General features: G+C 41.4%; 4 protein-coding genes and 1 long non-coding RNA gene across 10 annotated transcripts in view; 3 read left to right on the forward strand and 2 right to left on the reverse strand.

Annotated features, from left to right (window-relative positions):
- ZC3H12C (zinc finger CCCH-type containing 12C) overlaps positions 1–1,422 on the forward strand; it is a 45,676-nt gene extending 44,254 nt beyond the window's left edge. For both annotated transcript variants that reach the window (XM_042023864.1, XM_042023863.1), the window contains one exon: positions 1–1,422. This exon is cut by the window's left edge and continues 5,699 nt beyond it. The gene's annotated coding sequence lies outside the window, so the exon portion shown is untranslated.
- A 5,869-nt stretch (positions 1,423–7,291) lies between these two features.
- On the reverse strand, positions 7,292–52,942 carry RDX (radixin). Of its 2 annotated transcripts, XM_042023865.1 has the most exons (15): positions 52,727–52,942; positions 44,577–44,648; positions 35,811–35,894; positions 30,870–30,965; positions 28,445–28,719; positions 26,491–26,574; positions 25,892–26,038; positions 24,342–24,438; positions 23,539–23,702; positions 22,792–22,922; positions 20,527–20,687; positions 19,473–19,565; positions 18,389–18,631; positions 17,245–17,405; positions 7,292–7,995 (listed from the first exon to the last, which is right to left on the reverse strand). In XM_042023865.1, exons 2-15 carry the CDS (start codon positions 44,586–44,588, stop codon positions 7,959–7,961), a joined length of 1,785 nt encoding a protein of 594 aa, XP_041879799.1. In that variant the 5' UTR covers positions 44,589–44,648; positions 52,727–52,942; the 3' UTR covers positions 7,292–7,958. The 2 variants fall into 2 exon arrangements, with proteins under 2 accessions (XP_041879799.1, XP_041879800.1); XM_042023866.1 differs by lacking the exons at positions 7,292–7,995; positions 28,445–28,719; positions 30,870–30,965; positions 44,577–44,648; positions 52,727–52,942 and having other exon boundaries at positions 14,986–17,405; positions 35,811–35,869.
- A 20,013-nt stretch (positions 52,943–72,955) lies between these two features.
- FDX1 (ferredoxin 1) lies at positions 72,956–88,849 on the forward strand. Its single transcript, XM_042023867.1, has 4 exons — positions 72,956–73,172; positions 78,875–78,999; positions 81,789–81,918; positions 85,719–88,849. Exons 1-4 carry the CDS (start codon positions 73,003–73,005, stop codon positions 85,831–85,833), a joined length of 540 nt encoding a protein of 179 aa, XP_041879801.1. The 5' UTR covers positions 72,956–73,002; the 3' UTR covers positions 85,834–88,849.
- Positions 88,850–111,134: 22,285 nt separating this feature from the next.
- The window catches only part of ARHGAP20 (Rho GTPase activating protein 20), a 59,724-nt gene continuing 26,679 nt past the window's right edge, over positions 111,135–144,179 (reverse strand). For 3 of the 4 annotated variants that reach the window (XM_042023869.1, XM_042023871.1, XM_042023870.1), the window contains exons 3-15: positions 142,865–143,035; positions 137,595–137,744; positions 135,700–135,741; positions 134,667–134,751; positions 131,883–131,960; positions 128,024–128,090; positions 125,906–126,088; positions 121,507–121,685; positions 118,388–118,549; positions 117,296–117,405; positions 116,204–116,393; positions 115,643–115,754; positions 111,135–114,084 (exon numbers count right to left, since the gene is read on the reverse strand). In XM_042023869.1, coding sequence (XP_041879803.1) covers positions 112,997–114,084; positions 115,643–115,754; positions 116,204–116,393; positions 117,296–117,405; positions 118,388–118,549; positions 121,507–121,685; positions 125,906–126,088; positions 128,024–128,090; positions 131,883–131,960; positions 134,667–134,751; positions 135,700–135,741; positions 137,595–137,744; positions 142,865–143,035 — 2,617 coding nt within the window. In that variant the 3' untranslated portion in view covers positions 111,135–112,996. The remainder of the gene's footprint in view (positions 114,085–115,642; positions 115,755–116,203; positions 116,394–117,295; positions 117,406–118,387; positions 118,550–121,506; positions 121,686–125,905; positions 126,089–128,023; positions 128,091–131,882; positions 131,961–134,666; positions 134,752–135,699; positions 135,742–137,594; positions 137,745–142,864; positions 143,036–144,179) is intronic. The other variant, XM_042023872.1, reaches the window with a different exon arrangement.
- On the forward strand, positions 118,544–123,003 carry LOC121662585. Its single transcript, XR_006015327.1, has 2 exons — positions 118,544–120,289; positions 122,063–123,003. It is a non-coding gene; the product is annotated as an uncharacterized LOC121662585 (long non-coding RNA).

Consider the following 144,179-nt stretch of genomic DNA (forward strand, 5'->3'; position numbering starts at 1 on the left):
TAAAACTGCTGAGAAGAAAACCAATAGATTTAAACTTAAAACAAAATTCTATGGCCTTGTTTTGTTTTCTGTAAAAGGGCTGAGGTTTTATAAATGTCAAATCACATTTTATATACTTTGTAAATTTTAGAGAGGCATAGTTTAAGAATCTTGTTCCAATTAAGTATGTTTGGGCACATTGTTTAGACTAATCATGTAACTAAACCTGGAATCATCTGTATTGAATGGTTTTTCCATCGAACCTTTTGCTCGGTAATGTGAGAGATGTTCAAATGTCACCTTTAGATGTTCTAGAATACATTTCTCAAGGTTTCATCAGAAGCTGGTGACTTAAGCACCCAATCACACGGGAGATGCGCATTTGCGTGGGAAACACCCTACAGCATGCTGGGTTTTCCTTGCCGTGCTGGTGCACATCAGGTCTGCCAGAGATGTTTATAAAGGCACTACCGAATAGTGTGTGCAGTTCGCAGTTATCAGTGTGCTTGAAATAATTTTCCAGCTTCCATTTTCAGGTCTTAAAGGGTTGTCATAACTTGTGCTTGGAGTGTTTATTACTCTGTCTACCCTTTAACCTAAATGATTGCAATAGTTCTCGTTCTGTCTCACACTCAATAGCCCTGGGAGGGCCCAGTCTCCCAAACACCACCACATACGCCTGACTTCAGCAGAAGTAGAGGCATGGGCCGGTGTTAGAGAAGCCCTGAGTCGGACTGGCATATATGTGAGTGCAGCAGGGCTGAAGCCTTGAGGAGCACAGCTGGAGAGCCACCTCCTCCCAAACAAAGGGGAGATCTCACTGGTGCTGACAGGTCATTCGGCCAGGATTGCCCTTTGCGGGTGTTGGGAACACCTACAGACCAAATTTTCTTAGATGCTTAAGCACAGCCATCGTCTGTGTTTCAAAGTATAACAATCTACTCTTCACCTTTTAAAACAAAACCTCTCTGCTTTTCTTGTAGAACAATCCTTTTTATTCTGGTCTCAGATAAATTAACCATGTGAGATTGGCTAGTTGGTTACTTCTTATTTATCTAAATGACATTCTTAATGAAACTGAAATTTAAAAACTGATCTCCCAGCATCCAGTAGAGTATCCTCCAAGGAAGCAATGCAGATACAGCAGCAATAACTGTATTTTGTAGTTATTTTCCCAGTCATTATCTCTGTATTTGTGTTGAGTAGGTGAGATTTTAATACTGTCCTGAAGTCTGCTCTGGGAAAACCATTAGTTAAAAATAATGTTTGGGCTACTTGATAAAGCAGTTGTCAAGCCGGCTCTTCATTCCTTCACTGGTTGTTCTGTATTATTTCTGTGATGTGACTATTCACATCTTAAAACTACCTTTAAACCATACAAAAGAACATGTACATGGATTCTGCTTTTAGAGAAAAAAAATAAAGATTCATTTTCCTCATTGATGGGCTGGTTTTGTTTCATAAAAAAAAATCTCTAGAGCAGTTAGTGAGTTATAGACAGCTTTGTGTTCCTACCTGAATAACAAAACTGCTCACTTTGAGTAAATCGGAACAGTTTCAAACATAGAAGCATAGAAAGGTTTGGTTTAGAAGAGACCTCAAAGATCATCTAGTCCCAACTCCCTTGGCATGGGCAGAGACACCTTTCACTGGACATGGTCAGCCTGGCCTTGGACACCTCCAGGGATGGAGCATCCACAGCTTCCCTGGGCAGCCTGTTCCAGTGCCTCACCACTGTCACAGTGAAGAATTTCTTCCTAACATCTAATCTAAACCTATTTTAGTTTAAAACCATTGCCCCTTGTCCTATCTGCCCGTAGAAAGAGTCCCTCTCTCATTTTTCTAATCCCCCTTAAGGTAGTGGAAGGTGCTGGAAGGCCTCCTGGGAGCCTTCTCCAGGCTGAACAGCCCCCACTCTCTCAGCCTGTCTTCATAGGGGAGGTGCTCCAGCCCCCTGATCATCTCTGTGACCCTCTGGACCTGCTCATACAGGTCAACATCTTCCTTGAGCTGAGGATCCCAGAGCTGGACGCAGCAGCATTCCAGGTAGGGTCTCACCAAGGGCAGGATCCTCTCCCTTGCCCTGCTGGCCACAAGCAGGATACAAGTGGCTTTATGGGCTGTGAGCACACACTGTTGACTCATGTCCAGCTTTTCATCCACTAGAATCCCCAGCTCTCCATAGGGCTTCTTTCAATAACTTCTGGTCTATACTCATGTCTAGGATTGCCCTGAGCCAGGTGCAGCACCCTGCACCTGGACTTGTTGAACTTCCCTCTGGCTGACATCCTATCCTCCAAGTATGGCACCTGCACCACCCAACGTGGTGCCACACACAAACTTTCTGAGGGTGCTGTCAGTCCCTTTGTCTGTGTCACTGATGAAGATGTTAAAGAGCACCAGTCCCAGGAGAGAGCCATGAGGGACACCACCGGCCTCCACCTGGACATTAAGCCATTGACCACAAACCTCTGTCTGCATCCAGCCAGCCAGTTCCTTATCTACTGAATAATCCAGCCATCAAATACACATCTCTCTAACTGAGAGAAAAGGGTGTCATGTGAGACCATACATAAGCATGTATGATTATAGATTATCAGTTCATTTTTAATGTAGTAATTTGTATTTAATAGGCTCTTTCCCTTCATTTTGCTTACCAAGAAAAAAGCCTCTGGGATTAAGAGGACACATCAGTCATTTATAGTAGCAAATTTTGGATTTAGACATTGTACCAGTGAACCTAGTGTCCTTTCTTTGAAGAAACTGGTGTGCTGGATCATTCAGTTATAAAGCCGTGATTTGCAATGTCCCTAAACATGCTGGTTTCTTCATAGGTGAGTTGCTGGCACAGGTTGGGTCTCAGTTTTTTAGCTTGCTTCAAGAATGCTAAATACAGCCATTCTTTTTTTCTCAAAACATCAAGCCGCTGGTGTTCGTAAATGTTTGTATAATCTGGTTTGGTCTCTCTGGATAGTGGTCATACCACCACCTGAGGCTTCTCCTCCGTAGTTCTGCTTTCTCCCTTGGGCTGATCAAGCACCGTGAGTTTCCCCAATTCAGTCAATTCTCTAAATCCCATGAGATCTGCCTGCATCACCTGCAGGGCAGGCCTGGAGAGCCTGTCACCTGTTTACAAATTTCTCTTGCATAAGCCTTAACAAAATGCCTGTGAGCCTGACAGGCATCACAGCAGCCTCTGATGCAGGTAGAAGTGTTGTGACACTGGAGATGAAAGGGCTCTGTCACTCACCCTGGAGCTGAAACCTGAACTTGACAACCTGCATGACCTTGTTTGGAGAAGCTAAGGAGAGGCTGCTGTATGAACACACAGGGATGCTCCTTGTGAGACCATTTCCAAGCAGCACAAAATGTCACTTGGGCTGCTCTGGGCAGCACCCTCCAGCCTCACAGAATCTTTGAGATCATTCCATGCTGACAAAATGAAGGGACATTTAGAGATTTTGTGTCCTGGTGCATAAACTGCCCCTTTGCTGACTGTAGACAAATATCTGGCATGGAATTGGGCACACTGTGAGCACATGCATTGAATGCCACCATCATCCTGCTCTTCAGTGTCACAGCAGAGGACCTGCGTTCAGCAACCTCAGGACCTGCTCCTGAGACACCTGGCGTGGCAGAGCCAGCAGCAGAAGTGTTGAAAATGGTTTAAACTGCTTCCACCGACCGGCTTTGTCATGCACCTTGTTTCACTGAGCCTTCCCACCAGGCTCCCGGAGTCCCGCAACAAGCACCAGGAAGGAGCTGCTGCCCTGCATTTCCCTGCCCATCCCTGGGGGCGTATCCAACCCACAGAGCCTGGGAGAAGCTTCAGGCTGAGGAAGACCTGCGTAAATCCAGCTCGTAGGAGACCCAGGAGATCAGTCATCCCTGGAGTCACACAGGGCAGGACAGGGGTGGCTCAAGGAGCAGGGGTGTCCCAGTCCCACCGTGGCCGCCAGCCGGGTGCTGGGACTCGCGTGAGCACTCGGTGGCAGTGGTGCGGAAGATGTTCTGGTGCCACTCCATCTGATGGTCTCTATAGCAACAGTCGGGCTTTTTCTTTCCCAGCTGAACTGCCAAGAGCAGCAGGTAGGTATGACGGAAATTCAACGCTGATATTAATTTACATGAGCTGGGTGAAGTGTAAGCAAGAGGACTGTGGGGGATAAGGAGCTGGCAATGCTCTCCAGGCCCGTTCCTTATGGCAGCCAGGCTCACCTTACAGAGATCCCCAATTGCACCCTGGAACCAGAGCTGCAGTGCTGGTTTGAGTGACCCAACATTCCAACCCTTGGGAAGTGGCCTGAAAGGGGGAAAATTGAATTGGGGTCTGGCCAGGTTGCCTGTGAGAAGGAATTTTTGGGTTTCATCCACCTCTACAAAACTTTCAGGCATGCACAAACCTGGATTTTATTTTATGTTTTACCAGTTTCAGGAATAGAAAGTCTATTTTCCCTGGTGGGGGAAAAAAAAAGTGAACTGAATTCAGTAGCAGAACTCCCTATCTCAGGCAATGTGTTTTCCTACCTGTCCTTCCACTGCAGCCACCTCCAGCAGTTGTTGGGGGCTCTGGCACGAGCCACATGTTTGCAGAGTGCCTATAAACACAGAGCTGCTAGGGCTCAAACCCAGTCAAACATTTTGGGTTTTCTGGGGGGTGCAGACCATGGTGACCCTCAGCACTAACCTGCCCCCAGTGTTCACAGGCTGAGGCTCTGCCCTGGTCTGGTCACGGTCACCATGGCAAGGAGAGTCAGATGCTCCAGGAACTGCGGAGAGGGATGATGTGATGTTTGTTTGTTTATTTAATGCCTGATTAAATGAGCTTCCCTTGGTTCCTCTGCAACAAAATGATTTAATTAATGCTGAAACTCCGCACACACAGGATGCAGCAAAGCTGCTCACGGTTGGCACGGGCTACATCTATAGAATTATTTCGGAAAAAGGAAAACGTCAGCATGATAAAAATGGAAAGTGTTAGCGTGCCACGTGCTGCCAGGAAATGGAGCTGCTACCCTATTCTAAACCTGGATCAGACTTTTAGTGAAAGTTAACTTGCTCACCCCACCTTTTGACATTTAAAGCTAATTTAATAGAATACCCACCCCCAGCTGAGGGCCAGCAAGTGCCGTAGGAGGCGTGCAGGCTTCCACTCACTAACTCGTCAGTGCACATCAACTGCAGAAAGCCAAGCAGCAGCAGAACTTCTGTCAGACCATCACAGAAACTGGGAGGAAACCCCCCAATGGCTGCAGGTTTACAAATATTGCCCTCTGTAGTCAGGGCAATGAGGTGGCCGAGCTACAAGACCGCAGGTGTGTGCATCCCAGTGACTGTGTGCCCACCTGCAGCTCGGCTGCTTCCAAATCCATACCCTGGTGCAGGCACAGATGCCAAGACCAGTTGTGAATTTAGAGAAAAGACCCAGGATGAACTGCAAGGAAAGAAGCTGCTGGCCAGCCATCAGGTGTGGAAATAGCATGGAGCAGAGAGGGACAAGGAAGGCACCACTCTTTGATGTCAGCCATTCACAGGCACGATTGAATTCACTCGCCTTCCCTGCAGGAGAGCATTTTTCATCATACAACTCTGCTACAACAACACTTCAGACAGACCTTTACCTACAGGCAATTCCAACAACATCTTCACCAGGGCAAAATCCTGACTGCCGCAGAGGTGACTGAGAACCCTCCTGTGCCGACCAGAAGCAGGACCGCGCTCCCTCCCTTCCCCCTGCAGGGCAGACTGTGACCCTTTCCGGCCATTTAGGCTCGTCCAAAGTGGCTGCTGCAGCACAGGAAGCGCTGTTCCCAGGCCGGGTCCTCCAGCAGCTGCCAGGGGAGGGCTGCCACCCCTTCCCAGACCAGCTCCTGCCGGCTACTAGCAGCAGGTGTGAACCTGCCTGTTCCAGCTAATGAGCTGCCAATCCTGTCAGAGCCAGACCAGGCCAGCTTGAGCAACGCTACAATCAGTGAGAGGGACCCAAAGCTTTCATTATATCAGGATCTCTATTTTCATGTTTCTGTTTTTAAGCCTGGCTGCTAAGGTACGCTTCATCTTGCCCAATTCCCCCTCTGCAGGACATCCACCAGAGAACTTCAACACTGACAAGCTAAAAAGCATCCTAGGCAGCAAGGGTAGCAGTAGAAAAAAATCCCTGGGAACATTTTGTGGTGGTACTGAAGATATATTTGCATGAAAGGGTCTTACTACCTTTCACTCTTGGTACCTGAAGCAAACACAGTCCTAAAGAAGGCTACTCCAAGCAGCAGCTACTGCAGAGACTTTGCTAGACATAGAACTCCTGGAGGCCACTGTGCCTTGGTCCCCTGAGCACCAGGAACATCTCTAAGCCCCCACATGGGTCATGCAGGGAGAGGGAGGCTGCACAAACAATTTTAAATAATCACTCAAGTGCTGACCAGTCCCGAGACCCCAGTGCTGGCCTATGTGTGCAGATCAGACCCTGAAACTCCACAGCTTTGTATTTTATGTTCCTCTTGGCATCCTAAACCCAAACCTTGTCTTCCAAAGGCTGAGCCAGGGTCTTGCTTCAGCTGGTGGTGTCCTGGTGTGCCAGTCAGAGGCAGGGGAGGCTTCCTTCTCGACAGCCCCCGTCTCTGCAAGGGTTTCAGCAGGAGGCTGGCCATGGTCCACTGCCCACCCTACCCGCCTGCAGTCCTGAGGTGTGAGGGATGTGGCTCCAAACCCTGCCAGGATGGAGGGTCCAGGGCACACAGCCCCTCCTCCCTCAGCCAAGCCAGAGGGGCTGCTCCCAGATGTGGTGCCTACAGGAGGCACAGCAGCAGCACCAAGGCAGGTCCCAGGTCCATGGGATGCTTGCAGAGCACCGGAGTAGCTTCCTCCTCGGGCAGTTATCACCTAATGATTTTGGGCACATGTTGGAGGCTTTGACAGCTGCTGCTTCAGATGCAAGTCCTCTGACAGATCTACTGGCACAGTTCCCAGTGCAGGAGGCCATTGTGCAAGAAGGCACTGCAAGGAACACAAAGTTCACTCTGAGGCATATACCAAGGCTGGGTATATTTCCAGGGGGTGCCAGCTGGATTTGAGGATAATTCGGGTGTCTATCTACTCAATTAACTTCCTTAACTACCAGCTGTCTTTTCCTTCAAGAGTAATCCATTCTTTGGAAATAAAGCCTCTCATTGGCTTACCTGGTCATAGCACAAGATGTTTACCTGGAAACTCTGCTTTGGATTGGTGCTACAAAGTGAATTAAAACTTCTCAGAGAAGTGAAGGAAAACCCACTAGCATCACTGATCATCAAATGAATAGTGATTCTTTGGATGAAGGTTCAAACCCATTTATTCAGGCTTTTGTGCAGGGTGCACAGTCCAGCGCAGTTACGTACACACAGAATGCACATCCTGACAGCGTACAAAAAAGGCAAGGAGCAACGGGAGCTTACACTGGGAATGTATGTACAGACATATTAAACAGGGATTTTTACATTAGAAAATTGTCTGACACTGTTCAGGTATCATCAAGGCTCTTAGAAACTGTGTAGAAAACCAATAAAACTTGGAAAGTATCTACTGTTATTTCACTTTACCCAGGCTGGATATGTCAGGCTTCCCAAACTACATCATTTGTGGACAAAGCCTACAGGATGCACTACAGGAAGCACTTTGGAGGGTCACATTACTGTAGCACATCCCATTACAAGTTAAAGATTAACACATTAGTATTATCCTGTTTTCCTGGAAAGAACAACAGCTTAAATACTTCAAATAGCTGATTTTCTCCTGGGAAAAGACGACAAAGGAAAGATTTTAGAGACCATGAGAGAATCAAACACTAACAAAATGTTGTAACAGCACTTCCTGGTCCTTCCAAAAACTCTTCACAGACCAGGCAGCGCCTAATTTAAAGCACTGTACACTGTCCAGATTTACAGAAGTGCAATAGCAGGCCTTGGCAGACCCCAGGTCTTCTGCTGATCTTTACCTTGCTCCTATCCTAAGGGTTGCAAGAGATCGTACTTTTGTAACCTGCACAGAAAGACACAGAGAGATCAAATAGATTTAGCAAAAGTATACTAAACAATAGATAGAAATATGCAGCAACATCATATGAGCCATATTCACTCCCTGTAACTATTCCATATTTAATTTCTGACTGAACTTTTTTTCTAAGATGTCAGCAGAACGAGGGAGCATCAGAAACACAGTGATTAAAGAAACACACTGTTCTTGTGGCCAAGGCACCCAGGGACACCCAAAACCCATCTTCACAGCTTGAAGAGCAGCTCAAACTCTTTAAGTACTCTTCTATGCCAAATTTTTGTACATAGCAGTTCAATTTTGGTATCAAATTTTAGCATTACGAAGAACCCAACTGAAAATCCACCCAGGGGTAGTTTTAAAGGACCAATCTGTTATTGCAGGTAACACAAACCACATGGGAGTGCAACAGAGGTAAGATTGTGTTAAAACTGCTCCCAAAGATGGCTGAAATAAAATGCCTTTTGCACAAATACACCAAATATAGGACATATTTGTAGAACATTCAATCACAGCCAATATGATTTCAGACATATTTTCCTTTTAGCACAACACATGTGCTGTTTGCTGTGTAAGCTTTGGCGTTCAGTTCATTTCACGTGTTCCCTTGCATGAGCCTTTTGGAGAAAAAGGTGAGGACAGCATAAAGAATCTCTCTCAAATTTACTTCTCTCCTTAAGTTTAATGTCCTCTGCTGGAAATCTTTACAATGAGTCAAAACTTACTTGAGTGAAGATACATTTCAAAAATGTTTATTTTCCATGTTGATTTTTTACAAAAAAATCATTGTTGAAGTGGCTTGAAAATTGCTTTCCTTTTGGAAAATGACTTCCTTAAATATACTGACTAGGCGAAGAATAACCAGTATTTTACATTCAACCTTCCTATGTGAGCCTTCCTTTGTTGTGAACATCTCATTCTGATTGTTTTAGAGAAAGAAACACTTCAGCTGTAAGTAGTAATATATCATAATACTCTTCAAAATTAATCAAGAAAAAGAGTAAACAACCAGATTCTCTTTGTAATTAGTAAGCATGGGGAATGAGCAGCTATTCAAAAGTAAGAAGCCTTCAATAGCATTTTTTTTTAACACTTACGAGTGCAGACACAGCACATAATGTGCAGGAACATCAGAATTTTGTACTGCAGCCTGTTTCCCACACAGATTTTCTGGCACAGAAATTCAGCCAGAACTTCCAGGGCTTGACCATAAGCAAATAAGGCATGTGGTTAAGACTGGTGTTTTAAAAGTCTGACAGCAATTCCTGGACATGGGTGGGGAGAAGAAACAGGTTTCTGTCAGTGAGTGAAACTGTAGGCTGGGAAGGCATCACTGAAACCAGTGAACTGTTTCCTGGTACTAAGAGAACCCCAGAAACAACTGGCTTTCACAGGTGGCTAAAATCAAACATGAAGATAAGTAGATTTGAGATCAAGAACAAAACTGAACCATATTCACTCTGCCTGCTGTGATTTTCTTAAAATCGTATTTTAAACACAGTTTTTATAAGCCTCATTTCTAAAACTATTCAAGATCAAAGTTCCTCTAAGTAGCAACTTGTATATTTCACTTTAATACAGACATTACAAGGCCTAATGCCACATGTTGTATTAGAAATCTCCAGTTTAACCAGCTATCTATATATTTTTAATATATATGTGCATACATATACATACATATAAATTACCAAGCTCAGTTAAACAAACAAACCATGATACCTTTCCCTCAGAAAATAGTTTCATCCATTAAGCTCCAGATTGCAAAGCTAATTTCAGTGTCATAGGCAAAACATAACTTTACAAAATCGCTGGGGAGGAAAAAAAAGCACTTTTACTCTTAAATTTGTGGAATAAGCCACAACAGCAGCAATTAAAGGAAATACGACTAAAAAAAAAATCATTCCATATTTTCTTCTCCAGCGCTCTCAAAATAACCCAGCAAATGCAAATACATAAAAGGCCTAGTGATTTTTACCAAAGTACTTTTCTATCATGAATTTAGTTTGAGAAGTCCACCTTGCCATACCTAGCTGTCTGCCTCCACTTTTCACCTTAAGTCTAAGCAGTCAGCTAAGTGCAACATATTTTTTAGCTAGGACTTAAGGCTTGAACTTATCCTCACAATGGTTTTAAACTAATAATTATGCAACATCTTCCTTCCTTGTCTTAATTTGCATTCTCATCTTGAAACAAATAATTGCATTAAAGCTCTCAATGACGTAAACTAAAATCTGTTCTTCAGATGAAATAAAAGGCAGGACACATTAGCGAGAAGAGAAAAAAAAGAAAACAACAGAACAAAGACAAGCCCAAACCAAGCAGTAAAGCAGCAGCAAAGAGAAGTGAGATGTAAGAACCAGTTCAAAGAAGACTGGGAGAAGCACATATGAAAGGGCCATCCCAAAGCATAGAGAAGCCACTGCTGGAAAGCCAGCAGAATTCCAGAATTTATTTTCATGGCCCTCTATTAAAACAAACAGAGACAGGTATTTTTTCCCCCACACCTGCCACTGTTTTTTACAGGCAGGGCAGGCTGAAGAGCCATGGGACACCTGACTCCTGCTCTCAGGTATCTGTGCTTATGCTATAGAGCAGTTCAGCTTTTACAGGAGTGACCTGCAGAGAAAGTTCAAGCCAGACAGAAATATAGCAATAAATAAGACTTACTTAAGACTCCACAGGAAAAGCCAATTATTTCAGGGCTGCTTTTTCTTCCTTTTTATTTTTACATCCAGGACACCTGTTGTGCATAAAAGCAAAGCTGCAGCACCATGTGGTTGTGCCTGACAACTCTGCTGTTTGAGCAGGAACAACCATCCTGCTCCAGTGCTTTCTCCTGCCTAGTCCAGCCAGCCAGATGAGCTACACAATGAAAGCACAGAATTTCTCTCTCCCACATACTCCCTTGTGTGTGTGAGCAGGGCTAGGTTCAAAGCTGAACCTCACGGATATGAACACTGTGGTTCGGATTCTGCATTAACGTATTTGTTTTCTGACATTTCTCCAGAAAGCTACCAGCAACTATTAACTGTCAATACAATCACTTACGCTATAAGGTGGCGTATGCCATGGCTGGCTGGTAAGCGAACATGCACCCAAAATTAATCCGAAGACTATTTTGAGAAGCAGCAGTAATAGTTCTAAATTTGAAGATGATGAGTTCACTGGCTTCGCTGAAAACAACACTAAGATCCCAAATGCAAAAGAAGAAAGAGCTGTGTTTCCAAATGGTATGGAAAGGTAAACTGGCACTGAGCAGTGAGACAGATGCCCAAAACACTGTTCACAAGAGAAGAGATCCAAGAATTCAAAAGGTGAATCAAACTGAAGAAACACTATCAAGGAAAGGAAACAAACAGTGGAGTGCTGATTAATGGTGGGAAGATTTGTTCTAATTTTTAGAATTTTTTCTGATGTGTGGACAAGTTTGCCCAAGTCTCAAACACTGAATCTGCTCACTCAGATGTAAATTAATTTGTTCCCAACAATAAAGGAAAGCAGCATGATCGGTTCATCTGTCTATTCTGGATATTATTTCTCAACTTTGCTGAAGACTGAAATGCACGTAGCAGAAAAGTTTTGAGCCTCAGTCCCAATGCAAATGAAGCTCTTTCTGGCAACACAACTGCAATTACCATATTCATAGAGATTATTAATTAATCAGAAGTGCTATTTGAATAAAAGTGTGGCTCATTGATATATTTTAAGAACGCATTTGACACTGTAGTCAACCATTCACTGTAAGCTCAGTTTAGTAGAATGTTATTGAAGCCATAGATTAAGTTAAATACTGTATCAAGTTCAAAGAAGAGATCAAGGGTGAGTAAGAGGTGTGAAAGCTGAGGCTGTAGGGAGCTGTGGATATAAGATCCCGCAGAGCTGTGTAGGCAGCCACAGGGCCGTGGAGCGATTACTGTTTCACAGGGGCACACATGGGTTTCATGTTGCTGGAACAAGCAAGTGGAGCAGCAGAACCCTGAATGTACACGGCTCTTGGCACTGCAGAAATGTGCTAGGGCAAAATTACCACGCTGCAGAGGAAGTTTATAACACAGAGGCCAGGCTGGGAGCACGTGGCCTTAAGAACTGCAAGACCTTTTAGTGCTGGGCAGCAGGCTTTCTAAAAGCCTTCAGATAATGGCAGTTCCTCCTCTGTAAATAAGGTAGCTTAAAAGCAAACAAAGAAACAAAAAAACCCAAAAACAAAAAAGCAGAAAAAGCAATGCAATTGTCCTACCTCTGAGCTTGATCTGTTTTCACCTGATCCACTTATCCAGAGCACAGGAAACATTAACTCTTATGCACACGTGCATTAGGAATATTTGCACCAACCAGGCCGCGTCCTTTGATGTGCATTTCCATCTCCCCTCGTTTCTTCTGCTGCCTAAAGCCTACTGCTGTGAACAGAAACACTCTTGACATATTATTTACAAAAGCCAATATAAACACCTCATGGAATACCAGCAATTCAAAATGCTCCATTTCCTCCTGCTAACTTTGTCTTTCCCTGAACTATGAGCTATGTGGGCATAATCTGTCTCTTCCTGAGGCACTGCTGCAAGTATTGTGGTCCCTTCTGAAGAAATTTGATAGTTTGGTGAGAAAGCCTTTTGGGCTTGGTGAGCCCACTTCATTCACATTGAACAAAACATACATTTGATACGGAAGCAATCTCTTGTGTGGAATGAAGGAAAAAAAAAGCAACGCAAAGCAAAGCAAAGCTTCTCTAACTGCACTGCAAAGCATCAGTTTATTAACTCAGACAGTAAAGCGAACACAAGCGACAAACTCCATCAATCCAAACAAACTCAGGTAACTGGCTTTGGCCTATGGATCTAGGCTCAGCTCGGTGAAATGGAAAGTGCAACTTGCTCCAGAAAATTGGCTGCTAAATTTGCTAAACAGATTATTGGTCACGCAGCTCCCACATGACTACACTGAAAAGGAGTCCTCCATGCAAGTAAATAAAGGAGCCAATAGGGGATTCTAGCGGACATCTGCATTTGGGGTTGTCTCCCCTCTTACAGCCCTCTACCATTACATCAGCCCTTCAGCCCTAAGTTGTCCCTTGCTGCTGACCCTTGAACTGGGTCCCCCAACTGGGAAAAGGAACAGTCAGGCAGAACTCCCCTGCCTGCAGACCAGCTGTGTGGGGAGGAAAGGCACTGCACTGTGCTGCTTGGAAATGGAGCAGCGGGACACAGCACATGGCAGGTGCCCACAGCCACCAGCCAGAACCATCTCCCTCAGCCACCCAGCCAGCCGAGCAGCCAGCACAGCATTCCCGCTGGGAGGCAGGTACTCTCCACCTACAAGCACAAACAGCAGAATGTGCTCCACGGGGGTCAAAGAAATCACCACAGTTTGTATGCTGAGACATTGACACTTCTTATATTCTCCAGGAAAATCTTATCACCCAGCCAAGATAAATCAAATTATGTGTATGAGACAACTTCTATTAAAAATTGAACTTTTCTCTTTTGTAAGAAAGTTTTCAATTTTATGTTGCTATTTTTACTCAAAGTACATTTACAAACACCAGGATCAACTACCTCAGCCCACTTGGATACATCATCTTTTTTAAAAATCCCTGACTCCTGAAATTACCCTGAAGTCTTGGGCAGAACAACTTTTTAGATATCCATATGTAAACAGACATGGAAAACGCTTGCATAAAAGTTCCTCTTCAAAAACAAAAGGTTTTAACTAATTATTTTAATCTCTGTATTTTCTTTTAAAATTTAGAAAAAGTATTTGTGGTACCTTTTCTTCAGAAGTTTGAAATACTTCATTTAGAACAAACCTCCTTTTTCCTCAGAGGTGCTCAAAGCAGGTAAGTTGAAAAACCCTAGAGAACATGTTTTAAGAAAAAAGCAAAACCACAATAATGCTTTCCGAAGTGGTACAAGTGGTGGAAAATGTAGGTTTTGATGTGCAGAAGGGACTGCTTCAAGAAGATAAAATATCTTCTTGCACAACGAGACATTCTGTTTGATTGTAATAGTCTGGCCTGTAAATAGTGGCACTATTTTTCATCCTTTTCTCTCCACCTCAAGAGCGTATTTTAGAAAAAAATAAATCTTTCAAAGCACTTACCTCCCCTTTCATGCACAATATTGTGAAGCTACATACCTATGCTATGCAGAAGCTCTCTAACAAGTGAGAAACCTCAGATCTAAGGCTTCAGCAGGAGGGACTACAACAAAAAGGAACTATAAAACTAGAAATATGCACGTTTACAAGTACCAAGTTTTAATTCCTCATGGCAATTCTTCCCTACGGAGCAACAGAAAAGGTCGTGTGCTTGTACTGAGTGCAAGGCCAAACAACTACAAGAGAGAATGGAATGCCACCTGAGAGGAGGTCTAATTTATGTGAGAATATTTTAGCAGATTATTTGTACACCTATTTACACGGGACTGTTCCTGTCTTTTTCAAGTGTACTAGAGATGAAAAAGCCCAATAACTTGCTGTTGTTTAAAACACATGGCCATGCATGTATTTGACAGCACTGTCCACTATAAGGTGCAGTATCAAAAAAAAAAAAAAAAAAAAAAAAATCACATCACGGTTTCTCAGTAATTAAGATACTAACCCATTAAACTAAATTTCACTTAACCTGGGGCTAAGCAATATGTAGGCAGTGATTGAAAGTTCTTACATTACCCACAGAGCTCTTATATGGCCAAATTATCCTCTGCTCTCAAAAGAGAAAATTTGCTGTGATGATTCACATCCTGTTTTGAATCGACAAACACCAGTGCATCCTCCTAACTGTATGTGGTAATTTCTTAAGCAAAATACCATTCTCTAGGGTAGAGAATAAATTTGATTTTTTTATTTAATTCTGAGCAGAGTATGAAACAAAAAGATGATCAAAATTTCTACACTGCTCTGGAAAGAGAGGCTATCGGAGTGTGCTGAGTAAAACTGTTAGAAAAAAAGGGCATTAAATAACAACAATGGACCTCAGAGAAATTAACTGTATCTCTTTATTGTTAACCAATGAATGTTATCCAAAATAGTAGATGTAATTGTAGCTTAATTGTACAACACAAAACATGATGCTAAAGGAAAAAGCATGTGGAAAACTACTTCACCAAGTAATCATTAAATGTATTCTTAGTATTTCTGCACCAGTAAGTGTTCCCAGCTGCTTGTGACAGCAGCTATTACCACTTTGTTCATTGTGAAAATCTGTATTACAAATGGTTGTCCCTGGTTGTTTAGATTAAAAAAAAAAAAAAAAAAAATCACACAGCTTTATAAATGGATCTAATCCATTTAGCCCTACTCTACGTGTTGTAGATTTATGAACAACAATCTTTACTGGTGTTTTTTCCCAACACTGAAACTGATGGATCAGTGTTAGTGCACACTTTTCAGGGAAAAATGAAAACTCACTGGAAGCACAGTATTTCACCTGCTATGGCAAACTGTTCAAATACTTCAGAAATTTGCTTAAGCTTCGGTGTATGAAGCCTGTGAAACAAAAACTGTTCTTAAAATGCACTGCAAGTTGAAACACCAACTTCCACCAAGCAGCATTTTGAAGCATGTGCACAGCATCTGCACACCAGTCTTCAAGGTCAAGCAGATATGTTTAGCCCCACAAACCAAAAATATATTAATGTATCTTTATTTAATTTTCATGATGTCACCCCACATAGCCAAACTTTTACTCCGCAAAATAAAAAAAACAAACTTAGTCGGACTGTTCATAAGAAATTTAAACCTATTGTGCATGAAAAAAATGTTTAATAAAATGGCAAATTTTAATAGATAAGTGTAAATTTATGAGTGCATAATATCAAACAGAAAAAAAGCTGAACCATCCTCAGAGAAACCTAGATTCTTCCACTGTTGACATTTACTAGGGTACTCTAACACAGGGAGTAACTGATGTCCACATTAACTATAAAGTTATTACTAAAGTTCAATATCTAAGGAAATTTCTCAAAAAAGCAGGTTTCCTTTTCAAGAGGGAAAGGACTTAATCATCTGACATCAGATATGACAATTACAATACTAGCTTCTCTGAAAACTGAAGCTACAAACACTTTTACTCCAATTCTGGGAAGTTTCATTTTGTATTTGAAACCCAAACTGACTGACATGCACATGCTACACCCCTCCCAGAATATAGTATACCAGTGACAGGTTACAGCTTTAAAACACACCAGATGCTTTTACAATTTAAACTCAACAGAAGGCAGTTAGACAGTATTTAGCACTATAAATCCATCATAAAGTAAAACAAAATCCTAGGAGTAAGGACTCCTAGCAATCTATGATATCACTGTGTAGTGACAGTCAATTTAAACAGTTTTTTTCATGGTGTTTGAAGGACCAGTCATCATGTACATAGTAGTGAGGTAGGATACTGTCCCCTCCCTGGGACTGATGTTTTCATATGCTCCCTTGCCAGAAAGGTCCAGGTCTCCCTACTGCAAATAAAATAATTACAAGCAAATAGCACATTAAGCTTTGTTTATTTTTTTCCCTCTTTGCTGCATTGGAACATTCTGCACATCTAAAAGAATCAGCTACGAAAAGCAATACTTGCTCAAGCCTATCAGCAGCCATGTGCTGCCCACAGGTAGTGTTCCATTAAAAAACATTTCCTGGAACTACCACCTGCCATCCAGACCTTTGTGAACAGGTAGGCAAAGAAAACCATCAATGATGACAGGACATGAAACACCAAAGAATTTCACTTGGGAGAAAAAAACCACAAACACAAAAACCCCCAAAACAAAACAAGAAAAAAACAACCAAAACTGAAAGTGAGCAATATCAAACTCTTAATGGAGTAGCTACATTGAAAACTAATTTCAAACTTCATACTGAAATAGTACCTATCCAGTTTAGGTACAGTCCATTCTTCTTTCTATTTCTTAATGTTTAAGCAATATATACACTTGTCAGTCATTATATACTTCACATCTGTTTCCAAAGGGAAAAAACCAACAAACAAACAAGGAAACTGAAAAGACAATGGGGAAAAACCTGCTATTAACCTCCGCACCCTCCCCCCACCCAAAACCTAGGGTTCACAGACTGCCTTACTGTTTTATAGCTTCCCCTAAAATTTGTCTTCTAGTCACTGTAGTCAACCTGGTATTAAGTGCTTTGGCAAAGTGGGGTGCAATCCATCAAATCTGCAAAGGCCTGCTTTTTTTCTCTGTTGGTGGTTCAGCTTTACGAGGAACACATATGCAAAATACCAGCTCTCACATTGCTTCAAATTCATCAATACGCTGCTTTGTATTGCCTTGTCGGATTTGCCGGAGAGTCTTGTACTTATCGCGGCCTGCTTTAACATTCTCAGCATGAAGGACATCATTTTGTGTTTTCTTGGTTTCATCTCTGGCTTGAGCCAACTCTGAACTTAAAGCCTGTTGAATAAAATATTCGAATTTAAGTGCTTTGACTAATCCTTTAATGACTCTGGAGTTTCTGATAACAACTATTCTGCAATCTGGATAAGTATTTCTTGAATGCCAACCTATGAAATGCTTGTTGTGCTGCTCAGTAACTCAAGTTGTGATGCCTATCAGAAGGAATGCAGAAGGAAAGATAAGGAGAGCATAGGATTCTTTCCTTAAATAAGTGTAAGCATGAAACTATATTAAAAAAAAAGTCTCATACACCATAAAATCCAAGAAGAAAGGGACCAGCAGGATAAAGCAGGAAAACCACCTTATTTTTCAATTTTTCTTTAGCTAAAAGACTTATCTCCCTGATCTGTTCAGTGACTCCAAGCAAGAATACTACACACACGCGCTACTAAAATAATGCTGCCAAACAGAGTAGCAGCTTTCCTTTTCTTCTGTTTTCTTCCCAAATAAACATTTCATAACAAGGAAAAGGGCTACCACTAATACAGATTATTATGCTTCGAGAGGTAAGATGCAGCCTGGGAGGAATTGCTCAGTTTCAGGCAAATACAAGTAATCCAAAATGGGCATAATTGAGTTTTTGCATTTATAACACCTGGGAGTGACTGCAAACAAACACCAATACTACTAAGAAAGCATCTGTTCATACCATTTAATGAGTTTTAGTATTGAAAAAGGAAAGCATTATGTTTTAACACGCAGAGTTCTGGAAGTTATATAATTAGTAGAAATGTTTACTGGCCAATGCAGCAGCATACTTACACCTTTAAGCTATAAAACACAACCTTACATCCAATCTTTCTACGTATTTCACTTCTAGAACACTATGAATGATATTGGTTGGTAAATCAGTAATAAATGTAATAAATGATAAAAAGGCTGTTTCCTTGGCAGACCATAACGTCAGTGAAATTTTTAACAAAAGAAGAATGAAAACCCAAAGCCTGAATTGTGTTGATACAACTACGAATCTTCATTACCTGGAGTTGTTTCTTAACACGTTCATTTTTCTGTGTTTCTGTTACCCGTTCTTCCTCACTCCTGTGATTCATGACACCATCAGAAGACAGTTCTGCACTGGCTTCAGCATTGTTCTCATCATGTTCATCGTGTTCATTCTCTGTTGGAGGAATAACTGGTGGGGGTGGAGGTGGAGGAGGAGCAGACATCACAGATTTCAGTTCTTCTTTGGTCTTTTCCAAGTCCTCTTGGGCTGCAAAAGCCTAAATACAGTAAACAGTACTTAGCATCTTTTAAAATGATTTATCAAGAGTCAAAAAAAAAAATATTTGAGATGTTCTCAGAGACATGAAACTATCCTTTATAACTGACGTGACTAGCTTACACACTGAAAATTGTCAAATAGAGACACACAGTAAAAACCAGATATGGCTCAAAATAAGCTGTACCAGCTATTTCCAGCAGTAGACAAGAGAAAAGTGGAAGAATAGGGCAATCATACTGACTGTTTTCCAACTCTCCTAGCCTCCTGAAATGTAAGGCTCAGGGACTTCCTAGATCAAAGGTGATGCCTTCAAATTTCATACTTAAACAGAACTTATGACAATTTGTTCAAACCCTTTTGGAACCCACACACAGAGTAATTATTCCCATTCTATAGCTAATTATAGATTTTATGAAGAAATTTGCTTTAAATTTTTGTCCATTTGCATTTCATATGCCTTTGTTAACTGTTTTGGTTCATCTTTCCACCAAAACTCATGATTTCATACACCTCCCTCCTGAGGTGTTTTCTTCTCTAACATAAAGCTCCAATCTATTTCATCATCATACAGAAAGAAGCCATTTCTAATCTTTGACCATATTGTCATGATGAGAACTTTGCCCCCCCCCCCCCCTTCATGACTATGTAATACCAAGAAATGAGTTAAACAGAAGCATAGGCTGGCTTCAGTAGACTGCAGGACAAAAACCTTTAAGAAAGACTTTCTGAGCCTAAGGGGAAAGGGAGAGATTTGACCCCATGGACTTCCAGTAAGATTTCCGCACTCATTTCCCTTAGTTTCTTTGAAGTTCTGACTTCACACAGCATGGGCTCATTACTTTGTGCTGCCATTCTGAAGCTTCCTCTTCTTTCTTTTTCTTGGCCTCCTCTAGAAGTGCAATCTTGGCTGTGAATTCAGCAATTTCTGCTGCCTGAAACAAACAAAAGAACAAAGTAGAAGTTTTAATTTGGTATCATTCTGGCTTTGCAGTGGAAGAAAGCAGAGCCTTTGCTATGATCCAGCTTGAAAAGAGTTAGTTACCATCCGTCACTTCTCTGTGAAAAATAGAAATTTTAAGCATACATGGCAGAGGGAATCAGAGTACTCTCGCCTAATGGAAATAATATTTAAAAAATATTTATCTTCTGCACTTCCAAAGCTTGCTGAGAAACAGCAAGATGATGTTACCAACTAGCATTTCATGCTGTTTCAGTCTAATACAACTTTAATAGTCCCACCATTAAGATTATGATTCTGGATCATAATCTCAGTACTATTAAGCTAAATCTTGCCATTGGATTTGTGTGCTAAGTTTATAGATGATCAAAAGCTAATTTATAGTTGAGAAATCATTTCTTCTACTATTTTCATGCCTTCCTTGATTATTATGCACAAATCTTGAATTAGAAGTAGTCTAGCACAGTATGTGAGAAGACACCGCAAATACTGGAAACAGGAGGGGAACAGCAACAAAAAAAACCCCCAACCCCAACAAACCAGTGTCACCAACTCCCCACCACCACCACGCAGCTTCAGAACAGACCTGCCTTAGAGAACAGGTTTCCCAGGGGACTGCAGAAGGAAGCTACTGTTGTTCTCAGCTGGATAAGCCTGATACTATTAGAAAGAGAATGTAGTGAGTGTTGTCAGTCTGAAAGGTGGTGGTCTTCTTTTAATTTCCTACAGATCCCGAGTTTTATTTTTGTCTTGCAAAGTAGTGGAAAGTCTAATGCAGTTTTCTAAAACAGTTCCCAAAACAATCTGTTACAGTATCTCACGTACTTTTGTGTTTCAGTGTACTTCTTCATTTGACATAAACAAGAGAAAATAAATTTTCAACTGTCTTTTTCAATTTTAATCCTATTTTGAAGAAAAGAAATGAAGTTTCTTACTAGCTGCTCCTGGTTCTTCATTTGATCAGCTGCCTGCTTGGCTAGAGCAGCTTTGGCTACTTCAGCTGCTCGACGCTCTTTTTCTAGGCGTTCTGCTTCCTCTTTTGCACGCTTCCGTTCTTGATCCAGTTCTAAAGCTCTTCGAGTCTGTTCCTCTAGCTCTGCCAAGAGGAAAGTGTACAGACAAGGTATCGCTACCTAGCTCTTCCTCATATGTATCACAGATACCAGCATATGCTCAAAATAAAGTAAATTAGAACACTAACCGAGATTTCCAAGACCGCCTCAAGCTAAGACAAACTGTAGAGCATGTTACCCAGAGCTCTGTTCCATGTCTGATTTCCCCCCCACTTTAAGACATTCTTTGGATATACTTCATCTCACCTGACAGTTCTGACAGCCCAGTGTTTCAGAAAACTGTCACCTCACTGAAAAACTAAACATCAAAATACATGTACATATACATGAACATGCTTCTACTATGAGGGTATTTTATGTACATTAAATTACTCTCTTGCAGAAAGAAAAAAAAAAATTGTCTTCTTTATTAAAATGCCTGGCAGATTCTTTAATCACAGCCGAAAATTTAGGCACATGCCTCCAGCAAAATTACTTAAGACCAACCGGAAGGGTCAGAAAAATTCTTTGTACATCAGAGGAGGAAAATTTTAAATCAAGGGAGAGATAAAAGCTGTCTAGCTGCCTGCATAGCAAAATATTGGAATCTAAAGGGCAGAACAACCCTTAGTGAAATAGGAAGTAGTAATAATCAATCAGTACTGCAAGGTAAGGTTTACACAGACAAAATATACTCCTCCCCTGATGTGAAAAATTAAGTGACTATGAAAAAAGTCTCTCTAAAGCTCTTTGCCAGTTCTAACAATAAAATTTCCTCTATGTACTTGGCTAGGCACAGCTGTCATAGACTCCTTCACAAGAATACCTAAAGAATTACTCATTTTTTCCAACAATCCATTTGCCTTCCCCATAAGCTTTAATACTATAAAAGCACCTCCCCAGGTATGCTGACACATGCTTCATCTTTGCACTTCTAGTTTTAAGCAGTACTGTAACCATTACTCTTCATTTGGTTTCCCAGGCCTACTACTACTTCAGGTATAAAATTAAATGAACAGCATCACAAGTATGTGGGGTTCTACAAATGCAGTACCTAAAGTTAAATAAAACACAAAATTATTTATAAACACTACTGAAACAAACCTTTCCATGAAAATGCAGAGCACGAAACTACAACAGACACCCTTTACATAAAGACTTTTCCATGTGTGAATGAATAGAAGGCTAAAAAGACCAGCAACACATGAACATTATGTACTGCATCAGAAATTAGGCTATACTGGTCACAAAGTTGAGAACATGTGTATTGTCAAACCTCCAGAATCACCCTGACACTGTGTTGTCCCGGGCCAAACAGCTCTTGCTAAACAGTTTCATGGCACAGTTAGTGTGTTACCTGTCTGGATGTGTCCAACCTGTTCTGCATTGAAAGACTGAAAAATGCAGGGATAGAGCTGGAGAGCAGTGCCAGGCATATGTAATTTATTTGCATAGTGTTAATCAGTGATTCTCTCTATGATGCTTGATGCCAAGAGTTAGGAAAAGAAAGGAGCAACAAAACTTTTATGAATGTGAACCAAACCTGAAGTAGGAAAAAAAAAAAAAAAAAAAAAAAACATGGAGGAAGGACTGGGAAGTCATGGAGGCAGGGACTCTACAGAGTGATTAAACACAAAGAATTGTTATTGGTGAAACTACATGTTTTGTCACTAATGTATGACAAGACTTCAATTTTCAACTTCTCAAATCTTTCAAAGGAATAGGAAAGGAGGAAGGAACACAGAATTTCCAAATTAAAAGCTGAATTCAACAAAATCCTAGAGAAAGTACTTTGAGTCTTCCCCTCTAATTTCCCTGCTCCCTCCAACTCCAAGTGTTCAGCACTTTAAGCATTTCATAATTTTGAGTTGAACTGTGTATGCATTTTCTTTTTACTAAATCAAAACTTTTGCTATATTAGAAATTGGTTTTATATTAAAAAGATACAGACAAACACATGCACACCATCGTTTAAGCACTGAAAGAGTATCTCTTATATCAAATAAAACACCACTAAATTCTTGCCGCTATTAGTAAAATAATATCCCCACACAGTAACGAAACACATCAACATACAGAGAACTGCGGAACTGAACTACCCAACTAAACTAAACACTGTCACCAGATTTAAGAAATCTATGACCTCACCTTTCTGAGCTTTCATTGTCTGCTCCTCAATTTGTCTTAAGCGTTCCATTAATTCCTCCTTTTCACGCTCTATTCTTTCCTTTTCCTTTTCTGCTATCTCCCTTTTCTTCTTTTCATTTTCTAGTTGTGCCCTGAAAAAAAATAGTAAAAAGGTTTTTTTACCCTCCAACATATTAAATGCTACTCTTTGGATGCTGGTAGCCAATTTTTCAGTTTACTCAGCCATCAGGGAAGCACAGTTTTAAATGCTTCTAATTCAGTTTCTGCTTCAAAATACGGTAGAGAAAAACAATTTATTAACAGAACTGATAATCAACCTTGGTTATGGTTCACCAGGTAAATCTGCCACTATATCTGCATTTTAGACATGATGTTTCATCTGGGCTAGAAATGGCAACAGTATTTTTTAAATACGCAAAAAGGGAAGCCAAGACATTCTTCAATGAACTTGCTTTAAGGGTTCACCCATAGAGTATAAAATTCCCTAAGAATCAAGCAACAGAGAGGTAAGATTTTCACAAAACACAGGATGGGGAACAACAGTACAGCTACTATTACTGTGCTGAAAGCTCAAAAAAGATACGTTTTTCTATTAACACAGGTGAGCCCTGCCAATTCACAATCCTGCTTAAACGGTGCAGAAAGAAAAGCAGCTCTCTTTTTTCTAGAGTTCTAAGATATATAGTATTCTACGACTTCTTAAAAAGGTAGCATTTTTTTTCTTTTTCATGTAAGTTTGTTAATTACCTTTCCAATTGTTTCTGATGTTTCTCTTCTCTAGCTTGGGCCTTCATCTGTTGCACTTCAATTGTATCAGGTTTCCTCCGCCTCATGTACAATTCATGATTTCCCATACACAGTGCCAAAATTCGCTTGTTAATTCTCAGACGGGGTGCATAAAAAACAAAATCCTAGGAAAACAATAATTCCAGTATACCCATTAACCTAAAAAAATACACTTATGACAAGATTCAAAGCATTACTGCATTCTTGCATTGGTTAAATGAAAGCTTACAAGTATTTTCACATTTTGACCAAGTGAACACCATAATCTGTAAATCTAGTTACTGTCAGAAACTTGTAAGATAAATTCAAAATTGCACCTGGAATAGTCCAGAAATTAGCTGGTTTACACAAAATTATTTATTTAAAATTCTAAAAAAGTAAGACTGTTCTCTATTCTGATGACACTTGACCTAGAAAGTCTCATGAAATGTGCTGTTGTAACCAAAAAAAAAAAAAAGAAAGAAAGAAAAAGAAAAACAGGAGGGAAGAGGCAGAGAATTTAGCATCTTACGCTGTCTTGTCAACACATCACAAAGTATTAGTTGACTTAAAAACCCCCAACAATTTAGAAGTACCAAACAGAATGAAAAGAGAGAAAATAAACATACCATATTTCAAAATGAACATTTTCTTTTGATTAGTGACTATTCTATCATTAAAAGTAATAAATGTCACCAATATTTACTCATGCCTTAATGCCACAAAGTCCCTGAAGGCTTAAATCTCTTCATATAGCAAGTGATACTGTTTTACACCCTACTTACAGGGGCCTTTTTGTCAATTGGCTTTATGACAAATTTTTTGTCATTAAAAGAGATGTTTCTTATTTCGCTCCAAGGAAAACCAATCTTGGGTGTCAGCCTTCAAAGAGAAAAAATTCTTGTTAGAAAGCAGCAAGGATGTGCACTTTATATATATACATATATTAATTCAATACGGCTTATGTCTGTACCATTTTCACTATTACACGTAGCTACATTTAGAATATTACATTTACAACATTATGTTTTAATGTAAACATTAACAACAGTTCAAGCATATTTTGGTAGATTTTTCTTTTTACTAGTATTCCATCAAATCAATTACATTTTAATAAATTACATGGCACTGTAACAAAAGGAATTTTGATTTTTGACTTATTCTACTACTATGACCTAGATGCTAAACATCACGATCATGTACTCATTCTTTATATGGTATTGGTAACTGCATTTTCACTTTAAAGAGTAACTATTGAAATTTGAGATACTGACAATTCAAATACTGAAATTAAAGTAACTTTCAGGCATGTTGTACTTTTGTTTAGCTCAGATTTGTGTTCTTACATTTTCAGAATTCAAGGTTAATTTGTTTCCCTCGCATCTTAAGCAAAATAAATTCAGAAACTCTTACGTTATGCATCAACTGTGTAACAGTAAATATTTTTCTCCGCCAGCACAGAAAGTTTTTTCAATTCATATTACCATAATTATAAATATCAGAAAATATTTAATATTTGATTGCTAACTATCAGGAGATAGGAAATACCAAAAATTGCCTCATAGCTCAATCTGAGCTGAACATTTTGAATATTTCCTTCTTTCAGGAGTTATATTGCCATCTAATGGCAATTAAGGCTTACAGAATTTTGTTACAGAGTATATACAGCTAAAGTTGACTGCTCCCATCTGGAGTTTGACACATCATGTTCAACTTCGAATCACTGTGAATGGTCTGTTGACATCAGATACTACTAATGAGTGCTTGTAAAGAAAGAAAAAAGTCTGTTGTTCTATTTACAAATTCTTCATATTTCCGACATTTCAGCTTTTCCAAGTAGAACAGATTATTTGATCCTTTATCAGGACACAAGACTGATCTATTTTCTTTGGTGTCTAACAAGTTTCACTTTTAAATATCCAAGTTTTTCACGCTCCAACATCTATAATCCTTGTCACAGCTCTTACAAATGTTTCTCATTAAATATGTTGCTCAGCTTTAAAATGTCCTTTTCATCCTGACTGAAGGGAGTGTCTTGAGAGAAAGGTACAGGAAGAAACCATATAAAGACAGTCTAGCTGTAGTAATCCTTATGAAGCAATGTAAATTTAAACTTCCATAGAACTGCTCTTCCTTTCCCTTCTTTTGCATCCATAATCTTTAAAATTCAAACATTCTAGCAGTTCACATCTCTCTCTCTTTTTCTATCTCTCATACAGATTAGAAGGAGAATCTGTTTTGCTACATCTTACTGAACGCTCTGTAAGGTGGGGGGTGTACAGTCTCAGACAGCATCTCCTAGGACAGAACTGCAAAATGAGTATTACCCACTTACTTATCATCATGCTCATAAATATTCAGACCCAAAGCATCAACTCCTAGCCACAATTCAGTTCCTTTTTTATTCTTTATTTCAAAATAGTTGACTCCATACATTTCCAAGTCTTGTGCTATCTTAAGGTATTCCATCATAGAATCTTCCCTGATGAAGAAGAAAAATTGGTATAGTTTAGACAACAAATCATAAATACATTGTAAGAATAAGGGAACTATTGCAGAATGAACACTTGGGGTAAAATTTAGTTATGAATTAAATCTCTCTTTGAAATCAGTTTGACTCAGATACTTTTAAAGAGCTCTACACCCTAATATCCAAGCAGAGTCCAATCATTGCATTTTGTCTTTCTGCCCCATGAGCTAAGGAAATACTAAATGTATTTTACAGGCAGGCAACCGTGGACAAAGGCAGTTGAGAGCCTTACCAGAAATCATGCAGGTAAACCAGTAACCTAACTGGAAACTCAACTCTCATGGAAGTCTTTCATAACCACCTACCCCGGTCAGAATAAAAGAAAGCCACTTTCTAAACAAACACCTCCCAAAATACACCCTAATAATAAAGAAAGATGTCTTGAACATTTTTTACGTGATTACCTTAACATTCCCCTGTGCTCTTCATGCCAGTTCTGTATTCTTTCTTCCCACTGTTCTTTTGTCAGTTTGTGCTGTTCTAACACACTGTGAATAAAAATTGTTGCTATTAAATGACTCTGACAACAAATTTAACCCCTTTTGTTGCACAGCATATCCTATGCTTTAATTGAATAAACTTAAAGATGACTTCCTGTGCACTGCTCATACTTTCAGCACAGAAACAGAATCTTTGTTTTTCAACAAATTCACTTCCAAAATAGTGTGAAAGTCAATTCTTTTTTCCTGGTATTCTATATTCTTTGTAACATAAAAGTCACACCATTGCATACCTCAACTTTCAGCTAAGTCATAAAATGTAATGTTTGCAACAGCTGACAATGCACACCTATACAATCTACTGGCAACAATGCTTGCAAATTAATCTCTAGGTATGCAAAGATACACTCAAGCTTTCATTCTGTTGTCATTTGAAAGAAAAAGTAAGACATTACAACAGGTTAGCAGACAACCTTGTTGGGGGTTTTTCGTGAGTGGTTTTTTGTTTATTTTTCCTTTTAAAATAATATCAGTAGGGAAGCAGCTTCAGAAAGCTATCTGATGTTTAATCTACAAGAGGCTGCAATGATGGAATTACATTTTTGGCATACCAGAACGTTCAGTGTAGTACTGCAGTAAGAAATCAAATGCATATGGTAACTTTATTATGCTTTTATTCCATGCAGCCAGCACTTCAGGCATTCCTGAAGAAACTGTTTTAAAGGACAATTAAAACATCATCTTAGCATTTGTCTACTGAAAAGGAAGACCTTAAATATATGAGTTTTTGTTGTACCCAAGCATGTCAGTGTTTACAGACTGTCATCATAACTGAGCAAAAACCAAGATTTCTGAACATACTCAGTAATGGCAGTTTTACTGGTTCTACATCTCCCTGACTTTCTAAGAAAGGGTATTTTTCTAGGAAGCCTATACAAAAAGTATAAACTTCACTGTCACAAGCTGGAAGCAAAGAGCCAAACTCAAGCTTTTCACCAGGATTTTAAAAAATCGGAAATGTTTCTGGAAGTATTTCTTTCAATACTTCCTCACAGTCTTTGAAATGCCTGTTTGCTAGAAAATTCACAAGCTTAGTTACACTAAAAAGTGAGCTTGCACTTTTAGTTTTCAAACCAAAGAGACAAAGCATATGACTTAAAGAAACCTCAAAATACAGCATGGCTCTCACTTCTTTGACAGTGTCCTAGTGTTACATATTTAGTTAGTACCTGTTTCTCCACAATACAACACTATGTATTCATCTACACTAACAAAATTGTCTAACTTTGTACATTTGTGTTACAATGCTTCTCTTCATGCCAAATATATCAGGAGCATCGTTTCAGTTATGTAAAGGAACAGAACAATAATCTTGGTGCTTACTTTCCCTAACCAACTAGATGACTGACAGGTACAAAAGAGCTTCTTCTCAACAGCAATGGCAACAATTTAGTTTCTAAAGTTTCTGTTCAGGCTAGCACTCTCCTGCAATATATTTTATTTGCAGTACACTTTTACTTTCAGGAAATTATTATCATTTAAGTGTACCAACACATGGAAATAGAAGAAAAGGAGAGAGTATCAAACAGATTTCAGTTACTTCTATATTGGAGTATTTTGATTTTAATTTAGCAGAAGCCAAGCACCAGGAACATTACATTATTTTGGAGCACTTTGGAAATGCGTTCAACTAAATCTGTGCAGGTGTTTGTGGACAGGACAGGAGATATGTCTCAAGAAACCTGTGGCTTCTTTGTTATTTTAAGTCTAAATTAGGATCTCTAAATTTTACTACCAAAAAGAGAAACTCGAAGAAAGTCACTATTAAGTGCATGTTGTCGCTTAATGTTTTATTTCTAAAAAATGTGCTATAGTTAAGTTTATATGCAGCAGTTGGTGCAAAACCCGTCTCACTCACCGCTGGGGAAGAAGCCTGTCATTGGCTAGGTAGCCCAGCTTATGGATCTCCTTACTGTAATCTCCATACTTGGACTGGACAGCGTAAGAAGCCAGAAGAACTGCAGTTTCTGGTGGGCAATATATTTCATCATTTAAGATCGACTCTTTGACTTGCAGGAAGAAAAGTCTTTGAGTTATTTCCTGAATTAATTCTTCAGATACATCCTCTGGAAAAAATTTAGCCCTGAACTTAAACTGCAAAGGATTTTCTTTCCGTACATCCTGCTGTGTTACCTGAGGGAAAGGAATAAGGAGAAAAACAAGAGCACTAAATGGTAAATCAAATGTGATTAAGTAGTACTTAACTCTTTAGCTCCTCTACACTGAAACCCAGAGCTTCCTGACAAGCCCACTGTGGACCTCACTGAAAGGTTCACATGGCACAAACAAGTACATCAATTTGAATAAACCAGACAATTTTGAAATACTACTTAAAGGCTGATTAAGAGATTTTTTTTGTAGGCTTGTGTGAATTTGTATTTATCACAACAAAGATCTAGAAACTAAGAAGTTGTAACAGACACGAAAAAGGTCAAAACTATATCCCCCAAGGATGATTTGCAGGAAGTAATAAATTAGGGTCTAGCAATGGCTCTTTAGCAAGAACTACAGCACATTTCTTCAGTGTGAGTGTAAAATTGGATTCTTTTAAAAGTCTTTCAATTATTGAACTAAATACATGTGGTTTTTTCCTGTGCAAAAACCTTAATTCCTTTAATCACATTATTTTTCTAGAATGGATAAGCTTTAAAACTGTGATTTCTGCAAAGAGATCAGATGTGGTCTTAAGACTTACTCTACTTCAAATTTCAACAAAAACTCATTTTTATGTAGAATTCCATTTCATTTGTGCTCAGCTTGCTACACCAATTATGACCAAAGCAAAAACATTCAAAATTAAACTAATTTTAACATAAAGAAGTAATTGTTAAAATGGACATTCATAGTAAAATAATTCTCATACATCCCAATTCAAGCACTTTATTACACATTTAATTTCATGTGCACTACTAGTCCCACTAAAATCTCTTTGCTACGCATGAAATGATGTATCTGTTTGCTCAACTTGTAGGAAGTCTCAAACTGTGAATATAATAAATAGAACCTTTTAAACACCTAAGACAGCATAAGTACACATATATTCAACATTAGCCAGTTTTTAAAGTTTTGCTCAATTTTCGTTGTTGTCATGCATTATTTACAGACTCAGCATTTCATGTAAATCTCACCAGTGAAAAATTAGTTGTGCTCACCATAATAAAATCTTACTTGCACATCTATTCTTTATAAGATTTTATCTGTATTTACTGAAAATACGTAAATAGTAAATTAAAGTGAGAGCCAGTTAATGCAATGCATTTCAGAGTCAAATGTTACAAGTTTTTCTAAAGAAAAGATAAATAACTGCCTTAGTTGAAGTTTAAAAAAATGAGCACACCCGCAACTGCTTCTGAACTGTATCAGCAACTTAAATTGCTAAAGGTTTTCATAGACCAATGTCTTCTGTATTTTTCACAACTGACGCAATAAATCCCATGGTCTCCCATTACAGCTAACAAAGTATCTGTAGCACTACCATGTTTATTGTGTATGAAACAAGACACATATGAACTTCTAGGAGACAGATTTGGTGGTTAGCAGGCTTAACTCACGGGATTTAGTACAGAGGAGAAGCAAATATTATGTAAGTGCAGACAGTGGGACTTGCTCCTAACCCCCTCCCAATTTGCCTCCTAATACTAAAGATAAAAAAGGCATTCTTGATTATGTTGAACTAAAAAACAAGTATCTCCATTCTGAACAGTGACATTAACAAACAATCTGACAGCCAGTACTAAAATAAGAAGTGACCATTCGAATTCATAAATACAAATTATAGTAAAATGACCTGGTTCCCAGTAGCTGTGAGATACAAAGTACCCAAAGCTGTTTGGAAAAAAAAGATAAATTATCCTACAACCTGCCTATTAGATACCTAAAGTTTAGAAGCCTATTATTTTGCCTTGTTTAAAATCTATAGCTGTATGCATACAAATTCCTGAAGCTCAAATACTCCCCATACACACACCCAAACTGTAAAATGTTTATTCTGTTATGTTTTGCTACATGAAAATGGGATAATTATATGAATTCAAATTTTCCTAATGCATGCACGCATGCATTCCACAGTACTGGAAACTGTCTCCTCAAATTAAATATTGATGCAGCTTTGCATATTCTTTTATAAGTAATCTAACTTAAGACTGTATTTTGTCATTTAAAGCAAATGAAAAGCTTTTTTTCAACTAAATTTGAAAACTATACCTCACTTAAAATATTAGATCAGCAAACCTTATAAAGTATACTCAAACTGTACACTTGGCTAAATATGAGGGAATTGTTACCTTTTTATTTAGCTTCAGCCAAGTTGAGTAGCCTTTGCTGTCCACATACTGCAGCCCAAAAAACCAGACTTCACGAAGACCCACAGTTTTCACCACCTAAAGATAAATGAGCCATAATCATCAGTAATCACCACAATACATTTTTCTTAACTGGTATTCTGTAGCTTAATAAAGGTACATAAACAATTTCAAACTGAAATGTAATCAAGCCTTACAAGAACAAAAAAAGATAAAATAGTACAAAATGTCAGGTTCAGGGAACCCCAGAGTACTAAATAAACTCAAACACTCCAAGCTACCAACTGGAGCGTGCAGCTGTGTACATCAGCACCTGAGGAACAGAAGGAAGTAACAGGACCCTGAGGTTATAAAGCACATCTGGGAAGTGATCTGCAGACCTATGGAGAAGTGAGTACACTTCAACAGAAGACAACTGGTGAAATGATAATGAAGAGTAGTACTTGTGGGCAAGTATGATGTAATGAGGATGAACTGCCTCCTTCAAATATTTCTGCCATCTTCTAAGAGTTAATGACAAAAGGGGTAAGGATGATCTACCTAATTAAACATACATGACTTTCCTGTAAGATTTCTGATCAGGTCTATCACCAAAAGCTACTAAAGAAGTAAAATTGTCATTTAATACAGGCACGGTCATTTTATGGACACACTACTTAAAAAGACAGACAAAACTACCAGGCTGTTTTCATAATAGAATTGTAGGGTAACCACTACGGAAGTCCCCCAGGACTTTAAAAAAGGATGAAACTGATGTTGACAAAATCTGCAGTAAAAAACCTTCCATAAAGATCTGTGAATAACAGTAAAAAGATGAACCTCAATAAAGATCGTATTTAATAAAAGCAAAACACTGTACATAAAAGACAACAATTTAAATTATGTGGGCAAAGTTATAGTTGTAAAGCAAAAAGGCAAGAAAGCTATTACATTACTATACACATGTAAGGGATTCACAAATCTCTAATTCTACATAAGAAACGGTCACATCAACTAATAAAAAAGGATGCTGCAGCACTGGAAATGTTTAAGAAATGTTGAAAAGTGATCAGTGACTTGGAACATTTTCTGCATAGCTAAGATAAGAACTAGGGCTACTGACCGAAATACGGAAAGATATGATACAGGTCTATAAAACTTGCATGGCATGTAGAAGGAAAATAGGGAATGATCATTCATAATTTCTCATAGTGTAAGAAGAGAATCAACAGAAATCATGACATAGCAGGCTCGAAGCAAGCAAACAAAAAGAATCATTATACTCAGTAAAAGTGTAACTGTGGAACTATTTTACAAGTCTTTTGCACAGCAAAAGCATATGTGGATTCAATAAGCAATTAATCAGAAAGGTCCAGCAAAGATTATTAAATGACTGCAAACTCTGGCTCCAAAGATCATGTATGGTAGTACTTACATATGTCCTCACGTTGGACCATGGTGCCAAGCTGCTTTACTGAAGGCTGTTTTATGGAAGCATTCAGATGCATGTGAAGTAAATAGAATTTTACACATAGATCCTCCTCCATTTTAAAGTAGTACTATTGGGTTGCAAAATTAAGATTTTGAAAATTAGAAAACGTCATAAGATAACTACGCAAACTTACTTCTGCTGCCTTGCATATTTGCATAATCATTAACAACCATTCGCACCTTTTTTCTTCCTCTATCCATTCACCTTCAAGGTCCAAAGCACAAAACGGACAATGTTTGTGGATCCAACCTGATTGATGTTTTTAGTGAACATGATTATTTCCTCTAGAATTCCCACATCATGTACTTTAGAACATAAGAGATGGTAAGAACAGGTATGTGTTACTAGTATGGTACCAAGTAACATTAAATTTGGTGTCCCAAATAAAAAAATTTCAGACCTGCTGTTTCTTTTGGCACAGACCTCCTATATAATGCTGATCAAACTACCTATGGCTTTATCAGATGAGTGAGAATGCTCTTTACTTAGCAGCTGTCCAAGCTGAGCCCTTGTACCTTATCAGCTCTCTGAGCTGCAAAGAACTGCAGATGCTCAACAGCCCTGCCTGCAAGGCATAAGGAGACAAGCGCTTATGCTCATGTCAACTTTTTGCTCTCGACCCACTAACTATGGCCCCTGAGATGCACATGATTTAAATACAGATACAGCAAAGCAGAGCTACACAAGTTTGCAAAATCAACACTCAAACCAGCAGAATCCATAAATAAGGAACAAGCATTGCCTACACTGCCTCGCATCTCAAAGGAAAGAGAAAAAAACCTTTCTGAAACTTTGTACCAAGATAATGCATGCACCTATGCACTGCAGTAGCATGATATGAAAAGTAAATAGAGAATGAAAAACTTAGGAGTTTGATTCTGGCTAAAAGCTTCCATTAAGTAGCTTCAAGCAAGTGTTCATCACACCTGTAAAACAGATTTATCCACCATCACATCCTACAACTTGACTATTTATAGGCAATAAAAACTTCTTGGAGAAGAAAAGCAATCTGAACAATATATGTTTGGGCAAATCACAACATATACAAAGACAACCTAACAAGGATTTCAAAACAGTCACCTTCCGAAAGACTGTAAAGAAGGCTTTGGAGGCATCTGGAAGGGACAGTGGGGTACAACACAAAATAAAGGAGACAAACCTCACATTCTTTAATGGCAACTACAGGGAACCAAAAGCTACTAATGCACAGTGCTAACACAACAGAACAACCCCCCATGATTACCACCAGTGTGTGGAAACATATCCCCCACAGGGTTCTTCCTCTCCTAGGAAAGCTATAGATGCTTAACTGGTTGACTACAGGAGGAGAGATCCCCTCTTGCCTCTTCTGACCACTGACAGGATAGACAGAGGGACCAATGACAGGTATGTTAGAACACCTTCTGAAATGCAAGTAATAATAAAAAAAAAAGCTTGTGCAATAAATAAGAAGTTTACTGAGTTTGACAACAGAAAAGAGAAAACCACACATTTCAAATGCTGAATTCTTGTCTGCTAGCAGACAAAGATGAGAACACACATATGGAATGGGAAACAAATCAACAACTCTAGAAAACACCAATTAAAAGCTTAAAAGAACACCGGCTGATAAAAGGTTGAAAGGTTGTTCACCAAAAATGTAGAGCAGCACTAGATAACAGCTGAATTCATGGAGAGGTTATTTTCTGCAAGCAATAACCAACGTGCTTGCCATGTCCACCACTTCTGCATAAACCTTGAAGGCCAATCCTTTCAATAACAGTACTATGCAACTCTCTTTCTATAGAGAAACAGGATAACTTTTTGTCTGAAAATTTCATGCTGGTTTCACAATACAGTTCAGCTTTTGATGTTACACTGTGGAACTCACACACGAATTTAAGATCAGGCTGAAAATGTTTCTCATACACAACTATTCGGGTTGATTTTTCTTGACCTAAATTTTTTTCAATTTAAAACTCCAGAAGTAAGAGCTGGTGAGATGTCAAAACACCACACAGAGAACTGAGGAACAAAGGAGAGAGCATGACAACAAATTCGGAACTGTATCTTTGTTCCGTGTTTGCAAATGCCCCAACTTGGATGAACGTGATTACCTGGGCACAAGACATTACACAGCAGAATGTCACCCCACCCAACAGTGCATGGCAGAAGATAGCAAAGACTGGCAAAAGACAAGTAAGAGCTTGAACCTTCTATGCCACAGAATACCGTAGTTTTATTTGATGGTGATGTTGGTTAGACAAAAAGCAAGACAGCCCCTTCTTAGAAGAAGTCTTTTTAAGAGTCATGAAGTTTATTCCTTTGTAGGGGCTGAAGAAACACTGCTACTGATGTTAGAGAAAAGGGCAGGCAGTAAGTGTTAAGAGTCAGTCATTTCAAAACAAAAATTGCATGGGCAATTTCATTTATCTAAGAAAAGAAGTTCAGTGTTAAAACAATAAACATTCTCTTCGTTTCAATTTATATAATAAGACATTTAATTGACTCTAAAAGGTCAACTAAAAGTTTAAAGAACTCTTTCAATGTGTTACTTTCTCTTAGTACTTTTCATTACATACTTCAAGCATCTATAGTGGAATGGACAGAAACAACTACTAGACATAACTGTTGATCTACTTAAACTATTTTGAAGAGTAATTTCAGATACTTCCACATTTCCTAAATAAACACATACATCTTGAATCTAGATAATAAAACACATTTATTGGTATATTGTTGGAAAATGACACAACACATTGACAAGATTCTATTCTTAGCGTTTTCCTGTAACACTCCACAACACAGATCAAAAACTTATTTCAAGATTCTGATGACTAACACCACGTGAGTGCAAGAACAACCCTTTTTAAGAAATTGTTCACTTTGTCCATTTGACTGATGTACAGCAGGCACACCATCAAGTGAGAGTATGCAGCTCTGATAGGTCTGCAATCCATAAGCACATTAAGGTCATCATTTTCAACTATTCTTTGGCTTTTTTCCTTTCCTTTTTTTTAATGTAAATTCCAAACTGGTTCACAGAACAACATTATTTAGTTCTAACATTTGGGAAGTGAAAAACCATCTTACAGCATCCATTGCTGGAAAACAATTGTGTTAGCTTTCATTAATGAACTTACTGTTACATACATATTTCTAATACATGCAATTCTAACAACTATATTGCAGTAGCAACTATAATATTATTAGACATAAACACAATATCAAAGCAGTTCTATACACGATTTCTCTGAAGCCTCACTGGTAACGTATTTACAGAGTTGTCTATGAATTCAATACATTCCATGAGAAGTAATGAGGAAATTCACACTAACTCAGAGCATAGCTTAGATAATGTAAGGAAAAACAATCTGTACATGAGAACACTACCACTTTTTCAGACTATGCCTTAATAACCACAATACTCTTATGTCTTTGTACTCATATATACATAGAGACATATAAGTTACCTGATCAAAGAGCTGCTTGCCTGTTGTATTGGGCTGGATGGCAAATTCCAACTCCGCATCCATTGTGGTTACTCTGACATTGATCTACAGAACATAAGGAAATATTTAAATCATATTGTAACAGTGTAATGCTTCTACATCCTGTGACCAGCCTGTAAGAAACAGTAAGTAAGTTCAACAATTTTAACGGTCTTGTTTACACACAGAACACAGCAGTAAGAAAATCAGAAAATTTGAATCTGAAAAAATTCTCATCTTCTATTTAGTACAAAAGCATAATCAGGATAGTATTTACCAGTAGGTTGGAAGGTTAAACTAGAGAACAAAGTTCAAAATTAATTTACTGGGATAGCTGACATCACTACTGAACAGCTGAAGAACACTGGGATACTCAGCTACTGGGCACTATCTTTCAGAGGCCTTCCCAAATGCATGCAAAAGAAAAAGTTCTTGGTCACACATATATCATTTTAAGGTATTTATGCCTAGCAATATAAGAAGACAAGCAGCCTCCTGCTTGCCATTTCTAAAATCAAATGGTTTGGTGGTCAAAGTATTTAGGACTAGAGCTTGTACATCTCAGGACAGACTAGTAGCAGGTTTTCATCAATGGTAGGAAAAAGTATAGAAGTCAGCTCTCATTAGTACCAACCCCCTTCAACTCCCTTACTACAAGACTAAAGAATCGCCACCATTCAATGAACTTCCTTCTTCTGAAAGGGAAGACCATTTCCCAGATGACTGTTGACAATCACTGGGTTTACTTCTTATAAAACAAGAAGTCAAATATTGCAGGAGATATCTGGAAGCCTTACTTGGAAGTACAACAGTCTTCTCCAATTTCTCTTTAGCTGGTACATACAGAAGTGAGAATTTCCATGAGACAGAACAAAGTATTAAATGCACAGCACTGTCTTCTCAGTGTTAGAACGGTCCTACAGTCCTACTGCCAGGGTATCACATTTTATTTATCTTTAGTGCATAGGAATATAAAAGTCAAATATACTTTTCTATAAACGCAAAAAAAACAAACTCACACAGATCTATTCCAATTTCTCTCTACTATAAAAAAGGGAACAGGAATTAGGACTTGTATTACAGATTCTTACACTACTTGATCTATGAATGTGCAAACCATTTCCATTGGCTATTTTCCTAATTTTGCCACCAGGTGGAATACTCTGAGAAGTGAGTGTCTGGAAAAGACAAGACAAAACACAGAAGGGAGACCTAAGGTGGGGAAAAGAAAACTGCAGAGCAGTCTGTCCTCATGCAACAGGTGAAGCTTGATCACTGCTCCCTGTAGTGTTAAGGTAAACAACTTTGGGCACGAAGGGCATATACAAGACAAGAGTAGCTGTAGCCCGAGGACCTCTAGGTTATAGACTTGCAAACAAGAATGATAGAAGGGGCTTAGCCAACTTTACTGTGTGTGCAAACACTGATAAAGAACAAGAGTTGAAGACTTTGGAGTAAAAGACAGTTTCATTGTATTGCAAAAAAAAAAAAAAAAAGAAATAGAGGGTTAGAGGGTGTGTGTCAGGAAGAGGGAAAAAGATGTTTTCTGTAGATTCTCTCAGACTGTCCATTTCAAGAGAAGAAAAATAAACCCTTATAGAACAGAATTCCTCTAGCAAAAGAACGAATTTTAAATGGCAGGTCTAACTCACTGTCAGTTGCACTAGTTTAAGGGGATTGCCCCCTAATTACAAAAATTTAATTTTTTAAAGCAGTTTTTCTATTTAATAAAATGAAGCCTTCTTTAGGGCAGTTACAAGTAAGCAAGTTACAAAGAATAAGGCTAAAAAATAATTTTATTAAATGCCAAAGTGCTCTGTTATATAACAGCACCATCACCAAAACAAGAAGCGTCACAGAAGATCTACAAAGCACAGCAAGTTCAACTAATTGCAGCAGCATGCAGCAGAAACTTCTTATATAAATATCCTTACAACAAATGTCATCTTGTACAAATGCAAGAATTACTACCTGAGAGTTTATCCTTCACGAGAACTAGAATATCCAAACAGTAAAATAATAGCTGTAACACAGAGGCAAACTCAATTCTCTGAATTCTGTTTGCTTCTGGATGTTACTGTCCCCCAAAAAAATCTGTGCTTTAAGAGTACACAGCTTCTACACCTGCAATAGGTACAAATAGACATTAAGAGTACCTGGCCGCTTACACACATTACGGTAACTGCTTAAGCCTGTAGCATTCCTGTTTATCTTTGAACTTCAAATTAACACATCACTCAACTGCTAATTAATACTTACATTCAGTTCTAATAATAAAGTTGCAAATTAAATGATGACAACATTAAAACATTACCTTTGTGATATGAACTATTTAAGAAGAGACTTACAAAGTTAACACTACACTTCATTTTCTGTCTGAAGGCACTCGGACAGACTTAATTTTTTTTGCATACAAATACCACACTTCTGCAAACTTGTAACATTGTTTCACAACTTCAATTATATCTGGGCATGGAAAATAAGAAAGTTATTTTTGTCAAAACCTGCAGAGCCCCAAAGGTCTACTTATCTAATTTAAACCTTGATCACACAGCACTCTCTCAACAAAAATCAAACCTCTGGTGCCAGGTGAATTGTCTGTAAAATAAAGCTAGCAAACTGCATTAACAAGAGTCATGGGGGAAGTTTCCACTTCATAAATAAGGCAGGGAACTGAGAAAACACAGGCAGAGAAAGAAGGCTCAGGAACTTCAGCAATGGTCACTCTTGTAATCTGCTGTTGAGCATCCAGCTACTTTGAAGCAATTCTCTTTACATGACATTGGTGACAGGGGAAATTATCTGTACCACAAATTACAAGGACAGGCACTAATCTGAACCAACTTTACCACACAAAAACAGAAACAGGAAGGAGCTCTTGCAGTGGTGACAAGAGAAATGCATAAAGGTTTCCTGTAGCAAGGGTTGGAAGGCTACCACTACACATATCACATGATCCATTCAATGCCTGCTTTTCAAACTTGCTCTCACCAGGATCCCACATCTTTGTAATGTCCACACAGCTCTCTTCTTCACACCAGTTCAACCAATTACTATCTCAAGTCTGTATATTAAATAGAATCACAGAGTAGTTTGGCTTGGAAGGGACCTTTAAAGATCTAGTTCAATCCCCCTGCAATGAGCAGGAACAGCTTCCACTACATCAGGTTGCCCAGAGACCCATTCAACCTGACCTTGAATGTTCCCAAGGATGGCGCATCCACCACCTCCCTGGGCAACTGTTAGTGTTTCACCTTCATCATAAAAATTTTCTTACTTATATCTGGTTTGAATCTATATCCTTTTAGTTTGAAACCATTACCCTTGTCCTATTGCAACAGGCCCTGATAAAAAGTTTATCCCCACCTTTCTTATATGCCCCCTTTAAGTACTGAAAGGTCACAATAAGGTCTCCCTGCACCTTTCTCTTCCCCTGGCTGAACAACCCCAACTCTCAGCCTTTCTTCACAGGAGGGGATGCTCCATTCTGAGAACCATTTTTGTGATTCTCCTCTAGACCTGTTTCAACACCACCATTTCCTTCATTTCCTGCACCTCCTGTGCTGGGACCCCAGAGCTGGATGCAGCCCTGCAGGTGGGGTCTCACCAGAGCAGAGCAGAGGGGCAGAATCCCCTCCCTGGCCCTGCTGCCCATGCTGCTTTGGATGCAGCCCAGGACACCTCTGGCTCTCTGGGCTGTGAGTGCACATGGCTGGGTCATGTCCAGCCTCTCATCCACCAGCACCCCCAAGTCCTTCTCACAGGGCTGCTCTCAATCTGTTCATCCCCCAGCCCGTGTTGACACTGTGGGATGCCACAACCAAGGTGCAGCAACTTGTACTTGGGTCTTGTTGAACCTCACAAGGTTCACACTGGCCCACTTCTTGAGCTTATCCAGGTCCTTGGCATCAGCAGCAGTCTGAGTTTATCTGTATTTTACCAGACTGGCTTCAGAATGATTAAACACAGCCAAAGGAAAGGGAAGAACACACACTGAAGAACTACGTGTTGATTATTCTTTGCCAAGGGAGCAACTGATGTTTTGATAACAAATGTTGCTAATGCGTTATGAGGATATTTGCCACAGCTCACAAAATAGTATTTATAAAAAAAGTTCTACCACAAATTATCTATTAAATAACTTACCAAAACCAATAAAGAGTACAGTCAATGAATGTATCCGGAACAACAAACATCAATGTGCACTTAATCAAAGCATGTACTTCACAAGGGAATTATATTTGTATTGCATTCTTTCACCTTTAGGTGAAATTCTACATTTTCCTGTAGTACCTATCTTCAACCCTCCACAATTTAAGGGAATATTACAACATCACCACATTAACCTTTGAACCTCTCCTCAAACAGATACAGTCCACGGAACATGCACAAAACCTGGCTGTAATCTTAATAATCTAACACTTTCTATTACTGTACTTCAGCCATCCTTTGCAGATACTAGTTACGGCACTTCAGCTTTCATCATGAACTCCAAAACTGCGTAGGTACCAAAACTTAAAACGCCATTTAAAAAAACATGGAAGTGGTTTCCAGAGGTTTTGCTTTGGTTCAATAAATGCAATACAAATTAGTAATTTGTAAAAGCCACAAAAACCAGTCTGATTCATAAAAAAATTACATATGGCAAAAAAAAGTTTGTTCAAAGAGCTTCCTCACACTTGTTCAGCCATTTACTATCTCAAGTTTGCATATTAAACTGTGTTAAGAGCAGCAGTATATTAGTCCCACTGCTTTACAGACTGCATAAACACACAGCACTCCCTGCGTACCAACATCAAAGTAGATACAGGAAGAGATGAAAGAAAAAACTTTATGAAGACGATAAGGTAAAAAGGTAAGGATTAAACAGCATTAGGAACAGAAGGCTACAGAATAATGTCAGACAGATTTTACTAATAGATAAATCAAAAGAAAGCAGTCCTCCAAACTGACATCAGTTGTCTGTCTATACTACAGAAATAAATCATGAATTCAAGCCATAATTCAAATACTGCATTACACAGACTCAAAGATTTTCCTATGTAACACCACTGTAGTAAAAAAAATTTATACGCTATTTCAATTCAGCCACCTTACAGAAATTAGATTGATCTTCCAAATATTAGAGCTTTAAACCACCATATTATTCCAGAATCTGTTATTTACTCCTTCTGAATACACAATACCATAAAATGTGGAATAAATCTAGAAAAAAATATCCTTTTTAGTCTTAGTAACTTTGATATCTATCTCTGTTATTCCCCAGTGTAATGCTTTCTTTCTCTCATGCCTTGCAGTCTTGTACAAACGTGCTGCAAATTACCACCAAAAGCAGATGATAATTTAACTCCTTCTACACCCTATAAGTGTAAATATAAATGCAATATTTCAGTCAATTAAATTCAATCTTCTTAGCCTATGAAATGATTAACAGTTACATAACCCACGATGTCTAATTTTAGCTTCTATGTTTCTATTTTCGGTGCAGATCTGTGAGAATGCCATACAGCTGAGAAACATTTTGTATATATTCTTTTAGGAAGAAAGTACAGAAAATAAGAGTCAACAAATATTCTGTTCTTCAGGAAGACGAGAACTAAGCACACTGAGAACAGCCCTATTAACAGCTCAAATTTTGATTAGAGCAGGAAAGATGTAATTAAACAAAGAAGTCATCAGTTTTATTCAGATAAAATCAGACCACAACATGTTAAATGAAACTAAAATTCACAGTGCTAGGTAGAACTGAGAATAGTAAGTCTCTTTTAAAAACAAACTATTTGGTTTTAAAAGTAGAGTAGATGCTGAGTAACAGCTTGAAAAACCGGAAAGCCACTTTGTCACAAACCCAGCCAAAGTGAAGGAACAGACTTTCTACTGAAGCAATCAAACAAGAAAATGTTTCAATTATGTATATTTTTCAGACACATATTGCCTTACTATCTCAGGACAATATACTAAAGTTGCTTTTACCCTTTCAAAACAGCCTCTTCACTCAACCTATTTAACCTACTGGCCTCTAAGAGAGAAAATCCCAAACACATGACCTTGTACTACCATGTATAAGAATCACTCACAGTGGCATGAAATTTACTTTAGACTGAGACTTCCAGGAAAAATGGAAGTTCTTTGCTCAAAAATTCCAATACGCCAAGACCTTCTACCGGTTTTCATTTACTTAATTTTGTCTGGAATACTACATAACCTTTCAACATGAAACCAAAAAAAAGTGAAACCAAATCTATTTAATTGCCTTTTCCGCAGTTCAGTATGTACTGATTCCATTTAAACTGATCTATTTATTTATTTTCTGAACAAAAAAATTCATCCCAAAAAACACATGAAGAATTTACTTATACTGCACAAGTTTACATATTTACAAGACTACCAGACCTTCTGAAAACTATCAATTGGATCATTATGGCAGAGTCTGGAAAAAAAAAAAAAACTTAATAGGTCACAGTAATACGGAAGAGAGATAAAATAACACTGTCAAAAATCTCACCAGTTATGTTAACTGGGTTTTCTTAGCTCTTACCCATGATTATTTCATTCATTTCCAGGTTTAATGATTTCCAGCAATAAAGCTACAGAATACTGACTCTCTTATTGCAACAGCTGTCAAAAATAAGCAACAAGGAGTTAAAGCATAAATAGTTTCTGGACTAGAAGTACATTTGGTTATTGCAGATTGTCCATAAAGACAACTCCCAAGAGCTACAGTAAATATCCATAGCAAGAGACCTCCTACTGTCCAGTACTATCAAATCTGAGCAGAACAGCAAGACTCTTCAAAGAACAATGTTGGATTTATCAAACGTAACTGTGGCTAGGCTCTTAAGCCTCAGTCTCCAAAGAAGAAAGAAGGAAAAAAAAAAGAGGGGAAGGGGAAGGAGAGCTCCAAAGCCATCTATCATTTAAGAAGCAACCAGAACAAAATCTAAGGTTTGATTTTTATAGGTAATGCTACTTAACCTTTGGCAAGTGTGCTACTTCTTCATTCCCTGATTACCAACTATAATTACAGCAACCCGCAGTTTACAGGAAGACATTGAGAAATGTAATCAGCTTAATATCATTTATAATGGCTCCTTTGACTTCGCTTCCTTCTAAGATCTCACATGCACCTACATCATCAAGAGATACATGAACTCTTTAAAAAAAGACCCTTAGAAAAAAATTATCTTTGCCACAAGACCAGCTTCTGCCACAAGACCTGGTAGCTAATATCCATTATTAGGGTGGACTGTGCGCTCTTTCAACACCACTGCAATCTCAGTTCTACAGATATTGCTTTCCTTGTGAACAACCCTAAAATTCTTATTTCCTTCAATTTTCTCTGGTCCTTAAAATAGAGAGAACCCTGCCTGCCTAAATTTCATGGTTCCAATCCCAGAATTTAAAAAGAAGTTACCTCACCCAGGCCTTTTTTTTCTAGTCACCACCTCTGTGGCTTCATGGCTCTCCAGCTGCATGGAGCTGAAGGCCTCAGAAACCTCATGAGCTCACAATGATTTTTTGCAGTATGCTGCCAATTCATTTTCCTGCCCTTTATAGTGCAGCTTTCTGTCACAAGTGAGCAGGATACAGATAGCTACTTCCAGCTGCAGAAAGTACCAAGATACTGCCCCTAATCCACTGGCAGGTAAAGAAGAAATTACAGAAACAATAAGGTATGGCCAGTCGGTCATCAGACCAACTGCAAAGCTCAGAACAGAACTTCAAACCCTTAGTCCCACGCTCAAAATATTCATCAAGCTGTACCAGTTCCAAATACTGGCACACAACACACATGATTTACACAGGTAATTTCTGATTAATAGCAGAAACCTTTTATAAATCTATGTATAGGGATGTATGTGTGTATACACATGCACATAGACACATTTATTCTTAGCAATAGATCTGCCCCACTCCTAATCTGCCACCAAAATGAAACATTAGTAAACAAAGAAAGCCTGAAGGCTATTACATAAACCAACTGAGTTGAGTAGAAATAATCTGACAATTCAGTTCCCTTTCTTGAATGGTTTGTTCACTGGATACAAGTGAAAGAGACAAGCAAAAGTCATTTAACACATGGCAGATGAAATCCTTCCAAAAATATTACATCAACAGAAAAAGAATTAACCTACTGAATAATTATCTCCTCAAAGACTTCTAGAATTATTATCAAAACAAAAGTTGGAGATTTTTTTCCCCCCCGGATAGAAAGTAGATGAGCCCTTATCTTAGCTGAAGTGAGAGGAACAGGAGACCATAAACACTGCTTATTTCCTCCCTTCAAAACTTACTTTCTATGAGATACCCTCTACCACGGTAAAACTACTATCTAACTTGGAGCAGACACTTTACACATGTTCTGTCTTCCCCTGCCAAATCCTACAGCAAACCCTTCCACTGATTCTCACAGACACTGACTGAGTCAGGCTCAAATTATGCCTCCATTAATCACTGTAAATCAGCTCATCTCAAAGTCAACAATTCCTGAAAAGTCATTCCTCCTGCCAGCCAAATGGGCCCAAGTACTGCTCCCATTTCCAACCTCCATGCAACTTGCAGTACCAAGCTTTCTTGATCTTATTTTCCACATGTTGGTACTAAACTGTCTCAACTTCAAACATACACAATCAAATCTTACGAAATCTAGAAAGGGCAGAGTCAAAACAACTGGAACAGTTCCAAGATTATCCCTCTAAAATGTAAAAACTTTCCTAGATTTTAGATGAATATAAACCTGCTACTTACTGGTTTCGGCATTTTTCTTGTTTTCTGTAGTCTCCTGTCCACTTAAATCTTCCAAAAACTCTTTGCCCCGTTCTGCCAAAAACAAAATTAAAAGGGTTGTTTTTAAATTAACCAAAACTGAGTTCATGTACATCATAGCAAATAGTACAAATTCCAAAACAAGTAAGGAAGTGCTCTACATGTACAAAATACACTTTTCAGCAGATGACATATAGAAAGAGCAACTAATTTAGCCAGTGCCAGCATCTACAGGTCTCGAAGCAGTAACATCCTTCCTAGTTTTTGTAGAACATTTAAGCAGTAATGTTACAATAAAGAGACAACAGTTCCCCAAGTGCTACAAATTTTTTAAAGGTTCTGTTATCATATATCATCTACTATTAAAAACCTCTAACATTATTTACGAGAAACATCATGAAGACAAAAAAACAACCCTCTAACATAATCTTAAAGCATCAAAACTGTATTTCCTGGCTATAAAATCATTTGTTTCTCTCAGCAAAGGAATGATAGTCATTTTTTCCAAATGAAAAGAAATGCAAGTACACCAAAACAGTAAAAAAAGGAAGAAAATATGCTGTGCTTAAAATAACAGAGCTTTGTTCTTTTTAAGCAGAAGGCTATAAGTTATGTCTACATGGTAATGAAAGTATTCACTATTGTGTTCAGTTCCAAGAAAGTTTTTATGCCCTAAAAAAATATGCTTGCAATGTTATTGGTAGATATCATCCTACCTCCTTTTTTATTCCTTCTAACTCAGAAAGAACAAGCAGCTAGTCACCCTCTTGCACATATTTACAGTAATGACTTCCACAAATTAGACCTGTTGCTGGTTTGCAAGGAGCATCAAAGACTGCACTGCCCTCAAAAATAATAATAACTGGAATTACACTTAAACTAAGAAAAATGAGTGTGACATGCTAGTCAGAATAATCTGAGATTTCAGTATTATAACTCCACAGCTGCAACAGATGAATAAAATCTTCAGAAGTGCTTAAAAGAAAGAGAAAAACAGAATACTTGAGAGCAATCCAGTTATCAAAACCAAGCTTTTGTGTAACTGATTTTTCATTCATAAAGAAAAATGGAAAAAATAAAGTATTTTTATATAAAAAATACAAAAGAAGTCAATTTTCCTTGCTTATTGGCAATAAAAATACATTAAATATTAGAAACATTTGCACAGCAATTTAAGGTGCACTAGCACTTTCTTTTTTCTTCTAATCTGTAGAGATATGTTTGAAAAGAGGGACTGAAAAAACAGATAAAGGATGAAAACAGAATTTAAGAAGCATAAATGTTGCTAGCTGGTAAAGAAAACAAATGTTAAGACTAAAGATGACAGAAAAAGAGATCTAATGACCTAATTCTGACATGGAACAAAACTGCGTTTAACAAAAAATCAGCCTGAAAACATTAAAACACTATCTTGAAGTTCCATTCATTATGATATAACTAATCTAGCCCAGCTCTAAAGGTATAATAATACTGTTTGCCTAGCCTAAAGACAATTACATTCCAGTAGATTTTTTAATTACAGAAGATACTCTAGAGAACTGGACAGTATCAGTCGTGTCCCATATGCAGGCTCACTGCCTGATGTGCAGTGCCAATTTACACACTGAGCTGAGGCACTTCCATTTATCTGTACTGCTCTGCACAGAGCAGGGAGCTGGGTGGGAGCCCACCAAAGGTTGGCACCCCAATCATCAAAACTTTACACCTTTCATACATTTCAGCAAACGAAATCATGCTTTTTTTTGCTACAGGTTACACAGCTCTCTTCTTGATTAACATTCTACCTTCTACTGGTTCAATGATTCTCTTGCTTCTCCTGCCAACCAGTGAACATGCTCAGCCATTCCCCTCTTGAGTCATGGACTTCAGGAGTCGATGGGCCCCAAGCTGTGGTCACAGTCTCCCCCTGCCACAATTACCTTTTCTCTACTTGGAACTGATTCAGCACAGTTGCTGAGTTGGCTTTGTTTGTTTCTTCCTTATCTAGGGAGTTCTGCGAAACGTCCTTGTGGCTCACGAATTCTGCATTCCCTGTGCCCACTATCAATGGAACATCCTTCTTCCCAAACTTTGCTAATTTCCCCCTGGGTCTGAGACGGCTGAAGAGTGTCAAGCCCTAAACCTTAGTAAGGCAATTCTACTGACAAGTCATTTATCTTTCTAACACCTGGACACCAGCAGTAAGACTACTATTCTAAGATACTGTTAAATATATTTTTGAACATTATGAATACACTTTTCCTCTATTCCTCTCCCCCCCTTTTTTTTAACCACAAATGCTTCCAGGGGAGGAAAAAAGAAATCGGCTTTTGATAAACTCTGGCTTTTGATAAAAATTCAACAGCACGTTTCCCTTTCAGAGAAGAGACTGCCTCCTCTTTTCCCTTCTTACCCTAATGCACTCCTTGGAAAAATTCAAGGGAATAACGGAAACCAAAACAAGCTTGGCTCTAATATCTGCTAACAGATTCCGAGCTGTAGTAATCCCTGTGCTCACCTCTGACAGCAGAGGCTCAGTGATTGAAAAACTGAAGGCAGATTGAAGCCCTAGAGTTACACTCAGTTAATTAACGATGCAAAAACTAAATTAGATTCTCATCCACCATTTTGTAAGCATGCCAACTCAACAGTACCAAAAGGAACAGAAAGTAGCACAGCTACTTTCCTGTGCCTTTAGTTACAAAGCACTGAAGAGAAGGGGTATGGTAAGATTACTGATAAGGGAGCCCAGTCTCCAGGAGAGCAATGACAGCATATGGCACAGGACCAAGATCTGTGTTATCAAACGATTACTTTCTGAGGTCCCTCTAAGAGACAACATGTCTAGCAATTTCTACAATGACTGTCATACCCTCATATATTTTATCACTACAAATTCATTCACAAACATGTCCCAGATTTTTGCTTTGGGATTTACTCACTTTGTTATAATACAATCAAGAAACCATAAACAATTTATTTGAAAACGTACTTTAAAACCTTAAGGTAACTTTTAAAATCAGAAATGTGACTACACAGTTTTACAGGTTAATCCTATGTCATCAAAACACAATTGGGAGACATGTTTTCGCATGCAAGAGAACAAAGTTATCAGCAAAAAGCAAGAATCCTCTTATGCAAAACTCAATAAAAATGAAGTCTCACTGTTAGTCCCACAGATCTCATGGGTCCGAGAAACTATCACAGTATATGAGCAATAGAAAATACGTGCAAACAGCAACCCACATATCTTTTTGTTCAAGTGTTTGCTTGTAGTATTTTTCACTAAAGTAAAAAAAAAAATCTATATCTCTTTAAAAAAAGAAATTTTTTAACATTTTTAGCCAAAAACAAATTTATAGCAAACTATGCTGAATTTATTTCCATTGTTTTCATTTTATATATAATACAAAAAACAGCCTGGCTTTTTTATGCTTTCATATCCAAAATGTTGTGCAAATTTGAAACAGTTCATTCACACGAACACATTGTAACTATTATATGTATATACAAATCAAGAAGTTCACAGATCTTAAAACTCCAAATATTGACATCAAATAAACACTGAAGAAAAAATGAAAATCACCGTATCTTTCTCAATTATTGGCACCAGCTAACATTAAAAAGAAAACAAATATGAGGAAAACATTAGGCCAAAAGAAACCAAAAATTGCAGCCAGGCAAAATATTGTGTATCTCCACTATTATTACTGGATTCAGTTCACTTTTGCTACTTACGCCTTTCCAGATAAACTTATATTTAGCAGATGCAAAATTTTTAACTTTGAAGCAACTAATTACTTAGACTTACTTTTATCTTAACACCCATGGGAAATGGCATTGCAAATAGTGGGGGGAAAAAAAACCAACAGCAAAAAAGACCCCAATCAGCTGGGATTGCGAATGATATTCCGTTTGCTTCCTGCATTCTGAAACCAGCTTGTGACCTACTAGGCATAAAGGCTCATCACTTGGGCATTTAAAATCCTAAAGGTCCCTCTTTCAAGTCAGGATTAGCAGGATTGTGACTTTGCAGGCTTCCTACTGCTACAACACTCAGGACCTTCAGGAACATATGCAGTAATCTGGACTCTGGGCCAAAAAAACCCAAAAGTATCAGCAGGCTCCATCACAAACAGATAAAAAAAGTCATCCAGAACATCAAGAACTCGCTTGAAATGAAAAGCTGTGATTTCAATTTATTTCACTACAAGGCAGTTAAGGTTTTTAAATCAGTATCATCCATGTTTCTAGTTATGCCACAGAAAGCAACAAATAAAGCAATTGTTGAAAGATGACAATGAAAGCTTTCTTCAGAAAATGATGGTGCATAAAATGCCGGATGCCAAAATTCTGCCAAATAATTTATGCAGCAGCTGTTTTCAAAAGAAACATTCATAAACACAGCCATGGGTCTGAGGTCAGGTGAGGACGGGATAGCAGGCAGAAGGCTCGAGCAGGACACTTGGCTGGTAGAGATGCAACACTCAAAAGCAGGATCCCTATCCTAAGCCCTCAGAAAGCTCAGGGCCTTCTCTCAGAAGCAGCCTCTCCAGCAGCAGCGCTCCTAATCTTGAGCAAGAGGTTTACCATCTATTTCCCTAAATACAGACAGATGTCAGGGACCACAGAGCTTTACCCACAACAATATAACTCACTCATTTATTAACAGGAACTTATTTAAAAATAGTATACTTTTTCTTTTCAAAGTCTTATCCCATTCCATTTTTTGCAGTACATGAAAGTTTTAGATCTTTGCAGGGGAAGCAACAGGCAACTCACAGGCCATTGGACCTGACTAACTGGTCTCAGATTTCTACAAAAATGGCTCTCTACTCCAAAGCAGTCTGTGAATGTCTGCAGGGCAATCATCTTTCACACTAACAGCTCCCTAATGACACACTTGCTGCAATCCAATAAAGAAGTTCATTTGCCACAGACTTTACTTCTGCATACATTTTTTTCAGATGGACAGAAAGACCGCCCACACAGCTGTCTGCAATATAAGCAAACCAGGGGGGAACTAAAACAAGCCATTTATCTCACAGGAAAAAAAAAGAAGAAAGAAAGAAAGAGCTGAATTCTATACCTAACATGCAAAAATTGAGATTTGACCAGTGCTAGATATCACATGCAGAGTTTTACATGCCAACTTTTTTTTTTATGCACTGTATCTTTCCCTTCTTAAAACCACCATTTCCCCCAACCCTCCCTTCTCTGAAACCCCCAAAACAGGCTTGCTATCTCTGAAAAACAACTGCAATATAACTCGTACAACTTAGGTATTCAATGTATCTATAGGAAAATACATTTTGAAGAGTGAAGTACATCTAAACTGGAGCTCTTGAACTTCAGAAGTAAAATGAAAACCTGGCAGTTGCCAACACAGTATTCAACTAAAAGCAACACATACCAGTCAAAGAATTTGCACACTACTTGCAGTTTTGGCAGTTAATAAACTGGAATGTTTCAGACATGCTACACAATTTACATACAGTTAATATTTATGGAGTTTAGTAATCTTAACTTCAAGTACCCACAACTGCACTATGGGAAATAATTCTAAGATTCTGAGGAGTCCTACAATGATAGGATGGCCAATCTTACCATGTACATTGGATGCACCATCAAAAATGATGGAAGTACTGTTGCTTCCAAGTGCAATAATCCTTTCTCTAAGCATACAGTTAGCAAAGAAATAGGACATATACCCAGAATTTTGGGTATACCTCATCTCAAAGTCAAGTATTCTATTTTCTGAAGGATGCTGTTAAGGCTCTTACAACTAATTCCATAAAATAAAGGAAACTTATGAACATGAACTGGCCACTCATTCTCCATATGCACTAGCTAGAGTTCTTAAATTATAATGGTATAGTGTAAAGATTATTAACTGCCTTTTTGGGCCAATGTCATATTTCTTTTTCTTTGTACAACATGACTTGAACGTTTCATTCCACAGAGTGATTAATAAATACCTAAAGCAGAAAGGAAAACAAATACTTTTTAAATCCAAAGTACAGCTAAGTATTTAGCCTATTGGTAAAGTTAGCCAACAAATGCAGTTCATCAGTGTTGAAAGGAAAGAGTTTACCCAGGCTCCTTCAGCTCTGGAGTAAACTCGCTGAGCATGCAGGATACACTGGGTGCTGCTTTAATGGATCAGTATCTTTCCACAATCAGTTCTTTCTTCAGAAGTTTGTATTAAGCTTTGTTTACATTTACAAACTTGAAAATCCTCCCTTTCCTCTACTCCCACAGACTTGTAATGCAATACAAAGCGATAGGACAGCTTTGATGTATTTAACACATCCAACAGAAAAACGTAATGCCTTCAACAACTTTGCTCTTCACCTCTGCCAACAGAGGCACCCCTTCTCAAAAAGCAGAGCAAGGCTGCTGAAGAAGAAAGGCCGTTTACCTAGCCTGGCAAAGGAGAAAGGAACTTTGCCAGGAACTGCCTTCTCACATCATAACATCTACGCATCTTACCCTCCTAGATTTGCAGCTCGTAGGTGGATCCAAATCCTTACTCTCTTTATGTCTTTGCCCAATTTTCTGTGAAACAACCTTTTTCTGGCAGTACTATTACCATCAAGCCCTGAAACGCTCTCTACTGCAATGGCAGAAACAGTCCAAGCAGAACTCTTTTCGTCATTTCTACACACACTTCTACACCTTTCCCTTGAGTCAGCACTCAATGAAAACTCTCTGGACAGCTCCAGACATGTCCCACCATGTCATTTTTTCATGCGTTTTCTAAAGATGTTTCACTTTTGCTCTCCAGTTTCCCAACCTAAGAGAACAACTGTGTCGCTTCAGTACAAAGCTTGGAAATATGCCACTGCCTTGCAATTGCCATTTGCTGGGAGGCTGCTTATCTGGGAACATTGCACTGACTTGCAGTTTATTTTTCTCACAGTCCCTCTTATGCTAAATCAATAGATCAATAGAGGTAAGTCCTATAATCCAATAAACAGTTACTACTTGTCCCATCTTTAATGATTAAAAACCAACTTCATCAGAGTAGCCATAATGTTACTGTACACCAACTCCACATCTTCCCTGGAAGCACACGTTGCCCAGCAGCGCTGTGCCAACGCACCCGGAGCTGACAGCGACAACCGCATTTCCACAATCTTCTCAATGTGCGAGGCGCTGTGCAGGCACACGCATCCCCAAAACGCTCCCGCGGCACAGACACGGCGACAGGCATCTCCGGTGGAAACAAACCAGAGTGACATACAGTGATACATCTGAAGCCTGACACGAACCGGTCACAAAGACAGAATTACTTAAAAGTCACAAACGCCACTCCTGTAACTCAGTTTAAAAAATGTAATATTTTTTAAAGCCTGTACCAGAAAGAGGAACACGAAATACTTGTCTAGGGTGTTACACAGACTGGAAAAGACAGCTTAATAGCACCTTACAACTGAAGTGATTAGTTGTGTTGGCATAGAGTCCAGAGAAGTTGGGGTTTTTTCGCGTTCAGATTAAGAAAATGACAAAAGACAAGTGAACTCCACAAAGTTGAAACTAAAACCCCTTATCTGCGCTAAACTTTAAGCGACAAGGTTAATTACAAATGCCCACGACTTGTACAAAACATTAATCCATTCAAAAAACAATGCACAAAGGCTCATTCAGGGCCGCTGCGCCCATTACGTCGGTCAGTACTTAAGGACTCTTAAAAACGCGCATTTGTCGAAAACAATAGACAGCAACAGATGCTCCACAGCACTTGTTTATGAAGTAATTCCTTATTATTCTCCCACACCGCCGCACTCCGCTGGCCCGACCCGACTGCCACATGTCTACTACGGTATAACCTCCCGAGCCGCGCTGCTCGGGGACATGAATAATGCAGCGGAGGCTGAGCGGCCACGCCAGGGGCGCGCTCCCGGGGCTCCCCGACAGAGCCAGGCGAACCGGGGGTCGGTGAGCCGGGTCCCGGTCCCGGGCGGTGCCCCGCACAAGAGCGGCACGGTGCCGCGCTCCCTCGGCCGCAACAAGTCGCCTGGTGCCCCCCGCCCACCGAGGGCTGCGGGCGGGCTCACGCCTCGAGGTGCCGCCCCCGTGCTGCCCCCCCGGGGCCCCGCCAGCAGCCGCCCGCACGCCCCTCGCCTCAGCGCCCTGCGCCCCCGCCTCACCTGGGACTCCGCTCCCTCCGCGGCGGTGAGCGGAGGGGGGGGGGGGGAACGAGCCCCCGGGGCAGGGTGCTTGGGGCGCGGCGCTCTCTGCTCCTGGCGGGGCGGTGTGTCCCCCCCGCCGCCCCCTCGCAGCGGGGCAGGAGGCGCAGCGGGGCCGCCCCGCGCTGCTCGCCGGGGACGCGGCGCGGAGCGCGGCGAGCGCTGTGACAGCTCCGCAATATGGCGGCCGCCGCCGCCGTTCGGATTTTCCCCCCTATCAGATGCGGCTCCTGCGCAGGCAGTGCGCGCGCACGCGCGGCGCGGGCGGACGGGCATGCGCGGCGCGAAGCCGCTGCCCGGAGGGGCGTGGGGGCGGCGGCCGCGAGGGGCTCCCGTGAGGGGCGGGAACGGCTCGGGGACCGCGGCTCCCGGCGGGGGCGGGAGACGGAGTTCCCGGGAAGGGACGGCGGCGGGCGCTCACTTTCTGAAGCGGCGGCCTCTCCTCACGGGGCTCTGCGCCTCTCTGCGCGCTCGGGCGGAGCCGGTGCTCCGGGACCCCGCGCAGCCCACCCGAGCGCAGCCCTGCTCGTGTTATGTGAGCCTGTGGCAACTGCTGAGCGGCAGAGCTGCCCTCCAGGAACTCCGTGCTCGCTTGAGTGAGGAGAGGATGAGGAGAAGGAGCGCTCCCGTTCGGCGCGGCCGGGTGGGCGGGAAAGGAAAACCACTGTAAAGGCTCGAGCCAGGGAGGGGGAGTTGGCGGCGTGGGGTTTTTTTCTGTCCAAAGCCCCGCCAGGCATAGTGCATTTTTGGCAGGCTTGAGCTCCGGGGCGCGGTGGGAGGCCGGGTGTCTAGCCAGATAGGGTGGCTGGGAGCTGGCGATGCCACCAGCCCCGGGGTGCGGCGGGCAGGAGCGGGGTGAGTGGTGAGCCGGGGGTTGGGAAGGGTCGAGCTGTGAAGGCTCATGAGAACAGGGATGCCTTCAGGGAAAGAGCATGGAATACAGTCTGAATGGAGAGCACTGACCCTCTTCCTCTGCTCCGTATCATCGCAGCGATGGGCGTTCTCTCTTTTCATCACTCAGTCGTGTGAAATAGTCACGCTGGTGGATTTATGGATGGGATCACACCTTTTTTTGTTAATTTTCTTATATATATATGTATATACATACCATCCCAATGGGAATGTAGAAGAAAACAGCCGTAAGGAGAATCCTTCTGAAGGACAGAGAGGTTGAGGCAATCCCAGCCCCCACTGTGCTTTCTCAGTTTATTTTTGTTTGCAAGGAAGTGAAGGTGCTCCCTGAGCTCAGCGGCAACCCAAGCGGGGAGGCCAAACAGCAAAGCTCAGTGCAAAGGGATCCACTCGAGCTACCAACTCTTGAGTCATGCAGCTGCTATTAATACACCTTGCCCTCTGGCTGTCTGATAAAGAGAGGTTGGGGGAAGAACTATGAGGAATTTTCAATTAAAAGCTGCCTCAAAAAGAATAAAATGAACACTCTAGGGTGAATTGGAGGTGGGGAGAAGGGGAACAGGAGGAAAGCAGCCTAGCAAACAAGGAATAATCTACCAGAGAGTTTGTGGGAGCCTCACTGACTAAATTTTTTAAATTTTTTGGACAAAATTTAAACAACATTCTGATAAGGGAAATGACCAGCTAATACAAGCTATTATGAAATTAAATTGAATTAGTGATATAAGCTTGAATGTAATTACTTTTTCTGGAGACATTTAGTGAGTTTAATTTGTGATAGTTTTATGCATTTTGTTGTGTATTTTAAACAGGCACTCATCTAAACACTCATCACCACAGAATCTGAACATCTCAGTCTATTAAAGGTATGTTCAGTTTCCTCACGTGGGCTAAAATTTCACTTCCAGCTTTGTTTGTGCCATTTTGCTCCAAGGAAGAAGCAATGGTGGCTAATTCCTCTTTGTATCTGTTGTTCTTCATTGTGAAGAACATCCTTGTGTGAAACAGTATTTTGCAGTACATTAAACTTCTAAGGCATCTTGCAGCGTCTGCAGATACAGTGTTTCCCGGAGCAGCCACCATTCCTATGCATTGTACTGTTCCCTGTTCAGATGGCCTTTACCTGCAGGTCCGAGTTAGGGAAGTGAAACAAACAAACAAAAGGCAGAAAAACAAACCCTGTTTCATTCGGCCACTTAAATAAATTGACTATGATTCACTGCAGTGCACAGTTAAAATGTGTTTACTTGAGTTGACCGAATTAAAGGCTTGCTTTCTTCCCAAATTCTGAACTGGCTCAAATATGGGATTATTGCACTAGGGCTCAGTTTCATTACTGATGTTGATAGCATGTGGAAGCAAGTTCCTTTCAGTTTGTGCATTATCACTGCAGGATATGCTTTATCTCTTACCCTGTTACATGAAGAATATTATTGCTCAGAAATGTCAAGGTAAATAATAGTCTTATCTCCCTTGTCAACAGTATAATGTGGTTTTCTTCTCACCTTGCTTCCTTAACAAGGTGTAAAATTGCAGTTTGTCTGATAAAACAGGGCAGTAAAAACAGAAGTGTAGTTAGAGATCATATTCTTTGTAGCCATGGAACTGAAACTACAGAAAGAACTACAGGTAATAAAGAGAGCTTTCAGATACCCCTATAAACTTAAATTACACAGTTCTCTAAGAGGTAGGTTATAAAGATAAAGCTAATGATAAGAATGCTGTAACTGCAAGGCATAGAAGTTTATCTTCCAGCAGTAATGCCAAAACCCATCTCTTCATTAAAAAACAGATTTTAAACTTCCATTGCCTGATCTGAGAAATCAATCCTAGAATCCTTTTAGAAAGTAAAGATTTTTGGGCCAAGGTTTTTTTTGCAGTGCACCTGCAAAAGCATAAAGCATTAGTCAGTGAATACCTGGTTGTGTGTTAGAATCTACTTTTTTTAAAGCCAAATGTACAGTTCAAGGGGCATTTACTAGACAAAGCATTTTGAAAGGGAGAACTACAAAAAAAAAAAAAAAGAGAAATTTCTGATTTTTTTTTTAATTTTTTTTTTTTAATTTTCCAATGGTATGCAAAACACCTTGACGTTGCCTAATTCAATTATGATTTATGCCATCAGCCTGGATAGAAGTGTAGTGCTGCCCGTACCATTCCCCTGACGTGAAGAGTTATACGTGGACTCAGCCTACACGCCTGGAAGGCAGCCATTCTGGGAATAATTATACTTGTGACTCAACACACATACTCAGCTATTAATATGTTTACAGAAGCAGACCTGACATTGTCTAGAATTATTGTAGGATAATTTTACTGTTACTGGTTGTATGGTCTAAAACCAAATTGCTTTTTCTTTTGTTGGTTTCTGAATAACAATAAAAGGATACATTGCCTTAATGGGCGTTAATAGTAATTATTTTTCCAACAAGTATGTTAGGTTGCCCTTTAGAGTCTTTGCTAGAAACAAACGGAATTTAAAGAAGTCTCTTGTCATTAGATGAAAACAATTCACAGATATTTTAAATATTTGGTGAAATGACAATAAACGTCTGAAGTAATAGTTTTCATGTCTCTTGTTAAATTTTTCTGTCACTTAAAATTAAATGTATCTAATTCCAAAAATTATTTTTCATGCATGGTATTAACATACCAGATTTCAATAAAAATAAAAGGGTTCCAGTAGCAACGCTGAGTATTCCAAGTCGCCGTTATTGCATGCATATGTACAGTCTCAGCTTTGATCAAGTTCAAAAGGCAAAATATGGTATGATCCTGAGGAATTAGTCTTTTCTCTCTCTGAAATACCATAGGTATGTGAACTTTACTTAGGTGTCCTCCAGGGACTGCACTGGGGCAGCACCTCCAGAATCCTCAGCTCCAGTGAAGAAGTCCAGGAGTCCATGTCCAGGATAATCCCCTGCATGAGTGTTGTAATGAGGGAGGGTGGACAGAGTGTGCAAAAAGTTATATGGAAGGGGTATCCTCCCTCTTCAGAGACACACAGTAAACAGAAAGGATAAATCAGCACCTGAAAGCCTGGTTGGAACACCTGAAAAACAGTGGGCAGAGTAATCTACTGCTGAGCTGCAGTGTTGGCAGCTGGCTCCATGTCAGGCTGTCCTTCCACCTATTGATTTAATCACCCTGCTGAGGAGGCTTTGCCTCTAACATTAACTGTGAAGCCTGGCTGGCCAGCACACACCTTTCCCATTGAAAATCCGAATGGTTTTGCAAAAGCTCTGTCCTGCAGCCCAATCAATTCCTGCCAGTGTAAGATTTAAGAACATTGTTGCTCTTGCTGACTGTGCCTATCAGAAGTTCCAGGTGAATAAGAAGCCCAAAGGCTTTATCACTGATTGTCTGTCACACATGGTGACTTCTTCCAATGACAGATTTTTGGCTTTTTCCTGTTATTTAGTCTCTGGTACTACAGCAAAGATACCACAGTGGTGTCCACCTATCTCAGAGTCAAATTTTAATACCTTTTCTATTCAAGACAGGGAGTAGTAGAATCACTTGTAGAGGAGTGTGTATTTAAGTGCCAAATGTGGATCTCAGCAATTCATTCTAAGTGAATCGGTATTCACATCTCTTTGTAATAATTTACTAATTTAATTTTGGTACACAAAATGTATATTATGCAGCACTTACATTCCATCTATTATTTCAATCACCTTATAATGTTATGATTTTTTTTTCTTGCAGACTGGTAATTGCACAAGAGATAGCTTAACAAAGCTGCTTGCAGTTAAGGTTGGGGCAAGCTGTCTGATTTCTTGTATGTCATTGCTCTTGTGTCATATCACCCAAACATGCCTTCACTGACACATAAGGCTGTCATCTAACAGCTGACACTTAGCTGCAGTTCCTGCTTGTGTCCACTTACTTGTTTCTATCTCATTCACAGTTATAATTATTATGACAAGTACAAGTTGTTCTGCAGTGACAGCACTGTTTTTTTAGTGACACTGTTTATTTAGTTAGAATGTGGCAGTAGCTGTGCCATGTCCATAGCATTGGAAATCAAAGTCATTGATAACCATATTCACTTCAGTGAAATAATGTTATAACAAATTAAAATAGTACGTAAGGTACTAAGCAGTTAAAGGCACCAATCCAGACAACGTTTTTGAAGAAACTATTTCTGTGGGCAAAAAAACTGAGTATGATTACCAGGGAACTGGATGCAAGTGTTTGAAAACTTGAAAAATGTATATACTTGTTAGAGCCAAAGCAAATGGTTTAGGAGGTTGTGTTATTGTTGGGTTTGTGTTTTGTGGGGTTTTTTGTTTGTTTGTTTGTTTCTCCTAAGGTGGATGTACACTGTTCTGAGACAGTCATACACTTTGTGAATAAATAAAATCATAATAGAAGGTAGAGCTTTTTACTAGGAATGCATCACTGAAGTATTTTTAGGTCCTGATCCCTTCTAATTTTACTGCATGTACTTGCTTCTTTATTAACAAGCAGAAATAAGCAAAACCACAGAAGGAGTGTTACAATTTTTCAGGCAAAATATGTTCTCAAGATTTTGTCATCTCCCAGATTTACAAAAACGTAGATGTCAAAACTTCAAAATAGAAGCACATATTTCTTCACAAATCCAGCCTTTTTTATTTTTGGGAATTTTCTGGAATACTTATATATCTTGAGGGGGGAAAAAAAGAAGAGTGAAAATTGAAGTACACTGTTCAGGTTTGTGTTTTCCAGATATGGGACATTTTTGATGGCATGCCAGTAGTATCACAAAAGATGAAAAAATGCCTAAAGGAAACACTTCATCACCTCTTTAAAGGGGATGTTCCACGACAGTCTCCTCAACCCACTTTTGCCAAAGTTGTTTCCAGCTAAACATTAATCATGAAACTCTGATCAAAAAAACAGCAAAAAACCCCAAAAAAGTCTCAGCATTAACATTACGTAAAAAGGTAGTGAGAGACTGACTATAATTCCTCTCTTATTTTAAATGTTCTATGCCTCCACTGAAATCACTGGCTTATTTCAGCATTAATCTGCCAGTACTGAGTACAAGGTCTTAAGTCCACAGACATTCTAAATTTCTGAAGGAATTTAGGAACAAGAACGCTGAGCTGATATTAGCAAAAGCATGTGTCATTAAAACCAGTTACAGCTCTTTTTCTGAAGCGGATATCCCCAGAGATTAATTTTTTCCATCCCACAAGCATAACAAGTGTGGAATATATCAAGGCACTTCATTTGCTGAACCAGAATACTATCAAAGCTTTATCATCAGCACACCTACAAAGATGTAATTTGGAAGCAAGAAGATAATTTAGCCTTAAGAGGGCACATGCTTTTGCAGCAGCTATGTTGCAATTGAAACTTACCAGATCAAATCACCCTTCATTGAAGTTCATCAAAGAGAAAAAAGGTAGGAAAAGGAGAAAGGTAAGATAATTCTAGGGTGCTAAGATCTTCAATGTGCTGTGTCTCCAAGTATATTTTTAAAGGCTGCTTCTTTTGCATTTCACTGTGTATGAAGAAAGTCTGAAAGATTTAAGAGTATTTATTTGCCTTAGAAAAAAAATATTAAAAGATGCAGTCTTTGACTACCCTTAAGGATACCTCAAAGGCAGTTGAAGAACCAGATGGGCTACAATATTACAAGTACCAAAACAATGACAAATGATTAAACTGAAATGGGAAATTAGTCCCCTTAAGGATTTAAATTGTGCTAATGGTTTTCTGTTACCTGGTGAACAGAGATTGAAAGGATGGTACATAAAGGCAGATTTGACACTTCAGATGCTGCTAAGGTTGAAATTAAAAAATAGTTAAGTTTCTCCATGAAACTAGATTGACTTAGGTTGTGCATGCACGGGAAACAGAGCCCCGTGACTGACTGACTTGAGGTAGCTGTAATTCCTTCCTCTGGCTAAGACAAGCTTGTCAGCTCTGCCTGGTGTGGATTCCCTATGGACCAAGAAGTTAGTAGATTCCTCAGTCAATCCTTCCCAGCTGGCAATACCTCAGTTATCTTTTTCTTCTTTCCTGATGGATGTTTAAATGAAATTTCTAGGATATTAATTTCTTCCAAGGCTCCTACCTTTGTTGCATTTGGTTGTATTTGGCTAACAGGTTCTAAAGTTATCAAGTAAACTTGCAGAGGAACCTACTTTGATGACAAAAGCTGGGCTGAAAATAAAGTTATAAAACTGAGATCCCCTATGAAGGCAGAAGAAATACCAATCCCAGGTATTTACCTTATTAAACAGTGAACAGGTTTTTTTCCTATATCCTGGACTAAGGTTCAGATTAGACTGTAGATAACACATTATTAAATTTTATATTAGGCATTAAATGCTACTTGCAGCCTACATTGAAACCAGCAGGTGTGATTACAACCTTTTCCATCTGAAAATTCAAAATTTCATTATATCCCAAACCTGAATTCTAGGAATAGGCTGAACATCTGTCTGCTGCATCTCTATCATCCAACTGTTCATCTTCTGAGTGTAATTAGATGAGCATTCCTCCTGCAAAGATGTCAGATTTGCTCACTTTTTGTTTCTTTTAAAACAAAGTATGTTCCTTGCACCCACTTAACAGGTCAAGAGGAGAGTTAGTCTGGTTGCCTTGCTGATTGCTCATCATCTTCTATATGGAGTTTCTTCTACCTGGAGCCAGCCAAAATCATTGAGGCTTTGCATGAAAATAAAGGTTCAGTACCTTGAAGATCTGCCCTTTCTTGTTTCTTTACATAATTTCCTATAATTTAAGTACAGTTGAGATTTTTTTTTTCCTTCATTGCATCAGCGGTGCCTGCAAACTTCATTTCTGTTGTCAATCTACACAAAAATGGGGAAATTTCCTCAGTGTTTGTGTAGAGGGAGTACAATGTCAAGTTGTTTGCACAAGGTAAAGAAGACAAAACACTAATTGTGCACATTATATGTTAAAAATAGTTTCCAGAAAAAGACTGAGCTATCAATGTAGATAGTACAGTAATTATGATCAACAAAATGTTTACAATTCATATATGTACAAATGATAGAATCTCAGCTGAAATCTGTACAGCTCTGGTTGTTGCAGTCCAGAAGGCTAACAAATTAGAAGACATTTGGATACAGAATTGGCATGGAAAAAAGGCACGTAACTGAATTAGAACATTTTGCCTAAGAAATTAAATAAATAAGAGATTCAAATATGCGGGCCTGAGGCTTAGGAGAGGACAAAACAAAACAAAAAAGCCCTTGAAAAAACAAAGACAGCCCTTCTCTGAGCACTGTAGAGGAATGGAAAACCAAGAGGGGGTGAGTGCTCCATTTGCATCCTGTGAGTACAAAAGGAGCTGAGCAGAAAGAAGCAGGCTCGAAACCTTCTTTTGGAAGGTTATGCTTTGTTGTATTTCTGTTAACAATTCAGACACTGAGAAAAAACATGGTATAAATTCGAAATTGTGATGCAATTGCAGTAATGTGTGAAAAGCCTGGGCAAACTAACTCAGTGTAAATGTGCTCAGGGCTAGCAGTCATCCAAATCTAAAACCTCCCTTTAAGCCTCGGGTTGCAGCAGCTTCTAGAAGGGAAAACTGTAAAAAGCAATCTTCCTGGCACAACAAGGATTATTTGTGTCTTTTTATGTTATCTCCTATGAAAAAGCACAAAATCACTAACAAGTGACTGACAAAAAGCAACAGCTGTCAGCATGGTGAGTAGGAAAGGACAGCAGAGGACTGTGATCAACCAACCCAAATTACATGGTGCTGTTCCAACACACAGTAGCCTGGACTGAGGCTTATGATCAATACACTGGACTTGAGGTATTGTGCCAGTGAACAAAGTACTATCTAAGAGGGTAAGTAGCTGTGACCTGCCCTAAGAAATCAGGGGACCACTCTAAGTTATGACCACTATCTTCTAGGAAAAGTGTAATTGCTATCCCATTTCCCTTCCTTTACTTTCCTCCTTTCTAAGTTCTGTTTTATTAAGCTGTTTGTGAATACGAAATACAGTATTTTTAGGTCACTTTTTAGTAAATATTCCCTTATAGATTCTACTTCAAGGTCTAGCAAAAGGATTGCAAATATAAAAATAGCATCGAGAACGTGGTTTGAGAGCTTTCATTTTCTTAGTCTTGTAGTAGAAGAGGAGGCAGGCTGTGTAGCTGACAGTTCTGAGTGTTGTCTTTTCAGCAAATAACAAAGTAGACTGTGATACTCACTGCTCCAGGATGTTATTAAAGTCAAAACACACAGCAGGAGTCTAAGAGGGAGGACAATATTCTCTTGTCCTGGATTACTGTATTTTTGGATATTCTTGTTATTTACGTAAGAGGTACTAAAAGAAAAGAGCAGCTTGAAACACAAAATTTAAACAAGTTTGTAATTAGGATGAAGCCTCCATCACCCCAATTCTGTCGAAAATATGTTTGAGTTTGCTTTGATTTTGCATCTTCTCAGAAGCACTGGGAACTGACAACAGTTACAGATAACACAGCTGGGCTAAATGAACATAATGCTGTATGGCAAGTTATATGCTTCAGTGAGCTCAACATTTTCTTAGAAATAAAACTAGGTTTAGCCCACAGAGAGAGCATGTCAGTGATCAAACTATACATGCCTCAAGGAAAAACAGAGGAAGGAATCTCTAAGGTTTAATTCTGTAAAGCAAAGTTTCAAAGAGACTGCTGAAGAGCAAGTAATTGCTCCAAATTCTCTTTTTCTGAAAGGTCATTTTTTAGTCCCCTTTAGGAGCATGTACCCTGTAGGGGAATGTAAGAAATACATGTTACACAACTGTTCAGAAAATCCTTCATTACTGAAGGAAGTCAGTTCTTTTAGGCAACTTAGGCTTTTGGGAAATTCATTTATGCAGAGATCCATTTCAGATGTTACTATACAACTATTGGGGCTTGGAAAACCTTGTTCACAAATGCAACAGACCATGAAAAGGGTGAGATGGATTTCTGTTTATAGCTCTTCCTAGAAATTTAAATTTTTAAGTTGAACTGCAATAGCCAACTATTAAGATCCTCGAAAGCACTACCTTTCCCTGTGGAAGGATCTGTCATGGTTCCACTCAGGATTCTTTACAGTTCACTGTATTTGCAAAGGCTCATTTTGGTATTCATTCTCCCACATATCCAAAATCTGATGGCAGTAGTCCTCCTTTACAACTGTATGGAGGAAGAGAGTCCAGCTCTCACTGTAACCTGCTTATCTTTCAACTTGTGGCATAGTCACAATATTACTGCCAATGGTAGCCGAGCAGAATATAACATTTTTGCTTACATGTCTTTTTCATTAGTAGTTGTATGATGAAACTGAAACACCACATCCTGCAAAATACAGCAAGGAAGGCTGTATTGTTAAGGTGGTTTTACAAGCAAAACCAAGATATGCCTGAAGTCTGCATAACGGCTTTTAATCCAGATACTGTGAGTAAAACCAGCAGCAGTACTGTCACATGTACATGTAGGCACATTCTCTGCCCACTTCTTCACTTCTGCTGAACTGCAGCTGAAATTTCTTCATCAAAACTAAAGACTTCAGAGCAATGCTTTAGAGAAGGTTCAGGCCTTCTTCAAGATGTTAGTATAATGAGATGTCATTTGCTTCTCATTACATTTTCAAAATCCCTGGAAGAGATTTTTAATTGCTAACACTTTTTATCATCAGTTTAAGATACTCTATCTGCTCATCTGCATCTTAATATATTCAGATATATCAGTTACAAAAATATTTGTGTAGTACCTAATGTTGTATTACTCAAAAGCTCACTACCTTCTATTGCAGTAAGATAAAACACAGAGTAAAGTTAGTCTCAAAAGAGATATGAGTCTCATTAGTAGTACTGATCATTTTAGTCAAAGAACTGCTCATATGCATTTTGGTTTGCAGAACCAGTGATGTAAATTTTTCCAGATTCAGTGAAATCAAAACCACTGGACTGGTATTTTTCCTACAAGATAGGCAAAGCCAGAAAGAAAGCTGTTGGAAAAAAAGATAATTCAGCAAATCAAGCAAAGATGGCTTAAAAGATACTGTTTATCCTAAATTTAGCTGTGACTGTTACATTTCTTTACACAAGATGTCACAGCTATAGCAAAAATCTGGGAAAAGGATTTTCCCCAGATTTTTTTCCTTTTGAAGTGGAGGAAGATAAACTTGAGACATCAGTCCTGCAGGGAAGGATGTGGATAATTCTGGTTTCATGTTTGGTCTGGGTGGCTGTATCTCAGCTGCCTTTTTGAGGGATGCACCACACTCGTCCTGTAGAAGAAATGTGCTCTGTCAGGCATAAACCCGGCCATGCAGCATGGGCATCTGAGAGCCTCAGAGAACCTCAGAGGCTGGTTCTCAGTAAGTACAGCTCAGTCTTGGCCACCACTCTGCATCGGTATAGAGACAGGATGCCCATGGGCTGCCTGTGAGCATTTCTGCAGGTGTCACATGGGCTGACATCTCCACAAGGGACAGGTGCATCTTGACACAGGTTGTGTTCCAGAGTGGTGCTGGAGGGTGAGTTCTGTTCTAACTTCTGTTTACTTCTATTAAAATATAATACTCTCAAATAAAAGCATGGAACTCTGTGGCCTTGTGTTTGAAGTATTTTAACTTCAGTAAAATTTGTGTGTTTGTAATAAAACAGATGTAAAAATACAAGTATTTTTCCTGTAGCTGTTGTGTGACAACCTGGTCTTTCATGCAGTGAGACTAGTCTTTTGAATGCAACTGTTCACGTGTTCACAGTGCCAGGAACTTCCATCTTTCATACCTCGAAACTATTAACCTAGAATGGGTAGATATGAAAGGAAACAAATTCAGTCCAATTAATTGGATGTCCCAGCTAGCAAATGGCAGAGAAACAAGCAGGCCTGCAATGACTGCAATGATGGTGACCCAGGAAACAGCCCACACACTCCTAACCTCCCTCAATAAACAAACAGTAGTTTCTGGAAAAGCATTTGCTTCTACATTGTATAATGGCATAGTTCAAATTTCTCCCACCTTAGCAAGACAGTGGCTACAGATAAAAGCTGTCAAGCGCCACCAACAGCAGTCCTGAAATCACAACTGCAAGCAAGTCAGTGAGACCAAGATATTACAAGGAAACTTTGACAGACATTTGCTTTCAAGGTTACTAAAAAAAGTATCACAATTAATTCCAGAGGGCATAAAAGCTGAACCTAGACATTCGTTTACTTGTCTTTGTGCTGGCCTCTGCATCGGGACTGTGAGCCTAGCTCTGAGCTGGTGCAGCACAGCAGGACTCTGCTAACTTCACAGCTGTGCCAGTTTAAATCACAGATTTTGGCCTGGTTTAAGACTTGAGAGCTGTGTGATTCTGTTACCCTTGTTTCTACGTAAAAGAGTAACAGGGTAGGGCACTACCTCAGCAGTTTGGAACGACAGTGGTACCACTATGGGCTGCTAACTCCAACCTTGTGCCCGCACTTTGGCTAAGAGCCCTCGGAGCGGTGCGGGAGAAACCTACTGCACGATATTTATACGCCAGCACAGCGCTCTGCCTTGAAATAAGAGCCGACAGGCAAAGCCAGTGGAGTACACTGGAAGCATTGTTTTATTGCTGCTTTACTGCTGAGATTGCTGAATGGTCACGAAAATGCCTGGTGCTGCTGCTGCACTGTTCCAGCAGGACGTGACCTGCTGCAGGAGATGGCCGCACACTGCGTCTCTTTGCTGTGCAGCAGCAGCTCATGTGAATGCTGAAGAACTGGAAATATCAGCAGAGTTCTCTCTATGCAACTGAGTTCCCAGCAGCTGGACTACTGCCAGCTAAGCTAGCAAAATTTAGAAGTCAAACAGAATTTCTGCTGGAGTGTGTCAGCTGGACTAAACCCACAGAAGCTGGTCCCAGGGAGGCAGAGTGGGCCCTTGGCTCCCCATCCCAGCCCTGCTGGCCCACAGCACCAGCCGGTGCTTTGGATCAGCCCCACGGCTTTGGATCACTTTATTCATTTCCCATGCCTAAAGGTCCTTGACTGCACGCAGCAGTCTTGGATTACAAAGGAGCATAGGCTACATCTCAACTGTTTTAAGTGCTGCCAAGAAAAAAGGGACTTGGGTCAAGCCCAAGCTAGCCAAGCACAGAATTGTCAAACCAAGGCTTTCAATAAATCGCTTCCCAGAAAGTCATGAGGCTGGCATTAAAAAACAAAACTCATGAGGACTTAATAATACTTTGGGGTTCTCTTTATTTCTTTTCCATGTTCTTATAGTCAGGTTTCTCTTCAAGCCTGGGAAGAGAACTTCTTACTTGCTTGGGTTTAGATTTTCAATTCCTAGCTAATTACCAGATTTTGAAATGACGTAAAAGAAGAATTTGACTACAGTATTTTAAAAAGTACAAAATTTAGCAACTTTGAAAACACTACTGTTCACATTCCTAATGTGCTATACATGCTTCTAGGATCAGAGAGAAGGATCCTTGTTTGTAACTCCAGTTACACTGTCAGAGGAGGAGCATAACTGATAAGCTTATTACAGCCTGGATTCCCATGAAGTCCCAAACGTGCAAGTACTTACTGGTAAGCTTCCAGCTGGTTTTGCAACCTCTTTTGTATTGTTAAGATATAACAGATATGACCATTCACATCCATAAATGTTTGCAGCATCACCTGGTGTGATTCTTGGGGCAGTCCTGTGGAGGGCCAGGACCAGTGATCCTTTGGGTCCCTTCTAACTCAGGATATTCTATGGTTCTATAATTCTAACCTTGTCCTTCTCCACATGTACATGGAGGTGTCTAATTTGGCCTCTCACACAACTGCTGGTATGTACTTTAAGAAGCTGAGCCCCAGTGTTGCTTTATACACCGATTAGCATTTGTATTTTGTAGTCATATGACTTATGACTTCCAATGACTGCGAACAACAGCAGCAAAATTTAGTTGAAATTATAACCTTTGTCCGGAGAATATTTTGACATATATGCATTTCATTCAGCCCCTTGCCAGCTCTCCACATTTTCTACCTCCGGCTGTAAAAATCTGATGAACACCTTTGCTCCCCTTCACTGCCGGTACGTGCCGCATGTTCAGGGTTGTGAGCGAGACAGAGCCCGAGCTCGCTGTGCCTCCTGGTGGACACACAACCCCCTGCCTCGGTGCACTACCTGTGAGCATCACTCTGCCTCGAAGAATCTTACACTAAAGCCTTTCTCATGTGTAACTCAGCTGCTTCCCACTATAAACCAATAGACTACCACTAAAAGGAAATGTATTCCTTCACAGAGGTTTATATGAAGAGGTATTTTTCAAAGGTAGAAAAGATCGGCATGCCGGACCTCATACATCACTCATTCACTTGCTACCAACAGCACAGCAGGACTTGCAGCATCTACAGCAATCAACATCCTTGCTTGATTGAGAGATTTTACTTACACTTTTTGCACATGTTCTTACAAAACAACTGCATGGACTTCTGGGAAAGAGTGAAAATGTGTTACTGAGAATTCACAACAGCATTATCCAGAGAAATGGGTACCAGCAGACAAGAGGAGTGCATGTCAGGCTGTAATTCATTGCCAACACCAATCTTGGGCAGTTGGAAATGCTTTTTTCTTTAATTGAAGACTCTAATTACTGTCCTGATCAGTATTTGTGACACTGGTAGTAGTGAAAAAGATTGGCCCAGCCCAAATTTACTAGGGAAGTTGTTGTGGATTTTGGTCCTCAACTCCTGTCCTCCAGTAGGAACAAGTTGAATTTCAGGGTGTTATTATACATATGAAAATTAGGAAAGCATCACACAAAAAGAAGAGTCTGTTTTATGTTAGACCAAAGGTCCCTCAAGACCCATATTTTGTCTCCAGCAACTGTAAAATTTGACACCTGGGAAAGAATCTAAGAATAGAGCAAACATTGGTTTCCCCAGAATACATTCCCATCTTCCAACAACATGCAGGTGAAGGAATTCAGACGTGAGCTGGATATGGTGCTTCTGTATTTCATAGTGGTTTTCCCTTCCACGACGCTGTATGGTTGCATTTTGAACACACTTCAAGGTCCCCTATTGATGGACATAAATACTGACAATGGAAATCTGGCTCTAATTCAGTGCTGACAAATTCTGCTTTTTTTCGAATATTTCACATTACACTGTCCATGTACTTTTTCATCTTATCATAGGAAGGACCTGTTGCTATGAAATGTTATGCATAACATTAAGTTGAAGAATTTCAGAAAATCAAAAGAGTAACAAAAGTTTTTCTGTGTAAAAACTCACATATCTTTCTATTCAAGAGTATCAAGACCTTCAGACAACTAACTTTAAAATCCCCTACTCAGAGATGCAAATTCTCACACAGATTTCACAGTCTATTATGTATGACAGAACCATGGCTTTGAAGCAATGGATTATTTACAGTTTAGCAGAATTTCTTGGCAGTAATTCAGCTTTCTGTCATAAGACAGACCCACCTCCTCAGCTCTCCTCTCTGAGTGGATAAAAAACACCAGGCTCTCTGGCTTATTCCTAGGGAGCCACCTCTTTGAATGACAAAACACCAAACATTTCTATCTGTTTCCAGCTGTATTTCAGGTGGAAAGTAATTTTCCAAAACCAGCAAAGAAAAAGTAATTGCAAATAAAACACGCTCCTGCCCTCCTGCACCACAGTTACCAGATCCTCACCAACAAGTGCCAAAATTCCCAGATCTCCCTTTAGCTATAGAATCACTTGGCAGCTACAGACACTTTCATGATATTTGGATCACCTGCCCTTTACATAAAGGCTTACAAACCAAAATAATTCCCAAAATAAAAACAACCATCCCGTGAGCATTTTGCTTGTCCATTAACCTCTCATTGGTTGATGACCTCTCCTTCACATTCCTGCCTTTTCTTAAGCATGGGTTACCTCTTAAGTCCTGTGCTGTGAGCTGAGGGTAACAGAGTCTGTGTCCTACTCACTCAGCTACAGATGGAAACTCCACTTCTGGCTGGATGGATTCTTTCCTTTCCCTGGCTCACCCTGAATATTTTAACTGAAAGGGATAATTTGACACAATTTTACTTCCAAGAAAATCCTGGTTAAAATACATGTTCACAGAGAACTTGATAGTGACCAGAAAAGCTAATGGTATATGGAAGTCTGATTACTTGGCGGATATTTTTGTTTCCAAAATATCTCTAAAAAAAAAAGCTGGATTTCTATTTTGTAAATATGCATTCATGCCATGTTTCTTTTAGATAGAAAATCAGGATACAGAGAGACTATCTAGTAATTTATAGAAATTACCTGCTGCTGATGATACACATATTTAATGTTTGTATCATCCTGAATCTTGGAATTCTATGTCAAATAAAACAATATGTGCTACCTTTTCTCAGCAGCATAAAACAATCCAAGCTGGGACTGCTTTTCTCCCAGGACACATCTTGTTCTGCACAGTGGGTCTCCAGGCTGGTTGATGGAAGTGAAATGCCTGGAAACTGCTTGCTTCCTTCTTTTTCCTTTCTTTTTTTTTTTCCTGTTAGTTTTTGCAAAAATCACCCATATGAATCCACCCCACACCTGACTCCTGAACCCTATAAGAGCAAAAGAGACAGACAGGCAGGGAGAAGAACGACCATATCAGCTTCAACCCAGATTTCCCAGGTCCAACTCATGAAGATGGACAGAAGAGGAATGATAAAGCAGAGGACAGAAGGTTGTATCAATACCCATGTGTTAACTCTCTTGCTGAAATTGTTTGCCACCTAGTGGTTTGCTGGCCTCCTAAAAGTACAATCTTAAAAATAGTAAAGAATTGGAGGATATAATTACAAAAAAAAAAGTTCCCCAATGTGCAAGAATCTATACAAAAAAAAAACCCCACCATACAAGAAAAGATGAAGCACCTCTTCCAGAGAATGAATATCCCACAGAAACAAGCAACAAAAATTTGTACATAACCAAGGTGAGATTCTGAGAGAAAATAGGTAAACACCTATTGCAGTTTGTAGTTTTTCTCTTTTATTTCACTGTGCTGCTCTTATTTCATAGAGAAATCCTGACCTAATTTGCTCCACCATTTTCTTCAAGCTTGCCCACCCAAAATTGTATATTATATAGAAATTATGAGGGAATTAGAGGGGTTCTGTGTTTAGGGGTGGGGGATGTCACGGAGCAGCAAGATTTAGCTGCTTTGCAACAGAAGGTGTGCTAGAAACTAAGCACAATACCGAGGCAGGTGAAAGTAGTCACTTCATCAACAAGAAGCCAGGATGTGGAGCAGCAACCCAGGGCCAAGATTAGATCGAGAGACAGTGGTCAGGATCAGACATGGCCCATATGGTCACCCAGCAGGGCTGCAATGGCAAGGCACGTCTGAGGCCAAGCCAGGATGCCAAGTCAGCAAGTCTGGATGAGGGCCAGACGCGTGGAGATGCGAGGCAGTGTGAAGAGAGCTGCTGCACAGCTGCACTGCAGCACAGGTGAGGGCCAGTGCAAAGCCACGGCTTAAAGGTGGCTCTCAGGGAGAGACAGGCCCTTGCTGCTGTCTCTCTTTTGTCACAGCTGCTCTTATCAGTGAAGAAACTGACCTTGGACTCTGCCAGCTAAACTTCTGCAAAGGGGTAACGTGCTCAGGGCCATGGCAGTCAGAGGTCTGGAACAGAGCTATGGAACACATCCAACACAGGGGAAGCAGGAATTGGCCTTTTTTGTTAAAATGGCACATGACTGAAAACCACACATGAAAGTAGATGGAAGCAAAGTTCAAAGACCTTACTCTGTTCAGCTTGGGCAAACCAAGGACTCTCGCTGTTAATGATGGCTTCATTAATGAGAAGCAACAAAGGACATCTAGGTTATTAACTGACCACACTGATTTAAAGCTCACTGATTTGAGGCTACTGATTTAATTTGTACATGAAAAAAAGATCAAACACAATCATAGGATGTATCAGGGTCATACTGATACAGGGACACTCAGACTCATCCTCTATCAGGGACACACTATGAGACTTGAAGTTAATGTACTAACTAGTCACCTGTGTTTAAGAACAGGCAATTCAAACTAACATACACAAATGGCTCAGTGGGATAACCAGGAGGACAGTGAGAGTTTCCTGTATAATGGAAGGAGACTAGTAACAGCAGAGGCTAAAATAAAAGGGCTGGAGGAGGTACAACAAATGATGGGTGAACATCACAAAGAACAAAATCTGTTTTAATTTGTGAGCAGCCCTGGCTGTGGAAAATTGGCATAAATATTTCTATACTCAGAATTAAATTAATAAAATAGATTAATTGAAATTTGATAAATAATTAGGCTTTCTCCACTTCCAAAAAATGAAATTTTTGGACTGTTTTTCAGTGCAGTTAATACCAGCAAGAAAACTTTAAGAAATGGATAAATTATTCTTTATTTAGTTACTTGAGTTGAATGTGACAGCAAAGGTTTACATTAGAAGGTCCAGAGAGTCCCTTTCAGGCTTATTTCCAGCATTAACCATTAATTTACAACAGGCAGCCTTCTGGTTGAAGTCAAACTAGATTATGTGATCTTTTGTAAAGCTCTTTTGGCTTTACAATATTAGACGTCCAGCTGGAACTGTATGTATTTAGCTGTATAGTGCCTTATGATTATGCATATATAACCCCATGCTGTAGTGACAGCACTGAAATAAACTGCATTATTCATGGCCACATTCTCTTGTGTTGCAAAAGAGTGAAACCCAAAGAAAATGAGATCAGCGTGGTATTTGGATCACTTGGTTTATGGACAGACAGTTTGGAGACTCTTGACAATTCCACCAGGACATTTCCACCAGAACCTACTCTTCTCCTTAAAGAAAATACAGAAGTTCAAGTTTATATTAACTCCCTCTTCAATCTTATTCTGATGCAAGAAAATTATAAGGCATCAAGAATAATCTTAGCAACCTCAAGTGTATCAGAAGTATCATTTCCTCCTCTTTTTCTCCATTCATTTCCATTCCCATTTGAAAGAATTATTTCAAAGTAATTGTTCATTTCTTCCTTATTCACTTAGAACTCTCCAGTCAGGGTGTGCTGGAATGAAGGGTATCTAGATAACCATCTGATCAAAACTAGCAGAGGCAAGTTAAGCCTGCATGTGCAGTCTGTGATTGCTCAGGAAATTTCAAAATTTCCTGTGGCACATGCTGGTACTTAAGCCATTCACCATGAATGTTTACTGCCTGCTAGACCCTCTGACAGCAGCACTTCTGTCCATTTGCTGATGCCCGTGTTGTAGAGGTTGGATCTTCTGTTGTAAGAAATAATAATGAGGAACTGGGAATTTCTCTATGGTCCTGCTTGGACAGCATAGGTGGACGGCTCAGACTCCCCAGCTGCCAGCTCCACTTCCCTGGGAGTTCCACATTATTATAAGCTGTTTCAAGGGGGTCCCAGGTAGCATCGACCACCTGCCCAGCCTGGAGCTGGAGCCCACTCCCCCACGGGCCAGGCCTCTGAAAGGAACGAGACAGATTTGTCTTTATAAGCAAACCATGGGTCTGCTGCTAGGTAAAAGCTGGATACTGAGAGGTCAAAGAAACAATGGGAGGAATTCCACTGACTGAGGAAAGGAGTGAGAGGGATTTGTCTTTACAAACAAACTGTGGGTTTGCTGATAGGTAAAGATGGATGCTGAGAGATGAAAGAAGCAATGGAAGGAGCCATAAATTCCATAGGAAAAGAAAAATGGGGGGGTATACATTAGAAGGGAGTCTGTATTAAGCAATTCGGGAAGCCGGTACCTCTCAAGTACCTCAGCCAATGGGGAAAGAGAGAGGGAAATGCAGTCGGGAAATTAGGATAAATAGGAGGCTGCGCCCTCCAAAAATTTGAGACACCCCAGGGGAATGCCCCATGGCGTCTCCCTTTATTCGAATTAAGTAACAGGACTCCTCTGTCTCCTTTTTGGACATAAACCTCTGGTGTTTGTGCATTAATTTTCCTGACACCTCCCAAAAGGGCATTTGGGATGTAGTGACGACCCTCTGGGTGACGCCTCCACTGCGTGTCAGCGCCGAATCCTTGCTGTGACACGAAGCCGCTCGCGGGCCCAGCCGGGCAGGCGCTCAGCCCACGGCGGGCTCCACGCCGCCGCTCTCCCGGAAGCCGAGAGCCAGCTCCGGGCCCCGAGGGCGGGGCGGGTCAGCACGAGGGCAGCAGCGGGGAGGGACGGCCCTCGCGCGGGCCCCGCCCCGCGCCTCTCCCGCGGCGCCCCGCCCCTCCGCACTTTGCGTAACCCCGCGGTCACGCCGGCGGGGGCGGGCCGCGCACTGCGTAAACGGCTGCGAGAATCGCCGCCGCGCGCGCCGCGGGCGTAAGCGGCGGGACTTTGCCCCCGCCCCGAGCCCCAGCGCTCCCGTCCCGCCGCCATGGCCGCCCCGGGGCCGGCGCGGCTCCTCCGGGCCGCCGCCGCTTCCTCCCGCCGCTGGCTTTTCTCCTCCACCTCGCCGGCAGCGGGGCCGAGGCCGGGCTCCGCTAGCGCCGCCGCTGCCGGGAGGACAGCGCGGCCGTTCAGCCTCTCTGCCCGGGCGGTGCTCAGGTAAGGGGGTCGCAGCCCGGAGGCGCCGGGCGGGCTCCCCGGGGCGGCGGTCCGGAGGAGCCGGACCGTCGGGCCTCGGCGCTGAGGGCAGCCAGCGGCTGTCTGTGGCACGGGCCGCCCGAGCCGGGCTAGCGCGGGGTGACCTTCCCGCGGAGCCCCTGGCTGGTCCCGGCCCCCTCCGCCCCTCACCGCGCCTGCTCTCGCTGTCCCGCCGGCGGCTGCTTGGCGGTGGCGCTCTGGGGGGGCCCTTCCCCCGAGCTGTGCCCCGTAGGGCTGTGCTGGGCGAGGCCCGCACCGGGCGCGGGTGAGGCTCAGGGTCGGTGTGACCTGGAACTCCGTTGAAATGGCTTGTAACGTTACGGACGCTAAACCAGGGCTCCTGATGCTCAGACTGGTTTTCTAAGAGATTATGACCTTATTAAACTTGCACTTTTTCTTTTTTCCTGGTTTTTTATTTGTTTGGTTTTTTTGGATTTTTTTTCCCCCCCGTGAAAGTCTGGCTGGGCTTGTGGTAAAAGTACAGCACATGTCAGAGAGATCCTCATACTTAAAGTCTCTTCTGCCTTTGGTATAGTTCTTCTGTACTGAAGAGCACTTTTACATCTTTCTTTATGGAACGACTGGGCGTGACACTTAGTGCCATGGTCTAGCTGACATGATCATGTTTGGTAATAGCTTGGACTTGATGATTTCAGAGGTCTTTTCCAACCTAATTGATTCTGTGGTCAGATCTAAATGTGCAGAGCTCCTCCTCTCCTCACCAGTATGTATGAGTAGGTGTTTCAGAATGCTTTACGTCTGTGGGCATTAAATATTCTACAGTCCACAGCTGTAGTTTTGATGCTTATTACATGTTGTCACAGACTATATATGCACAGCCTCCTGGCATGTAGTTTGTATATTCAAAGATAGGTCAGAGTCTACAGCTAACTTTAAGTATTTAAAATGCAGAAGTTTTAAAAGCTTGATGTACTTGGTTGCCACAGAAGTTTTCTTGACTTGGAACAGGACCTGCAGTCAGCAGCCCAGCATCAGGGGTCTAGCCTGGCCTGTTTCCACAAGGTTGGGATAATGCCCTCGACATCAAAACTGTCTCAATACTTTGCTTTTAAACTCTGCTGTAGGTGATCTTTGACTTTGTTCCAGCAGATAATTTAATATGGAGAGAGAGACTTTTCTAGCCTAGGACTCCCATATGAGATGAATTTGCTAGTCAGATCTCTTCTCTGAGGGATCCTGCTGGTAATCAGTTGATTTTGAGATCCCTGCTTTGCAGTTTTTAATTAAAAATATAAAGATGTCTTTGTGAAGTATTGACAGGGGTTTTTTTAAAGTTATTAAAATCATTGAAAAAAGAATCCTATACAGGGAAAGCATTTCCTTATGTAATACTAATGTAAGACCTGTAATCCCCTCATGTCTTTTACAAACAGGCTGAATGCAGAATAGAATCTACTTACATTTGTTTTGCAAGCACACCTGCAAAAAAGCTTATGCAAACAAGTATTTCCAATGTTGTTTATATACTCAGTGTCATAACCTGGCTGAGTGAGTTGGAAGAAAAGGAAAATTCTTGTATATTATTGTGTTCTCCATTTATGCATAAGTTACTTTCTCTGGGCATCATATTTGAGACACAGTTCCTGACCTTTATAGAATCAGCCAGTGTTATTCCAGTAAAAAGATACATCATTGTTTATGTGTGTAAAATTAGCTGTATTTGTGTCTAGAGGATGATGACCTCACTGTACTAAACATTACCTGCGGTGATTCCTGTGAGCAGAGGTTTTCAAGGGTTTCAGTGGAGCATCAGGCATTATGTTTTCATTTCTATTTCCTCCTTTCTCTTGCTCCTTTTTTATCCCATATCCTTCCTTTTAATTTCATGGTGAAATGTAGTCATTTCAGATTTCTTTTATACCAGTCTGGTTAGCTGTACAATGTTTTTGGTGCACAGCATAATAATTGCATGCTTTAAAGCTTAGTTCAGATTTATAACCTCTGTTAATTGAGGCCAGTATAATAGTTTAATTCATGGAACTCCTCAGGCAATTAGGGCTGTTGGATTTGCTAGTTATTAAAAGATCTGAGAATAAGAGCTGGTCTCACCATGTGCAATACCAGGCTAAAGTTATGTTTTGTTTGGAGGAATGTAAGAGGTGATTCTTAACTTGGAAGAAATAGCTGAAGATTCAAAGGATAATTTTTTTAAGGGGGAAGAAGTAGCTGTCGAGGTTTTTGCAGTATTTGCTATTATTTGCATGGGAGGGACAACAAACAGCATTTACAGTTTTCTGGTGCTCCTCTGTGCCTTTGCAGTGTGCTCAATTTAGAGTATCCTTGTGAAGCTTGATAAAAAATGCTGATAGTGCTGTGGCAACCATATGAAGATATTGGTTGTATTTTACATCTGGTGAAAAGCATTTTTCTGAGCATGAATTGGGATATTTATGCTTCATGCAGATAACACAATATAAATTGTGTTCTTCCTGATAATCCTGAGGTTATTCATGCTTGCACGGACCTGGCACATGTTTTGTGTTAATTGCCTGTGACTAGTTCGCAGCGTGATGGTATTTGGATAGTTGTTTTTCTTGATGCAGACAATGTCTGGGTGGATAAAAACCATGTTATTTGAAATTTATAAAGCCTAAATACTGTTTCATGCAGATGTGATTTTATTTTTTTTAATGGTATCCCCCAGCCATTGAAAAGATTGGCTCAGTGTGTGTTTTGAATGTCTGACTAATCTGATTATTACATACACACACTTCTGAAAGTATTTTCACCACCAAGTAAAGCACTAGTGATTTTTTAAAAAAATATTTTGGCTATGTGAAGAGTGATAGAAGGTGGCAATAGCAAAAAAATGGATCTACTGAAAGACTTAAGGAGGCTAGATCTAACTTTACACAAATAAATTTTAGTTTCGATTATAAATCAGGGTGGATTAGGTCCTTCTGAAAGATTAATTACTGTGTCAGTTTTTAACAAAAGTCAGTGACCTGGTGGTGATACTTCAGTCTGTCCCCTTGCTAAATGCCACACCATGAAACATGCACAGCCACAGTGCAGGTCCACAACTGGCTGAAGCAAATACCAGATTGTCCCTACTGACAAGGGCATCTCACTGCTCTTTTCTTGTTTTTGTTGTGGGCAGTGGCACTTTAGCAATTTTGCTTTCTGGTCCAGTTATGTCTACTTTGGTTTTATGGCTGATTTGCAGCCGGATTAGCAAAAGGAGTTGACTTGTGGTAAAACTGGTGTAAGGATGATGGCAGGGTGATTTGGAGCGGGGATCACTCGAACCCACATTTTTACACTGTAAAGAGATTAAATCAATCTGACCATGAAACCTAGATTGTGTTGTTGCAGTAACGCAGCAATTCTAAATTGGTGTAGATTTCATCTAAGGGTCAAATCTGACCCTGCTGGTTCTAACATCTGGGGGTTATTGACCTGTGAAGTTTGGCTTTCAGCCAGTGCATTCCCACACCGAGTTTATTGCAGGGCATTGTGAGCGCTGGAGAGACAAGGAACAAAGGAGCAGGGGTGGGGCTGTTCTTCTTGTGACACTGTGGTGTTTTATCAGATTCAAGTGTAACCACGGGTGAAGACAGCTTCAAGTGTGTTTTGAAAACTGGGGGGGAGTTGACTTGTCATTTACAAAAGTTCCAGGGACCTAATGGGTGCCCAGACATGTTGCTGTTTGGTTCATGGTACTTGTGATTGCCTAATCCTATAATAAAGAGTATGTTTAGGAGATTGGAATAAATATTTAGTACTTGCCATGTCTATACCTTGGGCAGAGCATGCCCAGAAATGCAAGTACACGTTGCCTTGTGTCTCCTGTCAGGGTTGTGTTTGTCATGTTGACAGAAATATTTCAGCAAAGGAGAGTGTACTTTGAGCTCTGGAGGGGCTTTTTGAAACAGTTTAAAATTACACCATCAGACGTTTACTTAGACTCTCAGAATGTGAATCTGTACCTTTCCAGATGCAGTCTGAACCCATCAGTTGTAAACTCCCAGAGGAGGTGGTGAATTTTGTACTAGTTTATCTAAGTGGGTTCTTGTTTCCTTGGTTCTGTTGTGGGAGGTGTTAACATAGCAGAGGAGCAAAATGAAAAGCAGAGTGGTTTCTTCAACCCCCAGAGAACGGTTTGCTGGTGGTCCTCAGATATCACAGGTGACTGTGCAACATAAGTCACATTCTGTAAAGATACATCTTTAAGATTTCTGAATTTTTTTATAGTACACACTTCAGTTGCATTCTGCAGGTCAGCAAGGTCAACTCTTCACTATCAGTTATAGTTTTAGAATGAATTTATAGTTAATAGTAGCTTGTGGCTGCCTTCTGGAGGGTGGACTGAGGGATGATAGGAAAAGAATTGATCATGACATCATAATGAATCATCATGAAGCACACTGCTGCCAGTGGAACTTAAAAGTTGTGGCAAGGTATGAAGTCTACAGCAACAAACATTTATTGTTCTTGTATAACAAGCTAGGACTCAGATTGCTAAAAACACATCTTCTTTTATAAAAGTTATAAAAGTAATTTGTTCACTGATGTTTCAGCATGGCCACTTTCAAATTTTGCCTTTAATATTCAGATATGCAGGTTAGAGTTTTCCAGGGGGTGACTTGATTTTCAAGTTTGCTTATTTTTCTTATGATATTAATCACTCAAGGCCCACAGTTACTAAGAAGAGTATGGGTAGTATGGAGCATGCAGTTCTTAAACATGGATTTCACATGGAAACATAAATTTTTGATTTAGCTTTTTGGTTGTTCAGTTTGTATCTGTCATCTCTTGGCAGATTTCTTCACTGTCCATCCAACAAGTTTTTGTTTTGCTGACTTACTGTAGGAAAGAAAATTGTCTGTTTAAAATTGAATGTGCTGTATTTTATTAGTATATTTAAAGCTTTCCTTTAATTTGGGTGTGAAAATAATATGGAATGCAAAACCATAAGTTTTTTGCATGTTAAAAGCTTTAGTCTTAAGATATTTTTGTGCAGACTTTGAGACGTATTTCTCGTTTGAAAAAAATTGTTTGAAAAGCAAAGAAATATAAAACCTTCTTTCTTTGAAACCCGTGTAAAAACTTTATACTTCACTAGAATTAATATTTACAAGATGAGCTCCTAAGAGAATCTGTGCGTAAAACCAGGAGAATGCTTTTGGAGTATTTCCATTTGTGGGAGGAGAGAAGAACTAAATTTTGGAATTAATAAAGTAAAATGTCTAAAACTGTAAGCAGAAATAGGAAAGTTTAGAATTTATCCTAAATAATAATGATTAGAGCAACAAAAAGTTCGTAAATCCAAAGCCAGAGTTCACAGAAAGGTGGGGAGAGAAACGTTTAAAATAAGCTCCTTTATTTGTTAAAAATACAAATATTGTGCCTAAAATAATTTGATTGTGTTTGGTGAAAGGCAAAACATCTGGATCCCTTATAGCTTGTAGTGACAAAACACCCTCTAAGGGGTTTTTTTTTTCTTACTTTTCATGGTTTTTGTTCAATGTACAGCAGTAAATACCTGTACAATACAGCTTTTAAAAGCCAATAACTTAGGTTTCTCTTTCCTTGGAGTTGATAGTAGCAGTATCAACTATTATTTTAGTGGTATGCAATCAATTCTGAAGCACTAAAAATTCTAAAATTCTTTAATTCTATTATGTAATTTTCTTTTTCAGCTCAGAAGATAAAATAACTGTTCATTTCATAAACCGTGATGGTGAGAAATTAACAGCCAAGGGAAAACCTGGGGATTCACTGCTGGATGTTGTTGTTGACAATAATCTAGACATAGATGGTTTTGGTAAGTAGATGCACTGAACATTTTATTCAGTATCTAGAAACTACGTTCCTCATTCATTTAGATTGGAAAAGACCCTTAAGGTCATTGAGTCCAACTGTAAATGAATATTTATACATAAAACCTAGCTGTACTTCATTTGGATTTTCTCCCCTTCTTTTCCTCCTTCAGGTGCATAGAATATTTTGGTTCAAGTTTAAAAAAAATACTTGGGGTATATCCTAGATCTTGGCTTGAGTATTAAAGAGGGGAATGTGAACAGAGGGCTGTCAAAGTGGAGTCTGAAACATGCCACCTGCAGACCTCTTCTGAGCAGAAAGGTTCTGTTCTGGAGGCAACACAAAACTGGTGTATTCCTAACAGTGTCTGGTTACTTCTGTAGTGCCATGCTGTCTCAATTTATTGCCAGGCTTTTTGAGGCATTATATATGTGCTAGAGGAGTGCACAGTGAAAGTAGCAACCAAATCTGTGTCAGTTAGCAGGGAAGAGCAAGAAGTTTAATTCTTATTAAAGAACTGGGGTAAAGGAGACCTTGTGAAATTCTAACTTGGCACGAATTCTGTTTAAAATCAAAATAGGAGGAAATTACAACATCTCCCTATTTCTTCAAACTTTTGCACTTTCCATAGTTAGAACCATAGGACGGTTTGGGTTGGAAGGGACCTTAAAGATTGTTCAGTTTCAAACGCCCCTGCCCATGGGCATCTTCCACTAGCCCTCATTGCTCAAACTGCTAGACCACGTTTCTCAAAGGTATTAGGTAATGGCAATTAAATACCTTGGGAAGGTATTTATGTGAACATGAGCTGAAAACTTAATAGAAATAATGCAGGAAGTGGTAGTACAATTTTCAGAACTGAATGCATAACGTGAAGCAATTGGTGAGAGAAAAAAGCATCAGAGTATTGTAGCACAGTTTGAAATTTGATGTGTGTTCTAGTTAAGTGCAAATAAATTTTACTGCTAGTGATAAAATCTTTGATAATTATTAAAATCTTAATATCTGAGACAGCTCTTAGGTCTCTAGAGTTGGGTATATCTGGGGAAGAAGAATTTTCTCTTAAATTTGCAATGCAACTAGCTTTATGTATCACTTATTAATTAATGACTCATTTAGGCTTATGTTTGGTCTGCTTGTATGCTACAGTAAATGTTCTCTGTGTCAATATCCGCTGTGGTAAAGCATTGTGGTAAAGTGGGAAAAAGCAATGCTGTCAATAAAAAAGCCAAACTGAAAACTTGGAATAACGTAGCAGTCTTTAATTATAACATATGCTAGTCCCATTTTAATAACCACTTGATAATGAAACATTGTACTAGGGCAGAGAAATAATGTAGTAAAAATGTATGTTCTGTGTTCAGGAAAAAAGTAATGAGGGAAAAGTAAAATGTAAATCCTGCTATTTGCTTCTATCACCAGGGGGCATCCCGTGTGCATTAGTGATAATAGAAATATCTTTGTATAAAGGGTTACGTATCTATTGAATGATTTAGCTGCACTTAGTTTGTTTGTTATTGCCAGTTTTACAGTTGTGGAAAGACCTACTACTGTTCAAAGAGCCTGGTCAGTGTTCTTTCCTTTTCCCCCCCTCATCCCTTCCCTTGCTTCCCAAACATTAAGGATGCTTAAACTGCTGATATGACAAATTCTATGTTTGGCACTTCAGTTAAACTGCTTTTTCATGTGTATTTGAAGATGTGATATAATTTAGAAATTAAATGTTCTAGTACAGTGTCATGCTCACTTTGAATACATGCTTTTGATACTGTAGCAGCATGGTGCTTTCTGTGTGGTTCTTGTGGTCTAATGATGAGTTCCACTATTTCTTTTCATAGTAGTGGTTATACATACAACTTTGCTTTCCTTATTTCCATATGATTACAAAGGTGATGTGGTCACAGTATTTTTGCTTCTGCTCTCCCTGGAAATAAGTAAGTAAGTGAAGATTGGCTAATGTGTTGTCTGCTTCTCTTCTATCAATTTAAATCAGAGCCTGAGGTTTGTAATCTCCTTGGTATTTCGCTTTCCCCCCTCTTCTTGAAGTTGTGTATTTCTTTTTCAACACTGTGGAGAACTTGGTGCCAGCCCAATACAGTGTCAGGGACAAATTTGTTAGATTTCTAACTTTTACTGTGCTGTGATGACCTAATTGCTGTAGCAGGTAGGTGGAGTTGGTGCTTGTGCTGCTCAACCCTAGCACTTGTTAGAGCCTTGACTCGTACTGGAACACCTCATGATCTATGTAGGCCATCTCTCTCTAGGCTGACTACCTTTGTTCCTGTGAATTAGTGTTCTGTTGAGTGAGAAGAAATAAGTATAAAATCCCTCCTCTCTCTACTTCTAAGGAATTTTTTGTGCGTAGCAGGTTTCTGCTGTTGAACTTCTAGAGGAAACCTCAAAACCATGGGAAAGAGAGATAAGAGGGATCAGCATAGGAAATAAATGAAGTAGTGTTGATGGACAGCATTGTCGGCTTTTGCATTCTTATAGTAGGAAGCTTTTCTTCCTTTAAATGGTGGAAAGGGGATTAGTTAAGTATTTTAACTAATCGCTTAGCATTTTTTAACTAATTACTTAGCATTTAAGTAAATTTTAATGCTACAGGAACTGTAGAAATACTATTAACAGTTGAATGCAGAGTAGGTATATGAATGCGGGAATATATGGAACATTAATTTTGCTAATCAACCAAGACTTCTTGTATGAGACAAACACATGTAGGATTTCTTCTGAAATTCAGCTGCAGTTTGAAACTTGGATTTTCTGTTATCTTGATTTATTTTTCTTTAGGTGCATGTGAAGGAACGCTAGCCTGTTCAACTTGTCATTTAATATTTGAAGACCACATATTTGAGAAACTAGATGCAATTACTGATGAAGAGATGGACATGCTGGACCTGGCATATGGCCTCACAGAAACGTAAGGCAACATAACACTTGCCTACATTACTTCCCCAAAGAATGGGAAGAAAGGTTTGCAGATGGGGCAGTCCAATATTTTTGGAGCACCTTAATCAGCTTTTGATAAATAGCTGAATTCTGTTATACAAATGGGACTGCCAAGTTTAAATGTTGTTTATCTGAATTCGTGTTAAAAAGATGTCACTATTGTTTTTGTAACGGAAAAGTGTCAGTTGCCCATACTGTGTCTTCAGAGAGGTCTGGTGCAGAAATGTTAGAACTAAAGAACGACTGTAAACCTAGTTCCTGCCATGAAAGCTCTGCCAGTGCTGTCCTGTGTGTGAATTTTCTTGTTCTTGTTTCTCTTCCCTTCTGTCTTCTGTCCCTTGTTAGTCTGTAGCTAGTTAATTTATTTTATGAATGTGTTTACATTAGTATTTTAGGTTTTGGTCAGATCTTCTTTTCACAGAATCACAGAAGGGTTGAGGTTGGAGGGGACCTCTTGAGGTCAACTGTTCCAACCCCCTGCTCAAGCAGGACCACCTAGATCCGATGCCCAGCACCATGTCCAGACAGCTTTTGAGTATCTCCAAGGATGGAGAGTCCACCTTCTCCAGCCTCTCTGGTATTTATGTACATTGCTAAAATCCTTCCTTCAAGCCTTCTCTAGGACAAACAGTGTAGAGGTATGTCAGTGTACATACTTGTTATGCTTTGACTCATTTCAGAGGGCTCCTTGTGCACACAAACCAGATTCCCTTTTGGGAGAAAGTGATCCTGAAGTGTGCTCTGACTGCTGATAGAAATTAGGATTACACTAGTGGTACTCTAAAGTAAACCTCTGTTCTGCATCACCCCCACCATCACACATCTTGTAATTAGGGTGTCACATCCTCATCACAGACTCATTCCAGGTGGGCTGTTGCACTTGCTGGTGCACAAGTAGCCTTTATCACAGAACATTCCCTCAGGAACAGTAGGCAGCTGTGCCTTGTGAGGTTTCATAAGCCTCATGTTTCAATGGAACTGCTTGTTGAAGTTTTTGAGAATCTTTCCAATGATGTCAGAGGCTTTATACGTGGTCTTTATAGCATAGAGTTTTTTATGACTCTGCAAAGAAGTACTCTGAATTAACTTGTCTGCCTCCTCCTTATATTAGTAAAGGGAATCCTGTACTCATGATTTCTACATAACAATACACTTTCTCACTTCAGGCAAATCTGAACATTTATGGGAGGTTGTAAAGGCAAAGAAGTCAAGCTATGAGAAACTTGTTGTAGCTTCTTTTGTTTTATCCTTTTTCCTGTCACACAAAAACCCGTTTTCACTTTTGAAAAAAACTATATGCCTATTAAGCCTGCCACCTACCACACTAAAGAGTAACTTTTAGGTTCAGGGCCAAAATAATTCCTAAATAGCTCTGGAGGGATATGATATAATAAAAACCTTTTTTCTTTGGCTACCTTTTAAGTAAAGGTTTAAAGCAAGGAGAGTTTGCTGAAGAACTGGGAAACAAGCAAGCCAGAGCTCTCTGCTTAAATGTGTCTATTTTCCTTCTAAGTTCTTCATACCAAATTAAGCTTTAGACCCTCTGAAGGTATTTGGTACTTCTGTTAGGTTTTCCTAGCATCACACATTTTCCCTATGGCCAGGGACCTTCCATATATGTGAGAGGATGACTCTTCTGAAAGACAGAGCTTCAAGTGGCTGGTATTTGCTGCAGGTTACCTGGACTCCTGTGCTGATGTAAATTTGTGTAATGGAGATGCACTTCTATGTTCTGTCATAGGTATAAGCATAACAGCTTATTCTTGTCAGTGACTCTGTATCTGGGAAAATTTCAGCCAGCAACTGCCATGAAAGCTCATGTTTTTTAAAATGAATGATTAATTAGGTTAAAATAAAATTGTTTTGATTAACTGCAGAACAGTAGAAAGTAGTAAGATGGGGGAGTGCAAACCCTGGCAAGTTAAAATAATACTAAAGTAGAAAATAAGCTGAGAAACAGCTTGCAAAAGTAGACAAATATTTTTGTTTCTAACCTATCAGAAACAGGAAACTTTGTCTACAGAGCCAGTGGGTGATGTACAAGGTGCACGTAAAATAGAGCAACATAACATAAAAGTGAAGTTTCTTTTGCATTGTTATTTCTACAAATTTTATGGGCTGCCCATGTACTGGAAGGTTTCTTTGCAGAGGGTGTCCTGGTGTATTTTGTGATCTTCTTTCGAACTGATGTATCCATAGAAGTAGTATCACTGCAGGTAAATAAACTGAGTGGTAACAAATAGTAATGGCTATGTAGCATTCACCCAGGAGCTCTATTGGCATTCAATATGGCATTTTTGACCTGCTGTATGTAAGGCTTAATTAGTTGCTTTGAAACTGTTTCCACATCAAAGGAATAGGAAGGTGGCAACCCAACTTTTTAAATGAGAGTCAACGTTTTAAAATGAGATCTGGAGCTGAAGAACACTGTTCTGATCCTGTGGGCTGTTGCTTTTCTATACTATCTACTATGGGCAAGGAAAGAATTCAACAGAGCTTTTGTAGAGGGATGAAGCAGATATGGAAATTCTTCATATAAGTCACTGAGATGAAGAAAGATCTTGTAATTCATGCAGTTTACTTAGGTCTAGAAATCATTTACTAAATTTTGAGTTGCAACAGCATAAGAGCAAAGGCCCTGTAAAGGATAAGTAATTGGTTAAAAAAAAAACCCATATCTTTTAACAAGAAGTATTAAGCTGCCTGGTAAGAGTATGTGGTCATCAGCATGATGTAAAGGTGGTGGTGCTAGGTTTTAATTAGTGTGAGCATCCTCGTGAAAGACTCAGGAAAACACAGTGAGGAGTAAGGTTTATTTACAGTGATGTGGCAGTATCATCACCTGCCTGTGAAAACACGCACGAGGATTTTGTGCTCTTGAGCAATAGGAAATGACATTTGGAATTAAAAGGCAAATGCAGATAAATGCATATGGAGAGGTGGATAAAAGAGTGGGAACTTCACATTCTTGAAACAGGCTGTCAGCTAGCTAGTGTCTTGCCAGAGACTGGTGCTACAGAACATTGCCCATCCTTGCTGATGTCTTTAGTATTCTATACTTAAATACTGAGGCATGGACATTGAATTAAAAGTTATCCCGGCAATAAAAACAGCTTGTGATGTCTGCAGAGTTTTGTTGTGGTACTAAATCTTCTGATTTTAATTGCTCATGTTCAACATCTGGTTTTCTCATGCTGAATGATAGGTCTAAAAATGGAGGATGACATCTGCTCCAGTGCCTTGATTACGTTATCCTTCTCCTTCCTATGTTTCTTGTCTTTTCACTCTTACTTTTCTGGTTTAAACCCAATTTTGAGTTTTTTAGTGTGAGAACACTGAACCCTGGATGGGGGGTGGTTAGGCTTTGCTTTTTCTGAGGCAATGAATCTGAATGAAAGCCTTTATCTCTTCAGAGATGCCAAATGTCCCTTGTGAGATCAAGCATCACTCCCTGCACTGGACTGACCTGTTAGTGACCCACTGAAAAGGGAAGGGTCACCCGTATTCTGCATTCGCAGTGAGCAGGAAGTACTCAGTGTGGAACTTTCCAGTGTGCTGAGCTCTGGTCTGGCTGTAAATCCTGACTATTGCCACACAGATCCTTGTGCTGATGCACATGGTTTGCTCCTGTGCTTGATTACGGCCCTGCACAAGAGTGGTTGTTCCTGGTTCGTGGTGTTTGGGATGGCTGAGTGTTGGACACATAAGGGGGTAAATGCTGTTAGATTGCTGGTGGGCTAGAACTAACAACAATGTCCTGTTTCCCCACAGATCACGTTTAGGCTGCCAAATCTGCTTGAAGAAATCAATGAATGATATGACTGTTCGAGTACCAGAAGCTGTGGCTGATGCTAGACAATCAGTAGATATGAGTAAAAACTCCTAAAAGAAAATATCCTAGGGGTTTTAAAGAAGCTTAATTATTTTTATAACTTATTTTTAAATGTGTAATTAAATATGGAAACTTACATAATTGTGAGTTATTTTATATGACTATCAATATTAGATTAATGCTATTTTAATTTTCTTTATAGAACCTCTTATATTTTTACGCTTAAAATGCAATAATACTTCTTATAAGTAATCATTGGATTATAAACATTAGCAAGTGTATTACAGATTTCATATAACATTATTCTGCCAAAACATTTAATGACATTTAAAAACTGGATCACCTGTACAGGACTTCTCCTAAAACAAACCCTGAGTATTTCTAGGTGTCACACATGGATGTGTAAGAGAAAAGAACTTGTAGGACTGCACGGGGTCTTTTTGAAGTGTTGCCATTAAAGATGGTGTGCTCAGAGCTAGTTTGGATTCTCAGTAAATATGATACTTCCTCAGCAAATAGTGGATTTTCAGGATAGGAATTTTCCGAACTTTGGAATCTTAATGAGATATGTGGCAAATGTTGTCTTACAAAAATACTGCTAAACCCATGAGTTCTAAAGGCCATGTTACGGTTTAACCCAGCAGGCAGCTAAATGCCACACAGCCGTTCACTTGCACCCACCACTGCCCAACCCCCTTCCAAATGGGAGGGGGGGTAGTCTTGGGGGAAAAAAAAAAAAGAAATATTCATGTGTTGAGATAAAGACAATTTAATAGGACAGAAACAGAAAGGAAAACAACAGTAATAATGATAAATAAAATACATAAAACAAGTGAGGCACAACGCAGTTGCCCACCACATGATGACTAATGGCCAGCCAGTTTTGGAGCAGTGAACCCCAGCCAACTTTGGCCTCAGTTGGTATTTTGAGCATGACACCATACAGTCTGGGACCTCCCTTTGGTCACTTGGAGTCTGCTGTCCTGGCTCTGTCTCCTCCCAATTCCTTGTGCACCACCAGCTTCCCTCATTGGTGGGGTGGGGTGAGAAGCTGAAAAGGCTTTGACTTAGTTGTTGCTAAGCTGTGTTTACACTATAACACCAGTGTGTTATCAACATTATTCTGATTCTAAATCCAAAACAGCACTGCACCAGCTGCTGGGAAGAAAATTAGCTCTCTCCCAGGTGAAACCAGGACAGGCTGATGCAGGATCTTGGCACCTGCAGCTTAACAATGGCCCAAATCAGGTATTGGTAAACCTCAACAGTATGTACATTTAACTACACCACAAATACTGGAATAGACAGGGCTTTAGAAGAGTGAATCCTTGGAGCTGTGTAATGGGAAAACATAGCAACTGGATTTACAATTTACCCATCACAAACTCTTACTGTACTCTGGAGATGGCTGAGTTGGGATTGAACAGGGCCGTGTTTGTCAAAATCAGATTTGTTCTGAAATCTTTATCCTTTTTTAGTTGTGAGCTTGTGCAGGAGGCAGGCTGATGTTAGGTAGGGTGTTCAGCTTGAAGAGATTGCTAGATTCTGGGCTTTGCTCTCAGGATCATTTTAGTAATGGTTGATGTGAAATGACCAAGTATATTTGTTTCATAAAAATGGCCTAGGTTCCTCAGAAGGTATAGGGAAACCCCTGTGGTGAGATGGTGTCTGGATTGATGATGAAGAGCTTTCAGTTCAATATTGTTTTAGTCTTCCTAAAGTAGCCCAAATAAAATAATGTTTCTAAGACTATTACTCTCTCCAACTTTACATAAATACTTATATGAACTGGTTATCACCAGTAGTTGTTACCTTCTGATTTTTTGGGCATTTTTATATATATATATATAAACTATGTTTGTTTACATTTGAATGATCTAATGAATTCATTAATGCTTTGTTTGAACTGGCAACAATGATATCTGGACATCTTTTCTTGCATTATTATATGTATGGGATGGGAGAAAAATTATTTTTCCAGTGTCAAATATTGGGATTATTTTGAGCTTTATAAAGAGGAAAAAAAAAAGTCCTTCTTTGTTGTAAGAATTAGTATATTCTATAACTGTATTGAAAATAGATGTGGGTCAGATTCTTTTATTTCCTGAGTTACCTCATTTCCTTCTGAGTTCCCCTTCAGCTTTGCCCTAATGCAAGATATACTAATTGTGGTCTGCTCAAAACTTAATCGTGAAGGGGTTTCAGAATACACTTCTGATGTCATCTGATTCAAACTAAGACTTCAGAATTAAAGTTTTCAGGCTTTATGAAGGGCATAGAGTAGAAGGTCAGGGAGAAGGGTGGACATAAATTGACGAAATGTTCTGAAGATGCTGCTGTCTTCCTCTTCTGCTGCTGTGACTCTAACCATGACTTAGAGGTTGCCTTCACACAGATATTAAGGTAAATCTCACTTTGTATTGCCTTTGTCCTGAGCTCATTTATATACAGTTATTACTATTAAATCTTGAGGGTTTGGGTTTTTGTACATGAGACAGCTCATCAGCTTCTAAGAGAGGGAACTTGGGTCATAACCAGATGTGCTGTGTGTTCGTACATCAGAAAGAAATCTGATGTTTCAGTATAGCTGTGAGGTTTAGGGGTGGATGTTGATTATTTATTGAGTTTTGGGGTCTTCTTGGGTTTTGTTTTGGGTTTATGGGGTTTTTTTTCATTGGGTTATTTGGGGGTTTTTTTCATACAGCACCAGGTACTTCTAGTGGGAATCTTGAAGTGCTTAACACTGTGTTAAACAAATGTGAAACAGCTCCCAAGTGAGTTTTCTTTCTAAGCCAAGGTTGTTTTGTTGTGCGTTTCCTGTGACAGCTTCTCATTACAAAGACTTTGACTCTCCTATAGTGTGCCTGTGGAATGAATTACTCAGCACAGCAAGGCAAAAAAGGACACTTCGAAGTTCATTTTGAATTCTAGAGGTATCCCATATTGCATGCAAATGGAAATCTCAGAACACAAAGGAACTGACTTGTAGTCCCCAAAATTCACAGCTCAGAGATAATAGTTTATTGTCAAAATGATTTGCAAATAAATCTTATTTTTAACCTCTTTCTGACACCTCTTGTTTTATGGATTTTTCCTTCCTTCTTCTCCAAGCTATTGGATGTATTTCTGGGTGAAAAATGGAACTTACCCATTAAAGGTGCACGTTTAAGTGTAAGTATGAATTCTTGTGCAGTGACACACAATTATAGTATCAGTATTAGTTGAATACATATTTACTTCCCTGTCCAAATAAAAATTACAGGTAATTTGCTTTCTAAAACCATTCCTTGCTCTGCTAAAAGATGGGGTGAGTGGGTTTCTTCTCTCTCCCCCCCCTCAAAAATGAGGAGCAAATCAAAACTGACGTTGTTTCCTTTGTGTCGCAAACTAAACTTTAGAAGCATACTCAAAGTCTGGGGCTGGTACAGACTTTTTACTTCACAAGCATTGGGGGAGTGGTGGGTTACACTTGTCTTCTGTTGCTTGTGGCTAAAAAGGTCCTTTGGATTGGGTTGTTTGTGAACAAGGCCAAAAACATCCCTCTGCCTTTTCAAGAGCGGAGAGGAGCTTGTCTGTGGCTCTAGACTGTGTCCCTTCCCTCCACCCCTTCAAACTGCAGTCAGGCCCAAGCCTGCAGTCCCACCTGTGTGATATTTGGGTGTTTGTGTGGTGTCTGAAGGGGAAAAAAGGGTGTGCCTCGCATTTTCACACCACCCCATCTTGCTATGTCAGGAGAAGTTCCCATTATCTGGACTGCAAGCTGTCGTGAGAGAGAAAAAAGGCAAGTTCTGTAGGCAGTTGGTGGCTTCTCAGACAAAAACTAAATCTTGAAATTTCATTATTTTTTGCTATGGGGCTCCAAAAGATTTAACACAGCCATGTCCAAACCTAATTCACATCCCGGTTGGAGGCAGGTTGAAAAGGCCATGTCCGAAAAAGCTGCAGTGACAAGGCAGTGCTTGTCCTGCTTGCAGGTCCAGGCTAGAGTGGAGAGGAGATTTCCTACAGCCTGTATTTTGCCCTTGCAAGGGACAATGTGGTATACAAAAAAATCCTTACTCCTCGGGAGAAAAAAGGAGAAATAATTCTTTAAAGGAGGAGAAGAGATGCTCAAGCTGAGTCACTGAGTTACCAAGTAGCAGAAAACATTGGGAAGAGTGCAACTGCTTGAGCTGATTTCTCCTCAAGTGCTCTGAAAAGATGAAAGAGTAGGAATTTCCTGCATTGTGGCAGGGGCTGTGGCTGTGTAGGTCCATGTGCTGCTGTGGCCTGCAGTGCCTTGGTGTTTTCTCTCCCCGTTGTGCTGCCAGGAGAGTGACAAGGGGCACAGCCCATCCATAAACAGGCATTAAAAGTGTAAATGATGGCATGAAAAGTAACCGTGAGATTTACTTTCTAATCTACTGGCCACCACTTGCTTTTTATGGAGTTAACCAGGGGTTTTTGATGTGAAGTAGTCCAGATTTCAAAATGTCTTTAAAAGAGTAATTTCTCGCCAGCAGTGGTTTAGTATTTGCAGCTTCAACTCTTCATCAAAAAGCTGTTGGTTTATTGTGCTTGGCCAAGCGTCTCTGCGGCTGCCCTTCAGAGTTCTGGAAGTTCCCTTGATCCCAGGAAAAGGTTTTTCCATGCATTCACACTGCCCCTGTGCTTCCCTGTGTCAGGTTACCTCTGTCCAGCCGGCATCATGTTCCCTGCGCCTACCCACCTCCACAGCGCGGTGCCTCCTCCCCCGAGCCGGCACTAGGGCGCGTCCCTCGCATCTGCGAGAGATGAGAGAGGATAAAACGGGTTTGGAACAGGCTTGGTGCGACCTTTCTTGGGTCCGCTCAGGTACAGAGCAGCTGTCCCGCTTCTGCCTCTTTCCGAGTGCGCGTGTTCCCGACATTCCCCCGGCTGGTGCTGACCCCAGGTGGTAAATCCGTGCAGCACAGCGCTACAGGAATTAAAACCCGCGCGTGGGAGCGCCCCGCTCAGGCACCGCGCTGCCGGGAGCCGCTCGCTGTGCGGCCGCCTCGGGCGGCCCTGGCGGGGAAGGGAGCGCAAAGCGCTGTTGCTGCCGCGGCGGCAAGGCTGGGCGTGTGCGCCCGGACACACAGATGCACGGACACACAGCCAGCGCACACACGCCGACGGAACGCGCCGCCAGCCATCTGCCGCGTGAGCCCCAGCCCCGCAGGCACCAACACCTTCGGCTGTGAGCTGCTGGGGAGCTCCTCCCCGTGACAGTCCTGGGAGCAGGCCCGCCAGGGGCTCAGCCGGCTCTGGTGGGGCCATGGGGGGGTTCCCCTGCCTGCCCCGCTGCTTCTGTTCCCGTGTCGTGGTGGCAGTGATCCGCCAGTCACGTAACCTAACACTATTCAGCGTGGGACATTCGTGCTCCTGCCTTCTCCAGCACTGCGGCAGGCAGGAGGGCATGGATTACACATGGGAAGTGGTAGCAACCGGGGACGCTGCTGCCGTGTTAAGTAACCTCTTCCAGATACTCCAGGGAAGTCTGCAAGCCCCTGTGGCAGCTGTACCTGCTTGCAGCTATGGCTGAATTGGTTTTCCTCCCGCTGGCAGCAAACTGCCACTGGCAGCTGGTCGTCTGAAATCTCTGGATTTGGAGAAGTCTGCCATCTCACTGAAGGAAATACCAGGCCATAGACGGCATTCCTCCTTCAGGATGTGTTTGATCAAAAATCTCTCCTTAAGGATCCAGTTTTGGATCAAACAAATATCCGGATAAGTTGGATGTTTTTTCTCCATCCAAGTGCATCTGAGTAGACTTAGGGGCAGGTTAGCAGCTCATTTTCGTTTTACCCTTCTTCGAGGAACAGCCCTGCTTTGCATGGGTAAGCCAGCACCAACTTTTGATACGGTGAGTGCTCACAGGCTTTACTGGGAATGGCTTGGAACAATGGCATTCCCTTCCTAGAAAACTCTGACTGGAAGGGAGAAAGAGAGGGAGAGGGGACACAGTGATGCAGCTGCAGCTTCTCGGATCCAGGACATACCCCACCCAGGGAGGAAGCAACGGGTTTTGGCTGCAGATTAAGGGAGAAGGTGTCACCTCAGAGGAATGTTTAACAATAGATGAAAATAGCTGTAAAAGAAAACAAATGGTGTCACAGAGACAAGGAACGTGGTAGCTCAGAGTGATAGGGAAGCTCGTTCAGGCTGTGGTTCAATTCCAGGGACTGATGACTGTCAGGAGGGAGCACAGCAGGGGATGGCTGGAGCAGGAGAGTCTCTACTTCAGATTTCAGCACTTTTTGGTTTTTTCTTCCAGCCTAATTGAGTTGTTATGATCATCACAGCCTTTGGATTTTCATGGGAAAATCAGGAAAAACATGTTCTGTCCTGGCATGGAGAAATAAAAACAATCAATGTCCCTTGTCTTGAAGTTTCCTGCCCCTCTGGGGCTGTCCTTCAAGGAGAAGGGCAGCACAGGAGTCTCTGAGGCAGAGGTCTGGGAAGCACAGCAGAGCTGCCCTGAGGGTGAATGTTGTCCTGGCAGGGAAGCTCAGCAGACTGGGATCTCCCTCTGCTGAGTGATGTATACAGAGAGTGTACTTCCAACTTGAACAGCCTGTATCTGAGCATTGAACGAGAGCTTCACATTAAAAACTATCTTAATTAAATACCTCATCACTGGTCTTTATTCTCTACTATTTTGCCTTTTATCAAGTATTTGGTTAAAAAGGTCAGGAAAGACCTAGCTTCTGAGTTGGCTGTTATAGTACTTACTTTTGGAGGCAAAAATTCCTAAAGGGGGGACAGGACATCAGAGACCTTTACAGCAGCACACAGAAATGAAGGGGGAAAGCCAATTACTGGGGAATGGGAGTTAATTCTTATAATAAAAGTACAGAGTAACCACCAGGTATTTGCTATGGTATTTCACTGCTTATGTAACTGGCTAATCAGTGCTGCCAGCACTGGGCTGCTCCTGGGTTACCATAAAGCCACCATATATAATACCTTTAAATCCATTTCTACTTCCTTCCAGCTGAAGAGCCTCCATAATGGCTCTAGATCATGGGAAATTTGAAACATCAACATTCCCCTGAGGGTCAAGTGCCAGAAATTCTTACTCTCTGGCAAAATAATTTCCCCCAATATTTTTGCCAGTGAGTGAAAAATAAGCTCAGAGCCTGAAGTGAGCTTGACTGCAAGTGTAACCTGTGCAAGTGCAACTGACCCAGGACCTGACTGATGCAGACACAGGCAGCAGTTTGTGTTTTCTGCAATTAGATGATGTTTACCAGACCAATATGAATTTTTTAGCTCCTTCAAATCTGGAGTGCACTCAAAAATACACGGGAAGGTCCTTTTGCTGTAAACCCGTGGTCACCTTCAAGCCTGGATGGAGACCCACATTATTTAAGGATTTCATTCCTGCCAGAAAATTTGGGTGGATGCTGCTCTGACAGCAGGTCTGAATCTGTAAACACTTGACCCAAATCCATGGAGGAAAGAAAAAGACCCTTTGCCAATCCTTGTCACTTGCTCCTCATCTCTCCAAAATAAACAGGCTGGTATGTTTTGGTTTAGCAAAAATGTTTAAGCAAATTGCATTTGACACAAGTCACAGTACTGTTTCAAAAGTGCAAACCACAATATTCCTTCCAGAGCACACTGAATATTTAGAAATAAAAGCAAACCACTTGGCCAGGCCCCACTGGTGCATGCACTGAGCTCCCAGCCCTCTCTGCTGTTACTTCCTATGCTGCTTCTGCAGGAGAGCCCCTGATTTATTGACTGTTTGCCTCCCACTCCATTGACTGCAGCTTCTCATGACTTCCACTCACTCAGTGGGTTCATTTGTTAGGTTTTTCTTCTGCTCAGTTTACGTCCTTTTTATGGTGTTCCTTTGTCAGAGAGACATCAGATATGCTGCAAAAATTTTCTTTATACCACACAAGTCAACATTCACGTTGAAAGCAAGCTCTGCTCGTTTCAGTAGTAATGAAATTCTTCCGCTTTCTCTTACTTTCCAAGTAAGAGGACCGTGATGCCTGGAATCGCAGTGGGGTAAACTGCTGGTAGAAACACAAGCTCTCCAGGAGCTACCAGAGTAAATAGGAAAGTGGAGCAGGAGCAGCTCCTGGCTCCAGTGCCACATCACTGGCTGTGGCCCCTCTTCCATGCCCAGGAGCTGCAGGTGAACCCAGGGCTTCACCCCGCACGACGCTAACACGCAGCTCAGTGGCCATGGAGGAGCTGCCCAACTGAATTTGTGGAGCCGACACTCCCAGAGCCATGCAAAGCCAGAAAACCTCAGGTGTCTGCTGCGTGGATTTTGCCAAAGCTCTTGTTGCAAAGTGCTGGAGCTGCGTTGGGTGGCTGAGCAGAGAGCAGGAGACAATTTAACTGGTGACTGCACACAAACCTCGCATCTGAACAGCTCCACCTGGCACTGCGGCCTCCGTACGCTGCCTCCGCCAGGCACGGCTCTCCCTTCTAGTGCTGCTGACTTGGATGTGCTCCTTAGAAACACTACCATCATTTCTTCTGAAAAGGTGAAGCAGCAGAAGCCTGGGACCTGCTTCTGCTTTTTCTCCCAAGTTATCCATGGCTCTGAGGCCATCTGTAATGTCAAAGTGTTCTTTTCCTAATTTCATAACCTTGGTATTAGGGCTTTTGAAAAAAATCCCCCATTCCTGACAACTTCTCCAGGTCCTGGCTGGGAGATTTTTTACTTCCAAACTGAATTTCAGGCTACAATATTGTCATAATTACCATTTTTATTTTCTTGTGGAAAATGTGAAATAAACTGCTGATTTTTTTAAATTATTTTTTTCTTGAAAAACAAAGTGTGAAATCTGAATATTTTTCCTTTTGTATTGCTCTTTACACATGCTCTTCAGTGAAGCAGTTAATTTAAAATGCATGTGCAGAAAATCACTTCTGGTTGGCACATGATACCATTTAATTCTGGTAAATATTTTCCAAGTCTGGTAAATACTGAAATTATCTCTCTATAGCACAGGATCTAAAAGGTCTTTTCTAACATTGCATTATATTTCAAAATGATAGACAGAAGGCTATAAACCCCAGATATCTGCCTGGGGAGTCACCCAATCTCAGAACTGTTAGGGTTAGAAGGAACATTCAGGGATCACCTATTTCAGCCCTCAGTGCATTTGATTAGGCAGCTGCATAAACTCTGTGCACCTGGTAAGTTTGTGGCATAAAATTTCTAGTGCATCTGATAAGTTTGTTGCTGAACTTGTTCTGATTTTTGAGGAAATTGATGGTACTGAAATTTGGTGTGTGACTTTATTGGTTTAATATGTTAAATAATTCATGGTACATTATAAACCATTTGTTCTTAACAATTTTTTTTCACTCAAGTATGATACCAGGAGTATTGCCCACACAAGACATTTTCTCAATGGCCTATAAAAGCAGCTTTACTGCTGTTTTTCATAAATCTAAATCCCAGGAACAAGGATTCAGTTGAAGTTCAAAGGTTTTTCTTAGTGTAGATCTTCTGGTGTGACATATGTGAACCCAATGTGTCCTACTCTGGCATGAGCTGAGTAACCACCATGGGGATAAGGGGGTTTAGAAGGCAAAACTGTTCTCCTAGCAAAAGAAAAAAATCCAGAGAAAGCTCTTCAGAGATGAAGGCTGAGAAGGAAAAATAATAACTGTTAGGAAACCACTCAGTTAGAAAAATAGCCAAGTTCATGGAGTCCATAATATTTAGTATCTGAAATAATCATGAATTTCTCTTTGAAGTTTTACCTTTTGAAAGTGGATGGATCCCTTCAGAATCAGAAGCTGAGAGCCAGAAGTGGAGTGCTGTGAATGCACATCTCTTGTGGGTTACTGCATTCTTCTGGCTCTTTAGCAGCTCTCCCAGTTAGTCAGGTTTGGTGAGTAATGGTCATTTAGTTTTTACCCAAAGAGTTTCCATAAAAGCATTTTGATTGAACATGACCCATGGCTTTTGGTGCTGTACGTGCTTCAGCAAGATCTGCCTCCATTAGGCTCTTGTTTGAGATCGGGATGGGTGGGGCGTGCCTGGAGGGCCACAGAGGTTGTAGGTAAAAAAAAAACAATGTAGGTCTAAGAAAATTTATTTTTAGGTATGATCTTCCAACTAGGTTGTAATTAGTCAACATTTTTCAACATATACCCAGAAGGAGGAGAAATCTTTATGATCTTGGGAGAAATCTTTATGATCTTTTTGTTTTCCCATCAGTCTGTACAGAGAATGTAAATACTCAGATGCTATCATTTGTCTTAGGAAATTAAGGAAATTAGAGTGGGAGGGTTAGAGACATTTTTAGTGGGAGGGTTAGAGACCCCTGGCTCTGCATCCAAGGATTTTTTTTTTTGTGATTCATCATGGGTAAGGAACTTCCATGCTGTGCCTCAGAAGGTGCAAACCCTTAGGTCCGTTTCCCACTGCTGAAGGGTTGACTTTTAATCTCTCCATTTGTGGGTCTTGGGCTGTTTTAGTATGAAGGGAGTTTGATATGGTGCACCTCTGCTCCCAGGGCTGTGTGCCCACTCCCTGCCTGCACTGCCCTGCCTCGTTGGCCCCTTGTGGAAGCCTGTGTCTCAGGGGCAGTGCCAGGGCACAATGACAGCCCTGTCACCACCAAGGCACTTCTGTCTGGCCAAGCCCGTAATAGGAACATAGGATAAGGGGTGATCTGAGGAGCCTTTATGGTTCATTTCTTTCCCCATGATCTGTGGAGGCAGGGGTTTTTGGGGTTTTTTAAATTGTTTGGGGGGGTTTGATGAAGGTTGACAGTCATCTTAGGTCTAGCCCAGTGCTTCATGACAGTTCTTTCTGCTCACTGGGTGTTTGCTGTGTGTGGTTTAGGGTCTATATTTGATAGAGCTCTATGCTCAAAATATTTGCTAAATCCAGTTTTGTCAAGAACTATGCAACCAAATGGCTTCATGCATCCTCTCTACCTAATCTTTGTTGTTCAAATGGAATTTGAAGCTCAAATTGACTCATAACCTCTTATTTTTTACCGTGTGCATGTTCAATTGATCTCTGGGTTGAGTGTGTGTGTGCTGCTTTCTTGCTTTTCAGGTTAGGACAGTCCACAGCAGAGTGTCTTTCTGTCTTAGGAGATGATCTTTGGAAGGTGTCCTGAAAGTGTATAAATACAATAGTGTTGGAAACAGAAATGTGGCATTTATTTCTTGGGCCAAATATCAAGAGGCAAGCAGGAAGTTAAAAGGGTAGTACAGAAACTGTGTTATTTAAATGTATTTAATGGGTAATGCTGATAAGTGGTGAGGACATTATTGAAAAGCTTTTGTTACAGGGAAGGATAAAAATAGAATTGATATCTCCCACGGGCAATTACTTTTAAAAATCACAGCTTGTTCCCTGTCTCAGAAGCTTGATGGGACGATAGAGCTCTTGTATGGGAACAGAAAGGACCAATATGAGAAAACTCAACTCTTGCTTTGTGCCAGGTTCTCTGTGTGAAATTCTCCTCTCCCCACCACACCTTGCTCTTACTTCTGCAAGACCAAGGGAAGGGCAGCTTGAGGGGTTCAAAGGGCCCATGAACACACAGCAGTGCCCTTGGCAGCCCAAAGCAGGGATCACGAGGTGAGTGCTGGCTGCTGCTGCCAGAGGGTGGGGTTCAAGGCTTCTGCCAAAGGCACCTCTGGCTTCAGGCAGCCTCTGGGATGTGCAATGCACCAACCCCCTCCCACATTACCCCACTACACTGAGGTCATATCTAGCAGGTTTGTGACTGCCTGTCAGTGCACTTCAAATAGAGGTAGCCATGGCTAGAGCTGGTCCTTCTAAATCCCACCTAAAATGGGATTTAACACAAATTCTACCTAAAGGCACCTAAATCCTAGAGAACCACTTAGGCTCCTGCCTAGACCTATGTGGCACAACACCTGTGCCACATTTCTGTCGTGGTGTAGCCCCAGCCAGCTGCCAAGCCCCATGCAGCCGCTCGCTCACTGCCCCAACAGTGGGATCGGGGAGAGGATCGGAGGGGTAAGAGATGGAAAAACTCATGGGTTGGGATAAAGACAGTTTAATAGGGAAAGCAGAAGCCATGCACATAAGCAAAGTAAAACAAGGGATTAATTCACTGCTTCCCTTGGGCAGGCAGGTGTTCAGCCATCCCCAGGAGAGCAGGGACCCATCACATGCAATGGTGACTTGGGAAGACAAATGCCATCACTGCAAACATCCCCCCTTCCTCCTTCTCCCCCCAGTTTCTACACTGAGCATGATGTCACATGGTCTGGAACATCCCTTGGGTCAGTTGGGGTCACCTGTCCTGGCTGTGTCTCCTCCCAACCTCCCGTGCATCCCCAGCCCCCTCCCCAGCCTGGCAGTACAGAAGCAGAAAAGGCCTTGGCTCTGTGCAAGCCCTGCTCAGCAACAACAAAAACATCTCTGTATTATCAGCACTCTGCTCAGCACAAATCCAAAACACAGCCCAGTACCAGCCACTGTAAAGACAATTAATTCTACCCCACATCCTGCCCTCTGCCAGGGGTCTGTCTCCAGGCTCAGACTGAGCTGGTTGGTGCAGCTCTGTGGGATTGCTGACAGCACTGTTCCTTGCTCAGCCACCCCACATCCTTCTCTCAATAGATCTCTTGGGCTGCAAAGACCTAAAGGTTTCTCAGCAAACAAAAAAGTAGAGGGAAATCACATGGAATCAAATGGAACCTCTAATTCCACTTGAGACATTAATTTTCTGACTTCTTTTCTTGATGTTTCTAGAAGTATGTCATTCATTGAAGCAAGAACTGATGTAGAATTTCATTTTGCCTTTTTCATCTAAAATGTCAGAAGAAAATGTGGACTTTCATGGATAAAGAGAACAGGGCTTCAGCACTATTTAAACAGGAAAAAAAAATTGATGTGTATTTATGAAATATTCCAGTGTAACTTAAACCCTTGTCTTCCAGCAGAAAAATATTTTGACCAAGAATCTCCACCCAGCCTTTTGTGTGATCTACACCACCACCTGCCAGGAGCACAATGTAACAGATGAAAACAAGCTTTGTAACCACCCAGCACAAGCCCCCTATCTCCCTTTTTGCTTGCAAAGAGCTGCTCTGTAGTCGCTACTGCAGCAGCAATAATAATTGCCAAGAATTTGCATTTCTGCTTATCCTAAAGCTTGGTATTTCAAAGCAGACACTTCAGAGAACTAATTAGCACAGAGGTTCATTAAATCTAAAAAATGCTCTCGCTAGGTAGATGGAGCATCCAGACCCTTAACCCATTTCCCAAAGGCAAATGCCTCTCTGCCTCCTTAGGCTTTACTCGGAGCAGTCTGAATCCCTTAAGCTGCAGGAGCGCGGGGAATGCCAGTTTATATCATCCACCAGGCTTCTGCATCCGCGCTGGCGGCCTGGGCGCTGCCCCACGGCCACCAGCCAGGGCTGGGGCAGCGCCAAGCCCAGCGCTGCGGGCGGGACCCCCGCACAGCCCGGCATCAGGGCCGGGGCCGGCGGGTTCAGCTCATCCATCCATCCATCCATCCATCCATCCATCCATCCATCCATCCCCGCTGCAACAAGCGACCTGCCTGTGCATCAGCACAGGGACAGAATTGCCAAAAATGTTGTAGGGAGCAAAGCTCAGCCTGCAGCCAGTGTGTGTCTGCAGGGAGAGAGGAAACCAAAGGGAAATTACAGCAGCTCTGTGCTCACATTCTCCTCTTATTCTTTCTCAGAACCTAAAGAAATGGCTGTGGCTTTGTGTGGAAGTTAATTAATGATAGTAAATAATATTCCTTTGTGCTAGGAGTGAATAGCACCCTTTATTGGGGGCTCTCAGTGTGCCTAATGCTCTGTATTTAATCCAGCTTCCCAGCAAAAGCTAGCTGAATTATTCATTGCAAATAAATTATCTGAAGAATACAGTCCTGTTTTCCGCTGCCTGTGAGCCCAGCCCGCTTCCTTTGATGCCCTTTTCCACAGCCAGCAGGGTCTTTGCAACCATTTGGGCAGCCACCCCGCAGTGCACAGCTCATTGTGCCGCTTGCCCATTGTGGGAGTGCGTGTGCACGTGTCGGGGCTGCCGTGGGGACGAGGCGGCAGAATCCAGGTCCTGCTCCTGGTCGGAGCCAGCCTCTGAATGGGGAAGGAAGCAATAAGCAATGCTGAGCATGTTCCTCCTCTGCCCACACAGATGAATGAATACACACGCATGCATATGTATATGGAGCTTTTCATCCGCACTCGCTGGCGCTCACAGAGTGCCCAGACTCCAATTAAGACCAATTGCGTATGGTAAATCCGCAAATAAGGGATTCAGACGACATCCTTCTGGACTGATTTCTGGTGTAACGCTCAATGCTACATACAGAACACATCCACTCCCTGATATTCAGACAAATCGAAACTTCTCCTCCACACCCCCAACCAGTAAAAAGCTATGTATTTAAAACTGGTGAGATCTGATTACTCAAAGGGAGTGTGAACTCCCTTGCTCCAGGAAAGCAACAGGCTGTGTGTGACCTGCCTGCTTGAGGTCCTGCAAGGTCCAGCAGGCTCAGGCCTGCCCACATCTGGATCCCAGGGCCTTTTGGATGCCCTAGGCCTGGGGAGGGGGCAGGCTTGGAACTTTGGTTGTGGTTTTAGCCAACCCTTCATCAACACTTTGTTGCAGGTGGCAGGTTTGAAACAAAGCCTTTCACATGTGGGCAGAGCTCAGCCTTGAACTCACTGCTACCAGCAAGTTCGAGATACCAAAAGCTGACATGGACCCAAAAATTTTTTGCAAAATTCCCCTGCATGGAAACACGCAGGCATCACCTGTGTGAGGATGCAAAGGCCGTCGCCACAGCTGGTCCTCCTCTCCCATGTCCTCACTGTGTGCCCCCAAGGAGGGAGAAGGGGGACAGAGCCAGTGCTGGCTCCAGCCCCAGTGTTGCAGGGAGGCTCTTCCCGCATGGATATGCCATTGTGGGGCAGATGCATGGGGCAGCCCTGTCCTCATCTTCCCACCTCCAGAAGGAGTTGCTGCTCTGGGCAATTTTGTCAAGAGTATTGGTTACTTTGGGATATGATGTGTGTCTGTGTGCTCTTGAGCAATGAAGCACCGAGACCTGGTGGCCACTGCGGAGCCTCTCCAGGACGGCTCCCTATGGTGTATGTTAGGAGCTGGGCTGGACATGGATATTCCCCAATCAACAGCTCAAACACTGGGCATATGGCAAAGTGTCACTAAATCTCCGGGTTAAGTCTTGTAAATGAATGTGTGACTGAAAATTATCATTCCCAAGCTTATAACATAAAACATCTTCTTGCTGGTTTTTGTTGTTTTGTATATTTCCTTCTAAAAATAAGCTCACCTTTGTAAGAACTGTTTTGGTTTCTCTTTAAAAATATCAAACTATGCAAAATTTTTCCCTTTGGAAATAGCTAAGCTGACAAAAAAAGAAATCTTAGGCACATGCCATTGTCAGCTCCTCGTAATCAATAACACCCATGGGAAAAAAGCTGAAATCTTCAAGGGAACAGGCCGAACCCATAACTGTTGGGCTGACATTTTGTTATCACATATACTGAGAGGAAAATAATTGAAAGTACTCCAGCCTCCTGCCTCAAACCTGATGGGTTATCTCGGGTTTGTTGGGTGGTCGCCCAAAGGCCCTTCAAGCACTGAGCGAGGAAAGAGCTCAGACACCTGGGCTGGGCTCAGTGGGGATGTGATGCTCAAGGGATGACAAGAGCAAGGATTCTCCATGCCAGGAATGGGCTTTCCAAATGTGCTCCATTCCTGAATTCCCTTTTCAGTAGATCCCTGTAGGTTGTAAGACATTTTCATTTTTATTTTGACTTCCAGATATATGGAAATTCATGGTAAAATAGCTGCCCTCCTCCCCACGGACTCACCTGCTGGAACTGAATCCTGACCTGCTGGGTCTGACACGTTCCGTGTTGGGGAGTTCGGTTATTCCAGTGTCACCTGGATAGGAGATCAAAAGACAAGAGATTGGCAGAAACAAAGGAGCACTGGGCTTGCAGCAACAAAAGGATGGTGGGTTCTTCCAGTGCAGGTGACAAGCGTGTTATTGGAGCCACTTTGTCACTGGAACCACAAGATGCACCAGGGACTGGTGGTTTATACTGCTATTAACTGATGACTGCTGGTGCAATGGACTCTCTCTCCTCTGAGCTAAATGGTCCACATGTCAAGAGACAGGTTTTTGCTTCAAGGATGGGATCGAGTCTCTCCCACAAGTTGACAGCTCCCAGAGTCCTCCCTTCTACCATTTTAAAAGATGGGTACAATATTTTCCTTTTTCTAGTCACCTGGAACTTCACCTGACTGCTGTGAGTTTTGAATATCACGGAGAGTGGCTTGGCAACTACATCAGCCAATTCCCTCAGGGATGCACCTCGTAAGGTTCCATGGATTTATGTACATTCAGGTTCCTCAGGTGGTCATGAACCTGATCTTCTCTTACAGTGGGAATCTCTTTGCTCCTCTGGCCCCCATCTTGCAGTCCACCCATGTGAGAGGTGTGGGAAGAGAGGCTGCCATTGAAGAATGAGGCAAAAAAGGTTGTTGAGTACTTCAGCCTTCTTATCCACTGTTCTCAGTTTACCAGTGTGGGGTAGAGTAGATAGCTCCCCTTATGTCCTGCATGGACCATACACCTGCAGTGCAGTCAGGAAACAGGCCTGGCCATGCAAACCCAATACACCTTTTTTGGTTTTTTTTTCCCAGAAAACAATTCAGAAGATGTTTCTGAACCGCTTCTCTTGCAAACCAGCAGCAAAAGGTCTCCTTTTGGACAAAGGAGCAAGGACAAAAAAGCAGATCAATGTTTGTTCTGGACCTGAATCCAGATTCCAAGTGCTCCTGGCCACCTCTGTCCCTGTCTTGCTCTGGAGGGCTGTCCTTTCCCTGTCCCTCCTCAGAAGGTATTTCATAGCCCAGCTGGTGACACAGACCTGAAGAGCAGAGAGGTGTTGTACCCTGCGTTTGGAAGTTTGGCAGCTGATCCCATCTTCTCCCATTCATTGCAATAAACCCAAATAAAATAAATTTGTTATAAAATAAGTAGGTTTCAGGGTCTGATTCTGCATCAGCAACAGAAGAAAATCAGATTTGAGAGCACTCATCCTTTTATGAGATGGAAGTCTAAGCATTTCTAACAGAAAGCAAAGTATGGGGACTGTATTAAGGCCATAAATACCTTAGAGTGATGAGCCTGGACTAACAACCCCTTTTACAGTGGGACCTGCTCTGCACCCACATCGTGTGGGTCTCCTCACCCTGAGGCAGGGCTGAGATTTTGTTCACTGAGACCTGTTTTCAGAATTATGGCTTTTATGGCCTTTTTGAATGTGAGAAAAGTGAAGAATTTACACAGTAAAAATTCTTGGCAAGGTCAGAGCCTCCAGTTTCCGTGTAGTAAACCAATTACCATGTTGTTGAATTTATGCACTTCAGACAAGTCGACTGTAAATTCATATCCCAAGGTAAAACAAAAAAGGAAAAAATTCAGACTTTGGCTTTGCCAAACATTTTATTGGACAAATCCTTCTTTCTCTCTTTTTTTTTTTTTAAATTATATCTAGACAGGATGCATAAGTATTGAATACTTTTTAATATTTCTTACGCAATAAAATAATATTTTGGAAGTCTCTGCTTTATCAAATAATAGATAGACCTCTGTAATATAAATCAAAATTGTAAATGGAAGCTTCATAGGAATCATTTTTTTTTCAATAAAGCAGGAACATCTGGTATGGTTTCTAATTTATTTAGAACATAGGCACAGCTCCAGGCCAGTAAGGAATTTAAGTGCATAAGCAAACTTATTGTACTTCTACTGGGACTATTTTCACACTGAAGTTAAGCCCAAGCCCAGGAGCTCAGCTGAAGGTGACCTTCCAGACTCCTCATCTACCTCTGCATGAAAAGTATGACATCATTTAGATGCTCCACATTTCTTCACATATCTGGATAATCAGGAGAGTGACAGCAATGCCATAGAGGTATTCAGATGGGCCTGAGCAAAGAAGAGCATCTTTCAATGACATCCATCTGTGGAGACCAAGTCTTTGACTTGGATGACTTTGGGGCATGAACTTCCTTGTCCACCTGGTCACCTCAGGTTCCTCATGTCACGGACCCCTGTGGACTTGGTGTCAGGTGTCCCCTTCCCAAGTAGTTGTGCCAATAAAACACTTAAGCTCAGCCCTGCCTCCTTCCTGCCACCCCCACCCAGTCAGGCCCTCAGCTCTGCTAAGGGAACTTCCAGTGGTGCTTTCAATGGTGTTTCAGGTAAAACCCATTTCTTCAGGTAAAACATTTAAGTCATAGCATTAACAACAAAGCTGCTGTTGCCTGCTGTGAGGTCAGGCTCCACATGAGCTGCTCACTGTAGCAAATGGGACTGACCCCTTGCTGGCTTTGACTGGATCTGGGGAGATCATCCCTCTCCTGCACTAAGCATTTCAAAGCATTTCACCCTACATCTTCTGTGCAAGCTGTCAGTGAGGCATTTGATGCTTAAAAGCCCTCTTTTTGTTCAAAACTGCTGTCTCTGTTGTGAGGCAGCCACTTGCACGCAGTGCTGGCACACATGTGAACAGCACACAGGACAGGTACTGCTCCTTCCAGCTCATCAGGATTGGCATCCACTTGGGAAATATGCACATACACATGGAAAAGGGGTCTCTCCAGTATCTGGCATTGGCTACTCAGTGTGCCCCAGAGCTGGCCCCAGTTCCCCCAGGTGCTGGCACTGGCACCCTCCAGTCTCTGAGATTTGTGGCCCCAGTCCAGATGCTGGCACTCGGTTCAGTTGCAGCTGCCCACTCATATGGCTTGAAGGTTGGTGCTGGTCTCTCACATGGACTCAGAGTAGAGTTTGACAGAAAGTCAACTGAGACAATGAAAGAATTATTATTAGTAGTAATATATAATTAATTACATCATTATATCTGAATATTTAGTAAGACTAGGGCAGGCTGTGGCAATGAGGTACAGGGCTTGGTCAGAGAGTTGTGTTCTGACCAGCCAGCTGTCACCCACACCTGCCCCTTTAATCCCCTTTCCCTTCTATTTTCTCATGCTGGTTCCTCCCCAGTCCATCTTAATCCCTCCCTGTCCCTGCCTTTGATCCTTGCCCTAAACATCCCAGGACAAGCCTTGCACAGTGCTGTAGCCCCCTTGGAACACCTCCTAAGGGGTGTCCATCCCACAGCCTCAGACACTTTTCCCCCACAGCCCCCCATGAGTTCTTGTGGGGTCCCACTAATGCCTTGGTGAGGTTCACCCAGGAACCCTGAGCTGACCACTCTCCTCTGACAGTCCAAGAGAATGGGATGGGGCTCCCTTGGTGCGAGTGGGGGTGATTGGGATCCTGCAACCAGCATTGCCCTTTGATTCCTGTAGGGATCCTCTTGAGTCCAAGCTTCAGTCACCAGTGGGTCACTCTCCACAGGTCACTCTGTCTTCATCAGCCCTTACTGTCAGGGCTCGTTGTCTAAACGCTCATCTGGGATGGTGTAGCCTCAGCTGTGCACACTGGCAGCACATTCCCATCCCTTCCCTCCCTGGCCAGCAGACTACCCAGCCCCCCTGCCCGTGCCAGCCTCCAGGGCAGCAGGGAACCCTGTGGAAACTCTTCCAAGCCAGGGGGAGGAGAAGGAGGAGGAGGAGAGCCTTGCCTTCAATGGTCATATCAGAAATACTGCTGAGCCTGAGAGCAGATTTGTAGCATATTGATGGAAATAGTTTGTGACATGAGAATCAAGTGCAGAGAAATAATTTCTGTTCTGAAAACACCTCTCCCATGCAGGGTCACAGAATGGCTAAATTCTGAAATATTTAACTTAATGCAACTGGCAGCAGCTACCGAGTACTTGTCCTCGAGGAACTGCTGACATTTGCAGTGAAGCCGCAATGAAACCGACAAAATAGGGCCTCTAGCAAAGCTACTATCAAGGAAAAATCATTACAGACTGCATTGTACATATTTATAAAACACAAATGATGTCCAAAACCTTTAGGTCTTGTGTGGCAACCATGCCCTAACAGAAATATTCAACACCTTTAACCAAAGAATCTTCCCCTTTGGGCACCAGTGGGTCAATTAGTTTAGCTTGACAGTGGCCTCAATACAGAGACGTCGGCAGCTAATCTTGGGAGCAAGTGAAATCATGCAAGCACGTCTGTGAAAGAGAGAGCTGGCTCCCTTCCCCTGATGTTGATGTGGGTCTCTGCTCAGCCAGCAGACATCATGCTCCAGCGCCTCTTACACTTGGCAGGAGCGAAGGACTCTTCCATGGGGAAGTGGCCTCGCACAAATGCCAAAGGTGAGGCTTGATGCAGCCGCAGCCCCTTGCTCAGCCACTTCCCACATCAGACCCTGGAGAGGGAAAAGCCCCCAGTGCAGCTGGTGCCTTGGGTCTTCCTCCAGATGCGAGTGCTTGAGGATGTCCAGTGGTGTCTGGACTGAGGCTATCTCCTTAGGCATGTTCAGGTATTCTGAACACAGGATATGGGGAGATGCTAAATACTGAGGGAAAATGTGGCATAGTCTCTGCTCCTGATACGTAAGTTTTTTGGGATAATGTGAAGATTGGGTGTAAGACTACAGCTTTTGCTGGTTTCTTAGACATTTTCTGGGTTATTTAAGAAATTGTCATCAATATTCTTGGGCACATGGTGTGACTCTGGGGGATGGTGCTGTGCAGGGCCAAGAATTGGACTCTCGGTTCTTGTGGGTCTCTTCCAACTTAGTATATTCTGTGATCATAATCTGTTCCAAAACAGATTATTTAACAGATTTATTTATTTGTCTGAGTCAGCTGCTCTTAACTAAATGTCTCCAGCTGTGATGAACATTGCTGTCCCTCATCTGGACATGAGCTGCATGTCTTTGATACAAGCCTTCAACACTGTCTCCTGAAGCATTCTCCTGGAGCAAACAGTCTGCTCATGGCTTGGACAGGTGAACTCTTTGCTGAGTGAAAAACTGGCTGGATGTGTGGGCCCAGAGAGTGGAGGGGAATAGAGATAAAGCCAGGTGGTGACCAGTCACAAGTGGTGTTCCCAAGGGATCAGTTTTATAGCCAGCTCTGTTTAATATCTTTATCAATGATCTGGGTGAGGGAATCGAGAGCCCCCTCAGTCAATTCGCAGATGACACCAAGCTGAGTGGGAGTGTTGATCTGCTGGAGGGCAGGAAGGCTCTGCAGAGGGATCTGGACAGGCTGGATCAAAGGGCCAGGGCCAATTGTGTGAGGTTCAACAAGGCCAAGTGCCAGGTCCTGCACTGGGGTCACAACAACCCCAGGCAGTGCTACAGGCTGGGGGGCAGCAGCTGGAAAGCTGCCTGGTGGAAAAGGACCTGGGGGTGCTGGTCAACAGCAGCTGAACATGATCCAGCTGTGCCCAGGTGGGCATGAAGGCCAATGGCATCCTGGCCTGGATCAGCAATGGTGTGGCCAGCAGGACCAGGGCAGTGACCGTCCCCCTGTACTCGGCACTGCTGAGGCCACACCTCCAGTCCTGTGTTCAGTTCTGGGCCCCTCACTGCCAGAAAGACATTGAGGGGCTGGAGCGTGTCCAGAGAAGGGCACCGGAGCTGGGGAAGGGTCTGGAGCACAAGTCCTGTGAGGAGCAGCTGAGGGAGCTGGGGGTGTTTAGCCTGGAGAAAAGGAGGCTCAGGGGGAACTTTATTGCTCTCTACAGCTGCCCGAAAGGAGGGTGTAGCACGGTGGGGGTCGGTGTCTTCTCTCAGGCAGCAAGTGACAGGACAAGAGGAAACAGCCTCAAGTTGCACCAGGGGAGTTTTAGACTGGGTGTTAGGAAAACATACAGGGTTGTCCAGCACTGAAACAGGCTGTCCAGGGAAGTGTTGGTGTCACCATCCCTGGAAGTACATAAAAGATGTGTAGATGTAGTGCTTGGTTTAGTGGTGGACTTGATGATCTTAGAGGTCTTTTCCAACCTAAACAATTCTATGATTCTATGATTCTACATAAATGTGCAAGCCCATGGCAAGAGGTTGAACCAGAGAACTCCTGAGGCCCCTTCCAGCCTGAATTACCCCATTCCCCAGTGCTTTTATGGACAAAAATGAGAGGAAGTTGATAGGCCCAACTCAGTGAGACTGTTTTGGATGTTTTGTAGATGCACAGGCTGATCTACAATACGTGAAGCAAGTCTGTCTGCATGGGTTATGGCAGCCTCACCATGTGTACGTGTGTGATTGCACTTCTGCATGTGGGCCCCAAAAGCAGCAGCCACCTCCCAGTCCCCCATGTCTGGCTGTGCGTGGGTGGACAGCTATGTTTAGGATGGGAGGAAACACCAGCCACCACCCTGACCCAGCAAACCAGGATACTTAGAGAAAAGACAAATGGCGCAAAACAGGCAGCAGAGGAGGCAAATAAATTTGCCAAATGTCATAGAGCACATCAGGAGCAGAGCTGGAAATGAGATGTCAACCACCAGGTCCTGGCACCACATATGTCCCAGAACAAAAAAGGGTGTGAAACAGCAGCTATTAACAGAAATCCAGTGATCTGGAGTTTTGGATAGAGAGACACCTTCAGTTTAAAGGTCATGCTTCATTTCCTGGACCTTTAATCTATTTTGCTTGAACTCTACAAACTTGTTTAAACAAGGATTAGATGGTACATGTCTTCCCACTTCCTGAATTGGGCTGTGCTGTGCTGGAGAGATGAAACTTGCAGGGATGAAGCAATAGCATTTATGAGATTGATGAAGAAGAATGGAAAAGTCCCAAAAAACCCCCAAACCAAAACAACCCAACAAACTCAAAAAAACAAGTAATGACATTTCAGGCACAGGGGACCTTTATTAGGGCTCAAAAAATACAAAATCTTTCAATGCAAGCTGAGAACAAATTGCTCTAAATTTACATTATATTAATCTCTGAAGGGAATGATGGCTATCACTTGTGAAACAGAGGCAGGATGCTCATTAACAAGGAGAACAGTGGGACAGAAAGTCCAAGTAGTGAGGCAATTTGTCAGTTTGTTTCATTTTGTGTCCTTGGCAGCAGTGGATGAGAAGCCACAGCCACTGTTTCTTCCCTAACTCAGTCATCCTTTTATTGTATGGTTTTTCTGGGAGGTTTTGGGGCTTCACGAAAGAAGTAGGCATTTGGGGAACATCTCACCTACCATTTGTCACAGAAACTTGAGCAGCTCCTCCAAGGCAGCCACCCTAGTTTATGGAGACAGGCAGCTGGTGACCCACAGTGAGTGGACATGTGGGGGACGTGCAGCTGCAGCCAGGGCAGAAGAGGGGGCTCAGCACTTGGTGCCACTCCTACTCCACCACCTTCTCACAGAATGTATTGGGTTTGTGTGGCAGGGTTTTGGTAGCATGGGGCTACGAAGAGTGTGTGTGTCAGTGGGTGTGTGTGAAATGCTGCCAGAAGCTTCCCTGTGTCCAACAGAGCCAATGCCAGCCTGCTCCAAGATGGTCCCAGTGCTGGTCACAGCTGAGCCCAGCAGTTGGGATAACAGGGTTAAGAAGGGTGAAAAAATGCACAATGGCAGTTGGAGAGAGGAGTGAAAACGTGAGAGGGAGAGCCCTGCAGACACCCAGGTGGGTGCAGAGGAGGAGCAGGAGGTGCTCCAGGTGCTGGAGCTGAGATTCCTCTGCAGCCCCTGGTGCAGACCATGGTGAGGCAGCTGTGCCCCTGCAGCCCCTGGAGGTCCAGGGGGAGGCAGAGATCCACCTGCAGCCATGGAAGAGCCCATGCCAGAGCCGGGGGATGCTTACTAGAGCGTTCAGAGTTGCATCTGGCACTCTGAAAAGGTGCAGTACAATCCACTTTGGATCTTACCAGCATTTAATTCTTTCACTGAGGCATTGCAGACAGTGATCTTCCCCATTAGCCCTCTTTTTTATGATTGTCACAGACCATGCCTTGTGCAGCAGCAGGGTGTGTATCTTGTAAGACAGAAGTGCATTTCAAATTGTGCTGGGTCTACATCCCGCTTGTTTGCCACACATTTAAAGCTGAAAGCACTCTAGCATTAGCTACAGCTCAAAAGCAGACACATAACTCACTTCACATCGAAGCACACTTTGATACACTCTTTCTTCAGACAGCAGAGATAAATGACTTGTTGGAAGATACCATTTGCAGGACAGAAAATTTATATTGCAGAGACTAGCGATTTTCTAAAGCTTTATTATTGATGCAATGAATCAGTATTTGCTGCTCAATGTAATCTTGGCAGCATGGCAATATGCTTTTTACCATTTTGAAAAGAAATGGAAATGCAGAGTAGCTGTTTTATTTCAAAATAGCATCATGTCAATCAGTCTTTTTCTGTTTGTTTTGAAGGAGGTGTATATGTAGAGCTGTTAGATGACAGGTCTCAAAACGCACACAAAGTATTTACCTCTGGAAGGTGACTTACAGATCAGATTCTGCATACCACTCTTTTCATTAAAATAGCTGAATACAAGAAGGAAGAACAAATTGCAGTCAAATCAGAGCCTGCATACATTATACATTCGAGTATTGTTCTAAGTGCATGATGGTTTACTGCATTACATGGGTCTCCACAAACGCAGCTCTGCTTACAGATACATTTGCAGGATTAGAGCCCAAAATAATACCTCCTTGATTCTGTATTTTCAAGTAAGGTTATTTATAACTTTGTTAACAGACTTTCCCCCCTCCTCCAAATCTGCTTTATGAATGAATATTCTGTTTCATAAAGAGCTAAAAGCCTGTTGTGCTGATAACACTTGGAAACAGCCGGGTGCACTGGACGCTGTTTACGTGTTTCAGAAATGAGAGTGACTTAGGAGCAGCAGCACCTTTAGGAGAGCAGAGTTAAGCAGAGCAGGACCTGAAACTCCAGTACTGGCCACTATTAACTGCAGTGGGGCAGGGCTCTTGGAAACAGAAAGCTAAGGAATGAATCAATGACATTTCAGAAGCATTGCATGCATGCACACACACACTCAGATGTGTTTAGTGTAGCCATGTCGTTCTTGCTTTCTCTATACCCCTGCTAATAATAAAGAATAAATCTTTCTCTCATTCATTGGTTTACTCCCCTCCTTTCCTTGCTCCCAATCCTAATATGTATTATCCCACGAGGTCTCTCTTCACCTCCATATTGTTGACTGAATCCCATTAGCTGAAAACATCCTCCTACCACTAGATGAAGAGAAAAAGGGTACAAATTCTTGCTTGAGAATTATGAGAATTTACAAAAGTCAACAGGATGATGGCATGCAGTAGGAATGATGCCACCCCAAGTGGAGGAAAAATGCTTCAGTTCTTTCTTACACAGGATTTGCAGTGGCATCATTGGGACTTTTGCTTCAGCAATAGCTTGTAGAACTGACACAAAAAAAATTACACAGAATATAAACTGAATTTATGACATAACAAATAATATTTAATATATAGCATTGAATGCATACACATCAATACCAGTGCCGTAACAACAAAACAGAACTTGTAAAATTAGCAGCAGTTTTTTGCAAGTACAAAAATACACATTTTTTTCAGAACATATATAATAGCAAAATTTAGCAGGATATATTATACAAAGCATTTAGATAATGCATTACTCTAATATATTATATGATGTATGACACAGCGAGACCGAGCGCACCCTCAGCAGGTTTGTAGGTGACAGGTTGCTGAGAGGTGCAGTTGACACAACAGAATGATGGGATGCCACCCACAGGGACCTGGACAAACTCGAGAAGTGGGCCCATGAGAACCTCAGGAGGTTCAACAGGTCTAAGTGCAAGGTGCTGCACCTTGCCCTGGGCCAGGACAATCCCAGATACAGGTACAGACTGGGAGAAGAACTCTTTGAGAGCAGCCATGTGCAGAAGGACTTGTAGTACTGCTGGGGGAGAGGCTGGACATGACCCAGCCATGTGCCCTCACAGCCCAGAAAGCCAGAGGTGTCCTGGGCTGCATCCAAAGCAGCGTGGGCAGCAGGGCCAGGGAGAGGATTCTGCCCCTCTGCTCTGCTCTGGTGAGACCCCACCTGCAGTGCTGCATCCAGCTCTGGGGTCCCAGCACAGGGAGGACATGGAGCTGTTGGAGCGAATCCAGAGAAGGACCATAAAGAACATTAGAGGAATGGAAAAACTCTTCTGTGAGGGAATGCTGAGAGAGTTGGGATTGTTAAGCCTGGAGAAGAAGAGGCTTCAGGAAGACCTCACTTTGGCCTTCCAGTACCTTAAGGGGGCTTATAAAAAGAAGGGAGATGACTTTTTATATGGGCAGGTAGCGGCAGGACAAGGGGCAAGTTTTTAAACTGAGAGCAGGTTAGATTAGAGATTAGGAAGAAATTCTTTACTCAGAGAGTGGTAAAGCACTAAAACAGGTTGCCCCAAGAAGTTACGGATGCCCCATCCCTGGAATCGTTCAAGGCCAGGTTGAATGGGGCTCTGAGCAACCTGGTCTAGTATCCCTGCCCTGGTAGGGGGGTTGGAAATGGATGATCTTTAAGGTCCTTTCCAACCCAATCCATTCTGTGATTCTATGTTTTAGATGTTGCATAATAAAATTTCTTGTGTTCTGCTTGCAATAATACATAATGCCATTTACAGCAATGTTAAGAAACTATTCACAACTTAAACATGAACAGAACAGCCAACAAAGCACAATAAATGAAACACAGAGTTGCAAGGTGTAAGTTACAAGATTCAGCATTTCCCTTTACATATTTTCGGGCTTACTTTTGCTTTCTTTTGCAGTATGAAAGAAATAACTACACCTATCGAACATACTGTATAAACATACAGAAAACAACACACTCCCTGGAGGACAATGAAGGTAATATTTATCAGTTCAGAACAGTAGTATAATACCACAGTTATGGAAGCTATGCTGACTTTGCACGCTACATCAAAAGCACAAAGGACTGGGACTCACATCTGCAAGGCTCAACACTCAAGTGGTCAAGGAGAGAGGCCCAGCAGGCAGCCCGCTGCCCTGGCAGGGTCAGGGAACAGGACACTGGCCTTAGCTACCTCCTGGTCCCTTCCAAATTTTCAGGAGATTTCTATTTGCTTGCTTTTCAGCAATTTTTATTATTCTTACAATATTCTTGCAAAGCTTTATATTGGAACATTACTCAGACAGTTTCCTAAAAGAAAGAAAACCTGTGAGTCCAGGGACTGCTCAATTAAATTTGAACAACCTGGATGTTAAACTTAAAATGAACACACATCAACACCAAAGGCATTTTCTTTATGGTGTTTATTTTAAGCATTAAGATTCCTCTGCAAAAAGCTTTGGTCGGTCTCTTCAAACTTTGGATTGCTGTAATGCTTTTCTAGACCTCCTCTTTGATCATGAAGTCTGTCTCTTCCAGTGACTTTCAGAGGCAATGGCTGAAGGTCAGGCTTAATGAAACTGCCATCAACTCCATCAGTAGGTTTCAGGGGTGCTGACCTGGTGCTGGCCCCCACCAAGCCCCCCTCAGCCCCAGTGTCAGTAGGTTGTGGAGATGGTGGCACCTTGGTGGCTGTAAGCAAACAGTCATCAGCCACAGGAGCAGCAGCGTCTTCGTGTTTCTTTAGCAACTGAAAAGTGCTATCAAAAGGGCAGGAGGTTTCACTTAGGGTAAACAGAGCCTGGTCTGAAAACTGGGAGAAAGCACTGTCCAGGGAGCAAATTGATGACACAGATGGAGATGTCCCAGAAGAAGACTGACTAAAAGAGCTAAATCCTGAGCAAAGATTTAATCCTTCTGGCGTTGGAGGCAGAAGACAATGGGACAGGTCTTTCCTTTCAACATTTTGGTTTGTGTTGTCACTTTTACCAACATTAATCCCTACAACCAAGCTCTGATTGCTGAGCTTTTGCCTTTCCACCTGCAATGAGCGGCGTTGGCAGAGACACTCTTCGTCTTCGTGAGAAAGGACAAAGTCACAGCTGGCTTTGCGCGCTGCCTTCTCACGCCCGGCATCGGTGCGCGCGGAACTGCAGGTCTGGAGGCCAACTGCAGGCTCGGAGGAGCGCCGGTGCCTCCTCACAGTCTTGGGAGCATCCGAGGTAGCTGCTGAGGGGAAACCACTGGAGTAGTGAGACTCGTTGGAGTTTTCTTGCGAGGAAAACTTCAGATGCATGTCAGCAGAAATTGCCAACTGCTTCAGTTTGGTTCGGCTTTGGATTTCATCCACCTCTGTCTGCTCCGAATCGCCATCGCTCAGAGTGAAGACAGACTCCCTGCTCCTGTTATCCTGATCACGGGTTTTAATCCAGTCACTGGAGGAAGAGTCAGCTTCATCATTCGCCTCATTTTCCAGGCTGTCATAGGAAGAGTCATTCTGATGGAGAGAAGCAACATCTACAAGGACAAATCAAGTGTTAACACATCAGTGACTGAACCACACTCTTGAAAAGCAGCTTTTTTTTTTTTTCTGGCAAGTATCCTTTACTTTCAGGAGCATTTGCCCTTTAAAGATTCTTCAAGCAGAAATACTAATAATTTCATAAAAAATTACTGTCTTAATTTTGAACTAGAGAAGCTGAAGTGAGTACTAAGCTATAGCTCAGTCAAGAAATACAGGATAATGGCACAAATAAGGGTTAGGGGATTTTTGTTGTGTTTTTGGTTTGTTTTGGTTTTTTTAAGTGGACAGTAGATAATCCAGCTGTAACCAATAATTTACATACATACATATACTGAGTTGGTAATTTATTTTATTTTTCTTTTCATTATTGGATATTGAAAGCAACATTTAACCTTTCTTTCCTTCTTTCAGACAAATGAAGAAAACAGGGCATACTTCTTACCTCTGCTTTTTGCAGAAAATACAATATTTTTAAGAGCAACACTGTGAAGTTTTAGTCTCAGTTTAAACAGACACCTCATTTGCACTGAGCAGTGTACACCTGGGCCCTATCCTGTATCTGCATTAATTGGAATTACATTAAATCTCTTTTGCTCTGGCTTAGGCTAAGCTGTCTTATCTCACATTTGCAGCAGACACAGTTCATGCACGGGCAGCCACCACGCCTCAGTGCCTGCCTGAAAACTCATTCAGCTGCTGTAACCTGTCATGGGTCTGAGCTCTCACTGCCAGCACATCCCAGCATAGCAGATCCCATGTGCTTCACTCCTGAGGAGGGGCAGGCCAAATTTCACTGGATTTCACCCAATCTCACTGGAGGCAGAGCACGAGGAGTTTGAAACAGCCACACTGAGTCAGTCAGACATGCCGACACAAGTGCCATTACCACTTTCAGTACAGGCCACCTGTGACAAAATTTATTTTACAAAAATTCTGCTTTAGAAATACTTTAAGGAGAGACACAAAACTCCTTACAAAGTCAAAATCAGAGGGTTGGAGAGAAAAAAAGCATTAATGATAATCTGGAAAGCTCTGTAAACTAGTCTGCCAAACACTTTCAGTTACTAGTTCCACAATTTTTCTGTGCTAGCAGCAAAATCTGGATGCCCCATTGAAACTCTGGAGATCTCTCTCTTTTGGTAGTGAAGAATAGACACTTTCAACCCAAATATAATGGGATGACAGCTGTATTATGACCACTGTTGATCACCGACTTCCTGATATTTTGGGAAAACACAGGCTAATGCAAAAATTCTAGTTTTGAGAGGAAACCTTCTCTAGATTTTTTCTTTTTTTATTTTCTTTGTTTCCCCTCCCTCCTTTTTCAACCATAGTGGTTCAGATGACTTGTGAAAGCATTTTGTGATATGGTCGAGGTCTATGGTAAGCTGAATCAGTGATTATGAGCAATTCTTTGGGCAGAGGAAAGAGAACAGCAGTATCTGGGAACACCACATGAAGAATGAACAGCATGCTTCCATGGAATATACCAATCTTTTGCCTGCCTGAGTTTAGCTGTCTTAAAGGGATCAAAACATCAATCTGTATTACCTGAGCTGTTCTCTCTCTTGCATGTCATCAGTATTTCTCCAAAGAGGGAGGTAATTTCATCTCCAAAAATCCTGCAGCAATTCTCAATGAGGAACTGTACCAGACTAGAAATCTGCAACCAAGCAATGGGAGAGAGATGTCAGATCTTCTATTATTCAACTCAGAGCAAGCTCACCATACAGATGAGGAACAGGAGCACAGTGTCATCCATGAGGGCAGCCAGGAACTTCTCTCTCAGTCTCCTGGGCCCAGATAAAACTGTCCTGGTATACATCCTTGTGTACATCTTTTCCATTCTACTCTGTCCTGTTCTGAGGTCACCACAACCAGAGATCTTGATGAGAGAGGCATTTTGCTGATACACTGGGCACTGCTTTATGACCTCTCTTCCCTTCTTCCAGACAGAAAATGAGAATGGATTGATGAATGTTGCTGGAGCCCTGACAAGAGGACAAGTCCTGATCTGAAGAGGTACTGACTGTTCTCATGTTTGTAACCAACAGCCTGGTTGAGTGGGATGAAAGTTGGTATGGTTTTCTGCTACACCAAAGTGTTTCTTACCTTTTTAATAAATTCACTTTCTATATCAGGAGTGGAGGATACAGGAGGCCAGAGCAGACTAGGTGCAATGCACACAGCCAGATTAAAGGCATTCATCTGGTTCTCTTCAGATCGCCTTTCTATTCCATGCAGTACTCCAAAGATGTAACGTAAGAGAAAAACATTAGCTCTGGGGAGATGCTCTATTAACCTGAAAACATATAAAACCAGAATTCTTCACATTAGTGACCACTTTCCATAGTGGTCACACAAGTCAAGATAATGGAAATGCAGCAACAGGGTAACACTGTCCACTAATTAAACCAGGGAGGATGTAAAAGAGGTGTTCTTGTTCAGCTGTTTCCCTCACTGTGTCTCTAAACAGTGTTCTGGAACAGCAGAAAACACTGTAACACAAAATTATGCTCTGCCCAGTAAAATGTATGACATGAAACTGTACTTCATCTAAGTTGCCTGATAATTCACCACTCACTTCCCCAAACACTTCAGTAGTCTGTCCATGCCATCTAGTTGCCTTAAGTATGTGTATAAATACTCCTGGAGTCAGCTACTGCACAAAGCTCCATTTCCTGTGTCACAGACTTTGCCTACTTTCTGTTTGGTATCACCTGCAAGGCTGGAGGCTTCCCTTGTCACTATGCTCCAGCATTTCATTCACAATTCCATCTTGGCTTCAAAATGGTCACTAAAATTTGAGATGAATGAGGGAAAATACGTGAAGAACTGATTTCAGCTTCCTTTTCACCCAGGACTCCAAAGTTCCCCACAGGTAGTTTTGGATTTTGTATCAGACAGAAATTCAGGTTTTGGACATCATATTTACAAATAATACAAGTTGCTTTTGTTCTTTTCATGAAAGGATATTTAATGTATTTACTGGTGTCCACAAAAGGCAGAAAAGCAGGACAAAAGAGAGTCAGAAAATTGTCTCATACAGACAATCACTTAAGTACATATGTAAGCTTCAATGTTCTGTCATATACAAATATATTTTTAGCATCTATTTTAAAAAATTGTAAGTTGAATATTTATGATTCTGCATTCTGGGATATACATTTATAGGAAAAGAATGTAGAGAATATAAGTAACTACCTTTGGATGCTCTTTATCTTCTCTTCATTATTTCCTTGATCCAGCACAGAGACCCACTTATCACACTGCTGGGATGATAAAATACTGCCTGGAATGTTGCGAAGAAAATCCTTATCAAGAGAAAAGACGAACAAAACACATGAGCAGCTGTTCTGGGGCATGTGAGGGAGCAGGAATAAGATACACAGATACAAGAGGATGTGCCCATGGGACAGCACTCACTGGCAACCATATCATTACACACAGCAACCAAAACCAGAAGAATATCATCTGAGATAGAGACACTTTAGATTATGCTTAAAGTGAATCTTTTCTTGCCTTTCCCTACCCTTTTTTGACAAAACAGAGGTATTTCTATGCTTCATCTGATGTTGCTGAACTAAAAAATCTGCAGTGAGACCAGTTATTTTGATGTTGCATAACATTTGTCTTTACTTATCGCTTAATTTCATCTGTAGTCCCTGTTTCTTCTCCTTAGCTGACAAGCTCAAATACCTCCAGACCATAAGCACTCCAAGGCATCCCTTCCTTCCCTCCCCTAATCAACGGAGTACCTAAACTAGTCACTGATAGTCTTGCTAGTCCTCTTTCCTAACACAATTGGCAGGGAAACTGTTGCAGTTTAGGAAGAAGACCAAATCCTAGCTTCCCAAAAACCTAGGATGAGGGAAGCTATGATGCTTTTTTTGCACAAGGAACATTGGTTTTGACATGCAAGACTGTAACAAAAGATAATGCATGAAAAAAATAATCCAAATATTGATGGCAACACTATAAACTCACTAGGCTCTGCAGCGTAGGGTAATACTGATGTGTAAGGAGATAGGTCTGCAAACATGCCCTTTAGTATTGCATATGCAGAGATAAAGAGAGTAACAGGACCAGGCTGTAGCAGAGACCTCAGGAAAGCTGTCAGCAAAACAAGCTGGCTACTCCTCTTCCTCATCCTAATTCAGTGGTAGCCTCCTTTGGAGATCCTCACAAGGTTAATGTGCCAGCACATTCTTGTTGCTGGAGAAAAGCCCTCCTTGGCTGTGCACAGATCTGTGCTGCTCTCACCCAAAATGGGAGACAGAAACATTCTTCACATACCTTAAACAAAGATGCTGTCACAAATATGGATTCACAGGCCAGGTCCACTTCAGCACCTGAATCAAGCTTCTCCTTTAGCTCTTTGAAGGTTTTTGCACTTCCAGAGCGTCTGAAAATACCCTTGGTGGAAGGCCCCTCTTGGTAAAGGAGGGAAAGCATGTCCTAAAAAAATTTAAAAGGCAAAAAGGATTTCTCATAAATATATTTTATTGTCCAGTGCCACTAAAATGTAGTTTTGCCATTTTTGCCACAGCTGAAAACCTTTAGTCCTAAAAAATGCCAGAAATCAAACACAAGTCAAGGCTCACCCCCCCAGATCACGCCAAACTGCACAGCAAAGCTGTGATCTGGGGCTCTCATTTTGGAAAACATCCCCTCAGAAATACTGTGCTGCCACTGCTAAGCACTAACTTTCTGCATGACCTTCCAGGACCTGTGCAAGTTTCAGCCAAGTCATTTAAATGTGTAAACACTGTGGTGTGGGAAAAGGAGAGTGGTCTATCTAATTCAAAGCTTTGCATCTGACAGTGCCCTCAGCCAGACACTACTTTGCAGACACTACTTTGCAGGAAGCTATGAGACCCTTGCTGCTCATCATTGTGGTCAATATTATCACCAACCAGAGACAGACTTCTGTTCCATTGCTGATGTCTGAAAAAAATGAGATTTTTATCTAAACTAGAAAGTGCTTTGTTTGTTCATATTTATCTGCACTTCTACAGCAGATCAGAGTCAGGTTTTCACCCTGTTTGCTGCTTGTGAGTGGTATCAGACTCTGCAAGCAGCTCAGGGCTGTCGGCAGGACCAACTCTGGGGCAAGGTGCTCCCGCATGCGAGGTCACTCCAAGGGGGATAAAGCTCAGCTTATGGCTCCCCTGAAGCAAATGAGACTGCACGGGATTAAACAAGTTGGCAGCTTATTATAGGAAAGGGAAAAGAGGCAGATTCCTTCCTAGCTTGTACAATAACAGGAGGGACTGATTTCTTCTGTTACATAAGAGAGGAAAACAAGCAGAAAAGGAAATGCTGAAACTTCTCCTGAGATAATATGTTCATGACATTTGCCAGATGCTTAGCTCTCCGCGGTCTCCTGCGGGCCATCTCTCAGACAAGCAGGTCACCTCTTGCAGGCCCACACCAAGCAATGTAGAATTTGTCATGTTTATCTCTTCGAAAGGGGAACCACGTGCAGATTATGTGTATGCACACACTGGCCTGAGGACCAAGTTATCAAAAATGATGGCAAGAAAAGGGACACTGGGGGGGTGGTCCTGGGACACTGGCCCATCATCATTAAACTGAATTAGTGAACAGCAATGGCTAAGGAATGGAGTTTGGGAACTTTCCTAGTCTGGGCTGTAAGGTAGGTCTTCCTGCCACACAGCAGTGCATGTAAGTCTAATGGAAGCTATTACTTCTACTTTTATTCTTTAATGTTTCTTTCTCACTCTTGCAGAAGTCCAAGATCAAGAATTCACGTAAGTGAGGATGCTTTGGAGGAGCACCTTCATGGCAGCGGGACTCATGTCAGCATTTTCATTTTCTTTGCAGAAATTTAGAGCCATCAAAACAGGCTGAGTCCCACAGCACAGGATGTTAGCACAAAGCACAAATGCTTTGAAAATATATTTTGAACAAAAATATTCACAAGGTAAAAATGGGAAGCCCCTATTAAACTAACAAACCCAGACAAAATTACAGGAATGAAATTAAGGTGCAAGACAATTCACTGTGGCACTGGCCAAAAGAGAGCCCTTCAGCTGTGAAAGCAAGCTGGAAGCTCTGAAGCAGTTAGCCAGCCAGGCCTGTAGCATTCATCCCCAATATTTTCTTTCTCTTGCAGGTAAATCCCATTCAGTCCCCCAGTATTCTATTCTCCAGAGATGCTGCATGAATTCAGAAGTAAGTTATATTTTGTAGCATAAACACAATGTTTAAAATTCAAAGCATGAATTCTATCAAGCTGTGATTCTATGCTGAGTAACTCTGGGGATTTTTTCAGATAAAAATTTACTAATATTTATGTTTTGGAAAAATTTCTGAAATGCAGCATTGGCTCATCTCTTAAACAGAGAGACTGAGGGATCAGGTGATCATAGTCATACAGAGTCCATCTCTGGAGGGCTTATTTAAATAACCTAAATGATGAAAATGCACACTGCTCCTTCAAAAGAAAATAACAACCTTGCATTATTAAAAGACCTGAAAAGTCCTGGTATGATTCACTATTCAGACAGTGATAAAGCTGCATATCAAGCACCGGCTTAGGAGACAAAACATCTCTTCCTATAAACTGGTGTGACCCCACTGATTTCAGTGGGGTTCTGGCAACTTCTTCCAGACAGAAGTTGGGCTGTTAGGACAAAGGGCCCGATCCTGCAGGGCTCATTCCCACTCTGTAAATACTTCATCTGCTGCACTGACAACAGGGCAGCCCTCCAATGACCAAAAATGCCACATATATGCCTTAATTATACCTAGGAATGGGCTCTAGGACCTTTTTCATGTTCCTAGGCTAGTTTTGAGAGCATCCACAGCACCAGAGCTCCCTCAAGAGAGGATGAAAAGATGCTACAGTAGCCTCCCCATTCCCATCTGTTTTTTGCAGTGGTGCTGTCAGACCAAAAATGAGGACTCAGAGTGCTTGCCTGCCCTGGAATGACTTCAAGAAAGGCTCTGAAATTGCCTAGTTAAGGGCAGGTGGAATTTTTATGCATGCGTGGGCTGCCTATATGGGACAGTAGATGGGACATTTATGGATGTGGGGATTTTACAGAGATCTTGGGAGTGGTTTAAAAAGTGTGTGTGAATGCGGCATTTATTTACACTGTGTAAGTGAGGATTAGGAAACCAGCCTTATAGCATGGGCTATAAAGAAGAAATAGCCCAGAGCAGCAGACTGATCACATACATTTCTCAAGCTGTTATTAACTGGGCCTGACCACAGCATATGTTAAAAAACAAAGTTCTTGCTGAGAACCACAAACGAGGTTTCCCTTTGGAAACCTTTCTGGTTTCTTTGCTTGGGTAATTTCAATGCCCCATTTACAAACATATCTTCATTTACTACACAGAGAAATTCCACCACTGTAAGACCCAACCCTGAGCCTGGGACTCACCAAGAGGGGTTTGGGCAGGTTGTCATCCTCACAGATGGTTGTTAGTAAGAGGCCAAAGAGCTTCCCAGGAGCAGCAGATGTTGAGGAGAGGGGTGCATTGTCCAAGTGAGTGCCTGGGCCACGCCAAAAAGCCCAATTTATGATAGATCTTTTCCTTTTAAATGACTTTTGGCTTAAGTCTGGGAAAAGAGAAAGGTGTTTATTACGAGAAATGCATTTCAATTCTAGTTCCAGTATTTGGGTTTTGGTGGTTGCTATGGTTTCAAAGGAAAAACTGTCATGAACTCAACCAACTCCTTGCATCCAGCTAAGCCTAATCCACCATGCACATACCTCTGTGTGTGTGTGTGTGTGTGTGTGTGTGTGTGTGTGTAGAATGTGTTGCCTTACTCATGCCCTGAAGAGGATCACCAGGATCGAGGATCACCAGGATCTGCTCTGCACTGCACTGGGGGAGCAGTGTCAGCACTCACCACCAAGTGCAGGATAGCAAACCTCAGCCTGCTGACTTCACACAGGGCTGGACTCTGCTAAATAACTCATTTTCCACCCACAGGTGCAAAACCATTGCCCTCACCTTGGCATGCTGTCCAGAGGCTTCCTAGTTCTCCTGGAAATGTGGGAGACTCTCCCCACAGCTGACACCAGAAAATCAACTAATGGGGTGAGGCATTTTCTGACCAGGAAAAGCCACTGCCCTTGCCCTCTTCTCCACAGTGCAAGAGTAGCATCAGTGTCCTCACACCAAGCATTTGCTCACCATGGCCCAGGGACGGTGCCTGCCCTTTAATCAGTGCCTTCCAGATGGCATTTCAGCATGCTGCCAGCACACTGATGGGCTCAGTTTGTCTCCATTTTAACATATTTCATGAGATATCGATGGAGCTATACTAACTGAAGCTCCTGTTTGCAGTGTATAGAGAAGGAAATACCGGTATTGGTACATTAAAAGGGGTTTTTTTATATGACTTTTCTCAACATCGGCCAGTGTGAGGTCTTAACAGCATGGGCTACTGCTAAGGGGAAAAGGAGTGTGGACTGTTTATGACAGAAGTGCTAATGGGGAAAAACTTATTCTGAGATATTTTTTCTTTTCAAGGTGTTTTCAAAGCCAATCAGCACTGATTTAGTTGCTTGCCTATCCCATACACATTTTAATTAGCTGGTTCTTCCAAACATTTTACTTTCTCGTGTTGTGGAGGCCAGAAGCAAGGCTTGCAGAATTAACGACTGTGGTACAATACCAGATTTTTCTCTCCAATACTTTATTCTTTCCTATACTTTATTAGAATTGGGGTTTTAGCTCAAAGAGTGATTTTCATTATACATCATTCCGTTCCAGATCATGCTCCCTTTGGGAATGGGTGGAAGTCTTTTCATTAGATGCTTACAGGATGAAAAGTTAACAGTTTAACTCAAAATGTGAGCATATGAATGTGAAAGCCTGAAGAAAAATTATTTTCATAAAAAATAATGAGGATATACATTTTAAGCAGTCCAAAAGTTCAAGAAATGTAAGTCTGGCTTTACTGTGTGACTAAGGCTTTACCTGACACATCATGTTTTGGGAGAACAGAACTGTCCTGTAACTTTCAAAATGACTTTTTTTTCCTTTAGATGAGCTGGATATAAGCACCAGAATAAGGTCTACTTCACAAACTAAGGTTTGCCAGTGTTCTAGTGACACAATGGCAAGTACGTACTGGTGGTTTTTTCTGTAAACCCTGTAGATCTCAGTGGAAGCAAAAATCAGGACGCTATTTTGGAGAACAAGGAATAGCAGAAGTGAATAAAAAAAAAGGTCTTAAAATTAGGAACTCCTCTTAGTCTCTTACTGATTGTTCCCCTCTTAACAGCCATGTCTCAAACTGAGAATGAGAGCAAAGGGTCATTGTAACTAACTGCAGCTCTCTCCTGGGACAGGAAGGAAATCTTAGCCAGTGTTCTTCAGCAGACCAGGGCAGAAACCAACAGCTGATGGAGGGCAACAAAATGCCCTGCCACTTAAAAACTAACATTCACTGAAAAACAGGAAAACTCATCCTTTTCATACCCCCTTTTTAAGGGGGTTGAGAAGTCTTAAGCTGAAGAGGAGATGAGAAGGGGTGGATGTACACTTTCTTTCCTTGAACCTGTGCAAAGTTATAACACTAGGAGAAGCCCAGGCTCCTCTCAGCCAAGACAGATGCAAATTATTGCTCTGCAGAAGTACTTCCATAGAAAAACCTCATGGCCTTGCTCTGGTAGATTACCCTAAGCCACAATCAGAAAAAAAGTAATACCAGTTTGTTGGAAAATTTTGGTCAGAGCTCACAGCAGCCACCTCTTCTGCTCATATTTTACATGAAGTGAAAGTCTATTCATAGTTAGTGTCCTAGCCATGGAAATGGCATTTCCTCTCCTTAAAACTAATCAGAAACTTCTAAATAAATCTTCAGCCCTATTTAAGAATGTGCTCGTGAGCATTATTTAATGGCTATGTTTAACTGGTAAGTGGCCATTCCTGTTACATGCGGAAAGGCTACAGCAGAGGCAACAGAAACACTTCACTTCTTCCACAAAGAAAATTCTCCTGTACTTTTTTTAACCATCCTGCCAGGACAGTTGATGCAATTACACCACCACATTTGGTGTCCACACAGCTACTTACTTGACATGAGGGCCAGCTGTCAGTCCTGCCTGCCTGTCAACACCTACACTGCTGTCTAACTGTGGTGCACCCTGGTAGAGCTGGGCAGCTGCTCCTTGCTGCCTCCAGAAGGGACAGCATGTCCAGCACAGAGGGATCCCTGATGCAGGGAAGTGATGGGAGGGAGGACAGCACAGCATGTGGCAGTGAAGTATGGGGTTACAGATACTGCTCTCTGTAAATTCACCCTGTATGTGGTAGTGTGCCCAGTGAGTACCCAACAACAGCAACACAGATTTTGGCTTACTGACCTGAAGATGAGCCCAAAGCCAGATCACAGCCTTGGCTTGCATGCAGGTAATTTTTGCCATTTTCCAAACCCAAAAGAGTTAGGAAAAACGCAACTAACAGTGCTGTATGTGAGATAACCTCCTTTGCAAGCAGTCACACCTACACATCACTTTAACAGGTTTTGTCTGATCAAAGAAGGAAAGGTGGACTATAAGCCTTTCTCCCATTTAGTGCAGTCCCTGTGCATGACCTGCAGGCTGCCCCAGGCTTCTGCTGCCCCAAGCCAGGCTCCCTCCATTCCTGCAGCTTGCACAGCACTGATGACAACACATCTGCATTAGAACTCTACAGGCCTGATTTGCATTTCTATTTTCTTTTGCCAGTCAACATCAGCTGCCAAAGCGGGGCCTGTAAACCTAATTACACCCCTTTGCTAGATTGCCTCATTCTTAAAATATGCCATGAAGTAATATATGATACAAATCACTGGGAAGGGGGTGGATGAATGCATGTGGAAAGGAAATTAATTTATATAAAACGTAATCAATTTCCAGAATAATTTGTAATGGACCCTGCTGTAGCTTCACTGTACTTAATTTCTGAAAACATTACAAATGGATTCTATTCATATTCATATACTGTGGGAGATCTTACGTATTGGGGAGTGCCCAAGACAACAGTGTGGAAGGCTTTTTTTTTATGATATGGTCATTAATGTTGAAGTAAGGCAGGGTTCCTAACTGAGCTGAGTATGCTAAGAACAACAAAAACACACCATGGGATGTGTCCTTGCCCTAAGTCTAATGCCCCAATCCTGTTACGATCTCCTTATTTGTTTTATCATGAGCAGAGCACAGTCATTGACAACAGAGTGAAAAACAGAGAGCAGGTGCTCGTATTTTTGCAGCATCAAGGCCAAAGCCAGAAGAAAATATTACTTTCTTTATTTTACTCAGGAGTACCGAAATAAAGTTCTGTCCGCTCACCTCATCTAGGTACTCAAGTACCTGCCTAGACTTTGCCACTTGAGGGTCCCAGTGAGGCAGGTGTGTAGTTCCAAGTACCTTGCTGAGATAAAGGATGCTGCCAAATGTTGCATGGGAATTCTGTGCCCAAGTCAAGCCTTGACTCTTCAACCGTAAAACCATCCTGCCTTGTTACAGAGCGCAGCAAGGGCTGCAGAGAGAAGCTCAGCTAACAGACGCACAAAAATTGCAGGGGAGAGATTTTGTCTTTCTTTTCTCCTGATTTTAGAACAATCACTTGACAGGCAGCTTGTCAAAATGTAACTTACGAAGATGACACATATACAACAGCACGCTCAAATCAGGGGGAGCTACACTGCAAACTCCCCCGAGCAGCTGGAAGATACACCTGCACGCTCCTCTGTGCTTCCCACTGCACCCCCAGCCTTCTGCAGCAGAGCCAGGGAGGTGGCCTGGCTGTGGGGAGAGATGCTGGGGTGAGAGGACAACGTACCGTTCAGCTGCTGGCACGCGGCCACCTGGCTGGGCTTCAGCACAAACTGGCACTGCAGCTCCTGGGGCAGCTGCTCCGTCAAGAAAGGGCCCTGAAGCTGCCTGGGGCAGGCACAGTGCTTTGATCCGTGGGGCATAGCGTCACGAATGTGGCTCATTTTAATTCCAAAGGGATATTCATGTCCTGTTCAAAGAGAAATCATAATAATCTCTGTTGGATTGACTGGAGACTTGCAAAACTCCATCTGCCCTGGAGGAAAAGCAGATTTTGCTTGCTGGCCCGCAGCACTTTCTCACTAATCTAAGAATTGTTGCTTTTCTCCATATTTGCACGGGCATAAATCATACTCTGGCAGATAGGGAGTTACTGTGTTTGGTGTAGTTAAACAGATGTAAAAGTAAAATCAGATCTATTACAGCTGTATCACATAAAAGCCTGCCAGAAAAAAATACAAGTGACTATTTCTGAATTCAGTGTTTACTCTTTCTACTGCTTTTATTGTGGCACTGAAAGTTTAGGTACTGATTGCTCATATCATTCTGGAGAGAAATGAGATTTTGGGATCAGTCACGTCAAATTTTTGCTGAGCATGCAAAACCAAAAAAGTCCAGTGTGGAAGTGATCTTCCCCTCCCTTAGCATGTTAAGTGCAACAGCTATCAAATCAGTCAAATGCAACACAATTATGGTTCCTGTCTGAGGCTGAAACAGGAAGGAAACGTTAATCACAGGGCTGATGCAAATGAGCTGTGCTTGGCTTTAACCAGCATCTTTGGAGACTACACTGAGGCAATTCATTTCTGGAGGAGCTTTCAGAAATGCCACCGGAAAGATGCTTTTCAGACTTGTCTAAAGACCTGGCGGATGAAATATATTAAATGTGGATGCAATGCTAAGATGTTTTAGCTAGCTTGCACTTAGACTTGAACACTAAGAGAGTGGAAGAGATGTTATTTGAGATTATAGATAGTATGAGGCTATGGCACAGTCAAACTCTGCTTCTGATGTGCACCTATGATAAAACTTGGCTTTATCTAATAAACCTTTGCATAAGTATCAAGAACAGCATCCCTTTCATGTCAGATTCTTTTTTTCCAATGATTGCAACTTGAATTTGCAGTGAGAGTCAGTCAACTAGAAAGGTCTTTCCCATTTCTGAATTCTCTGGTTCTATATGTAAAGGCATGGATGTGATTTGATCTGAAGAAGACACACAACAATGGTCAGAAGCCTGAAGTCTGGTATGTTTCAATGGCAAAACAGTTTGCACTCTCTATAAGGTGCACAAGATAAACATTTTATAAATATTAATGTTGTCTGACTCCAGTGAAGCATTTGTAGCTAAGGCTGCTTTGAGAAGAAATGGTAAGATTTACTGGAATTAGATTTGCAGGTGAAAAAACCAGAAAATCCACAAGTTTTTCTTGTTCTAATTATCTGCAAACTCATATAGCACAAGTAATGCTGGGCTTCTAGAGGGAAATGTTCTTACTGATGGGAAGGGATTTGTGAATCATGGGCCAAAATCAAATCACTCCATCCAATCACTTCTGAGATTTGTGTTGATTCCTGGTCCTGAAATGTTTTGAAAATCATTTTAGAAAATGAATAAGCACTAATTTGCTCCTAATCAGAGGGGAGCTGTCAGCCAGAATGAGAAATACAGGATTGGAAAGGACCTCTTGAATCAGTTAATTCGAGTTGTGGAAGGAAAGAACATTTCTCAACACTGTGCTGAGTTTTGCTGAGGAGGGCAGTAAACAATGCTATGGAGGTGTAGGAAGACATGTGGCAAAGCTGGACAACCTCCAGAAGAGGAGGTGACTGGAGAGGACAACTCTGTAGAAAGACTGGGGCTCATGCAGCAAAATTGGGGCAGAAATAAATTAACTTCTTCAAGCTCTTAGTGACACAAGCAGACAGTTGCTTTTCAAAACATAGGATCAGCATTTCACTGGCTCCCCAAACAGGCAAACTTGCGTGACAGGGAACTAAGAGAAAAAACAGGAAAAATAAAACAAAAGAGGAAACTGAATTTCAGTCTTCTCTTTATTTCTTGCTTCCTACAGCAGTAGTAACTGAGTGAATACTGAAAAACAAAACAATGTCAACAACTTACCAATAAGAGGGTAAGGAGCATGTTCTCTTCCTGAAATCACCCATAGCTTGTAGTCTTTTTCAGAGCCCTTTAAAACCAAAATTAAGAATAAGGGACAGGTTCACATAAGGTTTCTCACAATATAAGGATAATCTGCACCTTGCCAGCAGGGTCAAAGGAATCCCCTTTACTTTTGCAGTGTCCAAGTCTGCCACCAGCAAAATTCCTGCAGTGTGTCTGTCATGTGCAATGTGGTTTATGTGACCTGGGTTCAGTTCTGAGCAGCGAGAGGTGCTGGAGTCCATCATTTCTGAAGGAAAAGGGGGAGATTTGCCCCAAGTCTCTCCCTCAGACTGGAGTGCCTCCTGGCAGCAGAGGGATGGATGTCAGAGCCCACCTCACCCTGGCAGCACTGAGCAACACCCAGCACAGAGGAGAGGCAGGTTTGATCCCCAGAGGGAGGGCAGCTAAGCAGCACAAGGAGAAGAACCTCCTGCAGAGCCTGTGGCGGACAGCGGGCAGGATGTGTGAGCTAAGGTGACCCTTCAGCTCCCTCCTGAGTACCAGGGTAATCACAAACCCTGGGATGTGCTCTGGCACACAGACACCCCAGGCCTCACATCTGAGAACTCTGCTCCACCCTCTCCCCAGCTTTTTTACATCTCCAGTAAGCAGGACGAGCTCAGGCTCGTGAGCCAACAGCATCCTGTGACTGACACTGGAGTGCAGGGCAGGAGCACCTTCACCTGAGACCTGAGCCCACCCTAACGATGCCAAGGCACGGAAGGCAGCCCCAGGTTCCTGGCACTCAGTGCTGCCCCAAAATCTCGCTGTACAGCTGCTGTCAGCCTTTTTGTGCAGTCCTTACGTGTGGAAGGGTTTGGGACTGATGGATGGTGTTTTAAGACTACTGAGCCCTCTTTAAAATGTACAGCAGAGAGGATAAATTTACATCAAAAGAGACAATTTTCAAAAGACTGGGGAATATGATAATTTTTGGAAAAAGCTGTGAAAACCTCTGATTTAAATCAAATTGAATTAAAACAAATTCTAAATGTTGCCTTTAGCAGAAATGTACAATGTTGCAGTTTAATTGAAGACAGAGAGTAGTACTTATTTCAGATACGATGGTGCGACAACAGAAATAAAAGGAATGACATTTAATATAAACCACTCTCAGGACAAAGGAAAATAGAAAGTGGATAAATACACTGCATTAAAAGTGATCTGTTTTACCTTAAGTCCCTTTTCAGTGACATTACTAAATTAGGATAATTAAAGTCTAGAAGTTTTCTGGCTACAAAAAGTGATCAATACCTCATGACAGCATTTATTAGATCTAAAGTTAAATCCTACCTCCTTTTAAACAGACTTGCCAACTATCCTGCATTATCTGGACCTTCATCCAGTGTTCCTAAGGCTTTTGAGACTCTTCCTACTTGCTGCAGGCACCTGATGTAATGCTGATACACCCAATGAAGCCTTTGCAGTTTGCTCTCTTACTGACAGAGCTTTCTGGCCCATATTAGCACTGCTGTTAAGTCAGCTAGCAGGGGGCAGAAGGAAAATAAATAGGCTTTAGAGACATCTCTGATGCCTCAGGGCAAGCAGCCAGGAGCAAATAAATACAGCTGAAGAGCACAAGAAAGGGTATTTGCTTTTCCTTTCACATACATATATGAAAAGGTTCATTGCTGTGAAGGGGAAGCAGGGGAAGGGAAGAGCCAGTAAGCGTGGTTCCAGGAGGCAGACTGTTCATCTCCGACTGCAAATGCTGTCCTTTATGGCTTTATGAGGCCATTTGTCAGGATAAATGTGACTGTCCCAGAAAAGTCAGCAAGTGTATTTACAAAGCTGGGAAACCCAAGGCCCTTCCTTCTGCCCCACTTGATAATTTGGAACAGATGATCAATGCCATTTTGCACGAGCTAGCTGTCATTTTACCAGAGAAACCACAGAGGAAAAAACCCTGATGTATTAAACCAGAGTGAACTCAGCCAAAGTAATAGCCCCATTAATCACACAATATGTGAAATGTAGTTTTTATAATTGCCATTGAAAAGTCATGGAGCTCCTTTCAAGTGGTTCTCTGTGGACAGAAATAAAAAAACTTGATAGAGCACATAAGGCAGAGCTTCCTTACAGTCAGAACAATCCTACTGGGGGTTGGGTGTTTGATTGATATACTGGCTACAGCTTAATTTATTCAGTTTGTTTGATTTTATTGCTAATCTTATGATATGCCTCTAATGAAAAAAAGGCTTCCTGCTACAAAGAAGCAGTGAAAAAATGTTTATTACTTGGGCAAATAATTCTGCAGGCAAGATTTTACATTTTTCAGATGGCTTTCATTCTTTTTCCACTTGAAATAAAAATGTAAAGAGGAGGAAAAGGTTGATTGTGATACATACAAAAGAACACAATGCTGAAACTCAACCAGCTCCTCCTCCTGCTAATCTCAAACAAAGTATTCTCTTCAAACACTACCAGTTTCCTGGTTTTTTCTGTACACAAAGTGAGGAAGTGCAAATGACACCCATCAAGTGGGTAAAAATGAAGCACATCACAATAAAGACTTGCAGTTGTAATAGCATTCAGTCTCCTGATTTTTTGTCCAGACCAGGGCAGACAATCTGCAATTAAAATCCTAATTTTAACTCACCTTTTATCCTTTTCACCTTGCAATCCCTCTACCAACTCCAGAGATTCCTTAATTAAATGGACTACTGGATTCTGGGCCAGAGCCCCAGCCCTGGTGTAAATGGGATGTCTGAGCCATAATAAGATGGGTAGACATAAATTGCTGTGCCTGGAAAATGCCAAGCTAGCAGAATAGACCCCTGCACTAAAAGCCTGTATAAAATAGCGATAATGGATGCTGGGGAAGGCAAATTCTGAAGTTACTCCAACTTTTGCTGCGAGTCTCCAGAAGCCCAAGGGAAGCCTAACAGTGGCATTTTGCTCATCATATTTGACTGTTCACACTCAGGGCTGTTGTAAGGAAAGACTTGTCAGATTCCATACAATGAGATCAATACGTGCATCAAAACATTTCAAAGAAACCTGTTACCCAAACAGCAGGCTGATAGACCAGTTAATAAGCTGTCATCCAGGAGCTTCTATATGATCATCAGTGTTGGTTGGAGCCACGTTGTGAAACACAGTGAGAGAGCCAGAATTCTTGTCCCTGGCACTGATTCTCTACTACACCTGAGGCACTACCTGGTTTAGAGCAAAGGAAGCCAGCTGAGGCAGTACTTGATCTAGTAGGGATCACTGCATCTATCTGGTACACTACCCTGCATTATCGTAAGTTCTGTAAAAACCTTTTTCCAAAACAGTTTCAGGACACTGTTTAAATTGGGTGCATTCAGAACCCACGCAATCACTTAGTTACATTTGCATCTCATGTAACTCCAAAGGTCCATGGGTATTTAGAGTACCTGACTGGGACACTTGAGAGCAGTGCAATCTGGGGACACAGCTGATCATGCATGTTTGCACATTTTGAAACCAACTAACAGGCAGACCAGTAGGCTCCTTGTTCACACTGAAGCATTCAAAAGGAGTTCTATCAAACTCTCACTTCTTGTGTCAAGATATCTCCTTTTAGGCATCAGCAAAAGATATTTAAAAGCAACTTGAAACATGACTGATCCCTTACAGGCATGAGAGGCTTACTCAAAACTTTTAAGGCACTTGATAATCTCCAGAGGTCTATACGTTAACAAGGCACTTCTGCTGCATTTCAACAACTCTGAACTGCTGTGTTAAAGGATTTAATTAATGTTCATATCCTAAGACTTGGAAAAAGTGCAAGGGAAGATCTGATTGTTAAAAGTACAAAAAAAGACTCATTAAAACTGGTGCAAAGACTTACATTAATTCCCAGCTGCTGCAGGGCCATCAGAATTACATCATTTGCTGTATCAACATTGGTTACATTTAGGGTTTTTGACTGTGAACAGAAAAAAGGAGAAGGGGAAAGTGGCATTAAAAGTCTGGATTTGCAAAGAGTATCTGAAGTGCAGTAGCTCTGCATAATTCATTGTTAGAAAAAGTGAGAATATCTTGTTAAAATTTTACTTGATAAATAAATTATATTACATAGATGAAAGTCCAGCTGTCTGATTTGGTTTGATTCCTCTGCTTTGTCACACACTTTCTGTATTTGCTTCTGCTTCCCCAACAGCTTAATCAAAAGAAAGAGTGTTACAATTACTGGGGACATGACTTCGACATTAAAATATGCAAAAAGTCGGAACCACTAACTGCACTTTTGAACATTGCATAAGGGAAACATAATGGTTTGATTAATTTACAAGCATGCAAGTTTCCTTTGAAAAAATGAAACATTTCAGGGAGTTTTTTTCAGTGAAGTATCAATTGTTAATTTCTGTCCTTTTCAACTCAAGATCTCTGTGGTAAGAAGTACTGTACACAGGCTGTTCATCCTTATAACCTTTCCTACATTCTATACAGATTTCTCAAAGCTAGATTTGGCTTAGTACCAGAAGCACTTCCTCTTGGGTAATGTTCCATCCAGTTAAGACACTATCTCTCCAGCATCCTCCAGAATCTGCTGATAGGCAGTTTGGAAAAGCATGGAGCAGCAGAGACACCACTTCTTAACCAGCTACGGCGACCAGCACAAAGTGCCAAGCTTTATGTCAGCCAAAGTGCCACTTTCCACAGGCAGTCTTTCCAGAGTGAGATTTCAGCACCAGCTGCCTGGCACCAGTGTTGCTCCTGTACTGCTGGGCAGTGCTCTGTACCTCAGCTCCATGGGTTGCTCTAATGCTTGCAGCATCACACCCACCCTGGCCTCACTTCCCAGCCAACTCCACACACCAAGCACGAGTCATTAAGCCCTCATTAGAGGTTGGCTTGGCTCTGCCAATAGGACTACACAGCTTTGGATTGCAGCTGGTTCATGGCCAGACTAAAGCCTTGGCAGAACACAGGCAAGCCAACTGCAACAAACCACCCAGGCATACCTGATGGCCCAAAGAAGGGAAGGTAGCAGAGCTGGGATGTAGATGTTTACCGCCAGTCTCAAGACAGTTTGCAATGCCCTGACACCTTGTGTAATATGTCAATTTTATGCTGGCCATAAGATGTTCAGGTGAAACAAACCCCCTGACATCTTGCATTTAAAAAAGATCTGAGCTGTACATTTGTTTAAGTCCCTGACAGTAACAAGCTGTCATGGTAATGAAAGGAAAGTAGTGAGAATACTGTATATCTTGCTTCAGGACAGATCTGAATGCTCATACCATAAAAAATTTAACATTTGCCTGAAGCAATGACATCTGGCTCTCAGGAGTAGGTCAGCACATTTGCATAAGTTTTCCTCTTGGCTAGAATATAGTTTGTGCCTTGTGTTCAGCCTTCCCTACTGTCCAAAAATGAAATAATTCTTGGGCATCTCCAGCTGCTGTAGCACAGGAACCACAGCACCATAAGAACTATGTGCATCACAAAATTTCCATCTGTTCCTCCTCTGTTTTATTACTGATAATATCTAGACTACAGTGTGTCATTCCTAGGACTGTCAGTATCAAGAGACCATATATGGCACGAGAGCTAATTATAGCTAAGGAGAAAAGACATTGAAAAAAACCCCAACAAACCCTGGTACAAGACTGCAACGCCTGAGTGCATGTATGATTTATAGACTTTTACACCAGAGCAGACCTTGATCTGCAGTCCTGCATTTGAACTGTCACAATTTTCAGTATTGTTTATTAACTTTTGAATTAGCAACCTGGCAATTCTATCACTGTTTACCTTAATAATGATTTTCTGGGGGAAAAAAAAAAGAAAAGAAAAAGGCAGACTCCTTTATGCTTACATTTATGCAAATATAGAATTCTAAGTGGAGATTCATTGTTGGGCAAAGACTTACAGTGAAATCTAACTTCTGTGAAAATTTCTTATGCCCTTCCCAATGCTCCTTAGGATTCTGAGCTTGAAATACAGATGTCACAAGCATAGTTAGAAAGAAAAGACAAAAAGCAGAGGAAGAATAGATGGATTATCACTGAATGCTAGGGTATCTCTATGGAACTCACCACATATGAGAATTTAGCCTAAATTGGTTAAAAATTATGTAGTCAGAAAGGTACAAATCACCCTATGGATGACCTTCCTTTACCATCTACTCTTTGGCTATAAATTTACCAACATCAATTATTTGATGAATAATATGCTTAAGGCAATTTCAGGGTGTTCTTATATACTGCTTTACTGACTTAAAATCATTATAAACAATAAAACAACTGCAACTTTGCAGAATTTAATGAAGGCAGCTGTGGATTTGGATAAGTTTACAAGCAAAAAAACAAAAAAAGGAAACATTGTACTGACATTTCTGGAGATGCTTATGCGTAAATTCTGCTAGAGGTGTTTCCTGGGACTTCACTTAGTTCATGTGCCAGAACCAGTATTTCTTACCAAGCACACTGTCTTTAAAATGGAAATCATGTATTATACACCGGGAAAAAACATTTCAGGGCTGTCTATACCGAGCCTTTTCAAGGGGTTGAATCCTTAAAGGAGATTGCAAACCAAAGGAACCCTCTCAATATCCAAAGGACTTGCAGGTGAATAGCACTCATAGGTGATGTGGATTTAGACCCCTGTTTAGCTCAAGAACACTTACATATGCACAAGTTCCCACATCCTTTGCAATTATCGTCAGAGGAATGCTTTTAGGATTGTCTTTTTCCTTCTCTTCTCTTATTCGACTGAGAAAGCAAGTATAAAACAAGTAAATTTTTAACATTGCAAACATAAATAGCAAGACGTAGATTTATACAGCAATCCAGCAGTAACTTGGTAAGAAGGAGATTGTTTGCAGATGTACTGCAGTAGAAACATCTCTGAGGACAAGAAAGCTTCCAGCAGTATCTGGAAGGGATGCTGACTGTGGCCCCCAGTAATGCCCTTTTGTACTGAAGTTTACTGTAGAAAGCAGAGACAGTGAAAACAAAAATTCAAGCTAAAACTACCCACCATTGTGATGCCTCAGTCTGCACTAAAGACTCCTACAGGAATCAGTTACATCAGTACAGACTAGTTCTAAGGACTGAACAGTGAACTGGAAATCATCGCGGTAAGGATGATTTAAAGAACCCAGGTACTCTGAAGAATCAGACAAAGACACAAGCCTCAACCAGAAGACCTGGGTGACCAGAAAACAGAACCATCACTAGTAGTTTTCCATCCAAACACTGAATGAAATAAGACAGCTCTATTAATGCAAACCCTCCCACCTTATCCTCCAGCTTGGGGCATGTTTTTTAAGAACTAAATACAGCCGGCCTTGAGCAGCATACAAGTTAGAGGAGAGGTTCCTCAGCTGGGCTTGATTAAATGCCATCAGCGTGGAAAGAGCTCCAGGCTCAACTAGAGCCATAGTGGCAGAGCTCCTGCTGCTGTGTTGAGAAGCAGCAATGTGTGATAGGAATTGCTCCAGCTTTCTGCTGAGCACAGGGAAGCAATTCCCTCCTTGCACAGTGATTTTTGCATGAAAGCAGACAAGATCTTCTGAGGGAGAAGACATGAGATTTTTTATTCTTAATGTCACTTTGAAAGAGCTTATCTATCATGATGGCATAGGCACCACAGCTTGGAAATCACTCGTCTAGACCGGGACTCTTTGCAGTGTCTTTAAAGACCATATAATAAAGTACCTTTGCAAAAAAGACAGCCATGTTTCCTTTTGTTCTGCAGACCTGAAAGAATTAAAGAAAACCAGGACAAATCAGCCACCATTCTAATACCAAAATAGTCCTTGTACAAACCACAAACGAATAGACTGTTTCTTGGTTGCAATTTCATAAATACCTACAAAACCTAAAAGGTTTATCCAGATTTGAATGAAAAGTCTGCTTCCCTGTTAAGTCAACTGAAAAGCCTGCCATGGAGATCAAAAGCCCCAGTTATCAGTTTTGCCACAGAAGGTAAAGCCTTGCCAGTTAATTCAGTAGGAAATGTGTTGAGTTCTTAAAGTAATGTCCAAATAGAAGAGGAGGGCACTTTAAAAAAAGAGCTTAATTCAAAAGTTTAAAGGTTATTTCCTCAGGTACGCAGACTTATTTCCACTTTCACTATTCTAATTATTTTCTTATTTATTAGTTGTTTTATCAGCACATCACAAAGCACATATCAGCCCATTGAACTTAGTAGGGTTTAACTTTGGACATTTCAAAGCTTATCTCATTTATCTTTATCTCATGTGTATACTTTGAAGGATACAAAGCTGTCCAGTTAAATGTAGCTAATAATATGACAGTTCAAGAAGTCTAACCTAATTTTGCTTCAACTTTCTTGATTTAAATCCTGTCCCAGATGTAACTGCTATTCCCAGTGCTGCTTTTGCAAATGACATTCTTCAAATTTCCAGAGCAGGCATTTGGGGAACTACAAACCTACTCAATGACACTGCGATGGAAATGCACTTTATAAATGTTACAAATGTGATTCTGATTTGGTTGTTTCAGTTCTGCTGGACAGTCATCTATGGACTCACACATGGCACTTTAGATTTTTCTGTGTACCTCCAGACATAAAAGAATTTCACTTCTGTAAAATCTCTTACTCTTTTTTTGACTGAAGCTATTGCTTTCCTATTCAGCTACTTTCACATATCTATAAAGGATCACATGCTGTCTTTAGATCAAAGCTCCCGTTTATTGGCAAGATTTCAGTTGAAAATCAATAGAAAATTCCATCTTTGTTTCAGGACTATTAAGTGTAAAAAACATAAACAGCACAACCAGCTCAAGAGAGTGCACTTTGTAGACAACATTGTCCTAAGGTATGGACAATGTGACACAGAAATTAAGCCAGTTACTTCAGCTTTTGCTCTCTGTTGATAAAGAAGAAAACGCATTTTCCAAGACCCAGGCAAATTACTGTGGCTAAGCAGCTGGGATTTCAGGGGGATGGTGCCCTCCCTCATCCAAAGTGACGAAAGAGCCCTCCTGCTGCGACTAAAATTATCCTAATCACTGAAACTACCTCTACAGCCCGTATGTATCTTACAGTCAATGCTGCAAAGACAGACCAAAAATTTTTCTCTTTATTAAAATGCAGAGATTCTGCTTTAAGAGGAGTTTTGACATTTTCTCTGGCACAATTAAATCAAAAAGAGAAATAGGACAAGGTCAGTATTTCACTGTTTGTTTCCTGCTATTTCTAATACATGGCCTTCTGTTTAAAGCTGTCTTATGAGACTTTGATCCTTTCATTAGCTTGGCTGTTTAATATTTGTCGTTCATCTTATTAATTAGCCAAGGTGTTTGTCAAGTTATACAAAAAAAGGTAATTTCCACTGAGCAAGTTTGCATCACAGAAAGTGCTTTGCCAAATCACGCATTTTCTCAACTTCTAAAATGGTAAGCGAGATGGAAGATGAGGTATGGAGGGCAACTTGCTCGAAGCAGTAGAAGGAATTGGTTAGAGAATCAGCAAGTTGCTGCTCCCCACAGTCACTGGTGCTGAAATGAATCTATGATAGTCTCGTTACCTGTCAGCCTAAAAACATTTATGTAACTTGTTAAATAAAATATATCTCAATTCTTACCTGAAATTTGCCACACAGTTTGTAGTGGGCCAGCCCAAAACAAAGGACCGGTCTGGGTCTGTGCTGCCTTCACAGACTTCTTCTGTACAAAATGCTGTCCACATCTCACAGAGACGTGCTTGGCACTTAAGTTTGAAATGAGAGTGTGACCTGCAGGCAGAAATTCACAGGTGTGTCACACACATGAAAACACAGACGGCAGATTAAACAACTAGAGGTTTTTCCTTCAGGCACATGTGAGGCTTGCACTGGAGCTGATAAAAGAAGCACCTCTGCTTCAGTTTAAAAAAAAAAGTTTTATCAGGTTGCATATAAAAACATACCACTTTTTCATTTAAATGGGATCAACAAATCTCTTATTTGTGGGATAAACAGATTGCTTGTGGCATCCCTGGACATCCCCCTTCTCGGGGGAATCTGTCCATGTCTAGAGTCCCCCTCCAAATCTCACCATGAGGCAAAGATTGCCACTTGTATTTGACTCTTCTTTCAGTGACTTTAATGCCATTGAGGAGTTCACAATACAGTTCTACTGCTTAGCCCCAGGGTCAAAAAATTATGATGAGTTTAAGTAGTGACAACTGGGCCAGAGCAAATGAAGCAAACCTGAACAAAGAACAAGCAGAAAATTGCCATTTGTGTTAACTACTGCACAGGTCACCACACAGCCTTCACAAACTTTCAACATGGTAGGTTTAGGACCACATCACTTGCAGAATAAGCCAGGACCTTGTGCATTCTCAAAATATTTACTCATCTACAAGAAAGATACATAATTTTCCCAGTTTTTAAAAATTTGGCCCTTCCTGTGTTTTATGCTCCTAAACAATTGAGTAAAGCTCAAATGTACAGAATTTCACATTTTAACTTCAACTCTTTTCTTCTAATAGATTTCTCTTTATAAGTCTCCTTCCTTTGTAGGATTAGTGAGTGCTAGTGCTACATGAGAACAAGTAAAAACTCCCAAAGTCAATCCAGCTCTGTAGCACTGCAACAGCGACTTGCTTCAAGCCTTGCAGACTGAATTACCTGAGCTATGGTTCTCCTGGGCCAAAAGGGAAAGGCTGGAGGAAAAGTGTCCCCTCCCTGAAACCAAAATCATGTCAGCTCACCAGAGTATTGCAAATGGGGATGGGGACAGTGCTGGGCACCATGATTAGTGCTCCATGAATAAACATGCCAGGTAAGCTGTTTCTTAGAGCTTTGGTACACATGGACTACTTTCTCTGAGATTAGTCTCATTTAAAAGATATTTGATTTAGGACAGACTGAACTAATACAGTCTGAAACATGAAAGCACTTGAACCTTGTGGCTTTAAAGAGGACATAGACGAACCTGGCTGGCCTGAGGTTTCCAGCTGACATTGTGCTAACAGCTGTGGTGGGACAGTGCAGCAAATTCAGAGGAAGGTCAAGAAAGAACCATCAGTGCATATCAAACCTAAGACTACATGGTCTCCTGATCAGCTGAACATTTCACCTCTCTTTATTACGTTTTGCTACCCAGTCAAAGAGAAACTTAAAATACAGGAGCACATTTCAACACGCTTGTTAGCAAATCAGTTTATGATGCAACAAGTAAGATCTGTCAAGAATACAAAAATAACTGTATTCTGACTGACCGTGGAATGAATTGTGAAAAATGTAGATTTACAAAAAAATACAGCTGTGAATAATAATGTAGATGTTAATAAGTGGATGTCTGGTATGACTCCACCAATCAATCTGTTGACCCTCCCTTTCTCCTCAACTTCTTTTTGCCATTACCCAGTACAGTGAATATTCTACATGCTGTTTCATTTTTTAAACATTTACAGTCCATAAAGCCAGACCCCTACAGTGCCAGTAGCGGGTGTCAGCAGGGTGTTGGCAGAAACACAAGGATGTTCTCCAGTCATGCTTGATGTATATTCTTACCCTGTTTGCCATGCCTGGCCACAGCTTTCAGCTATTATCAGTATTCAAGTGGCCTGGTTTCCAGAGGCGCTGAAACAGTAGCCTCCATTAACATCTAGAGAGCTTGAAGTATAATTTTATCCCTATCTGCCACGTCCTTCATGCAATCCATGTCTTCTCAGCATTTGTGAAACGTAGGTCTTCTATCTAAGTGCCAAAGCATTACCTTTAGAAACTAATATATCATTGCTGACTAAGGAAGCAGCATGACATAACATTTAAAAAATGGGTACAGTAACAATCTAATGAGTATTATACATTTTTTAAGGAAGTCCCCTAGCAAATGTTACTGTAAATATCAGGCAGATCCCAAATCCACTGAAATGAACAGAAAAATCATGAACACCAATGCTGTATATATTGACACAGCCCAAGTTATGCCACCACTGCAGAGTACACAGAGTTCCTTTTGCTTACAATTGGATACCTTGCAGGCAATAATAAATGGAAGATTAATTTCTTTCTAGATTTGCTAATCTCCTTAACTGAACCCTCTGACAAAAGCATTTATGGATCTACTGTGAGACTGCTACCGTAATTCCATGTATGCACTCAACCCTTAATTTCTATGTCACTTTGGGAAAATACCCTTAAAAGGCTCGTGTATGTACACAGCTGCACATCTCAAAGGAGAAAAAGGAGACCATGTCTCTGTGTCCCCCACACAAAAACTTACGAGACACCTTCATCATTAAACTGACAGATCCTTGAAATGTTTACTCTGCCAAATAAAAACATACACTCTCTGTAAGAAACCTAATCAATATATAAAAAAGAGTATAACATTTTACATAATTAGCTTTGGTTTAGTGAGAAAAACTCTTTCAATCAATACATTTTTGACTTAATCCTCACATAAAGGTAGTGAAGGACAGGGTAGCAGAGGAGCACAGCATGTGAGTATCATTCTTATTTTTTATGAACTGGTATAATGCATCATAGGAAACCATAAGAGTTTGTATTGCAGAAATTATTAGAAAGTAGCAAAAAAATGAACCTACAGGCCCCTTGTCCAAAGCCATAGATGGACCAGTTGTGGAGACAACTCACCCTCGCAAATTTCAATGGGAGCAATGCCAATTTTTTGCCTTTAAGCAGGAGTTCGGTGCTGCACAAGCAGTTTACTCAGCAAGCTCAGAGGACACAAGACACTTGTTCTCTTTAGGAAAAACTTGTACCCATTTGCTGATCATACAAAGCCTGATTGTACATGAGCTCCATTTGTACAGTGACTGGTCACCTGCAGCTGAGCTCACACCCGCACGGGGCCCAGCTGTACCGAAGATACCTTAGGGGTTCACATGCCCAAAACAAAAAAACTACTTAAGACAGAATTATTCACAAGGAATAATTCTGAAGTTAAGTAAGATTCAACTGTATCATTAATTCTGTCCTAGTCTTACTGCTTTGACTCTGTACCTGCTATTAAAAAGTCAATAGCAATCCACAGTCACGGCCACATAGCAATACACACACATGGGTTTTCCTTCTAGGAATTGGCATTGGCATTTTAGTGTGAGACAGCTTTAAAAATGCTGATTTTTAAGTAGTATTCATTAGTGACAGCTCTGATGCTTTAATTGCTGACAGGGCAGCTGTAGAGAGAACATCCCAATTAGTTCTTCAAAATACATGAAGTAAAATCACTCAAAATACTATTTTTACCATTTCTAGCAAAGACTTGCTCCCCCCCCCCCCTTTTTCACATGCAAAAGCACAAATTGTCCTCTAGCACCTTTTTTAAACATTGTATCTCTTCCCCACATTAAATCACATGCTGTAAGAGCTGTTATTACTCCCTGGGGACCAGAGTTTTGTGTGGTTACACCAACTAGTGCTTTCCTATGCAAATAGTCCCGCTGGGACCCAGCCAAACCTGCAGTAATGTGCAGCTCAGCCTGGGTCTGTAACACAGCTTCTGCTCAGCAGGCTGACCAGGGAGGGGGGGCTGTATCCCTCCTGACTGTACTCTTCTACAATTTAGGAGCTGAGCTAGTGGACCATGCCCACTGGAAAGCTAGTGGACAGAGTGAGAGACCCCCAAGAGTATGACTCCCCTCACCCACTATCAACGCTCTTTCAGCACAGGTGAGTTTGCCACAGTAAGGAGCTGGTTTTGCCTCACTGACTGTAAGAGCAATCTAGAAACCTAGGTAAGTTACAAATATTTCACTTTACAGCTGAAATTAGGTGAGGTGAATTCCACCCTCAACAAGCAACAAACAAAAATCAACACAGTAACAATGCTGTTTCTGCTACTGCTGGTAGAATACCAAGATTTCCCCTAAATATCCTTATGCTCACCACCCACCCATAGCAGAACATGTTTTGTGTAAAATATCCTCTGTGTTGTCACACCACATCAAGTGAGGGAGTTCAGCTGGGGGGGTTATGTTTACTATGTGTGATTCAAACAGACACAGCTCAGATTTCTACAGAAAACACAGATTTCTTCTGGCTTTTCCCAGAAGCCCCTGAAACAATTGCTTAAGCGAAACAGCACATTGGAAAAGCCCAGGACTTCCGCTGAGATTGCCCACCCTGTGAAACCACAACACAGTGCCTAACAGAGAGTGAAGCTACATCAGGATTTTTTATTATTACTTCTCCACAAGCCATAACAACAAGTGAAAGCACCCTCTAAAATTGCCTTAAACCACAAATGCCGCATGAAGCTGGCATGCTAGACACAGCTTGTAAATGTGATTTAATTGTGAATGGTACAGTGAATAATCAGAGCTCAACAGCAAGCCTGATTACACATGAACACTACCCAGACTGCTCAGCATCGCTTCCCCTTCCCCGTGCTCCTTCTGGCACAGGACAACCTACAGAGACAGACACTGCAGTGCCGCCTGCAATCTCTGTTTTTATACGGCTGCTCATCCTTGGTGTGTATCAAAGCAGCTTCCAGGTAAGGATTAAGACCTCTAACCCCCCTACAGCACAAGCACTGGTGTTATCCAAACCCCACAGGACTGAAGAGGACCTGTCTAAAACAAGAAGTTGAAGGTAGCACATTGGACACAGTTGAGTGCCAATGAGTCTTTTGTGACACTGCGCTCCCAAAGTGGAGAAGATGACACAAAACATGAAATATATCAAAGATTATCTGATATTTCCATAAAATTCTGCATCCTGAAATTCCTCTATGGCTATGAGGTTTTCAAAGATGCCTGGAGAGGTGAAAATAAAACGTTTCCTTATGATTTAGGGAAGATTTGCTACTTAAAAAGTATTCTGAAAATCCATTATATGTTCCACTGAAGAAAAGGTCTGCTCTGCAGGAGCAGCGCCTGAGGGGCCATACTCACTTGGACTTGGCAACAACCAGAAGGTCTGTGAAGAGGAAAAGGTGTCGCTCCTGGGTTTGCAGACTCGTCTTCAGCTGCACGTGGCCGTCCAGGATGAACGTTCGGTTGTGGCATATGAAAGACTGCACAAGGGGCCATGCCTCTGGGCTGATGGGGGACAAGCAGCCTTCCCTGCAGAGACATAAAATAAACAGAGTAAAGGAAAGCAAATCAGCTACTCGCCTGGGAGTGAGAACCAGGCAGTGACTTCCCACAGCTGCTGCCAAAAAGTAATTCATTTGACCACATTTCAGTGAAAGGTGAGAGGGACTTACAGGGTAATTCAGCAGTCAGATTCTGACACAAAATCTGTTAGGGACTATCCTCACTGAATTTTTTACAGCCCAAGCTGTAGCATTTGGCATGGGTCGCATTTAGCAAAGGACAATAATTTAGACACAGCCCTCCCCATTTTAGCTATTTGTATTTGCTTCCCTTTGTATTGAAGTCTTAGAGAAAATATTTCATCTCCTGTAGGCTCTCCAAAAAGAGAGAGGACACATATGCATGATGAATAGATAACTGCACAACCACCTCCATCAGAATAGGACTCATACTCAGGGTTAAAAGCCATTTATAGAAATTATTCAGAACCAAGGACAAATATAAGGTGTAACTGAACCTTGCTAGAGACACACCATGCACTAGACGCAACCTGAGAAGGCTGCTCAGCCTTTCTCTCTCCCAGTACACAACCCACAAGCAATGAATTAAGCTCCTGCTGCAGGGTTTGGTTGTGTGGCTGGAGCACAACTATGCTCATCTGACGCTGCTGGGTAATCCAAACCCAACTCTGTGGGGGAAATATCAGGCTTTCTCCTAGAAGACACTTTTCTAAGTGATCTTTTCTAAGGAGGTATTGCAGCCCAAGGTGGAGACATGGTTCTTGCAAACTCTCCTGATCGACCTGTTCTACATAAAGTAGCTGAATAGTTATTGAAGCAGAAATAGGTTTTCTCTAGCATGATGGTCAGCTTACTCACCCAGATAGGATATCCCTACTTTCTGAGCCTTGCTCTAACAAACGACCATTTATATGAAGCCAAATCAAAAGAATGTGAGTGTCTGAGAGGACAACACTCCTTCTTTAGGGTTCCCTGGAAGCTTGTAGCAGGTGAGGCTCTCCCTTGGAAAGCCAGAGGCATGGCCTCAAGTTCTCACACAAAGCTGAGAGAACTGAACCTAGGTCTCCTATACCCTGGTGTACCTTAAATAATGAATTTCTGGATTAAATCCAGGAACCATCAGTATCTTTACTCATGATTTTAAAATCCAA

The sequence above is a fragment of the Corvus kubaryi genome, unplaced genomic scaffold (assembly GCF_017639235.1).
Source record: "Corvus kubaryi isolate FWS band 111438036 unplaced genomic scaffold, C.kubaryi_AGA036_p1.0 37256, whole genome shotgun sequence".
NCBI classification, from domain to species: Eukaryota; Metazoa; Chordata; class Aves; order Passeriformes; family Corvidae; genus Corvus; species Corvus kubaryi.

Excerpts from the sequence above, each read along its gene's own strand:
- RDX (XM_042023865.1), bottom strand. Across the intron at positions 28,720-30,869 it reads GGCTGAAGCTAAATAAAAAG|GTAACACAGCAGGATGTACG; the intron begins GTAACAATTCCC and ends CCTTTCCCTCAG. Across the intron at positions 23,703-24,341 it reads CAATTGACAAAAAGGCCCCT|GATTTTGTTTTTTATGCACC; the intron begins GTAAGTAGGGTG and ends TTGTTTTCCTAG.
- FDX1 (XM_042023867.1), top strand. The coding sequence starts at position 73,003 with ATGGCCGCCCCGGGGCCGGCGCGGCTCCTCCGGGCCGCCGCCGCTTCC. Across the intron at positions 73,173-78,874 it reads TCTGCCCGGGCGGTGCTCAG|CTCAGAAGATAAAATAACTG; the intron begins GTAAGGGGGTCG and ends TTTCTTTTTCAG. Across the intron at positions 79,000-81,788 it reads TCTAGACATAGATGGTTTTG|GTGCATGTGAAGGAACGCTA; the intron begins GTAAGTAGATGC and ends ATTTTTCTTTAG.